Source organism: Rutilus rutilus (genome assembly GCF_951802725.1).
Source record: "Rutilus rutilus genome assembly, chromosome: 13".
Lineage (NCBI taxonomy): Eukaryota > Metazoa > Chordata > Actinopteri > Cypriniformes > Leuciscidae > Rutilus > Rutilus rutilus.
Genome location: NC_140218.1, coordinates 33576074 through 33720252, shown reverse-complemented (window position 1 = coordinate 33720252; position 144179 = coordinate 33576074). Strand labels below are relative to the sequence as shown.

The window sequence follows — 144179 nt, the reverse complement described above, 5'->3', positions numbered from 1 at the left end:
ACAGCCGCACATTCTCCTCAAAACATTGGATTCATCTGCGCTGAAGTTGATAATTCCTCGAATAACTGCAATTGCAGATTTCGAACAGAGATGGCGATGAAGAGAAAAAACTACAGACTGCAGCTTTAAACTATAATACATTTTAATTTAATTGTAAATAACATGCACTTATGTATATTATTAAAGTATTTCCATGGTAAGTATTGTTTTTAAAAGTATGCTACCTACTTAATTTTCACAAGCATTATGGAAGGAAATGGACTGTGATTTGTAGACTTTACTTTTTAGAGTGTGAGTGCATGAGTGTGTGTGTGCGTGAGTGTGTGTCTGTGTGTTGAGGTGGTGGGGGGTTAGGGTTTGGCCTCATTATCACCCAAACTTGTCAATGAAGCAATCTGTTCTGAGGATTAAGACTAAGACACACGTGAGCTTCCTGCTCACTCAGAGGAAGATGTGTGTACACATGGGAACACATGTGTGCTGTTGTTTGAGGTGTGCTGCTCTCTGTTTGCATGTGCGTGGGGGTGTTTGACAGGGTTTGTTTATTTATTACTGGTGTTTACTGAGGTTAGCCTGACTATTAGTATGCATACTTCAGATTAGTGATTTGAACAAACCCATAACCATTTAACTGTTCTGTAACTCCACTTTCTTAATTTGTGAATACACACACACACACACACACCCACCCACACACACACACACAAAAAAACCTACACTCCAAAAAAAAGATTCCAAAAGGCTGCAGCGATGCCATAGAAGAACCATGTTGGGTTCCCCAATTAACCTTTCCATTATCAATTCTTAACAGAACCTTTTTTTTCTTGGCATGAAGAACATTTTAGATAATCCAAAGAACATTTTCCACTATAAAGAACCTTTTGTGGAATGAAAAGATTCTATGGAAGTTAAAGATTCTTCATGGAATCATCTGTCAATAAAGAACCTACATTTTGAAGAGTAGCAAGTTTAGTATGGATCAGCACCACTCACATTTTCATCAGAAACATTTCCTTGTACTGTCTGACATACAGTATGATCTAAAACAGTTTTTTCAGATGACAGCATTCATCCGTCCTCTGTAGATCACAGCATGATTTGCAATATTTGAGGAGGGTGAGGGGAGGCCCGACCTGTGAGAGAGGAGAGAAAGCGTGAAGAGGGGGGGGGGGGGGGGGGGGGTGGTAATAAGAGGAAGACATTTCTAACATGATCAGGGTGAAAGTCTCATCACAAGATGTGTCTTCCTCTCATTACCAAAAGGGAAATTCAAACATTTCCTCATGTAGTTCTAAACATGTGTGACTTGCTTTACGAGGAAGGCAAAGAGACAATCAGCAGAAAGTGAATGTGGACTGTCGAGGTCGAGGTGCACATTCAAAGAATGTACCAGGTGTTTCACGCCAGGCCAAAGACATGAAACATCACATCAGCATATCAGGATCATGTCATGTGACACTGAAGACTCCAGTAATGATGCTGAAAATTCAGCTTTGCTCACAGGAATAAATTACATTTTAACATACATTACAATAGAAAGCAGTTATATTTTATAGGTCACTATATTACTGTATTTTTTTTATCAAATATATGCAGCCCTGAAGAGCATAAGAGACTTCTTTCAAAAACATTAAAATATCTTACCGATCCCTAACCCTAACCCTAACCCTAACTCCAAACTTCTGAGCAGTAGTGTTATTGATACAATTCAATTATTAGTTAAGTCATACATGTGTTGATTCAGTTTAACAGATCTGATAAGTGTGTGTTTGGCACAAGACATGCGCTCACTTTAATAGACTGGGGACAGACTGGGGCTACTGGACACCTGTTTACACAGCATACATACAAACCATTATCTACAACTTACACAACAAACACAGTCATCTGCTTCAAAGAGCACATTTAAAGGGACAGTTTACCCTAAACACATTTCTGACATTTACGTCTAGACACATTTATGTAATTCACTCTATGCTGTTCCAAACCTGTTATTGCTTTTTTTTTTAACATCAAACGTCATTGGTTCTTGCATGTCCTGTAAATGATCATGTAGCAGTTTGTTTAAATTGAGCATGCACAAATTAAATTTGAGACCTAAAGTAGAAGGGAACATTTTCAGTGAGTCATGACTTAGTAAAGAAGTCCACTAAAGGCAAGTAGTGCAATTAATTAAACAAAATACAGATAAACAACAACAACAACACGATGACTAGAACTTGGCTTGACTGAAAACTAAATTTAACAAACTTGTCTAGACTCACCAAAAGCTGGTTACAGCAAACAAAGCTTAACAATAGACAATGGTAACATGAGGGCTATATACACACTTGAAAGCAACTAACAATGAACAAATGAGAATGTGACACATAGACAAGGGAACCAATCAGAACATGACACATGAGAGAGGGGAATCACATGACAAACAGAAACAGGAACCATGACTATGAAAACTTCAAAATAAAAGACATGACAACATAAACATGATACAAAACCCCTAACCAAATGTGACACATCCCCCCCTCAAAGGACGGCTCCAGACGCCCTAACAGCACATCAACCCAAAACCTAAACAAAGAGTCCAGCAGGGTGGAGGAGCAGAGGCAGTCTTGAGTGAGGGATGGAGGGCCAGGCCCGTGAAGAGGAAATATGGTCCATGAAGCAGTGACGGACCTGGGCCGTGGAGCAGTGGCGGGCACCGCATCCGCTGGAGCATTGGGCATATTGTCAAAAAATCTCTGTGTGACGACCCTGATGTGACGAGGCCATTGTGTGACGACCCTGACGTGACGAGGCCCTGACGTGACGAGGCCCTTGTGTGATGACCCTGATGTGATGAGGCCCTTGTGTGACGACCCTGGCGTGACAAGGCCCTTGTGTGACGACCCTGACGTGACGAGGCCCTGGTGTGACGAGGGCCTTGTGTGACGACCCTGACGTGATGAGGCCCTGACGTGACGAGGCCCTGGTGTGACGAGGCCCTTGTGTGACGACCCTGACGTGACGAGGCCCTGACGTGACGAGGCCCTGGTGTGACAAGGGCCTTGTGTGACGACCCTGACGTGATGAGGCCCTGACGTGACGAGGCCCTGGTGTGACGAGGCCCTTGTGTGACGAGGCCCTTGTGTGATGACCCTGACGAGACGAGGCCCTGACGTGACGAGGCCCTGGTGTGACGATGTCCTTGTGTGACGACCCTGACGTGACGAAGCCCTGACGTGAAGAGGCCCTTGTGTGACGACCCTGACGTGACTATACAAGAGGTGCCATTTTTTAATACAGTTGAAACACAATACCGTTTCTTCTTGTGAGAAACAGCCACATGCTGAGAAGCAAGAACAAGATATTTTCTGTGTCGCTTTCTTCTTCACGCGAGAATGACATCGTTCACTACTTTTTTCGGCACACACCACGCCCATCAAGTAAGGGTACTGTTGGCGGTGGAAACAAGCCGGATCAGGGTTTACCATCTCGAATCGTACTGAACTGTACTGTCCTGTCCTGTACCGCTAGGTGGAAATGAGGCAATAGACAAGTGAACAAATCAGAACATGACACGTAAGACTAGGAAAGCACATGACAGGATCACATGACGTGATAAGGGAATCACATGAAAAACAGGAACCATGACTATGAAAACTTCAAAATAAAAGACATGAAAACATAAACACGATACAAAATTCAAAACCAAACATGACAGATTTACTGTTCTTCACACAGACATATTAAAGCTTATTTCTGCTACAGAATTAAAAATATATATAAAAAGCTCACAAAAAGCTGACTTCTTTCCTCAGAATTGTGAGTTATAAACTTGCAATTGACCCTTTGCAAAGACCACCCCCCTTGGTTACTGTTGCTAAGTCCGACAAGCCATAGCGCTTTCACACGACACATCATGTTCTCACGCAGTGAAAAATACATTGTGGATTAAAGAGGACACTGACAATGTGCTGACAGACAAGATAGAGCAGGTTACTTTTGGTATGATACAAAGTCTCAGCTTAAAAATATTGTCATTTTTTAAGAAATTCAAACAATAAATTTAAAGGGGCCCTATTATGCTTTTCCCTTTTTAACTTTAGTCAGTTTGTAATTTTGCTGTTCGAGCATAAAACAGATCTGCAAGGTTACAAAGTTCACTCCAAAGGGAGATATTTTATTTAACAGAATCCACTTTTTAAGAACCGAGGAGTTTCACGTTTTTTTCCGGATCTTATGAAGTCATAATGTTCCTCATTTAAATATTCTCCGCCCAAGGAATCCGTAGAAAAGGGACCTGGTTAAGGCCTGGTCGAGCTGCATTAGAGAAGACGCTATCAAAGAGTGTTGTCGCTATCAAAGAGCGTGTTTTTGTGCAACATTTCCAAAACTCATTCGTTTTACCGTCCTAAAGCTGACGAACTTAGTGTGGTTAAAATGAATTTAATAAATTAGTTAATTTAAACACTGTTTCTGATCATCATAACCCAAACGTTTATCTGTGCACCGCACATTTGATGGAGAACAGCTTATTTTCTGTTATTTTGTAAGCTCTCGCTTTTGAAAAGACTGTTCATCGCTCCTTAGGACAATTGACTATGGTTTTGTGATCGAATACTGTTTGTATTACCTTGGTTTTCCGACAAATATCATGATTAAATGGTGGATAACATCATATCTATATGGTTTAAGAATATTTTTTAAAATATATACCACTCTGAAACATCCTGTGAAATCCGTGCTTGCATAGTCTGTGCATGAAATCCGTTCTGCACGATCCTCTTGTTCGTTAACAATAACATTGTCAGGGTCTGAATCGGGCTCGAATTGGTTTGAAATTGATGCCATCCTCAATATTTACACTGGAGAAGAGCTTGCAGTTATGGAGGGGCGGGACATTTCCTGAACACGCGCTAAGAGCTGCCAATCACAACACACTGGGCCAGCTGACCAATCACAGCACATTTCATATTTCGGAAGGAGGGGCTTAATCGAAATCGGTGTCTTCGAGCCAGACAGGGGAGAGAGGAGCTGTAATAATGAACAATATTTGAAAAATAATGTGTTTTTTGAACAATCAAGCATGAAAACATATTCTACACCCCAAAAAGAGCCTCAGTTCAAGCGGCATGTGAACCGATCATCTCTTTACTACTAGTAATGGCACAAAATAAACATGAATGATCATCAGAAGGTATCTTGTGTCAACCACAGAAAGATGTCATTACACACTGTTTGTCAAGTTGAAGTCCACCAACGTTAATCTACGCTTGTATGACAAAATGATTCGGCAGATTATGATTGGCATCTGATTCGTCAGATTCTGCATTATGATTGGTCAGATAACCTGTCAATCAAACTTTTTTATTTTTCATTCGGTGGTGAAAACAAGCTTCCACACAAACCTACCCACTGTGTGGAAAAGAGCAGCGTAAATATTCTTCAAAATATCTTCAGAGGAAAGAAGGGTTTTTTGGAGCAGGTTTTTGAATGACGAGGAAATTACAACATTTCTTCAAATCCTTGTTATACACACATTTTGCTTACCAAAATTCTCAAGATTTATTCATACAGGAAGTGAGCAAGATTTGTGCAAGACACAGAAAAGACTCACATCCCCTAAACAAACACTACATGATACACAATAGAATTTGATTCAAAACCAGCTTTAATTTCTCCCCCAATTGTTGAATGCTTGCCAAAAAAAATCCTCTCAAAGCCTACTGACAGGTCTGTCTCTCTGTGTGTGTGAGTGTGTGTTAATTACACCTTTCCTCATGTGTCTGTTTGCAACCTCACAGCTCCAGCTGGAGGTCAGAGGTCGATAATGACAGGTGTCTACAGCTCCAGATGCATTCTGGGAGCTAGGCAGGTGCAGTGAGAGGGGTATTGTCCCTTTATTAAATAAAAAAACAGATAATGCAGAGTAAACAAAAACATCTCTTTGTCTCTCGGATACTGAAAAGAAGGTTGGTGGAAAAGACAGACCTCACCGAAGCCGCAGCATTTGGTTTATTTATGATCTGTTTGTCTTATAAACAATGGATGTCATTAGGTGAAATGGTCCTGATTTGGTTTCACGATGAAGCTCAGCTGATATAAATTGACCACACAAATCACAAACTGCGTGATTTTCACACATTATATTGCAAACGTCAAGAAATATGAAATAAAACAGCTTATATAAATATTCTTTCGGATCTGTATTAAAACCAGATTTTTTTTTTGAGTTTCAAGATGTAATTGTACATTATTAATGTTAAACTGCCTTAAATGTGCATCTGGAAATGAGAATTGGTTCTATAAATGTTCTCTCAGTGTCTGTCATTGTTTTATATATTTTTCTGTACGAGTAAACATAAGCAGGCTGCATGTGGGAGGAATACTTACTTATTTAGAAATGAATCTGTTGTCTTATGGTCACTGTATAACTACAAGCAAAGGAAACTGTCACCTGCTTCTCAATAATGTATTGGGTAACTCAAGCTTCAAACAGTGAATTATGCATTAACACAGACAGACATGGACACACACTGAGACAGATACATTAGCATTATAGAGACAATGGGGAAGTGTGTGTGTGTGTGTCTGTGTGTGTGTGTGTCCTGATAAACCCCATTATGGGGACAAAATATCCCCACAAAGATGGTAATATCTGAGATTTTTGGAATTTTTTTTGCTCCCGATGAGGAAAACAGCATAAAAACATACAAAACATTTTGTTTGAAAATGTAAAAATGCAGAAAGTTGTGTGTGATGGGTAGGTTTAGGGGTAGGGTTAGTGTAAGGGGACACACACACATGTTTCTTTTACACCATAAATTCCATGAACATTATGATAAATATAATTTAGAGTATTTTACTAAAAATATAATTTGACCATATATTAATTACTTTTCCAGTCCATTAAGAAGTAATTAGTGGTGCACTGATGTGGCTCAGTTTATCAGTTTCCATAGAAAATAATAATAATATTAATTATTATAACATAATAATATATTTGAATATTTTTTCTTTACTATTTAACCTTGAATCCTTGTACTATTTAAAAGGTCATTGGAGCTGAAGAACAATTGTGTTTTGTCTCCCTCTACTTGTGAAAACCGATCACTACAACATTCAAAATCCATTAGTCTGTTTACTAGATGGACATTGTCCAAAATCTGCAGTAAATATGGCATATTTTATTTTGCTAAGACGATTTAACTGTTTATGTTTAATCGTGATTTAACCGTGAATGTTATCTAAGTGTAATTTAAAAACTACTTAAAGCAGAAAGCCATTAGTAATATAAATAGACCAGAGTATAAAATAATATAATATATTTATCAACACTATTTGCACTATGAATTATATAGTCTTGCTGTGGTTAGTAGTGATCTGAGCTGTCAATGTCCTTGTCTTTATTAATAGATGTCACTTTTAAGGAAGTAATTTTATTAACTCACAACTTTTAAAACTGTTTTATTGAGGTTGTTTTTTTTTTTTTTGCAATTGATTCATGGGATTGGATGCCTTTTGTGTCCCCAGTAAATATCATGATCTTACTGCCTTAAAATGCTCAACAATATCAATTTTAACTGTCTTAGTCATAAATTTGAACCCTAAGCATTTAGAAGTTGATAAAAAATAATAATTTGATTCATTTACAGCATTTGAACCACTGTATATCACCATTTTTCTTTTGTCCCCAGGCCTGTGCGGCCCAATTTCATGATGAATACAACTCTCACTATAGGTGAGTTTTTCCATTGTTGGGTATATATAGAGCAGGTGTATTCACTCGACAGAGAATCGGGTTTTTACAGCTATTACTTCATTGTTCTGAAAAAGGATGGGGGGGTTGCGTCCTATAGCCTACTAGATCTTCGCCAGTTGAATCGTGCAGTCAAGAAACTCAAGTTCAAAACGCTGACACTCAAATAGATTGTGACTCAAATCAGATCCGAGGATTGGTTTGTCACAATAGATCTAAAAGACGCATAGCCTACTTCTATGTCTCCATACTCCGATCAGCACAAGAAGTTCCTGAGGTTTAAGAATACAAATATTTGGTGCTTCCATTCGGTCTAGCCATTTTTCTCTAACAATAAGTAAAATTTTCTTGCTTCCATGAAATTATGCTGAATAGCAATGCACGATCATCAGGTCTCGAACAAACTTTATGTTAATTTAATTTAGCCTTTCCCTTGCATTTTACTTGCATTTAATTTAGACTTTTGGACCCCACTGCATCTTAAAAATAAACAAGAAATATAATTGTATTACAAAATGTATATTTGGCATCACTGTCCTGTCCAAACCAGAAGCTGTGATTTTTGGAGTTCAGCTTTACTTTGCACTTACATGTTATAATGAGCCTCTACAGCAGGGTTTCTCAAACTCGGTCCTGGAGGGCCACTGTCCTGCACAGTTTAGCTCCAACCCTGATCAAACACACCTAGCTGTGAGTTTCTAGTGATCCTGAAGACATTGATTAGCTTGCTCAGGTGTGTTTGATCAGGGTTGGAGCTAAACTGTGCAGGACAGTGGCCCTCCAGGACCGAGTTTGAGAAACCCTGCTCTACAGCATGACCCACCACATCTGAAACAGCAATGAGCCAGAGTTTGCTGGTTGTGTGGGTCAGTGGCGTGGGGCTGTGACCGCTGCCATCAGAATAGATGAGTGAACTAAGAGACCATCGTTCCAACGAACGTTCGCAAACAGCATCGCAAACTTATGTGGTTGGAACGACAGCTCTCGAGCTGTGGTTAGAAGCATAGTTTCTAGTTTACAGGAGATGTAGACTAAATAAATCCTTATCTTTAGCAAAATAAGCAAGCTGGCATTCAGTACAACCCGTGTTATTTATTTAGAATATATACTAACGTAATTTACGTCTTTTAGTTTGTCAAGAGATTTAAAGCACCGTTTTTGAAGACTGCGCATGTGCGAACGTGCCAAATATTGAGTCTGATATTAAAGCAAAATAACTGAGAAAAATTAGAAATGGTCTTCAGATGCCATGTCTGTATCTTATATGACAAAATCTAGCGTTAATTCGATCTCAAACAGATTAATTAAAATAAGTTATTAGTCCACCACGTGCGAGACGTCATAAACCAACGTGGTTGAACGATACTTTCCGACATACGGTTTCGGGAAACAAACAGTCGTGACTAGCTAGTTGATTTCTCCAACGATGCATCGTACTATAAGCAGCGAGTTATATAGTTGTACGGGAAACGCACCCCAGGACTGTCCACATCTGAAATAGAAACGCCAGCGTTTGAGTGCCAGCAGGAGCCCGCCACAAAACACTACATTGATTCATAAGCCATATAGTATAGAGTGACAGCTGCTCTGAGTCTGTACTATAATAGATGGGCTGCTAAGACATAAAAATTCAATCAGATATAAAATTCAAAATATGTTTATTGGACATGGCACATGAAACGACTCATGCAGACATACAGTGTGAAGTGGGGGAAGATATTTGCACTCATAGCATTTTTTTTATTTATTAATAACTGAACTTTTCATTGCATATTCATCATAAGCTTCAACATTATGCTTTTAACATAATATTCAGATATGTTATTAACTGAAAATGAACATGGCAGAACAGTATGGTGATTATTGGTTCGTCAAAGTCTGTTTGCACTTTATTGGTATTTGGCCAAATCCCCCCTTACTTCCTGAGTGAACATATACTTTAATGTTGATGAGACACATAAGTATATAAGTTAGTGTCCTGTCTATTTTTACTTCCCAATAAACTGGATGAACCCATAAATACAAGACCAAAAGACAGCTCAATGTCTCCCTCTACCGGTTTCTTGGTGGAATTTTTCCTACAAATCTACAGTCTATGGTTCAAATGGTGTTGTTCTTTCTATCATGCACCAGTGTATCACCATAATAATGTTATTGTTTTCTGGCTTTGATACATTTATAACCATTTACATATTGTTGACAAAATGTGTCACATACTATTTCAAAATGATATGATACATACTTTGTCATTGTTACAGCAAGTACCCTAATGTGCAAGGTTTCAACTCTATAGTGTAAAATTGTAAATTGAACTAAAAAAATGACTATGTTTAATTATTTAAATGACACATTTAAGTATTTAGGATTATTAACAAGCTCACTAATTAAATAAGCATATCTGTGACTGATCATGTGAATTCCTTTGTACAAAAAGTCAAATAGTCTTGCTTCCATTAGGATCCTATTTCTAATTATGCTGCAAAACACGATCATCAGGTCTTGAGCAAACTTCTTACTTCTATCAGGCTCAAGTGTATCACAATAATGTATGTATTGATTTGATAGTAGTACCATTATTACCATAGTATCACTCCATTATTCTGATTATAAGAGCAGAATGATTGCTATAAAAGAGGAAAGATGTGCTTCCAATCATTGTGCTCCTGTGTTAGCAGTGGTAAGACGCGCAGCCGCCATTTGCATCAAAATGGCCAAGAAAATATTGCACCTGAAAGAATCATATAAGAAAGAACCATTATTCGATCACTACCATAGACATCCGTGTTTATATCCGAACTATAAACTTTTATCCCAGTACTCCTGTTATAATCGGAATGATTGTAAGACAGAAATAATGATACTGTGTGGTTGAAATTAATGTTTGCGAAGCTTGTGTAGACACAGCCACATCGCTGTCGTTTAGGAATACGATCAAACATTGTGAAACACAACATACTGTATGTCCCTGCCAATACTTTTGGCCACGACTATACTTTTTCTAAATTGAATATGCATATTTAATTACCATTGTTACACTAAGTACGATAATCTACACTGCAGTCATAAGTATATCGAAGAAGTGCTGCACAGGGTTTCAACTACTAACTTAACCTGTTCTTGCATGGTTGGAGAATGAAAATCTTTTTCAAATTAGCTTTTTATTGGCTGTGTGATGAATCACCAGAAGATGGCAATCTTATCAAATGTTTGTCCTAATGCAGCTCCACTCTGCTAATAACCACGCAAAACTTTTTGACGTAAAAACTTCGTGCGACACATTTTAATGGAGCGGATTTTAATGTGCACTAGGTATACAACGAGCAAATAATAAAATATATGATTGAAAACAATGCATTTAATGATTAATTAGTCAGGTCTGCACTATGCAGCAAAACAAAAATAAATAAATAAAATCACTATGCAAAAAAGTAAAAAAAAAAGGAAGTGCCTAATTTGGTGACTGACATCTTATGCTGAATCTGCAGCCTTCTGAATAAAAGAGCCAATCGTTGATTGGTAAAGTCTCAGGGCCCTATTTTAACGATCTCATGGTCTAAAGTGCACGGTGCAAGTTCACTTAGGCCGTGTCCGAATCCACTTTTGCTAGTGTAACGACGGGGAAAATGGTCGGAGCGCCAGGTGCATGGTCTAAAAGGGTTGTCCCTATTCTCATAATGAGTAATGGGTGTGTTTTGGGATTTATGTGCATTAAACCAATCAGAGTCTCATCTCACATTCCCTTTAAACGCCAGGTGCGCTCGCACCATGGCAGATTCGCTATTTACATGACGGAATTTGATAGTGGAAAGACCGAACGCGTCTCCGGCACAAACGGATCTGCTCGTGCGCGAGGTAAAAGTGCGCAATCAGACCATCTACGGGACAAGCCGGATTCCACCATATCTTTATGTACACAATAATAATCTTTTACATTGTAATCCTTTTATTTGAAATATTTGGCATGTTTGTGTGCTGTGTGTTTAATAAGAAGAGTGTATGCTGCCTATAGGCGCACATTACTAACGCGCTCACAAAAAAAGACCATGCAGACCATGTTTCAGTTGATCAATGGCTCAGTCTATTTCTGTTGCCTCAAAATAGCAACGCGCCAACAATGCGCCAGAACACACCTCATTTTCAGACCAGTAGCCTATGGGCACACAAATGGGCGCAAATGCGTTTGTTTTTTAAAGTGGTCATATAATGGTACATGCACTTTTACAAGTTGATTGTACTGAAATGTGTGTTGGCAGTGCCTGAACACAACCATCATATAATGATAAAAATCCATCCAGATGTTTTCCCCTCTCTCAAATCGAGCCGTCTGACCGTGTGACGTCACACGGTCGGATGCCCCTCCCACGATTGTTACTTGACAGCAGCGTTTCAACACAGACCTGCCCTAAACGAGCTGTCATCATAGTCCGCGCGGTCATTGTTGATACGCTGGAGCAGAATGGCGTCTAAGCGATTGTGGTGTTCTTGGGTGTAATAAGGAACACAGCATCATTTTGATGTTCCTAAATCCGAACCGCTGAAGACGCAGTGGCTGAGTTTGTTTTTGAAGGGAATATTCCCCACGATCAACGTCAATGCTTTCATGTTTGCGCGAATCATTTCACACACCGGACTGCTTTATAAACGAGGGTCAGTAAAGCTGGTTTTGCTAAGAAGCTGCTCCTGAAAAAAAGGATCGGTACCAACTATTCGTGTTCCTGCTGCACCTCCAGAAGAAGAAGTGAGTGTAACATTTTATTAACCTTTATATTTATATTTATATTTATCTTTGCAAATCGCTTGCTGCACGCTTCACGATGAATGCGGCTGTTTACACTCAGGGTACATTACGGCATGTTTTCTATGTACAACGTTCTCAATATAATTCATAATCCCACGTTTATAATGAACAACGCCTTATGGTTATTGTGTTATTACAAACGGTGTAGGCACAGAACAGAGGGGCGGGGTGAGCAAAGCTCATTATCATTTAAAGACACATGCACTTAAACGGCGTGCTGAAAACAGAGCTGTTTTTGACCAGGTAAACTTAGTGTTTTCTTACAATACTAATGAGAATTTTTAATTAAAGTATATTACAAACTTTTCATTTAGACCCTAAAGAATCATAATAACTTGTACACAAATGCCATTATATGACCCCTTTAAACAACAGCAGGACATGAAAATTATAACTGCGTCAGACTGAAACTAGCATAAAACACTTGCGTCGCGCTTGGCGCTGCATTGCGCCGGGTGTAAGATAGGGCCCATTATGTCACTGCAGCTGCTGTTAGAAGCTCTGGGCTGCGTCTGAAACCGCGCACTCACTGAGTAGGTAGGCTACTTAATTTCAATAAGTACTTACTTAACAAGTGCTAAAAGAGTAGGTACTTTATAGCCTGATCTTGTTAAGCATGAATGCGAGCCGTACATCATCCGCCATGTTGACGTTATCATGTGACCTGGATACGACGTTATCACAAGCGCAACAACTTAAAAGATGTGACCGACAGGTTTAACTCATCTATCTATTGACTAAACTTGGTCATTTTGTGATCTTGAAGAAACAGCTGCCCATTTATTTTGTGATTGTAGTACGCTATAACCTATAAGTAACCAATAAATTATGGGTTGATTTAAGTTCTTATATTTTTAACCCACTAATGTAACACACAGTTTTATCCTTAAAGATATTATTTTTTATTACGAAACCCCCAAATCTTCATCTCTTGAATGTTGTTAAATTTCTTCATTTTAAATGCAAAGATGTTTGCCCACAAGCAAAAGTCGCTTAAATCTCCATTGTTTTCCTCTTTTTGTTCTTGAATTTAACTCTCGTTTTATCCCTCAGGCTTATAAATAGCAAACAAAAAATGCTTTTTCTTTATGTATTATGATGAATTATTCAAAGATATTTAACCTCGTCATTGTGCTTTTTCCCCCTGTGTGTATAATCTTATAATATGATGTACGCAAACCCATGCGTGAAGTTCTGGAGAGAGTCCGCCGCCGGGGTGGGATAAGCCTACTGCCGGTAGCACCACGCTGGCCGAGCCAATTTTGGGTTGGCTCGGCCAGCCGGGTTTGGGTTGGCTCTCCTCATCCAGAAATATGGAACTTGTGGGTTTGGCCTCTGAGGGGGCCCATCTCATAGATGCTGGTCTCTCAACTGAGGTTGTAGAGTCCATACTTCACACTCCAGAGCTCCAGCCATGAGGAAACTTTATGCTCTGAAGTGGAAGGTTTTTACTTTTTGGTGCAATCAGTGTCAGTGGGATCCAGTGAACTGCCCAGTTGGTACAGTGCTCGAGTTCTTGCAAGATCGCTTTTCAGCAGGGTCTTCTCCATCCACCCTTAAAGTTTACGTGGCGGTCATCAAAGGCAGTGAAGAATAGGCTAAATCTGCCTTCAGAAAGTGATCAGATGACGGTATCTCAGCAGACAGGAAGTGACACGATCAATGGATTCCGATGTGCTTCCTACCTCTGTACGCCGCCTGTGGAGGGAGCATTTTCCCACAATTGGACGCAGCCGCTGAGTTTGTTCTGAAAGCGGTCAAAGTAGTAACTCAACACAAACCTGGTATTAATCATGTTGCTGAGGATCCATCATGTTCTGATTAACAGGTAAAAGTGGCCCATATGTTCTTCCTCTTATTCTAAACAACACAAATCAACAGCAGAAGAGGTTGTTGTTCAAATTATGTGCTCGCAACATTTTAGGCATACACTTACATTAAAAACATGCCCAAACTCTGTCAGCAACATCTCTATTTTGTACTCTGGGAACAATTTTTGCTATAATGCTGTAGTGTCCTATTTTACAGATGGATAAAATCGTTTGCACTTTGAAAAGACAGACATGAACATTTCTTTCATTTGTTGTAACAATTATTTAAAATGTTGTGACAATATAACTTTATATGGCAAGTGTTTAAATGTATAATTCTCAAAGCTTTTCCCATGGGCACAGTTTCCGTTTGTTTACAATCTGTAAACCGTCACTGGCTACATGCAAAAGATGTTTACTCTGTTCTACAGAAGTGCAGATGTGTGTGTATAGCCGATGTTCAGTTGATCGTAGTGTGTTAGGCCTTTTCACACACATCTGTTTTTGGGAGAAAAAGAAAAAAACACAGACAGAAAACACAAAATTCTTTAAAAACAGAGATCCAGACACCAGTGAACCTGATGAACTTCAGTCAGCATTTTAAAGCATATAGCTGAACTCCCAATGCAACGTCTCAATTATTCGTTACATACTCTAAATATATCTAAGTGAAAAATAACTATTTTGTTCCAAATTTAGTACGCACCATATTGAGACACTCCTGACAAAAAGTGAGCTTCATTTAACAGATATATTTTGCGGTGTGGCCCATAATGACTAATGAGCCTATTCCTTGTGAATTTTACTTGGAGGACATTCTCAGAAAACATACAACATTTTATAGACTTATGATGCTACGAGGGTTACAGCCATTTGTAAAATGATCAGCCATTTATGTCAAGGTCACTGTGATTCTGCCAAGTAAAGGTCGATTTCCACCAAACCGACAGATGCTGACCAACACGTACATATCACCAGATTGCAGAATATCGCTTCTCGGACATTCAATGACCCAACAAGAGCCAATCTGTGAAAACAAGCTCTGATAGACACCGACAAACGCCAACATCAGGGGTAACACACTGATCCGACAAAACCCAACAAAGTGTTTATTCCCGTCTGTCGGCATGGTGTGAATTGGCCTTAACACATTTTCTTGGATCAACATATTTGTCGATCCTGGAACAACATTCCTGTCTGAAAATTTAGTCCTAACCCAATCCCTACCCCTAAACCTAACCCTACCCATAAGTTATCCCTAAAATCAGAGGGAAATGATGAATAACACTGATATAGAAGCACTTAACCCTGGTTGCAAGCCAAATCTTGACATCAGCTGTAAACTTGGTCCTCAAATCTGATTGGTTGATTGGAATGTTGTTCCAGGATCAACAAATATGTTGATACAGGAACATGTTGCACTTAGTGAAATCAGGTTTGAAGGTTCAATAGCTTCACATACAATAACAAAATGAAAGGGAATTAATTTAATTTAATCCACCATCGGTTGCCAGACATGCCTGAATTTTCTTCTGCCATAAAAGTCCCTATCTTTGGGAATCAGAGACCATAAGTCACTCTCCTCCTAGACTGTTGGTCAGATTTGCAGAAAGTTTGGGAATCATCATCTCAAGACCCTCATGACAAAAAGCTCTAAAAAGAGTTTAAATAAGTGTTGCAAAAATATCAACCTTAAATATTTGTAAATTTGTATGTGTCTGGCTTATAGTGTCATTCACTTCCAGTTATTTTTAGCTCTACAAGCCATTTCCTGCACTTTGATATTCTTCTAGTTGCGGCTTATGAATCGGAAGTCTCACACATGCACAGAAAACAGCTTACTTCCATGCTGAAAAAATAAGGTGGATAAGCCATTTTAACTAATAGACCACCTACATCTGCTGAATGCAAAGTCCAAACTTAAAAGAACTTGACATACAGGACAAGCCATGTCCATCTCTGCTCAATCTTTGATCATGCAATATGATGCTCATGGCAGCAAATTCTATGTAATCAGCCATTTATGTAAATGACAGATGAGGGGCTGTAACTTTTCCACAATAAATCGTTTTAGGTCTAATATTTTGCAACCGATTTAAATGTTTTTATTTATTTAGAAGTCAGATGTCTCTTTTGAAACAATCATGCATTTTTATGACTTTTGAATCAATTGAGTGAATCAATTGTAGCACCTAATCATCGATTTGAGTCATTGGTGCTTGGACCCCGATGATTGCTGTTTGCGGCTATATTTATGTAGTCAGTAGGGAGCAAGGCGACGTATAGAGATAGATTCATCTTTGCCATTACCACACACATTGGAGCAATAACACTTTGCATATGTATGTGTGTTTTCACTTAATGAGTCACAGAGACCAAGACCTTCATTCATGTTTCGAATCGGTGCTCCCTGCTGAGATCAGACATCAGACACGCAACTGTCTGATTGGATAATAAGATCAAACTCTGCTCTGATTGGATAATGACGTGAATACGCCATCGTGGCATCTGGATCCAATCGAGGCTTCTTCTTCCACTTTAATTTAAGTTCTGCCTCTTTTGCTTCTCTTCCTTTTAGGAGAGAGCCAGTGGAGAGAAAAGGTAATTTTAGAAACAGTCCATGTATATCAACAAAGATGAGAGCGATGCATTTTTGTTTATGTATACTGTATAATCATGTCTCTCTGCTTATGAGTAACTTATGAGTCTCAAAGAAACAGGGATAAAGGCAAACATTTGTAACATTTTCTGAAGAAACTGTGAGTAGAGCTTTTAAAAAATAAAGCTCGCCACTAGGGGTGTGCAGCAGAGCCAATATTTGCATCTGTGTCAAAATGATTTGTTTCTGTATCTGTATTAGGATAAATCCAGAAGTATGTGGGGCTTTAACGGGAAGTTCATGAAATTACACGAGAACCCCATTTTAAATGTAATTCTGTTCTCTTCATAGTTTTCATATGCATTGTATACCTCATACATTTTTTTATTTTTTTATTATAACTATAAAATGTATTGAAATATTTTCAAATTAAAACAATAATACTAAATGTTAAATAAAAGGGGAACCTTTATTATTATTATTATATATATTTTTAAACCTTCTAAAAAATCTTATTTTCTAACAAGAGGTCTCTATATAAAATAGCTGATTAGAGAAATGCAAGTTGAAAGAAAATATTCAGTGGTTGAAAATGTACAGCCAAAAGGACAAAAGGTCTCACGGTCAAAGGGAATTATGTTTGACTGCCATGAGCCCCTGTAATCTTTGAAAAGTTTGATAAAGATGCTTGGCCAAGCTTGATCGTGGTTATTGTCGTCAGAATAGACTCGATACGAGCGGGAGACAAACGTGCCTGCATTGTAACCAAATCTAAAACACAGATTCCTGAAGAGGGAGTAGCATGCTCTTCTTGGCATTAAGCCTCAGCTCCAAGCGTCTTATGTGAACGAGATGGACATCTCGATGTCGAACCGTCATTTCATCGACTTCGGGCAGACACTACGGTTTGAGTTCTCTGAAAACCAATGTGCCCTGAGGCCTGATGCGGCTGGGATACAACACTGATTTCCTGAGGGCTTCGTGGAGGCACTTGCTTCTGCCTCTGACGATATGAGGAGCAGGAGGCTGGCAGCGTGGGATCTAGCAGCGAGGGATGAACCTCTTAAACACTGCTTATTGAAATTTCGCCTCCTGAAACCTCTCGAAGACCGAATTTAGAGCATCACTGAAGAGGCCAGAAGGCGACAGCGGGACATTAAGGAGAAATGTTTAGTCCCTCTCATTGATGCCAGAGAGGTTCAACCATAAATGCCTCTCCATGTGATGGAGCGGCCGATGACTTGGGCCGTCTCTTGGTGGCACGGAGAGACAGATTGTGGCCCGGCGTAGCTCTTTAATATCGTGAGACCTGACCCCCTTGCCCTCATCAAAGTCCCTGTTACGACCCTTGGCTCAAGGGAAGCAACAAAAACAAGGTACATGTAAATGTAAATGCAATTAGTAAATGCAAAAGGTAACAAATTACAACACAAGCCAAGTCCAAAAGCAAAGTCCCCTCAGTTGGTGATCTCTTTTAAGGAGCGTCTAAGGCACGGTCACTGGTATTCCCAGTTGACTGCCAATTGAGGTAATTAGTGGGCAAAGGTACCAAACAGCAATTTCCAAAACCAACAGCAGAGGTCGTCACATCCCTAAGCAAGTCTGCCTGGTAAGCCTGCATGATGGCCATAGCATGCAAAGATGCACTGGCAGGACTAGCCGCCATTTATGCCCTGCCCACTAAACTGGAAGTTGTTCTTTGATGAAAATGTGGAGAAGGTGTGACGCTGTAACATATACAGTGAGGAAAATAAGTATTTGAACACCCTGCTATTTTGCAAGTTCTCCCACTTGGAAATCATGGAGGGGTCTGAAATTGTCATCGTAGGTGCATGTCCACTGTGAGAGACATAATCTAAAAAAAAAAATCCAGAAAGCACAATATATGATTTTTTAACTATTTATTTGTATGATACAGCTGCAAATAAGTATTTGAACACCTGTCTATCAGCTAGAATTCTGACCCTCAAAGACCTGTTAGTCTGCCTTTAAAATGTCCACCTCCACTCATTTATTATCCTAAATTAGATGCACCTGTTTGAGGTCGTTAGCTGCATAAAGACACCTGTCCACCCCATACAATCAGTAAGAATCCAACTACTAACATGGCCAAGACCAAAGAGCTGTCCAAAGACACTAGAGACAAAATTGTACACCTCCACAAGGCTGTAAAGGGCTACGGGGAAATTGCCAAGCAGCTTGGTGAAAAAAGGTCCACTGTTGGAGCAATCATTAGAAAATGGAAGAAGCTAAACATGACTGTCAATCTCCCTCGGACTGGGGCTCCATGCAAGATCTCACCTCGTGGGGTCTCAATGATCCTAAGAAAGGTGAGAAATCAGCCCAGAACTACACGGGAGGAGCTGGTCAATGACCTGAAAAGAGCTGGGACCACCGTTTCCAAGGTTACTGTTGGTAATACACTAAGACGTCATGGTTTGAAATCATGCATGGCACGGAAGGTTCCCCTGCTTAAACCAGCACATGTCAAGGCCGTCTTAAGTTTGCCAAAGACCATTTGGATGATCCAGAGGAGTCATGGGAGAAAGTCATGTGGTCAGATGAGACCAAAATAGAACTTTTTGGTCATAATTCCACTAAACGTGTTTGGAGGAAGAAGAATGATGAGTACCATCCCAAGAACACCATCCCTACTGTGAAGCATGGGGGTGGTAGCATCATGCTTTGGGGGTGTTTTTCTGCACATGGGACAGGGCGACTGCACTGTATTAAGGAGAGGATGACTGGGGCCATGTATTGCGAGATTTTGGGGAACAACCTCCTTCCCTCAGTTAAAGCATTGAAGATGGGTCGAGGCTGGGTCTTCCAACATGACAATGACCCGAAGCACACAGCCAGGATAACCAAGGAGTGGCTCTGTAAGAAGCATATCAAGGTTCTGGCGTGGCCTAGCCAGTCTCCAGACCTAAACCCAATAGAGAATCTTTGGAGGGAGCTCAAACTCCGTGTTTCTCAGCGACAGCCCAGAAACCTGACTGATCTAGAGAAGATCTGTGTGGAGGAGTGGGCCAAAATCCCTCCTGCAGTGTGTGCAAACCTGGTGAAAAACTACAGGAAACGTTTGACCTCTGTAATTGCAAACAAAGGCTACTGTACCAAATATTAACATTGATTTTCTCAGGTGTTCAAATACTTATTTGCAGCTGTATCATACAAAAAAATTGTTAAAAAATCATACATTGTGATTTCTGGATTTTTTTTTTTTTAGATTATGTCTCTCACAGTGGACATGCACCTACGATGACAATTTCAGACCCCTCCATGATTTCTAAGTGGGAGAACTTGCAAAATAGCAGGGTGTTCAAATACTTATTTTCCTCACTGTACTTTATATGTTACAGCCTGAGCTGGAGTCTTCCATCAGCTTACTTTCTGATTGGGTATTGTTTCGCTTCACGTGATAATCTCCGGAGCGTGCGCTCGTTTGTCCTCGGGGTTCCCCCCACACAACAGAATTTCTGATTCAAGATCAGGGTGGCTCCGACGTTCTTCCAAGCCGATTCAGTCACTCTTATACACACCTCACACCACAGGGAAATCTGATAAGATAATCTGTAGAACCATCAAGATAATCGGACTTTACCAAGGATTGTCAGGGGAGAAATCGGTCCAAAATCAAGCCGTATATCTTGTAGTGTGTACCCAGCATAAGCTATTGCTCTAGTGCAGTGTTTCCCAACCCTGGTCCTTAGGATCCCAGTACTGCACAGTTTAGATGCTTCCTAATCAAACACACCTGATTCAACTCATCGGCTCATTAGTAAAGACTCCAAGACCTCAGATATGTGTGTTAGATAAGAGAGACATCCAAAATGTCCAGTGTAGGGGTTCCTCCAGGGTTGCACCAGCCATTTGAATGCTATTACTTAAAGTCCACACTAGAGGCTTAGTAACTACTTGCTAGTTTGTAACTAACTCCGTACTTTATTCGGTTGCACCATTTGTCTTAAGGCAGAACGTAGATAGTATGTCGTAAGCTCTCCATAAAGTTATGAGTGGTCACGTTATTTGACGGTTACCCTAAATGATCCAATAGCAGCCTTCAAATACGTGAGCAGAAGTTGTGTTGAAATGCTAGCATGCTTACATTGATTTTAGCATATTGCTATGTGTTTGCTAAGGGGTTGTGGAGGGTTGCTAGTTGATGCTTAATGGCCCAAGTTACTATATATATATATATGTTTAAATTCAAGTTGTGAATAAAACTTGTGAAAAATCTGGATATTGCAAAAACAACTTGATTTGTTGAGGCAAAATCACATGACTTTTTAAAAAATGTATTCAGCAAATGTGTTTCCATCAGTTTATGCATGACACTCTCGTCAACAACAAATAATTTCAGGTATCATTCATGTCCACAGCACAAACAGTTTAGGTAGTTAACAACCTCAATGCGGGTGGTGAGTAAAAGCCAGGGAGGGTGAGGTCAAAGGTCATGCATTGTGTTAGCCAGAACAGGAAGAGGAAACCGTAAACATCCTGAACTGTTTACTGAAGGACTTGTTGTCATGGTGAAAGTGTCTATGAGGTTAATGACTAGAATGTGTGTGTGTGTGTGTGTGTGTGTGTGTGTGTGTGTGTGTGTGTGTGTGTGTGTGTGTGTGTGTGTGTGAGTGTGACATCTCATTCAAGACCAGCATTCCATGGCTAGAGAGAAGAGCTTCACGATAACACTGTGTGTGTGTGTGTGTGTGTGTGTGTGTGTGTGTGTGTGTGTGTGTGTGTGTGTGTGTTATAACACTCTCTTCAACATGTCTCTGTTTTCTGTCTCCAGCATCTTGCATATCGATTTTGCGCCGTGAAAAGCTTCTACCACTTACTGCTGAGATCCGCAGTGTCTTCCTACAGGACGCTCATATCTCCACAGGAGAGCCGATAACACTACTGTGACATGAAACACTCCTAGAGTCCTACACAGACTGATCTGGTTTAATGGTTATCAGCAGATACAATACATGCCTTTACATGGAGATTAATGGGATAGCGATGAAGATTCATCTTCATGGTCTGTTCAGAATCTGAAATACGCAGAGACCTTTTTGAAAGCTCAACATTTTTTTAAGTTAAAATATCATGTCAATGTGACTTCATTTTTTTCTTTACACTCTTAAGAAAGTTAAAACAGGGCACAGTGTGAAGACAGTCTGCATTGATTTCTCACCAGTGTTTTACCCGTATTTTGAATTACGCATTGAACTGTGTTGTGTTTTAGTAACAAAGGAAATGACTGTACATTTAAACGATGCTAAGCTGGTACTAAGAGGCCCAAAGTGTGCCAAAAAAATATATCACAAACACCATTGCACCACCAGCAGGAGTCTGAACAGCTACACTCTTAAAAGAAATGGTTCTATTTAGAACCAGAAATGGTTCTATCACCCACTTCATATATGGAACTCCAAAATGGTTCTATATAGAACCATTTAAAAGGGTTCCATAAAAAGAACCCCAAATGGTTCTTTGAATCCAAGTTAGATGGTTCTAAATAGAGCCATTTAAGGGTTCTTTATTATTAAACGAGTTATTATTAAATAAGAAAATATAAACAATCCAGAACGCAACGCATGTACGCCACCAGGGAGCATTTTTACGATTATTTGTTTTTAATGTTCCCTTCGATAGATTAAAACCATCACAATATGGTATACAAAATAAAGAAAACTCCTGGTTAGTTTATTTTTTTCTTCACAAAATGATTTGTCAAAAAGTTAAACTATAATATATTAGGAAATATAAGTTTCATGCTAATGTGCAGCTCATATTAATATTTGTTTACTCTTGTTTTTGACTACAGCAGTCATTCTCATGGGTCTTGACTCAAAAAGCTTTGTGAATGTGTTGTGTAATCTTTAGTTTACACTTCAGTCATAAAACATGAATTACAGAACCATTTTAATAAAAAAAAAGGTTCTTTGCATGCAAGGGTTCTACATAGAACCATTTTTTTGGTAAAAGGTTCTATTGGCCAAGTACTGAATCCCAGGGTTCTATATAGAACCTCGAGGAACCCTTTTTTTTAAGAGTGTAATACAAGGCAGGAGGGATTCATTGTGTTTACGCCAAATTCTGACCCGACCATCTGAACGTTGCGGCAGAAATCGAGAGTCAGGCAACAGTTTTACAGTCTTCTGTGAATTGTAGCCTTAGTTTCCTGCTCTTAGCTGACAGGAGTGGCACAGGTGTGTGTCTTCATGCTTCTGTAGCCCGACTGATTCATGGCTTGATGTGTTGATCGTTCGGAGATGATCTTCTGCAGACCTCAGTTGTAACAAGTGCTTATTTGAGTTACTGTTACCTTTCTATCAGCTCAAACCAGTCTGGTCATTCTCCTCTGACCTCTGACATCCACAAGGCATTTTCTCCCACAGAACTGACGCTCACTGGATACTTTCTCTTGTTCTGACCATTCTCTGTAAACCCTAGAGATGGTTGTGAGAGAAAGTCATAGCAGATCAGCAGTTTTCTGAAATACCGACAACCATGCCACGTTCAAAGTCACTTAAATCACTTTTCCTCCCCATTCTGATGCTCAGTTTTAACTTCAGTAGATCGTCTTGATTCGGTTCAGAACTACAAACACAAGTATAAAGTGTTGAAAAACATGGCGGATGTGCGCGACCGACGGTTAAGTAGAGAGGTTTGGATAAAGAGGTTTGAGTGACTAATAATCAGCATTTAAGTTGAAAAATGTATATTTCATCTGCAACAACGTGAACTTTTATAAAGATCCGTTTGGCCATTAACTTTTAAATGTCTCGTTATGCATTAACATGAGAAGAGTTTTCCACATGAAAGACCCGCGACTGTGACAAGATGATTGACAGGCTAGCTTATGGTGACAGGATGTGTGTAACTAAGCAACAGAGAGCAACCGTTAAAGACACTATTGTATGATGTGATTGTATGTCCCACAGTGTATACACATTCTCAAAAGTATGGTTCCACTTTATTTTGATAGTCCACTTACTAGACATTCTACTAACTATAAGTAGCTTTGCAACTACATGTCATCTAACTCTCATTAGAGTATTAGTAGACTGTAGTAGACTGTCAGTAGACTGTTAGGTTATGGTTAGGTGTTAGGGTTCATGTTCGGGTTAATAAGTTGACTTGTAGTCAGTAGAATATATGTTGGGGGACCAACAAAATAAAGTGTTAGCAGATATTAAGCAGACAGTCTACTGATACTCTAATGACCGTTAGTTGACATGTAGCTGCAGAGTTACTTATAGTTAGTAGAATGTCTAAAGTGGATTATCGAAATAAAGTGTTACCAAAAGTATTCTTCACAAAAAGAGTACATAGGTTTAGGGTGTATAAGTAGGCGAATTGGGACGCAACACATGTCTACATGCCTAAATGCATTGAGATGCTGCCATGTGATTGGCTGATTAGATATTTTCGTTAACGAGCAGATGAACAAGTATAAAGTTAAGCTAATAATTTGAAAGCTGATAAATGCTGCCTCATCACCTGTCACCTTCATCTGATTGATTTTGAAAGGCAGCATAGATGTATCCTTCACTGCCTATGATATCCCACAATCCTGTGCTTTCCATTCTGTGACAGTTGAGCTAAAAAATAAAGATGGCGCCTGAAAATTGCTCTTTTTTACCTACATTTTTCACACTTTTGATGTCATTTCTAGCAAGAAATTCCTATTTTAATAATTCAATATTTGCTAAGTTTTCACCAAACCAAAGCTCTCTCTATTTTGCTGTAGATCATTAAACCGTTACGCTGCCTCAGTCTGCCGCGAGGGACCTTCGTGCCTACAAAGTCATTGCCTGATTGATAAGACAGCGAGGGCAGCTTTAGGACACAGCCTAAATGTGTATTTAAATATCTACGCTTTCGGAAAGGTCATTGTTGTTCATTCCAATCTAACCCCAAATGCCCTTGTGAAATAGAAGTGTGCTTAATTGTATTGAATGCTCACTTGTGTGCTTTAAATCTTAAAGTATTTATAAAACAGCAGATATATAATATATACTATTAATGAAATAAAAGGCCACATACTGAAAAAGAGCACACTTTCATGACTAAATAACACACTTCTGGCATAACACACTTTAAAAAGAGTGCACTTAGTAAAATGTCAAGTTAGTCTCACTTTAAGGTACATTTTAAATCATTATGTTTTAATAATGTTTTGTCATGCTTTAAATAACTTCTGTTGATGTGTTGTCTAACATACCTAAAGCACATGTAAAGTAGCCTAAATATAGTATAGTAAATACACACACACCCTGTACAAAGTCATTATCAACAATCACAAAGGTCTCACTAGAAAAGCTGGAAAACCACTAGATGGTGATATTGCTCTTACGCTCACTAACACAGCCTCGCTGGTCCTCATCTGAAACAAGTCAAAGATTATCTTCTGAAAACAATCTTAACAGAGTTCGTTTTCACACTGTATGAAAATAAAACCTGAATTACAAGTCACTCCTACAATGATTGCCCCTGATCTAATTCAAGGAACATTAAGAGACAGGTTTTAAAGCTCTCATCCCATGTGATTGAAGCCCTCAGACCCCCATTCAGTCATAAATGACCATTCATCACTCAGAGCATTTGTTCAAGCTGCTGTTATCTTTCATAAATATTTACTTCCCCTGGTTAAAACCTCCCCTTCACACCTCCAATAGATGCGGGTCATCGAGACAGCAATGGAGAGAATGGCCCGCTGTAAACAGCCAAAGAGAAGGAAACAAACCATGCCTGTGCTCTTCAAACAAACCACACAATTGCGTGTGTGTCGGTAATCACAAGCTATTCAAGTATGCAAATACTGCGAGCACAAAAAGAAGATCGGGAAGCATCGTGGGACTTTTTTTCAGCGTGACACGGCTCTTTTGATGAAGTCTTCAGGAGTTGTGTGTCTACCTGCGGGATGAGAGACAGATGCCCTAAACTATCACGTGTGTCTGCAGAAAGAATAACACATCAAACCTGACTCAGTTTAGTGAGTTACCTATTGTGCACAGCATTTTTGAGCCGCATGAGTGCTTTTAAATGTTTGGACGCAATCTTAAAGTGCTTATATGAGAATTACTGAATTTCAGAGAAACAATTTTGATGGTCCACTCTGTAACTCCATGTCAACTCTCAGTCATTAGAGTATCAATAGACTGTCTGTCCTCAACAGACCTTCTACTGACTATGAGTTACGTACATGTCAACTTATTCCACTAACCTGAACCCTAAACCTACTAATACTCTAATGAGAGTTAGTTGGCATGTAGTTGCAACGTTACCTAGTAGAATGTCAAAAGTGGACTATCGAAATAAAGTTTGATTATTGAAGTTTGAAGATTCTTATATTTGATGACATTAGGACTGGTTTAAATTATGATCATATTTTTTTTCACGTTCCTTTAGTACTTTGACCAGAGATTTGACGTCCAGAAATGCTGTAAGGCAGCTCATAGGATTTGATACATAATGCCTAAATCACGACAATTTTGTTATGCTATATTTTGCAACTTTTTCTGCACAGGCTGCAGTATACAGTACCATTGTTAGCTTATCGTCAGGAAGCTTTACCAAATTACAGCATGCTTTCAAAAGTCAATCCTCATTTTTAAACTAGTTTTAATTTTTAAAATTTTTTTAGTTCTGTAAAGTCATGCATTCAGTGTGTTCATAAATATATTCAGATGTTCACCTGTAAATAAACTATATTCAGATTTACAAATAAAAATATTTTAGGATTTATAAATATTTCAGAGTTATTTGTATGTATATATTTACAGTTAGACTATATTTTAGGATTTATAGCTTTATATACAGATATCTTTTGGGATTTAAATTATGGTCACACTTTAGATTAGGGTTCAATTCTCACTATAAACTAACTATTACGAGCGTTGCCTAAATAAACTCCTAATTACTGCTTATTAATAGTTAGTAGGGTAGTTGTTAAGTTTAGGTAGCCTATTGGATAGGATTAAGGGATGTAGAATATGGCCATGCATAATAAGACATTAATATAATAAACAGACAATATCCTATTAATATGCATGCTAATAAGTAACTAATAGTGAGAATTGGACCCTAAACTATAAAATTGTATATTCAGAGTTGCATCTATATATTATTTATTATAGATATCACTATATATTTGAATATAAACTTAAATCTTTATGATTTAGATCATAGCTTTTTTTAAATTCTAACTGTATTATGCAGTGTTATATAATCAGGATTTACAACTGCATTTATGATTTATAAATATAAAGCTATTTTTTACAGTACAAAGTTATTTTGCATTCTCAGTTTTGTACTTTATGTTTAGCTTTGATTTTCTTAAAAGTTGATTTAAATGGTAAAAAAAAAAAAAAAAGGTATTCCTATATTTCGGGATTTCTAACTCCAGGCTTTGGCAACGCACGCCACTGAAGTTTGTTGACTGTTGACTCGTGTAGGACAGTGTGTTTGTGCGCTGTGTCAGATGAGTGGGCTGGTCTTCAGAGAGAGACACTTCACAGCAGTCCGACTCTCACTTCACTCCCAGTCTCTACAGAGGAGAACAGCAGGAGAACAACTCAGGATACCCACCAGGACAAGAGACTAACTTTGGGACGAGAGAAACTCCGCGCGAGATCCGACTGCAGGAATCTAGCAGGGACAACTTTACCACACTTTCTCCCAAAAACTCCTCGTGTTTCCATCTCACACAAGTTTGCGCTGCTGGAAGACATCAGAAACAGCCTTGCTATCAAGACACTTGATACGCTCTGGAGTGATTTTACCCAAAAGAACAAGGTAAGGAACTTCACATAAAATTGAGATGTTTTCTTGACTGTTTAGGGTTTAGATTCTCGTGCATAGCAAGGAGAAGATGCGTTTAAAATCCCTAAGGATCAATTGCACTGTTTTGAGAAATTGCTCAGATGTAGTCTACCTGCCTTTGCATTTCCCAAATGCTTCCAAGCCTCATGAAAGAGTTGAAACACTTGTGCAGTCACGGGGAAACGGAGCGGGACTCCCCGCGCTCTTTGAACCTTCTGCCAGAACAAGAGCGACGGGGCTTTTGCGGTCTGCGAACTCCTGGAAGTGAACGATTTCAAACACCTCTGCATCAAGCCCCAGCTCGCAGGCTCTTTTAATGTTCGTCTGGATATCAGAGGTGCTCTTCGGGATGGGAGTTTTTGGACATTGTGTTGGAGACGCAGTTCCCATGCGCTCCCATCCGCCAGACGCAATTCATCACAACTCGTCCTCGCCCTCTCAATTGTGCGTCTGTTATTCAGTCTTTCATAGTGTTAAATGCTCCTGTCTCCGCCGAAGGGAAGGCACATAGGGAGTTTTTCTTTTAATATCAGCTTGTTAGGAACTTACCCAAACCTTAACGCATAAAAACACCTGCAAGATGCGAGATTTTGGCTCATATCTGCACTGCTGATGCACGAATGAACTGTGCTTTTCTGTTCAGACTAATGGTTTGACAGGAACAACTTATTACATAAGTCTGCATTTATTTTTGGTTTAAATAATGAGAAGATCAGTAGTTCACAATTACATCAAGTTTATTTTTCAGTATCAATGTTGTGGGTTAGGTTTACAGTTTATGAATGAATAAGAGAAAGTGAATGTTTTAGACTGGAGTGCTAAATTTAAGTTTCAAGAGGTCTAGTCTATACATTTTCTTCCCCAAAATCCACAATGTACATTGTTCAGGAGACAATCTGTTGCATGCAATTAAATACACCTCAGGAATATTTATTTTAAATGTTCAAGTTGGCATGCATGCAGAGCTGACAGCCTGACAACATAAATCAAAATCTCACAAATTACATCATAATTAAGTTTTGCACCATTTGAATCACATTTGAGCTGTTTTGCAGTTTATTAAATGGTCCTGCAGTGTATCAAATTCATTTTAAAAGCGCAAATGATCTGTGTGTATTAATGTAAGCCTATAAAAACTGCATAAATAATTGTTGTATAAGAATAAAAAAATCTCTTTAAAGATGAGAAGGTATGACATTTAAATTTCACATCAGCTTCCCATCTGCGGCACGCAGTGAAATTTCGGTCCCATTTGCATCCTTTTCTTTTTGAATTTGAATAGTAAACTGTGTGGATTTTTTAATCTCTCTCCGATGGGATTTCAAGGATTAGTCTCCTATCAGACACAAACAACTATGAAGTGGATTGCTGGCTACCTGATGTGGTTCCTGGTGAGAGTGATACTTTTCTCTGGGCTGGGAGACGTAATGAAAGGCAGACTCAGAATGAGGGAATTTGAATAACTGTATTTAGTGGCGAGGCCAAGCTGCACTGCCTCCCATCCTCTCTCGGAAAGAATGAAACAGGAACAAAAGTCTAAGAACGGGAAGGTCTGTGTTGCATAGCGTATCTAAACCCTTATTTGCATATGAAAACTCTGGCCGTGAAAGAATTCCGCCACTGTTGCAATAGCCATTTGTGTGTCCGACGGAGTGACAGTCCGATGCGGAGATACAGTCGTCCTCACGCTGGTCTTTGTGGGGTCTCACGTGACTGTGTGTCATGTCCTGTTGAGGAGAACCAGGGATTTAATCGCAGCTTTTCGAACTTTTTCTGACCCCCTGGTCTTTCATTTCCATATCTGTTTGTTCCTAAAGCTTCTGAGCTCAAATTCAGTTTGAGATGGTTCATTCAGTGCGTCCCGTCAGCGAAACACGCAAACAACGCTGCTCACACAAGATTATTTTCGTTCTCGGTAGGTAGATGATGAATAAACGGCAGTGGCTTCTTTATTTCCCAGCATGCCTGTTTGTGCACTTCCTTCAATATGCTCGTATGGGTGGAGTGAGAAGGACAAATTGTCCCTTGAGTCTGTGAATATCTATGAGATCTCAACTTCATCTTACAAAGACAGCTATGAAGTGAGCATCAGTCAGGGGCCTTCCCATTCAATGGTGTGTTTGTGTGGCTCTTGGAGAAAGTGGCCCCTACACCCTCAGCTGCCGATGAACATTCCCGAACGCTGTGCTAATTGGGACTCCTCAGATAAGAACTAATGTGAGGATAATTTGAGTGGGACATCCCAGTCTGGACACTCCCGAGTGGCTTTGACTTTATTAATGTGATCCCACAGTCACTTAGAGACATTACACTCCACGGCTTCTCTGTGTGTAGTCACGTTCAGACACTCTCAAATGTTCCTCAAACGCACGCATATCTTCAAAGATTTTACTCAACAAACGCTGTCCTGGGCCCTTGCCAAAGTAAACAAGCAGCGGACAGCCAAGTGTCCACTGTGGAGTGCTGGACCTCAGCTCTCAAAACCGGCCTCTAACAATTAGTCATTGTGCCATTTGGCTGTCCGAGAGCACCAGCGCAGCTCAGGATTGGCGTAAAGATACAGTCGAAGTACACCTCAGCTTTAAAGTCTCATTTCTAAATCATACTATTTAAGGTGAGAAAAACATAGTGGCTGTTCACTTGCACAGTCATTCACTTATCAATACAAACCAAATACCACTAAATTAGGGAATTGAGACACAGCTGACAGTGCTGTGTTTGTCAAATCCTACTCCTGAAGGGCTAATGTTTTGCAGGGTTTAGATCCAACCTGCCCCAACACACTTGGCTGTGGGTGTCTCTGAAATCACCCCCATACCCTCATTCACTATTCCCTATATTAGTGGTTTTACAGTCCTGGTCCTGGGGACCCACTGCTTTGCACATTTTGTATGTCTCTCTTATCTGACACACTCAGTTCATGGAGCTCTGAAGATCTGAATCAGGTGAGACAAATAAGAGAGACATACAGAATAGTTCCCAGGACTGAAAACCACTGCCCTACATTGCTCCTCTAAAATAGTCCACTGAACGAGTGAATGTGAGTGTATTCGGACACTGAGTGCACCGGAAGTGCTGTGGACGCGATCTTCTGGCGAGACACAGGAATTCATTCGGTGGGACTCTTGCAGTTTTCTAGTGGCTTGCTGATGAGTACATCCATTGTATTTTTTGGGGCCAAATGAGCGCAGTCAATAATGTCGACTAGGGCAGTGTTTCCCAACCCTGTTCCTGGAGGCACACCAATAGTGCACATTTTCACTGACTCTTCCTAATCAAACTCACCTGAAACAACTCATCAGCTCATTAGAAAAGACTCCGAGACCTGAAATGGATGGGTCAGATAAGGGTGTGCCTCCAGCAATAGGGTTAGGAAACACTGCACTATGGTTTCGGACACCACTACAAATAGTGCCCTATATAAGGGTATACGTGGCGAATTGTATTGAATGTGGTTTTGAGTCGGGTTTGTGAATATCATATATGAGTGAGCCATAATAATTCTTATTAGTGCAGCAGGATGCCGGGATTGTTAGAATAGATGGTTGTCAGAACAAAACTGCCCTACAAAATCCAACATTGTCCCCATTGTTTCCTGCTGTTGAGGTTGGTTTCTTTCCCCCCTTCTTTAGCTTTCCAACTCCACGAGGAGCCCAAGGGACGCAACTCACAGTAAATGTCTGTTCAGAGGTTTCGGGAAGCGCTGACAGAAGCTGAGGGAAACTCACCCATTCTCCAGTTTCAGGGTGTCGTGCCTCTGTTGAAACAGAATCTGAAATGTTTCCCTTATCTCGGTGGAAATGAAGGCGATGGTGGAGAAAGTTCACATATGTAACACTATAGGGTGGAGAGGCTGTATGTAAGCAGCATGTATGTGTGTGTGTAAACCTGCAGTCATGCATGTTTAAAAAGTGAGAAAGTGAGAAAGAAGTGACAGCCCCACACAGGTTAGTGCGATAATGATGGCTCTCCGCTGTTTGTGGCCTGGACCGTCGCAGTTTGATTGACAGGTGGAAGCTGCGCTGGTGCGATGTGTGTTTTCACCCTGTCAGTAGCGCTGCTTTTCATGCATAGTACATGTGCTACTCATCTGTGTGTGCTTGTGTGTGTGTTGTTACCCCGGCTGAGCCTGTCTTACCTCAGTGAATTGCATGTTAACACTTCCTGTGGCAATTAATCAGTCTATTATCTGATTGATTGAACCATTTAACAACAGGCTGATAGAATTATCTGCTCCTAATTGTTGATCAATCTGTCAGACTGTTGCTGTTGTTGCATAAAGCCTCTTGATGAATGGTCATTTTATCTGATTTGGATACACATATTTTGAGGAGAATGACATTTCTGTCTCCAGAGAGATAATTAGAAGAATTGAAACGAAAGGAAATTGTGTTATCCAGAGTGGAATGCAGCCAGATGTTTCTGAAACACCTGACACAAGACTCTTATAATGCATTTGTACTGCAGAATTATCTTTAATGACTCTTTAGATCATAGAACGATAATCAGCGAAGTTAAAATGAGGTAAATTACTCAAAGTTAAAGAGTAAACTGTTTAAATAGCACCATTACATTTAAATTTGTTGTCTTTTACTTGCATGTGAAGTGATTAGGAGCATTCTAGGATGATAATTCAAACATTACAGCTCGTTCTGTTCAAAGGGTTTAAGCTGTTTAACATTATGAACTTGACTCTACGACCTTCCCACAACACACTCTCTCCCGAAACCACTTCAAGGTCCAATTCATCACACATCTAAGATTTGTACACGGTCCATAAGCGATCCAGGACCCAAAGAAACCCGTTCCTGTCACAAAAAAAAAGTTTGGTAAAAACAAATGAATGTAGGAAAAAAAAAAAAAGCAGCAAAACAAAGTTGACACGATTGCGGCTGACTCTGCCTTCAAATTATCTTCCCCCAAATTACGATCAGACATTCTACTCAGCTGTAGTTAAACATTAGCTTTTATTTGTTCCAGATGGGGCTTTGTTTTGAAGTTTTATTTTAGAAAGAAAACCCTTTCTGCTCTGGGAAACACAACTGCATCCAAACCTGGCAAATCGGAAATCCATGTTCCTGTGTTTCTTTGCTTTCTTCTCTTGGCTAGAGACTGGAGTTCAAGGCAATGTTCTACATCCACATCCAAAGAGATCTAACATTACGATTCCTACCCAAATATCATGATGTCCGGTATCATACAAGAGCTTTCCAGTTCCAGACAATGACCATTTACACTTTTAGCTAATTTGTTTTCCTAAATCATTCCAAAGCTCTTCAATGAACACATACTTATTTTCTGCAAGCCTGAACTGGATTTCTACGAATAGATGTTATGTTAGATCAGTGATGTGGAGTAGAAGATAATCTTGTGTATCATTAATAGCAGTTCATAACTGTGAGTTAAGATGAATTACCTTAATACCAGTTACGAAACATACCGAATTTCACATACTCCAAAGTAACCCAGGCCACCACTGGTGCGCACCACAGTTTTACCACAGCCAAATGAACCAAAATGTCAGACACCAAAAGCGTCCCAAAAGAGACTTATAAATTATCCAGCATAATCCCCATATAAATATTTAGATGAGCCTTTAAGAGAGAGCATCTCTTTTCTGTGTGAGAATATCCTATTACACAATCACAGCCCAAGAGAAAGCAGTACTCTTATTGTGAGAGATAGAAAAGAGGAAATGTAATGCATGATAAAAGCAGTGCTTTGTGTGCAAATGCAGTTAAGTAGATTTTGTGATTGACCACATTGAAAAGCCCAAGTGTAAACGAGGGGGGGGAGTGCGAACGTGCAACTTTAAAAGAAAAGGCAAAGCGGAAGGCACGTAAAGAAAAAAACAATGGATGAAAGTGGTGGAAGAGAAAGACAGTACTATCTGAGACTGGCACATAAAGAGGGAGTGAAAGAGGTCAAGAAAAGCGGGAATAAAGGCAGCAGGAGGGGAGGGATTCCTGGAGAGGTCATTAAGAGGACAAGCACTCGCTTGCTGTTAATGACAGTGGAGTATCACTCTAATCTGCCATCATTAGCCTGATTATATCAGGGGTGATTGGCCTTTGCCTTCAGCTCCAATCAATGGCACCAAATCAATAGAAAGAGGATATCATGTGATCCGGGCAAAGCCAAATCCAGCCTAGACTGTAGAAGCCCAACATAGCCAGACTCAGCCAATCACAGTTGAACCAAGTTCAGCTCTTCCTAACTCACCCCAGCACAGCATGCAGAAACTTATTCCAGTTACACGCTCAGAAAATAAAGTACATAATTGTACCTTTAGGGGTACAATGGCTTGTCACTGGGGCTGTACCCTCAAGGATACAATATTGTACCTTAACCTTTAAAGGAAATTTAATTTAACCTTTTAATGCTTTTTGACCCTCAAAAAGGTACATATATGTACCTTGAGATCCAATAATAAGCCCTATGGGGTACGTTAGTGTAGATTGTACCTTGGGAGACAGGAATGGACTCCTACTGTACCCCTATTTCTGACTGTGTAGCCCAGATTTGTGCGGCTCTACCCACCCCAGCACAACGAAACCCAGTTAGGCACAGCCTAGTTAAGGACTACTTGAGTCTGAGCTATTCTTATTACTGATGTATACTCCACGTTTTCCAGAAATTAATACTTGTATTCAGCAAGGATGCATTACATTGATAAAAAGTGACAGACAATATGTTTTTAATGTTACAAAAAAGATTTTTATTTCAAATAAATGCTGTTCTTCTGAACTTTCTATTCATCAAAGAACTCTGAAAAATCACTGTTCCCACACAAATATGAAGCAGCACATTGATAATAATCAGAAATGTTTCTTGATCATCAAATCATCATATTAGAATGATTTCTGGAGGATCATGTGACACTGAAGACTGGAGTAATGATGCTGAAAATTCAGCTTTGATCACAGGAATAAATGACATTTTAACATACATTACAATAGAAAACTGTTATTTTAAACTGTAATACTATTTCATAATATTACTGTATAACTTTATTTTTGAACAAATAAATTCAGCCTGGGTGAGCAAAGAAGAGACCTTTCAAAAACAAAATTGATGCATATAGTTTAATATATCTTCTAAAGTCTTGTAAAGTGTAAATTAAAATAAAATCATGCTGTAATGTCACTTAAAAATGAACAATGCACAGGACAGATGCAGCAGAGCGCTGAGAAAGAGAATCTGCGAATAGTTATAAGCAGGTGTTTAACACCAACCAGACATGGATATGTTGTACTGTGAGCTCGGACACTGGCATTCAAACAGTGATTAGTGAGGGAACGTGTGTGTGTGTGTGTGTATTTATTCGCACACACACAGCAGATGTAAGCGTCTGTGAGTGTCTCTGAGTGCCTGGATGTTCTCATGAGTTGTTTGAATGTTGTTTGCGTGCAGTATCAACCACTGCATACCCGTCTTTTACTCAGCTGTGGGTTACAAAAGCACCAGAACTTCAAAGTTGGTCAGTAAAGACATTAATTTGAATTCTTCATCCCAAATCGGGCTGTAGTTTGATTCGCTTCTTGTAGTGTGATGGTGCTATATCCAGTCATTTAACTAAATGCTAAGAAGAATTTGATGTTCTTTTAGAAGAAAAACATCTTAAAATGATTTAATAATGTCCTCCATTAGAGTTTTTAAATAGCCGTTGACTGCAACCGATGGTTAAACTGTCCATAATCTCAGATACACTGTATAGATTTGACAGACTACAATGTGTGTTTAAGTGATTTTTAGTTCCTGTGTGTCAGCTTTGCAGTCATCTATATGATTAGTGCATTTTCTGCAGATTACAGAATCTTTGTTGTTATCTTTTAAAAAACAGAGCAAAAATGTTGATGACTCATCCTGCACTACACAGATTTTTGTCCAATCAGATGATCTCTAGTATGCCCCGCCCCAAATATCAAATCATGTTAAGTGGCTGTGATGTACCTGGAGGCCAATGTGATGTAACATTCACACCACTTCAATAATTATGAAGTTTTAACACTTGTTTTAATTCTATGAGAATGGTGAAGTCACACCAAAGCTGTTACGAGATCGTTCAATATTGTTGAAATCACTTGCAGAATGATTTTTAATTTTTTTTCACAGCCAATGAACGATACAAATATTGTTGACTGAGTTGACAGTAAATCAGACTCCACTCTGCAGAGTGCACTTATTATAAGCAGAACATTATCAAGCATTGGTGTGGACTGTGGACACGTGATATAATTTTTCTTACAATTATCCTTCTTGGTGTAAAGAAAGGAAAGAAAACTGGTCATGAAATCCCATTCTCTTGTTCAATCTCTGTCAATGCCCCTCTCTCTCTCTCTCTTTAGGATGGCGTGGATGTGTGGATGTTATGGTTTGGTGTTGCTGGTCTTGGGGGTGATGGGACAGAAACTGCCCACGCGTGATGAAGGCCTCTTTCAGATGCAGATCAGGGATAAAGCTCTGTTTCATGACTCTTCCGTCATGCCAGATGGGGCCGAGATCAGCGGATACCTGTTCAGGGATACACCGAAAAGGTGGGATCATACATCACACATATGAAACAGACATACACACACCCACTTTCACTTAGCAATTCGCAATTCCATAAAATAAAGTATAATTACTAAATGATGATAAATTAACACAATCATAACCCTTAACTTGGACTGCTAATAGATACATAAACACGCTGCTGTGAGCATGTAAGATCTGCTGCTGCTGCATAAATAGACATACATTGATCCTGTAGCAGATCTAGGCAGGTGGAGCTGGGGAGGTGGAGGGGTTAATCTGATACTGCAAACAATGAACCAGACTATGTAAATGTTAAGCGAGAAATATTATTGGCTGCAGGAATAGCAGAGGCCAATCAGCTTGTGCCATGCTGTAATGATGTGAATGCTTGCATATTGCACGTAAAGGACCGAACAGCCTGGGTCCTCTAGAGTTTCATGACTGTAAACTATATTAAAATATATATATATATTTAAAAAAAATATATATAAAAAATGATATATATATATTATATAGGCTATTTAAAAATATAGTTTAACTATTAAAATAATTTAACCCACATTTTTATGTTTGAACATCCTTGGACAGAAGGGTTTTGTATGATCGTGTGCATTTGTGGATATGTCTTTATGTGTGGGAAGAAGAAATATGGAATCTATTATAGCCAAAGTGCATTAGATGAGGGCAAGACATGCATTATGAATAAGATGCTGGAAAGATGCTGTGTGTGTGTGTGTGTGTGTGTGTGTGTGTGTGTGTGTGTGTGTGTGTGTGTGTGTGTGTGTGTTTTGAGTAGCAGGTGGACTCAAATGGAAGAATATCAACTATGTTCACCACGTCTATCAAACTGTACCACATGCGAGGTCTTAGCAAAAGGCTACAGGGTTATTTCTGCTGAGTATCCTGGATGAATTAATCAGAACGTACATACCACAGATGGTCATATGCTGAGCTATTCGCAATTTAAAAACACTTTATAGTAATAACGAATCTCCCAGTTTTCCATTTGATGTCCATGCCAGTGATTCTGTCAATGTCGTGTCCTGCTAATGAACTGCAGTGTTCTCAAATATAGCTGATTACAGTGAAGTCTACCATACATCTGTCATAATTATTTTGCAGAACATGGAGTTGTAAGGTGTTTCTGCTCACAGAGGGTCTGAACGAATGTTAAGATTGCTTTAATGTTATATTACAGTTTAAAAGTTTTGATTTCCTATGAATGGACCAACCCAATAATGAGAAAATTTAACTATTTCAATTCGTACGATGTGACTTGTATGGAAACATATGTTGGTCCACGCCTTAAATGTAAACATCATCGAAGCGAAAGCAGATCGAATGAAAATCAATGCATAATAATCATACAAATTCGTACCAATTCACCAAAACGTAATATTGTTATGAACAGCCATAAAAGTGAAATGGATACCGTTCGTAATACAGTATAATGTGGTCATGGAACTCATTTTAATTGAAATGTTTATAATAATTGCATGATACAGTTCAGGCACTCTGAAAATGGCATTATAAATAGTTAACAGCTGAAATACACTAGCTGTGTTTGGTGTGCTTTTTATAAGACATCTCCCATGTGCAATGCATTGTCAAAAGCACACTAATTCAGTGGCAACACAGTGCTAAAAACGCTAACAAAGACAGTGGAAATGTGTTGAGACAGCAAAGCCAGAGTAGCAACGTTGTGTTTGGGGAATATGGTCCTAATTCGGTAGCGGTCTCTGAAAGGCCAGCTAGTTCTAATTTCAGTACGTTGTGTCTTGGGACGGGTTTTAATATATCTCAAGTACTTTTAAAGACTAAACATAACTGCAATCAGACGGGCTAAATCAGCAACACCATTATGAATAACCTTGCTGAAATGGAAGTCTTATACTTAGGGAGTTGTGTTTTTTTTTTTCAAGCTCTGATATAGAAAGTATTGTTGTATGCCTTTTTGTGTCATTTTATGCTAAAAGTGCACCTAAAACCTGAAAATATAAATGCATACAGATGGCTGGTTTTCACACGATCATCAAAACCGGTTCAGTCCAAACAAAGAGCACATCTGCTACAACATACAATGAGTCATGTTTGATTTCCTGCATAATTCCTATGTTTGTTGTCCTTTTTGGAGTGCATGCTAACTTCCCTCGCTTTTGCAGGTATTATTTTGTGGTGGAGGAAGACAACACTCCTCTGCTGGTGACGGTGACACCTTGCGATGCTCCTCTTGAGTGGAGATTGACGTTGCAGGAGCTCCCAGAGGACCGCAGTGGGGAAGGATCAGGTATCCGAATTAAATCTCCCAATCGATGTCGCAACTCTGCAGTAATTTAAGACTTGTTTTCCATGTAAACGTTCTAAACTATTATTAGAAAAACTGGCCTTAGATCCGTGGAACAAGAGAGCGTCTCCCATAGCCATTCAATACAGCTTAAGGATTAAAGTATAGGCAGTGGTATCTCCTTCCATTTATCTCCATAGGATTGAACCTGATTAGGAAAGAAGTCATTCCTAAATTAGGAATCATTTCAATCGTTGAGCATTAGGAATTCCTTTCAACTAATATATATAAGATAAACTGAAAGGATTAAAAAAAAAAAAAAACCTGTAAAATAAGAACTACTAAGTGCATTGATAGGAAATATCCTGGCTCTGTCCCGAAACCTAGTGCGCAACTTCCATAGGCAGCTTTTTAATCTCCCAGTGTTAAGGCTAGTCCTAAAAATTCTAATTCTAGCCTTTACAGAGAAAGGCATCCCACAATGCACTGTGACAAAAGATGAAGAGAAGGGAAATGTCTAAAATATACTCAAAAAAAGTTGAGTTGAGTCTCCTGTATGCCTCGTTTGAGGAGCACTATATGTAATATGAGGTTACATTTCAGTTAAGATGCTTCCTATGTAGGGAATAGACAGCAAGGCAGCTCGCTACGTTTTGCAACAGGGTATTAGTGTTTGCAAGTTTTCAGATTTAACCAAAAAAAAAAAAAAAAAAAGTCAAAATGAGTGTCCTATAGATGCCCCCTTGGAAAGTTTTCTACAGAAATAGCAAAGCAGCACGGCTTCAGGTAAATATGTGTTTTCTGTGAAGTACTGTGGAGCGTGTCCAGTGTGGGTCAGTGTTTTCCAGCGTGGTCAATCATTAGTCCTGTTAGTGTACTCTTCTGCATCAATGTGTGTTGGTAAGCACGTGTGAATTTGGGCCCTGTGTGACCGCACCTGCTGTGCTAATGGACTGCATCTGATGTCTGCCGACTCACTAGAGAGCAAGAATGAAAAAGAGAAAAATCTTGTATTGGGGAATATAGGGGAGAATCTCACAAGAACGTCCAGGTGACCCCAAAATGAAAAGACAAAAAAACAATAATTCTACTGCTAATAGATGCATGTAAGATATGCTTCTGCTGCATACTGTAAATAGACAGACATAAATCCTGTAGCAGATCTAGGCAGGTGGAGCTGGGGAGGTGGAGGGGTGCAAAGGAAGTCTGATAGCAGGACTAGCCTACAGCAAACAATGACCCAGACTATTTAAATATTGAGAAAGCGATCTCATTGGCTGCAGGATCAGCAGAGGCCAATCAGCTTGTGCAATGTGGTAATGATGTGATTGCTTGAAGATTGCATGTAAAGGACCTGTCAGGCTGCGCACTCTGGAGTTTCATGACCAAACTATATAAACAATATAATATTTACTTAAAGAAAATTAAGTCTATATAAGTGTGGGTATCTGCAGGTCGGAGTAATAGGCATGCCGAAAGGTCTTCTGAAGTGGTCTCGAAAACTCCCTGTTAAGGTGTGGGTTAGGGTAAGGTGTGGGGTAGGCTAAAGTGTGGGGTAGGGTAAAGTGTGGATTAGGGTAAGGTGTGGGGTAGGGTAAGGTGTGAGGTTAGGGTTAGGTGTGGGTTAGGGTAAGGTGTGAGGTAGGGTAAGGTGTGAGGTAGGGTAAGGTGTGGGTTAGGGTAAGGTGTGGGGTAGGGTAAGGTGTGGGGTAGGGTAAGGTGTGGGGTAGGGTAAGGTGTGAGGTAGGGTAAGGTGTGGGGTAGGGTAAGGTGTGGGTTAGGGTAAGGTGTGGGGTAGGGTAAGGTGTGGTTAGGGTAAGGTGTGGGTTAGGGTAAGGTGTGGGGTTAGGGTAAGGGGTTAGTTTCCCCTACCTTCGGCATTCCCAATACTCCGAACCTGCAGCTATCCCTATCTCTATATTCATGACCTATAACGTTTTTGCTTTGTTCTCACCATGAGTAAGCACATGCAGGGATGACGTCAAAACCCGGAGGACTAATTTGCCACTGATTCCTTCAAGATTTTCCTTTGGGGCTTTATAATGTTTTTTATTTATTTATTTATTTATGTGTAAAATAAAGGCTGTGGTAAACATAACTTGACTATACTAACAAAAATCACGCACACCCTTAGAGAAAACGTGAATTTTCAAGCAGTTATGTTTATTTTTGCAAATGTACATTTTTAATAAGTAACTAGATAAGACAGTTTGGGTTGTGAGTGCGTGCTGTATATGTCGTAGAACAAACTGTTAAACTATCATCAAGTTATGTTTTCCACTGGCTTAATTTTACTTATAAATTGAAAACCCCCATCATAAAACCCGATAGGAAAACCTCAAAGGAACTAGCGGCGATTTAGGAGGCAAAAGGAGGCAAAAACGTTTTGTTAAGCAAATAATGAAACAAATTGTAATTATCATAAAATTAGGCTTCATTTTCTTTATTATAAAATATAACTTTTTTTTAGTGTAATGTGACCTAGACATGCTTTCAATCACAGCCGTAGGATTCCTCTCACTGTTCCCATCAACTCAAAAGAAAAAAAAAGGTTGTGACCGGCGCATTTCTTCAAAGCAAGATTCTCGCTTGCACTCTCGTTCTCTCTCTCTCTCAGCTGTACTCCCACCTCTTTTGCTCTCCCTCCTAGTACTTTTCTAGTTTCTTCTCTTCCCCCCCTCTCTCTCTACATCTCTCTTTTTCCATCTGGACAGTATCCTAAAAAAGAAATCAATAAAGTTTCACAAAACACCCTTGTATTTCATTCCAGACACATGGAGCAGCGTAACTGTTTCAGTTAGAGCGCATCTGTGAAACCTAATGTATAGGACCGAAACGAGGCAGAAGCCGCCGTGTCAGAAGCGTGTGTGTATGAGCTCGCATAAAGACACAAGTAGGTCTCCCTGTGAGACGATAAGCTTCTCTGAACATCTCTGACTTTTTTGTGCAGTAATGACTCCCAGGCCCTGGGTTTTCCTCTACATCGCAGTCTGTGGCCCAGTATGGTTGTCCTGGCTGATGAAATGCAGAGACACCCATCATTCACTGCTGTACCTTTGGGTTTTAAGCAAAGGATTTAGATTTTACAAAACACAACGTGTAATGATCGTCTTGCTTAGCTGATGGCGTGACTTGGCTGTGATTGGGAGATCCTGAAAAACAAATCTGTCACAGTTGATGATATCCTCCTTCAGACTCATTTCCTCACTCATGTACCCATTCACTCATTCACAGTTGCAATAAATCAAATACACATACACACACCATAAGAAAGAACATTTCAAATAAGATCTCTTCCTCTCATTTGTTTCAAGACTTAGATCAAACAGAAAGGAAATTGATATTTGAAGTGAATAAATAAAATCATGACAATGGCAGTCTGTCTTTTTGAGACCACCTATATGCGTTTTCCTTGGTCTTTAGGTCTCCTGATTCACAGATTATTTTTTTTCCTGAGGGTTTCAGAATAGATCTCAACAATGTTATCCACATTGATTTTACATCTCTAAACACTGACTTGCGCATTTGGCAGATCCTTTGATCCAAAGCAACTGACATGGCATTCAAAGTATATACATACCTATCAGTCCTTGCATTGACTGGGAATTGAACCCATGACCTTGGCGTTGCCAGTAGCATGCTTCACTGTTTGAGCTGCATGAATGCTTAATGAATGTCAACAATTGTCTCAGTTTTTCCCCCTAAGGAATTTCAGGAGATCCATCTGAGACAAAGTTGACATTAAAACATAATTGAGAACTCGGTTTAGTCTCCTGAGCTACAACAGAGCAACTTCTGTGCAATACACTACATTATAAATGAAATGCAAACAAGGACGTGGAAGCGTTTTATTTTTTCACAGTACAGCAGTCACTGTAAATATACACTTCTACACAAGTCTTTTCCCATGTTTGCGGAGTACATCCACTGGGAGCCGGTCTTTGAGTGTAACTCGTGTTCATTTAGCTCTCTGGTTGACAAACATAATATTATGTTTTCTCGCCCAGCTGAACGGAGAGGGCTTGGAAAGGAACTCAAGGAACAGTGAGGCCACAAGGCATCTCTGTGTAGCTTAGAGTTCCCGGGGAAAGTAAAGTGAAAGTCACCCTCTGATGTGCAGGGTTGTTTGGATACAAAACACAGCCGGCAGCAGACGAGTGGCTAACTGTCCGTCACATCAGGTAGCTCCCAATGACCTCACCTGGATTAACACATTAAACGATGCTGTTTCTGTTAAGATGGAAATTGCTGCTTCTTTTTTTCCAGTGGTGATAATTGGGGTGTGGGGAGGAAGTGGAAAGTAAACAACTAGATGAGAGGATTTGGAGTGGTGAGGGAAATGCGTCATTATGTGGCAGTTAACGTTAAATGTCCCAGTGATTGATGTTCAGAGAGAGCTTAAGTGTGTACATCCATTTGTTTGATAGTTTATGTGGCTTGTGTTTGTGTGTGGTTTAAACAAGTCAAAATGTGCATCTCCAAATAGCACCATGCCTTTGTACCCCAACAAAATGGGCCATGTTTTTTATGTTTGTGGTTTGTTCTGTGAGGGAGACTAATTTCCCCACCATTTCTTGATTTTCTGTGCTTGTTTCCCAAGGTCTAATTTTGTGAATGTTTGTGTCTTTTTGTGTCTCAGGTGAGCCAGAACCTCTGGAACAGCAGAAACAGCAGGTCACGGCCAATGAGGGAACCGAACTCTTTACCTACAAAGGAAATGATGTTGAGTCATTCATCTCTACCAGCTCCCCTTCAGGCTTGTACCAGATTGAAATCATCTCCACCGAAAAGGACAGCAACTTCAAGATTTACTCAACCACAACTCCCGAGTCAGACCAGCCATACCCTGAACTGCCTTACGACCCCAGGGTTGATGTTACCGCGCTGGGTCGCACTACTGTCACACTAGCCTGGAAGCCCACTCCTACTGGCTCCGTACTGGGCCAGCCGATCCAGTACTGTGTGGTTATTAACAAAGAGCACAACTTCAAGAGCTTATGTGCAGCAGAGGCCAAGATGAGCTTGGATGATGCCTTCATGATTGCTCCAAAACCCGGCCGGGACTTCAGCCCCTTTGACTTTGCTCATTTTGGTTTCATCCCATCTGAGAATGATTTCAATAAAGATCGTTCCCTCACCACCAACAGAGCTCTGAGCAACAAGATGAGTCGCACATATATCCCCAAGCCAAAAGTGGCAGACATACAGAAAATCTGCATAGGCAACAAGAATATTTTTACCGTGACAGACCTAAAGCCAGACACGCAATTTTACTTTGATGTGTTCGCCGTCAACACAGGCACCAACATGAGTACTGCCTACGTGGGCACTTTCGCCCGCACCAAGGAAGAGGCCAAGCAGAAGACAGTGGAGCTCAAGGATGGGAAAGTAACTGACGTCTTCATTAAGAGGAAAGGCAGCAAATTCCTTCGTTTTGCACCGGTCTCCTCTCACCAGCGCGTCACGCTCTTTGTGCATGCCTGTCTGGATGCAGTGCAAGTTCAGGTGCGGCGTGATGGGAAGCTTGTCCTCTCTCAGAATGTGGAGGGCGTCCGTCAGTTCCAGCTCCGCGGAAAGCCCAAAGCCAAGTACCTGATCCGTCTGCGGGGGTCCCGCAAGGGCGCCTCCACCTTGAAAGTACTGGCTAGCACACGTGCCGGAGGAAAGCAACCTTTCCCTGCGCTTCCTGAGGATACCCGTATCAAGGCTTTCGATAAGTTGCGTACCTGTTCTTCCGTCACCGTGGCTTGGCTTGGCACACAGGAGCGCAACAAGTACTGTGTTTACAAACGTGAGGTTTCAGAAAGTTACGGCGAAGAGCATCGGCGCCGAGAGCAGAACCAGTGTGCCGGACCGGAGAGCCGTCGCAAGCCTGAGAAAGTGCTTTGCAAGTACTTCCACAGTGCCAACCTGCAGAAAGCCGTCACCACAGAGACCATAACGGGCCTCGAGGCGGGAAAGAGCTACCTCCTGGATGTTTATGTGGTGGGACACAGCGGGCACTCAGTCAAGTACCAGAGTAAACTGGTGAAAACAAGGAAGTACTGTTAAAAAAAGAGACTCCGAAGCACAGACTCTGCACAGAAGTAAATATATTATATATATAATGAGAAAAAAGAAGTTTATTTAACTCGAAGTGATATTCTACTAAGGAGAGTTTTGCAGACTGACTACTTGCGCACACTGCTAATGCTAACGCTGCATGTGTCGCAGTTACTGAACTGCCTGTAGAGTGAGATATCAACCTCTGTATTTATGTTTACATTACCGAGTCGAGTCGAGTCAGGCGCTCTCAGTCGACCTTAGGCACCTGAAGGTTTGTTCTCAGGGGGTGCCATCGCTGTTGCAATGCAAAGAGTCCCTGTACTGCATCCTCAATGCCATGGAAATGGGAGTTTGGAGGAGTTGCAGTTCTCTTTTAGCCACTGCATGCACCATTTGTCTGCCTTATGTCTACGTTCTATTTGTTGGTTCATTACGCCAGCCATCGCAGAGGTAGCTCCATGACTCCTCCTCTCCGCTCCCCTGCCCTGTATTAAAACATGGTTTAGAAGACTTTTTTAAATTATTTCATACTTCTTAATGTTTTATTTTTTTAACTGTTATTTTTTTTGTTATTGACAACAATTATTAGTGGTAAAAATGTGTTTTAAATCTATATGAAAGTCAACGTTGTTTCCCCACTGTCAATTTGTGTGTATAATCTCAGTTTGTGAATCTGGTGTGTGTAAATGTGTCTCATCTCTTTGTCACATGTACAGATTTTCTCTGCCAATATTCATGTACATAAAACACTAAATATAGACATCTGTAATCCCAGTGGTTCTGTGTTTCTCTGCCAGTATTATATACATGCTGGAAAATACTCACATGAATGAGTTGTATGTTCTGCTATGAAGTAAAGGATATATGTATACGCTGATTTCACGCAGCCGTTATTTTGAAATCGAAAGCGAGGCTCCGGTGGGAAGAAAACCGGAAGTGTCGCCTTTAATCATAGGAGAGTCGTGAATGCGATGGCGTATTGTTGTGTTTAATGATGTTGTGTCAATTCTAAAACTGTACATACATTTCTTTCATACTTTAGACTATATACAGTGAAATTTATTTATAAATAAAATACATTTTTTATATATAATTCAGAGAGTAAAAAACGAAGCAGGAATGAACTATATACATATCCTATATTAGAAATTATCTTCCAATAGTGTAAATCGCGGCAGCAGCTTCAGGTTGGTAGTCCAAGGCATTGTTGTTTATCTGTACTTCCGGGGTTCTTCCCACCGGAGCCTCACTTTCAAGTTCAAAATGGCGGCTGCGTGAAATCAGCGTATACATACTGTAGATGTAACATTCGGCCGCTCCAGACACGTCGAAGCTTCCGCCATCTTGGAACTGTTAACATGAAGCTGTTCATCACTCACACTAACAAATCAATGCATTTTCATCGCATTTTCAGCCTAATGTTGTAAAAACCACCGAGCTATAAATTCCAGACGGATAGAGGATAACCTTTCTGAGGTGAGAATGTGTTGGTTTGTGTTTTTATGTACAACTCAATCTGCAATATCCTTATGCAGAATTATAACATTAATGATAAGTGAAATGTTGTGAAAATCATTTGCTGATGTTTATTGCAGATATAGAAATTCATACATGTGAATAACTAGGTTGCAGAAGGTCATTAAACTTGGTCTCGAATGTTCGCGGATCGGATTTGACCACTCCAATATGGCGGACGTATACGTATAGCAGCCCATAGAAACTGACACTAATGAGGCAACTATGTATATAGCCTATATATATATAAATAAAAAAATCTATGTGACTCATAGCAATGCATGTCATGCATACATAGAATATCTAAATGTTAGTTTACAACAGAGCACATATTCCCTCAAGAAACTGATTTCGGATAGACTTGTGTGGGGAATATTTGATTCCACAATGCTATTCAAAATATTAGCCACTAGTTTACTTGATTATTTTATATAATCACCAGGTTTGTAAAGTATGCACAATAGTGTCAACTTAACTAACAAACAACTTAATTTAAACTAATACAATTATTTTGTCAACTCAGATATGCATATTTACACAATAAGAACAGTTTCCCATTATTACTGTTTCTCTTTCTCCTTTACAAACACGTGTACACACAAATATAGAGGAGAATTTGTACATGATGCTCAAACCAAATCATACTTCTCACTGTCAGTCTAGTGTCTTTACCGAGGAGCTTGGTTTGAGCTCTCTTCACAGCCTGTCAATCACTACAGACATGGCAGAACCTTGGCTGGCTTAAATTAGCCTAATTTCTGCCCTGCAATCATGAGGAAGACCATTGGGAATGGTGTGGGAATGCTTGAGGCAATGGTTTGGGAATGCCATGGATAGCCCTTTACAGAGAGGCTAATGAGAACGTCAGAAGTGTGTGTGTGTGTGTGTGTGTGTGTGTGTGTGTGTGTGTGTGTGTGTGCAAAGCTCACAGAAAGAGGGTCAGTTGGAGACTGAATGTGTTTTTAATAAAACCAAAATTCCCTGGATCCCAAGTCAATCAAAAGAAGAGGTGGCCAAAGCATTCAAATTTTCCTTTCTTTTCTTTTCTTTTCTTTTCTTTTCTTTTCTTTTCTTTTCTTTTCTTTTCTTTTCTTTTCCAAACCCTAGTGAACACCCTTGCTCACTACAGTCTATATAGCCACTTGACTTCTAAGGTAGAAATCTGAAATAAACCCTTATAGGTGGCTGAACTAGTACACTACATTGGCAGCAACACTGTAGTGAAGCAAATGGGAGACACTCTCACATAAACTATTCACCAGAGACTCAACTTACAAATCAATGTCATTTTTATTTAAAAGTTTTTAGTTAGCTTATTTCAAGGCAGATGCAAACGTGTGGTCGGTGCATTGCGCATATTGTACATACTAAACATTCGCTGTACATACTTATCTTGCAAACTACAAATGACTGTGCCATTAAACTGGATGTCTTTTTGTTTTTGTAGCAAGTGTTTCGCAATGCTTTTCTGTGATTGCTTTATTTCTCAGATATGGTGTGCTGATAAACAGGTGTCTTCAAAAGCAGCATAACTGTACTGCGCCTTGGCATTGGTTGCACTCCATCAAGTTCGGCCGCTCATTAGACTTTGGAAAAGAGCTTATGTTTATCTTTTGAACTTTTGTAGCTTTCCCTCCCACTCAGTCTTTACACTCACACTCACTCCATTTACCTTGTTGTATCCTCTATTCTGGAATTCTTATGAGCCACAGTTGCTGAAGTTGTCCGCCAACACTCACTCAGAGTAAGATGATAATAGCGCTATCAAAACAGGTCTTCCCTTTGTAAAAGCAGTTCACATTGGTGTTGTAAAAGAAGAAAATCCTCAAATACACAGAATAAACGGTCTCGTGCTGGCCGCCTGCTCCTTGGGGACTATAAAAGGAGAGAGATGTGGTTGTTAGGGGGAAGAGTGAGAGATATAAAGCCAGAGAAAACAGTGAATGAAATAAATATATAGGAATGAAAGCCATGACTCAGAGTGATGGGTTTCAGCTTTTAGCGTTGAACTTTGTTCTTATCTGATCTTTGGCATGCGTGTGTCTGTGTGCATGCATCTATAGTTCCTTAGACCTCAGTGACACTTTTGAAGATAGTTTGTGAAGAAGAGTCTGAAATAACTCACACAAACACACACATATCCGCTCAACATCCAGTGATGGTGTTCGGTAAGACAGAAATGCTGATACTATCAAAAGATCTCACAAACCGCAGTCCTGGCAGTTCATCTAAGGTCAAACCATCTGTACCTAAAGACCTCTTCACAAGGACCAAAAACTCCCTCTAAAGTGTGGTCCAATGTGGTTCATCATCATGACAAAAATGGGGGGAACAACAAATACTGCTGGTTTGGTGGATATTTCACAAAACGCTTCCCAAGGTCTCTTTTCCTAAGTGAAGGTAGGGTGGTTCCTATAAGACTTTAAGCAGACTTGATTTCTGGGCATCATAAATAACCTTTCAAGGTAAGTCGGTTCAGATCCAGAACGTTTAGAATGTATTTTATTGATTTACTGCCACATTTTGTGTCAGATCTGTTGCCAATGATTCAAAACACCATTGGTTTCCATATGTCATGTGACTAAATGTGACGTGGTAAGTGGTACACGAAAATGAGAATGACATTTAAGAGCTGTGGTGGAAAGGAATTTGCTTGAATTTGCGTATTCCTCAAGTTACACTGTTTTAGAAGACTTATACTGTCACATGGACAATTTTGATGATATGTTTAACAATGTAGACGTGGGGCCCTATCTTGCACCCAGCGCAATTGACTTTGTACACCGACGCATGTTTCATTCCTATTTTGCACCCGCGCAAAGCGCGCTTTTCCCTCCACAGAAGCACGTCGCTAAACTAGGGAATGAACTTGCGCTCCCTGGGCGGTTCAGCGCAAAAAAGGAGGCGTGTTCCGGCGCAAACGTTCCCTGGTGCTATTTTACTGTTCCATAAAACAATTGCGCCACTGGCCAGAAAAAACCTAGTCTAAAGTCAGTGACGCTCATACACTGTGATTCTCTAATCTACACAGAAGCAGCAGTTTTCATTTTTGCAAATCATATTATTACAAACGATAGATAGATAGATAGATAGATAGATAGATAGATAGATAGATAGATAGATAGATAGATAGATAGATAGATAGATAGATAGATAGACAATTTATTATAAATATAATAATTTATTATAAAAGCATACATCTAGCTTACACATTTACCCACATTATTATATGCCTGTTTAACCGAAGCTAATTTGGGTGTGTTTCTCCCATCCCCAATGTCACTTCTCTCTCTTTTACGGCCGTGACGAGAGCGTTGGTCTCCTCGGCTGTGAACCGCTCTTGACGCGCGCCTGGCAAATCCGCCGTTATAATAGCAATACGCCAAGGAAAAAGTGCGTCTGCTCTTAAAGGGAATGTGAGATGATGCTCTGATTGGTTTATTTCACGTTACGCCCCAAACCACACCTATGAATAATGAAGCTACTTCAGACCAACCCCTTTTAGATTTGCGCCCGGCACAAGAGTCATTTATCCCGCCGGGAAAATAGCAACAGCGCCGAGACCCGCCCACAAAGTTACTTGCGCTTTGCGCTTTGACACTTGCGTTTCAGATCGTTAAAATAGGGCCCTTGGTGTCATTAATAGTCCTTCAAGAAAAGTCAAGAATTTATATATATATATGCCATCTAAAAGTAAAGTTTCCAATTAGCAAAAAGGGGTTTGTACCCTGTAGTCGGTTGCATAAACTGCTTAGACTCTTTCAAGTTTGTCATGTCGTTTTTATTTCTTTAAGACTGCAGTCATAACTTTTTTTATGTCAGTTACATAAAGTAAATCAGTCTACTGATGATTACCCCTTCACTAACTGATAGTTGCCCTGCTGAAAAATCCAGCATAAACCGGCATTAATTCCATGATGGTCAAAACTGTTTTATGCTGGTGGACCAGCAAAGTCATGCTGTTCTCAAGCAAAACTGAGCTGGTGTCGCTGGCAAATCAGCATCCCATTCTGATCCCAGCATGCAAAACACACCTAATGCTGGTGACCAGCAATGCTGGGTTTTTCATCAGGGTGGTCAGACTAGTTCTTAAGGCACAGTCTTCACATAGTGTCTATGTTTATGCAACTGACTGCTGTGATCTCACAGGAGAACCATTCTCTTCTCATTATTCTCGTCTATACACTCTCGGGAAAAGAAATGTGCAAAATTGTTCCTTTAGAGGTACAACAGCTCGTCACTAGGCCAATACCCTTAAAGTGATATCTTTGTATACCTTATTTACCTGTAAAAAGCTTATAGTAGTACCTTAAGGGCATGGTACTACTCCAAGGTCCTAAAATGCACTTTTTAGGGGTATATAAGGTACAAATGTGTCCTTGTAAGGGTACTGCCCAGTGACAAGCTGTTGGGTACAATTTTCCCTTTTTTTCCTGACAGTGAATGAATGCTTTGAAGAACCCAGAAAGCACAGTGATGTGAAGAACCTAATGAAACATCAAGAACTAGTAGCACCTCAATAACTGCATAGCTCTGGACAGGGATAGGGTTCGTTTCTGAACCCAAGAGCCATTGAACAATCTGTGTTTTTAAGAGTTTATATCAGGTATTATTGTCTCCGTCTGCATTAAGGGAGTAAAAATTAGTAAAATGGAGACAGAGTTTTGTTACACCCTCATAAAGGGTGGTCTGGTGTCTGTGTTGTCCTTCATCAGATGTCTGTTGTTAGTGGCAGTCATTTTCTCACGCTTTATCTTCACTGTAATCTCTCTGTCTCTCAGGACTATTTCTCTACCCACCCTTTCATTCTCTCTCTCTCTATCAACGCTTCCCATCCTGGTGGCCCTCAAGAACCAGCGGGGGCTTGACAAAGTAAAACACAGTGTGTATAGTAATGTCAGCAGTGCAGGACAGGCCAGAAATAGCATTCATTGGGACGTTGGAGAGACTAAGGGTTGGTTTGGAGTGAGGTTTGGATGATGGAGACACCTCAAGTTTGAAGAGATCTCTCAGTATCAAGTTTTCAGAAGTGTTTCTGAAATATGGTAAAACGCTGGGGGAAAATCCTCCCTGAAGGCGGTTGTGTGGACTGCCAAAATGAGGTTTGTTCGCAGAGAAAATATTTGCGCAAAGAAATAGAGACCCTGAGGAGTGAGAGAGAGAAAGGGAGAACTCTTTTTTGGTCTGTACTTCTGTTGGGATCTGGTTCCAGCCTCAGTCTGTGGGTTCTTGAGTCAGAAAGAGATGCGGAATTACATCAACTCGAATACTCTGTGACACTATATTAGGGCTAAGAGAAATACGTGAATGTGAAGGAGAATAAAATACTGTAAAATAAGTATAGGTTTGATTTAATTGGTTTCAGGCCCTAGTTGAATTTCTCTGTCTTGGTATGTGGGACTTTTATGTTTGGTGCAGACACATTCATAGTTGGCAAAATGGACTTTTATTTTGACAGGATAGCACCTTGGAAGAGGAAGGCCTTCTTTAGCAGAAAAGGCCAAGCCAGTTTTTGGGCAAGAGAGGCATGTTAGGTTTTTTTTTTTTTGCCTTCTCCTTTTAAGTTGCTTATGGATTTAATTACCCATGGAGGTTCAAGAGAAGACTTGTTTTTTTGGGGGTGTTTTTGCTATTTCATCACGTTTGGAGGATTATTACCATTTTTCCTGGACATTTTGATTAATTTTTTTGGGCTCAAGGATTAAGGATTCACACATAAGGACAATACTTCTCAAGCATGGACTATTTGATCAAGGACTCTCGGATAAGTGTTATTTTTTCTGATTTGACTATTGAGTTATCAATATACTTTGTTGGTTAACCTGCTTATGCCTATCTTTGTCTGATTTCAAGTGTTGATACAGTTTACCCCCATATTCATTAATGCCTTGTGAGTGCCCTAAACTTTTAAGTGACTACTGGTTTACTTAAATTGCAAGCCCAGTTTGTTACAAGTTCACGAACAGTGTTAAGCCTGGCTCAGATTGTCAGTCCAAATCCAATTTTTTTTTTGTGCATGAAATGTGATTTTCAAGCAAAATTCATATGTGGTTTGAAATCCTTTTCAAATAGCATTTTTGGAAAAGTGTTTCAGTCAGAGTTACATTTAATTATTTAAATGATTAATTTCAGAATATTAAGCAATATTAAGGGTTACTAGTTTAAATTTGTCTTCAATGCCAACACATTAATCATTATGCATATATTGTGTTTGATTGAAATGGTGTGCATGGATGAATAAGGGTCACAATGGTCTCCTTTAAAGTTTGAGAAGAGATCTTAATAACCTCACACACTGTCCTATAGCTAGAGACACTGGAGCTAGAGTCTTGAGATCACTCTCACTAAAGTTTAGATGTGATCTCAAGAGCTTTACAGGGTGTGTACCAAGTCAAATGTCTCAATATGAGTTCAAACATTTCTATATAATATGTATTAATTATCAAATTAGTCAAGGATTGAGTCAAAAGCCATTTATATAGTAACTCCTGTAAATACTGATGTAAATGCATCATCTTTACTCAACGCTTCTGGGAAAACAGACTAAAATATGAATTGCTTTGAATGAATCAATGGGTGTAAAATCAATGTTTTTTTTTTTTTTTGTCCAATCAAATGCTCTGTAAGAATGTCCCTCCCCCAAACCACCTGTCATTGACTAGCGGTAGGAGGTCATGATTTTGCTGAGCTATGTTATAAACTAACGGCTATTGGCTATTTACAAAAAAGACAAGGTTTTTGACATCCTGCCTCTAATGTTTCAAAAAGAAATATTTCAACACAAATAAAGCATTTTAGACTTTTAGTTCCCTTCCTTAGTTTAAATGTGTGTGTGTTTGTGTGGGTTTTGTGTGTGTGGTCAGAATTAGTCTGTGATCAGTGACTCTAGCTGAGAGAGAGAGTAAAAGTTGATGCTCAAGTGTGTGTGTGTAGGGTCAGGTCAAGGGTCACTGAGTCCTAATCGTCGCAACTCTCCTTCCTCACAGTCCTCACTGCAGGCACACTGACAACAGGGGTCGGCAGGGTCCCAGAGGTCACTGGGGGTCAGGGGATCGAGAAAGACGGGCCACACAGAGATCACTCTCACAACTTCTGTCACTCCAATACTCTTCAACACATGCATTCAGTAGCCTTTCAAAGACTCCATGAAATGGTCGGAAAAGCACAGTTTTCTTCCCCTTGTTGACGTATTTCCTATTGAAATAGGAAGTTGGGCGGGACTTATATATTCGACTCTGTGTTTCATTCACTTCCATTCATATCCATCCAAAAGTGGGAGAAAGTTCAAAATCAAAGCTGCATGGTTTGCAGCGTGGGAAAGTGGAGTAAACTATATTAGAAATTTGGTTTGAACACTGTGGATGTTTTACAAGCAAGACTATTCATAATGCGATTATAATGGGATTTTGAGATTAAACTTTACCTCACGTAAACACAATACTTCGATCAAACTAATGTGATTAAGCTCATAATCAAAGTAACTATAATCTACAAACCCGGCTTTGCGATGTTCATCACGGCGCCGAAAATAATACGTCCATAAAAATGTATTTTGAATTTGATGAGTACTAGATTAAATCAATGGCTGGTAACATGCATACTGTGTGCCTATCTGAGTGTGGTATAAGCAAACTTATTAGCAAATAATCAGAATAATGAAAATACCACGACTGCAGTGAATGTAAACTTTTGCTCATGTCATGTAAACATCTTACTGCGATTAAGACTGATTATTCTGATTATTAGAAATAATCACATTATTGGTGCACATGTAAATGTAGTCATTATTTTTGTTCTCTTTTAAGAAAATAAGATGAATATGTATATCTAAAAGTTGATTTGTCATATCTCAAACATACAAGACATGGACTGAAAGCCATGTTGTGATTGGTCTACTCTGCTCTGATTGGTCAGATGGTCCAGTCTGTTGTAATTGGTCTACTCAGCTCTAATTGGTCAGGTGATCCAGTCTGTTGTGATTGGTCTACTCAGCTCTGATTGGTCAGATGGCACAGTCTGATGTGATTGGTCTACTCTGCTCTGATTGGTCAGATGGCTCAGTCTGTTGTGATTGGTCTACTCAGCTCTGATTGGTCAGATGGCACAGTCTGATGTGATTGGTCTACTCTGCTCTGATTGGTCAGATGGCTCAGTCTGTTGTGATTGGTCTACTCTGTTCTGATTGGTCAGATGGCCCAGTCTGTTGTGATTGGTCTACTCTGCTCTGATTGGAGATGGCCCAGTCTGTTGTGATTGGTCTACTCTGCTCTGATTGGAGATGGCCCAGTCTGTTGTGATGGGTCTACTCTGCTCTGATTGGTCAGATAGCTCAGTGTGTTGTGATTGGTCTACTCTGCTCTGATTGGTCAGATGGCCCAGTCTGTTATGATTGGGCGACCGCTTACAGTGCATGTTGGAAACCAAACGCCTATTACCATATCTGAATTTGAACTTCAGATCTTCCTCAGCTCTTGATACACAGTGATATTAAGGATGTCAGTTTTTCCGTATCAATTTTAGCTCGAGTTCTCTTCTTTTTCAAGTTCATGCAAAATGAATTCACAGCGCTGAAAACAGCTTCTTCTTTACATGTTGACAACACGAACCAAACTCTTCCAGTCTCAGCTACAACTACAGTGTTTGAGGGTCAAAGTAGACGTTGTTCGCGGACAGCCAATGAAGTCCATAGGCTGGCATTATGCAAATTTGTTACAATGTTTTGTGGGTATGTAACAGGAAGTGAGGCAAGAATTGCTGACGACTCGTTTCAGCCGAATTGATTATTTATTGTAGGAGACAATTTTATTTGTTGTGGACTTTGATCTTTGAAAATGTACAGACCTTTTACATTCTCAAACAGCTGTATTACACACTGCATGAAAAATAATAATGGGGCACTTTAAAAATGTCTTGTATTGTCTATTTCACTGATTTTCTTAAAAACAACAACAAATAGATATTCAATGAAAAAATACTTCTAAAGCTCTGCTCTCCTTCACATTGAACTACAAAAGTCTTTGGTGGTTATTTTTTTTCATGGTTACACATGACTAGAGAATGATTTCATGTTTATGCCAGTTTGCAAAAGTCTCAAATAAACATGCTTGCTAAAGAACTTTCTTACGAACAGCTGCACAGAAACTGACTGGTTTCTGTCTCCCCTGCTGGCAGATGCAGTAACTACACCATTATGATGGCAAAAATCATGTATCCCCATTGATGGTTCCCCATTTCAAAGTAGCCATATTCAAATACAATATTCTAAGCATATTCTAAGCATATTCTAAGCAATGTATATCTCAAGTATTTCTTTATATTCCCATAGATCAACTGCCTTTAAAATGCATGCAAACGGATGAAATTGAAATTGCATGAAATTATGGACTTCCTAGGGCAACAGCTGTCAGATGACCCTGTTGAACTAAACAATTGCAATAAAATGAGTGAACAGCACATCTGTGACATATTAAAAGAACTAGCCAAAAATACAAATTCTGTCATAATTTACTCATTTTCATTTTGTTCCAAACCAAAATAACTAAATGGAATGGTCTTCAGATATTGGGCAGCTGGAGTTGGCAAATTTGACAGAAAATCACGTAGTGTATGATGGACACATATTTTTTAGCTTCAGACTATGAATCAATCCAATCAGCGGTATCAGATTCAGATTTTAGAACACAAATTGTTTTCAATTGTCATGCGTCCCCTAGCTAAGAGCCACATGTTTCTGCGTGAGTTGGTTGTTGTCAGAACAGCTTGAAAGTCTGCAGTGTGTGATCCTCAATCATTTAGCTTAGTTTCTCACTGTAACCTTTTACAAAGTGAGACTCTTCATGTTAATGACAGCAAACTCCACTGGTTTTTATAACTTATCATGCAGAAGGTTGAAATTCATGTACTGTATGAAGCCTACTTGACTAAAGTGGTTGTGGATATGACTGGATATTTAATACACACACAACTCACGATTGTACAGACAGCATAACTTGTACTAAGTGACTCTACAAATTACCCAGAGTCATTGGTTTTAGTCTAATGGGCCTGGCCTTAAAAGCCCCGTGTGATATGAGTGTGTCCTCTCTCATCTACATGCCTGATCATCCATTGCTGTATGTATGCCCATTTTCCTTAGTTGCTTTCTGCAGAAACCTGTTTTAAACAGATGTGGGTTACTGATGAAGGGCCAGTGAACAGCATCTAAACACGTGACACACAAACACAGACTCCTATGCACATCCATCCTCCATTACTGTGGCTGATTGTGCGACCACCTTGTTTATAGAGCATTAAATCAAATGGCTTTGAAAATCAATTAAAGAAAACACAATGTGTACATGAAACGTGGCCACACAGTCAGACCAGAGGCTAATGCTCATACTGAGGTGCATTAACTCTGTTTGGATGTTAGATGTAAATATAGCATGTCAGTAAAAGGGTAATGTTAATTTAATTTAATGCTGTTATATGTTTAAATCTGGACCATCGCTTAAATTCAGAGGCTCTCCTTGTCATAAGGACATTGGATGTCCCCGACAAACCTAAACCCCAAAATTACTTCAAAAATGTATTATTGCACAATGCACATCATGCATTTTATTATTATTAGTAGTAGAAGTAGCAACACCATTTATTAAAATCAAATGTTGTATTTGTTAACATAATGCACTGTGAACTAACTTGAACAAACAATGAACAGCTGTATTTTTATTAACTAATGATACAGTAACAAATGTATTGATCAGTGTTAGTTCATGTTAATTAATACATTCACTAATGTTAACTAATGAACCTTATTGTAAAGTGTTAACATTATATTTAGTTTATTTAGGATGATGTGGTGATTTTTCCCGGGAAAGTAAAATATGTAGCTCGCGGTAACAAACTTTTAACCAATCAGATCGCAGAAACTCACTCAGTGACTGACACTAACGTGGACGTTCTTAAACTTTCCACCAATCGGAGCGCAGAAACGCATTCCCTGTAAAGCCAACAGCCAATCGGAACGCAGTGTCGCTCTCATGTACAGACAGTAACATGGAAGACCAGCCTGGATTGAGATTTACAAACACAGCCTGCAGAGAATATCAAACCAGCCCCTAACCTGTGTTTCCGAGCGCGTTTCATGTGTTTTGTTTGGAAGAAAGGCGTCTTTCTGAAGTGATGAGAATGTTGGGCATGTACGTGCCGGACCGATTCGTGCTGAAGTCCTCTAAAGTTCAGGACGGGATGGGGCTTTACACTGCCAGGGCAGTCAAGAAGGTTCGTGCATAAAACAAACTCTCAGCATGAAAGATAAAGTATGGGTTCTGTAGTAACTTCTGGAGAAAGACTTCTTTTATTACCATTTTCACTTTGCTCATAGTGTATAAAGTATAAACGCCTGGTTGTAGTTGCATTCCGATGTGTGTGTGTGCTTACGTGGGCTGCCACGTCCCTTACAAACAATCACCATGGTAACCATAGTTTCCGCCAAAAATTCACCATGCCAGCCTCCGTTTCCGCCATAAAGTTACTACAGTTACTGTTGTTATTACAGTACAACTGCGGTTTATGTGATATTATTAGCCCCCGCTGTCATTAAAAGTAAATGAAACAAATGCCAGAAAGAGTTTTTTTACACTGTTTGAAAAAGATTTGATATAAACTTATTATATGACTTTTCAGCAAAAACAATAAATATATATATTTACTGTGGTAATTGTTTGTAAGGGCTCTACATCTGCTCAGGACTCTTCAGTGTACACGATAAAGTGTGTGAACATCACATAACCTGCAAAAACATGTTCTGCTCATATTTCACCCTGACAAAAATCTATCTATCTATCTATCTATCTATCTATCTATCTATCTATCTATCTATCTATCTATCTATCTATCTATCTATCTATCTATCTATCTATCTATCTATAAAATAATATAATAATTCACACACTTAATTGCATGCTATATTTACAATTAAATGAACATTTATTATAGTTTACATTTAGCCTATATTAACTGAACTTTTTCGACCCACTTAAGTAGGACTTTAGTACATATACAATTTTATAATTACTTCTATTGTCTTTGTTATATGGTTAAAGTGTACTGCTGAATGTGTACTTCAGTGCACTGACATGTATTTATGGTAAACTAAAATATACTTTAATGTCATTATATTTAAACTTGTATGTGGTTTAATTAAATTTGTTTAAATTGCAACTTCATCACAGATGTGTACTTAAAATATTACACATATAACTTTAATGTAATATCAAACAACACCCTACAGGTATAATTAGCCTATAATCAATTACTTTACATGTGTTAGTCAACATATCAAAATAAGTGTACTTCTTTAAAGCGCAACAAAAGATTTCAGACCATTTTTGTGTAATATAGCACGTTCTGAGATGTGCCTGAGGACTCTTAGACCCTGTTTACACCTGATATTAAAGGGTGCTTTCACACCTGAGTGTTTTCTCCCTTTGGTTCGGTTCGTTTAGGCATGTGTGAACACGGCAATCGCGCTCGGATCCGCGCCACTCTGAGGTGTCGCAATCCGACCCAACAGACCAATGAACCAGATGGTATTATAAATGTACTATATAAAAAGCGTGTCTGAGTGTCAGTAGTGTCTGATTTTGTGAGTTACCACAGTTGAAACCCAAAAGAGCGTCTTCACCTTAAATGTTGTGTAATTGCGCTTCCCTGTGCGAGAATGCTGTCCCGTTGAAGACTTGATTCCTGCTCTAGCTGCATTATAGCATTCATCTAGTGTTCGCGTGTGTCTCGACAGTTACAAATAAAGCCATGACGCAGAGGAAACTGACCAATAGGAGGACAGTTACTCGCACGTGACTTGCGTGATCACATTTTGGTACGCTTTGAAAGGTTGCCTTGTGAAAGCGAGCCGAACCAAGAAGAAAATGCAACATTGCAACAAATCAATTCCCTGTTTCGGAACAAAACAAACAATCTATTGGTGTGAAACGCCCGTTTTGGTCGATCGGATCGGATCACAAGGTGATTTTACAGGTGTAAAAAGGGTCTGATATGTTTTAAACTTGTCAACTTTCCACCACTTCCAGAGGTAGCCTAGTCAAAAACGCATTCGACCGGATTGCTTTCGTAGTGTGAACGCTCATGTGGACGAATGTGTTCAAACAGACACTAAAGACCGTCTTCTCTCCGTCTACTGAACTAATGCGTGACATTATGGGAAGCGCTCTTGATAGACGGGGTTTAAACTGTCGGCTGGAGACTCAAGTTTGGTTTGAAGACAAAAAACATACCAAGCACAATGTTCTCTCACCATTCCTGATCTCTAACACACACTGACAGCGTTCGGCTGGTCTTGCGTCTGTCAGAGCAGAAACTAAAGATGATACTCTCTGTGTTTTTCCGTGTCTCCGGTCGTGTTCATGTGTAAATTGCACAAGCTTATTTTGAAAAATCCCATACATTTACCCGCCCATAGACCCTCCGCTCGAAGAAATCAGGACAGAAGTGGTTGAAAGTGGACAAAAGAGACGATTAAAACACCAGGTGTAAACAGGAACGTGAGACTTGTCTTCTCTCTAAGGGTTCACAGTTTGGTTCAGTGAATACAAACCCTGGTGCGATTGCTCTGTTAGTGCGGTTCGTTTGAATAAGTGTAAACGCTGCCATCTGAACCCTGGTGCCACCAAACAAGAGGACCGAGACGCTGAAAAGATGAGTCTCAGTCCACTTCCAAACAAACTCTGGTGCGGTTTGGTCCACGACACGGACCAAAGACATGCAAACGAACCAAAAACAGGACATGATGTCACAAGATGCGACCCTAAAATGCTCCAGCATACCTGTTTGTGATGTTTCCCATCACAGTTCAGTACAGGATCAGAACCGGGTCTCCTCACAGCAGATCTTCATTTGTGTGATAAAGGGATTCCTGACGCTGTTTTGTCTCATTGTAACCGTTTATAAGCTCTTCACGAGTTCTCAGCTGATCAAAATACCATCATACAGTGCTATGCATAAGTTTAGACACCCATGCTAAAGTTGACTAAAAAGAGGAATAAAAAATCATCTTTTGGAAATTGAACTTAATGCCTTAATTTAAAAAATTAGGAAAAATCCAACCTTTAAGGACACCAATTTTCTTTGTGAATGAATAATGTATCGTAAATAAATAAATGTTCTTCCTTAAAATACAGGGTGCATAAGTTTGGACACCCCTATGTTAAATTCCCATAGAGGTAGGCAGATTTTTATTTGTAAGTATTTTTTTTTTTTTTTTTTTTAGGATACTATGCATCCTGATAAAGTTCCCTTGGCCTTTGGAATTAAAATAGCCCCACATCATCACATAGCCTTCACCATACCTAGAGATTGGCATGGAGTACTTTCCATAAGATCATCTTTCAATGCAAATCAAACTAGCTATTAGGCTAACTGAAATAAAACCATGCCAATCTCTAGGTATGGTGAAGGCTATGTGATGATGTGGGGCTATTTTAATTCCAAAGGCCAAGGGAACTTTATCAGGATGCATAGTATCCTGGATCCATGAAGTAACTGGCCTTTAAAAATAAAAATCTGCCTGCCTCTATGGGAATTTAACATAGGGGTGTCCAAACTTATGCACCCTGTATTTTAAGGAAGAACATTTATTTATTTACGATACATTATTCATTCACAAAGAAAATTGGTGTCCTTAAAGGTTGGATTTTTCCTATTTTTTTTAATTAAGGCATTAAGTTCAGTTTCCAAAAGATGATTTTTTATTCCTCTTTTTAGTCAACTTTAGTATGGGTGTCTAAACTTATGCATAGCACTGTATGTAGCTACACACATACAACGAGCGCATTTATCCCTGAACACAGCGTTGTTTTAGGGTGTTTGGTAAGTTCTGTCGTGAAATATATGCAATAAAAGCCGACCAATCAGGTTGTGAACATCTCCATATTCCTTAAGTTTCAATGATAAAAATGCCAATGTGAACATTAAGCGGATCAGGAGGACTAAGCAAACCAAGCGAACCGAACTACAAGTGTCATACACTCTAAATGTGTGAAGTCTCTGAGTTGAGAATCAACCTTGATCATGTTCAGATCCCACACAGACACTCCAGAAACTGTGGCATCAAAGCCCAATCCTACAACACACTCTCACACAAACTTCCTCTTTTTCCCCCACAGGGTGAGAAATTCGGCCCGTTTGCAGGTGAAAAGCGGATGCTGAGTGACTTGGATGAAAGCATGGATCCACGACTGATGTGGGAGGTGGGTGACTAGACTCAACAATGATCCCATCGCTTTACCCACAATACATTTGCTATGTGTCGCCACAAAGCTTTTTGTTTTTGTGCCACTTGGGAGCACTTCAAAGGCAACCCATATCTGATAAAACGTCTTTGCAATGCTAGATGCTAGCTTATTTCTTGGCTATTTTATGACTGGACAACATTTATGTTTTTCTGAAGAGACCGTGAGTGTTTGCGCTTACAAAACTCACCGCGACTATGCTAGGCTGTTGGGAGTGGTGGTTCAGAGGGAGATGTTCAATTGCTGAGGTGTCTTAACTGGTTTTAAATGTGTTGATGTATGGTTTTCTGGGTTGTAGCTAGTGCTCTGTCTCTGTGATTTCCTTGCCCTTGTGAAAAAGAAGTGTGCTTAATTGTATTGAATGCGCACTTGACATGCTTTAAGAATAATTTTGATGTGTTAACTAACATACTGAAGCACATGTAAACTACTTGACTATAACTGTAGTGTGTTATTCAATTTAAAGAGAATATATTGGAATGTACTAAATTGCAACTTCATCATTATAAATGTAATCACAAATATATTTTAAAACATGACATGCATGTTTTTATTATAAATGACATTAAAGCTACACTGTGTAATTTTTTTTAATTGATTCTTAGCAAAAAAATTAATTTGCCCATTAATGTGTAATTACTTCTACCAACTAATCAAGTATTCTCGTAAGCGTAGAATCTGCCATTCAGAATACATATGAGCGAGTCGCTCGAATGGCGGCAGCCATGTTGCGCCTCCATTTTGAAAATACATTAGCCAAAGAGGGACATACCTGGAAATTCAAGCTTCGCCTTTCGCGTTTTTACACTCAGTGGCGCCGTGACGAATGCGAGGGGGAGATTACTCGCGACTGCCGGCAGATTTGAAATAATACGGCCACCGTAGGAGTTAAAACGCCCTCGGAATGGGAGGGGCTAGAAAGTAATATTCAGTTGGTAGTTATAAACAATTTCACCGCTAGATGGGAGAAAATCCTACACAGTGTAGCTTTAAAGTATATTTTAGTTTACCATAAATGCTTGTCAGTACATTCAACAGTACACTTTAACCATATCTCAAAGACAACAGAAGAAATGAATGTTGTTTGTGTCTATGTGGTGTTTTTTTAATATGATTTAAGGACAAACCATGTGCAAATTCATAAGTCGACACCATTGCTGAGTATTTCCTCCTTAAAACTGCAGTGAATCAAAGACAGTCTCAAAAACACGCTTTGAAATCGCTGGTGTTTCTGACGTCACAAACTACCTTGTAACCAATCAGATCAACGTGTGATCGCCAACCAGTGGATCTCTGAGCTGAGTGAGTGAGTGGAGGCGGGGGTTATTTGCATATTCATAGGACCACGTATACTAAATGAGGCAAGGGTGTCGAGTTACATTCAAGATAATTTAAGGCATGAAGATTTTTTTCTTTTTTTTTAAAGGAAAAAACGCTTAAATATGTAATTTTGGTGATCAAAGATGAGTTTTAAGGGATACAATTATTGACCACAGGGGGACTTTAAGTCCTACTTAAGTGGGTCAAAAAACACTCTAAATTCTCTCATTTGTTTAAAGTGAATGGGACTTTTTCACCCACTTTATTGTTCACCAAACAAAAACCACCTCTCATCAACATGTCACATGATTTGAGGTATTGACGCAAACAGTGCGAGATGCGTACAGCAAAGTTTAATACTTTGGGTAGAGATTTATTCAAATCACTAAGTGGCGTTTGTCTTTGCAAACAGAGATCGTTGAGGTCTGACTGAATTTTAACCATCTTGGAGAAGTTGTTGCCCCTGTTGTTCAGACAGACGCATCATTGCTCGTCTCCAGGCAACGATTCATCGGACGAGACATGCCAGCATGAACTCAACTCACACTGACTCTCCCAGGCCAGACAGAGCTACGGGAGCGAGACGCGTCTCCCAGTGCACGCCGTATCTAATATCCCATCAAATATCTTCTCTTGAAAGATTTGAGTTTATTTTCAGCTGCATTAAAGTTTTAATTATAGTGAAGATCAGGTCGTGTTCAGCCACATTAGAGCTGTGATTTACTGATCTGCCTGCCCTGATGACACTTTTCTGCCTAAAGTATAGTGAGCCTAACTCTTAAATTACACACTTGTGCATATAATTATTATGATATATCATGTTAGTGTGCAATCTTTCACTGTGCCGCTCTTTCATGCTGCTCGTGTGTTATGATGCAGGCAATTTCAGGGAATTTACCTTTCAAGATCAGTCAGAATAAGTCACTATTAGCCGGCGTTTAACTAAGACTAAGACCGAGAAATGGCTCACAATAATAATTTGTATCCATAAACAGTGAAATATAGGTATTCGTCAGATTTGGGCAAAGAGCATGTCTGTGGGAAGTGAGAAATGTTCCTGATATACTGTATTTTTTATATATATATATATTCCGTCAGTATTGGAAGCCTTTGCAGCGTCTCCTCAAAATCACTTACCCAACTGTTTTTTTTGTGGGCGGACCAAAGCAGCCAGTGGGCGGGCGTTATGCAAATGTATTACATGGGGATGTAGCTACGTCACAGAACTACAATCAAGGCATTTTTTTGTCTGTTGGAGGGATTGAAATCCCTTTGGTGTGGCCTTATAAATGATCTAATATTGTGAGTTAACCTGTGTGTAACCTTTGAATCTGTGTGCGTCTGCAGGTTCGAGGGAATAAAGGTGACGTGCTGTATATCCTGGACGCCAGTAGCCCTCGTCATGCTAACTGGCTTCGCTTCGTTCATCAAGCCCCTTCACAGGAGCAGAAGAACCTGGCCGCCATTCAGGTATGACAAGATGCCACAGGCTGATAACCACAGACTCTCTCTCAAAGACACACTGTTGCTGTGTGCTTTATTTGAGTTTGGAAAACTCTACACAGACAAACAGTTTGTGCATCAAAGTATGCCAGTGTAACTAAGGCTCGACTCATAAATCACTTTAATATAGCTGGACTCCACATCTAAAGGTGCAGTCACATATATATATATATATATACCATTGTTTGGTGAATTTTGCGATCAAAATGTAATCACTTCAATAGGAATCCACTCTGGGTATTTCGTTTGAGTGCAAAAGATTTCCCCACGAAGAATTTGTGATTATGATTTTCACGTGAGGACGAAAGATTTCCCTATGCATTGTGAATTTTGCGTGAGGAAAGTTTTCTTTCTAGGGAACTCCACGTTGCATCCAATGACGACGCTATGGCGTACCGTGGAAGCTATAAGCAGCGTTAGCTTCTGTCTTATTTGGTGTTCGTTTGTCCTGTAAGGCTATATTGATCTATTTTAGCTTTATGAAATGGTAAATAAACAATTCAAATCTCTGTGTGAGCTGCCTGGAGCAGAGCGAGGACTGTTATCTCTCGAGGGGGCGCTGACTGTGCTCACTGTGATCGGCTTCCGCTCCTTGATGAGAGCGGTCAGGCTCGCGCATCATGGGGGTCGCAGATGGAGCTCGCAAAGAAGCTTGAACAGGACGGGCCCGTCCCTTTCTCAGCTCTCACCTGCGGGCTCCAGTGCTTTCACTCGGGATCCGGAAGCCCGCTCTGTAGGGTTGGGTATCGAGAACCCGTTCCATTTTAGAACCGGTAACACATTTCCAAAAACCGGGGATTCGATAAGACGCACGCATTTCGATTCCGCTTATCGATTCCTGACTTTGGGGCCGTTTACATATCGCGGGGGGTTTTTTAGCGTGCAAATTCGTTATTTCAAATGCGCGCCTATGCCGCGGCGAGATGAAAACATCTCAACTTTTCAGAATACCGCAGTTCATGTGACAAAAACCAATCGACCTTTCCGTAACAACATGGAAAGCTCGGCCGAACAGCTGATCATAGCTGTACAGAGCGGGTTATTATTTCTCATCTCCAGAAATATATCTAGTAGTAAAGCTAATGCAAGGGCTAGAAATCAATTAATCCTTTGCTGATACTTCCTCGTCATCATGGAGAGCGCAGTTCATGGTTGCATAGCAACGACAGACGCCACGGCAAGCGCTTTGTTTCCACGCGTTTTTAATCGCGATATGTGAACGGCCCCTAATTCAGGATAAACTGAGAATCTATTTGGTTTAAAATCGTTTTTGTTTTGTTTAAAATGAATATCATGATTATATACATCAGACAACTACACAGAATAACATGTTCCAGTCTATTTTACAAAAAAAAACCCACTCATTTGAATAATTTATTCAAACACGTTTAAAACTAATTAATTCAGTGTCTCATTCATAAATACCTGTTTAATTAATGTATGATTCACCATTTTTGAGTCTTCTTGAATGAATGATTCAATAAAAACAGTCGATTTTTGCCACCTACTGGAGTAATAATGTAATCAACACAATCTTTATTTGAAGAGACTCCTTTAACTTTAGCCATTTTATTGGTTATTGCTTAAAACTGGCAAGAATAAAAGGTAGAAATATTTATTCTTTTTTTCTTCTCTCCAAAAAATATTGGAATCGGAAACAAGAATCGCTAAGAACCGGATTGGATAAGCAGAATCATAATCATAATCGCTTAAATTGAAACGATACCCAACCCTACCTCTCTGTGGCTTCTTCCGCCCTGAGTGAAGGCGCTATGTTGGCTTTGGATATTGTCAGCATCAGGATTTCCAGGATTTGAGGAGCTGATGGAGATAGTGACATGTGCCATGGCCAAATTGAAAATCGATGGGCTGGCCGAGAAGCAGGAAGGTCGCCGTAGGAGCAAGTAAGACGAGTGCCTCCTGCCTAGTAAAGCATGTCTGGGCCTGACACTAGCCGCGCTTCAACTGTCGGGCCAAAAGCGGGCGTGCTAGTGCGTGCCAGGGCCAGTCGCGTTTCCACTGTCTCTTCCGGGGCTTGATCGAGCCTCGTCGGGGGCTTCCTCGGGGCCAACGGCCAGGGTTTTCTGGCCCGCCGAATACCTTGGTCCAAAGCGGGCCAGCTCGGGCTTGAGGAGTGGTTACAAACAGAGGCGGGGTTTAACTGAGTCGGAAGACGGCAGCGCCGGATGATTTAAATAAAATAAAGCAACTTTTTTTCGTTTCTCTGACTGAAAATATAACTAGCCTACTGGGAGAGAGTGCTAAAGCTCTTCAGGTCGTATTTTTGGTGGCATATTTGTAGAAATTATCATTCTTTCTAAATCTAGTGTAAATATGTCCTGTAACTACCAAATAAACAGAAACAGCCTCGACTGAATAAGTAAGTCTGTCCTCTTTCTGTTGTGAAATAGACGTAATGGTAATTTATTTCTGTGTGACTAATGTGCAATTTTGACACAAATTGATTCATAATGATCAATGTATCACTTTTTATTGTAAACCTGTGGTAAAACATCGATACTTGGATTTTAAATATTCAAGTAAACCACAAAACTGTCGCTTTTATCATGCTTGTTTTGCGATCACGCTGTTTCCAGTGATTTCTTTCTGATTCGTTTTCTGATAAAACTTGATGGATTGAAAGAAAAGAAATGATGGGTTTGTGTGACATTGTTCCAGAGAGGCGTGTTTTAGTGAAGCGCTGTGGAGCTTCTGGCCCGACAGTGGAAACACGGCTACTGAGGTGTCGAGGTCCTGGAATAAACCATTCTTGGCTCAAGGAGAAAGATAAATCATTCCTGTTGGACGCCCTGCTGTCTCCTCCTGAGCTTTCGGGTATCCTTTATAGCTCCGCAGTACGCCGTCACACGGTGACCAATCAGAATTGGAACAGTTGCACATGTGGATCAGACACAGTCATGGCGAGGCGTTACCCACAGCGTCGTCATTGGACACAGCGTCTCGTTCCTTTCTCAGGGAACCATGGTTACAGTCATAACCTGAGATGATTTCCCCACGCAGATTTCATGATTATGAAAGATTGAAAGATTATAAGTATGAAAGATTGAAAGATTATAAGTATGAAAGATTCCCTCATATTTTGCAACGAGCTCAAGTTTGTCACATGATTTTGCCGCATTGATTAAAACAATTTGATTGAATCTTTTTTTTTTTTTATTAATTTGTCATTTCTCTCACTTTTGACATTTTAGAGGGATTTTTTCCCCACTGTGATTTCCTTTTCAGTGAGGAACACATGTGATGCAGCCTTAAAAATGTATAACTTAACATAACTGCTTGCCTTTTGCAACGCCTTCGCATAAGGAGCGCACCTATGATTCCTGAAAATGCTGTCTACGTAGGGCACTCATTAGGTTTTGGACCAGAGCCGCACAGTGTGACAGCAGCTTTGCATAAGGCTTTGAAACAGATGCAGACAGCGGAGGGAATGAGATGGAGTGAGTTGTTTGTTATGTCTAGTGGTGGTGATGTGCGTTCACAGTGCCAGAGATCTGAAAACACCAAAGAGTGCGGAGATAAGAGAAGTGCAATGAGCCTTAGATGAATAACACACACACACACAAACACACACGTGCGCAATGTGGGCGTACACATGTAGGCATAAACATTTGAGGTGACATGAGTTGGATACAGCAGTTGAGTGTCTATCAGTAGTTTGGTGACCTGGCAATCTCCCATGACCTAATCACAGTCGGTGTTAATGCGCCTTTAGCACCTCATAATTCAGATGCAATTATGGGAATAATGCTGTGATGGAACAATGATTTCACAACTCATCTCAACACATGAAGAACGCGTATAGGGAACACTATAAAACTGGTCGCTACACAGATAGTATGGAAATGTGCGGTGTGATTCTGCGTGTTAGATGTGTTCCTAGGGTTGCATGATAATGGTTACACTGATAATTAGTTATTTTTCTCAAAAATTATAATCATGAATAACAAGCATGATTGCTGCCATCTTGGAAATTTCTTCATGCATTATTATGACGTCATCTGAAGCGAGTTGTTTTGGCCGCTTGGAAGTTAAAAGCTGTTTTTCGACTTACAAAGGAAGTTTTGAGTCCTGAAACGTACAGGATATTTTTATAGTACAGTGTCTTCTTATATGTACAAATATCAAGGAAAATCGGACTACATTTAATGCCCTTCAGATATTTATCCTTGTTTTCGCATGGGCCGGGTGCAGTCTCTTTTTTTCTGATGTACTTGCTCAAAAATTTATTTTGGATAATTTTTAACCCCAAAAAGTTACGGACTGCAGCTTTAACTAAATTATTAATCATTTTAATATAATTTTATTAATAATAATAATATTTTTTTTTATAAATTTTTTTTTTGCATAGATGGATAAAGAATCATTTGCGAAAGCATCACAGTGCTTGTGAATAATTTTTTGCCAGTTGTGGTCTCTGGTGAGTTTGAGACGTTGACGATCTGATGGCCATTACAACCAAATCAAGAGAACCGAGTCTGCGTTTCATCACACATGACACTTCTCCCAGCATCTCCCTGTGGATAAATCTCCGGCTCCGGTTGGAACATAATGTACAGCAACTGTGCTTATTTCTGCATGACCTTTTAGGAAATGAAGGTCTGATAAAGCCATTAAACAGAGGTTGAAGTGTTTGCCCTTTGACCTTAATCAGGATGCACTGTTGATCTTACGCTTCCCCTCGTGTGAATGTGTGATTGCTCCTCCCAGCGGTCCTCTGTTATGTTGTCTGTTCAGTGTCAGAAGACACCTCGATCTTTGCTTTTCCACGTCTAATTCAGTTTATTCCCTTTGTAATAAGACACGTTTGATAGATTTACACAATTGATGCTAGTAGTGCTTTTATATATTGAAATTGAACCAGACAAAACTTTGCTGACTGCTTTAACTCAAGCTAATAAAGTGTAGGCGTTCACTCGCACGGGTTTCCTATGGTCATGGAAAACCTGGGAAAATAAGGTGATTTCAGAAGCCTGGGAATTAATACAACAATGTTAAAAGTTATGGAAAAGTCATAATTTCTGAGCACACAGGGACCAGGAAGCCGAATCATTTGGCGTTTATAACTTATGACTGGAGACATTTAATGGGGTCGGTTAAATCTAACTTCAAGGATTGACGCCGACAAATGGAAAGTCTTTCTTTTCAGTGTTTCAGTAAAAAAATTATTAAAAAATAATCATATCCAGTAATTATCAACAATTTAAAAATTAAAAAGTTTTGTTAAAGATTCTGATATAGAAATTTGTCTAATACCAAGAGCTGATTTTCATGTTTGTTAGGTCGTTCCTACGGTTTGGTGGATTTTGGACTGAGCAGGTTTGTTGAAATTTTTTTTAAAACTCAATTATAATTTTTTTTTGAGAGAAAATGTCTGTCTATCATAAAAAAATAAAATAAAATAAAAACATACTAGTCAAGCTCAGGCTAGTATAACCTAATAATCCTGACCAAATATTTCAAATTTCACATTCATTTGTCCACCCTGTTACACGACATTTTTACAATGCAACGTGTAACAGGGTGGACGTTTTAAGATAATAAAGGCCAATAATAAACTAGCTAGAAAGGAACAACATGCTAACGGGAAGAATTTAAGTAGATATTTAAAATCTGTTTTAGAAAATAAACAAACAATTTCATGTCCGGACTCAACAGGGTGGACGTGTTATGTTTTACACTATTAGATAAGTCAGCTAAAAATGAGGAGAAGAGATTTATGAGGGGAAAAGTGTATGACTAATACTTTGTCCTTTTGAGTTGCTTTCCCTCTAAGGAAATGATGTCACTTGTGATCATGTGACTTAGGGAAAATGCTTAAGATTTTAAAGGGCAATTGGGTGGACTGGAGTTTGAGGGACATAAACTAATTTAATGATTTAAAAAAATAAAGTTCAATCGCAATCAAAGTGAAGTTGAGAAAACATGATTGGGGACGTGGGAGTTTGTCTGTCAAGTGCTTCAATTCTTAGGTACTAACCGTTATGAATTTGTGTTAATTGGGGGTACATCTATGCATGAAAAAACATTTGGCATGAAAGTTTATTAAAATATTATGTAAAAATGTTTTCATGGGGACATAAAATGCTGATTTGCTGCTCAAGAAACATTTCTGATTATTATCAATGTTGAAAACATTGTTGTGCTGATTCATATCTTTGTGGAAACCGTGATACATTTTTATCAGGTTTCTTTGAATTGAAATTTCAAAAGAATAACTTCTTTATTTTTATTTTTATAGAAATATCATATTCTTGAAGCGAATGAAGTAGCTGACACTGTTTCTTTTAACAGGATGGAGAAAACATCTTCTATCTGGCTGTTGATGACATTGCGACAGATACGGAGCTTCTGATTGGTTACCTGGACAGTGACATGGAGGAGGAAGAGGAGGACCTGGAGGAAGATCAGGACATCAAAGAGGAAGAGGAGAACAGTAAAGAGAGCCAACACCTCAGCACAGAAACCGGTGTGTGTTCAGTGTGTCTGAAATGGATTTTAATATAGTTTTTAATAAAGGATTTAGTATAATAGTCATTTGATGTAAGTTATTCTTATGTTTACTTTTGGTTTTTCAGCCAAGTATGATAAAGATAAAGTAGACTTTTTATTGGGTCAATCAAACATAATCAGTCATCATTCAGATATAATTAAGATATGCTTGAATATTTCTACTCTAGACTTCCTAAAATCAGACATAGATAAAAAAGGATAGATTTATTATATGACAATGTGACAAAAATGGGTTCAAACTGAAAAAAGGCTTAATCCAAGAATGCTAGCATTATCTGCCATTGTAAAACTCACATCAGTCGAGCAGTAGTTTGTAGATCTGTGTGTGTGTGTGTGTGTGTGTGTGCAGAGCTGGTGATTAAGAATGAAGATTACCCATGCCTGCTGTGTGAGAACAACTTCCCCAGTGAAGACATGTTAGCGGAGCATCTTCAGAGCTTTCATCAGAGAGGAAGTACAGAGGACAAAGAGTTTAAATGTCGTTCCTGCGGAAAAGAGTTTCCTGTCAAACAGGCCCTGCAGCGCCAGTCAGTACCCACACACACACTCGCACTCACGGCATACACAGCGTCTCATGTGTGGTAATGCTGATATCCTGTTTATTGGTAGTGTTCTTCACTGTACAGAGAGCTCAGCTTCATCAGAAGACCCTTCAAAAGTTCATCAGTGTGTCCTGTGTCACAGCACTTTCTGTTCAGAGTCCAGGTACACCAATCTGGAGTCGCCTTACCGCACCAAACCGGCTGATGTAGCAATCAGACACATCCGTTCTAATGCACAATGCTCACTTTTCACCATCCGTATATTTTTGCATTGCATATTCTGTTTCACCTGGAATTACAGGAGCATTACAGTTGTTTGGAGACAGTGTTTTATGTTGATTTTGAACAACAATTCTGTTTGTGTGTGACAGTTTTGAGCAGCATAAAGAGGCGTGTAAAGGAGACGGTCGGTTCATCTGTAAGTCGGAGAGCTGTGGGAAAAGATTTAAAAGTAAAGACGCCCTGAAGAAACACAAAGGCAACGTCCACACAGGTTGGTCACACACATACACACACACGAGACGAGAGTGAGGCGAGTGTGAAATTACCCGTCTGTAATGAGAGTCTAATCAGCGGCTGTTTAACATCTTCATTAATCTCCTGGTTTCTGATCCGCTCTTCATCCCCTCTGTCTGTCAGATAAACGTTAAGCGCTCCCTCCCTCTCTGCACTCATCTTTTCACCAGACTCTCAGCCAGAAGCGCAGACAACTGAGGAAATTAGTCAAAGACCTCTAATCGGCCGATGAAAGCATGATTCAGAATGTTTTCAATATTATTGTCAGTAATTATAATTGGACAGTTTGGCCACATGCAAGTCAATCAGTCATTTGCAAATGAATCCAAACTGTGTCAAGCTGAACGATTTACTGAGTGCTTGTGGAAGTGCTTGTAGGCACATAAATGATTGTGCGTGTTTTGCTATAATAAGAGCATTTAAAGTTGACATGGAAAGCAGGATTTTTTTGTTGCTGTTTTGAAATAAAGGTTTGGTGTACCTAGGGCTGGGCGGTATATCGAGTTTGTACGATATAATGATATCTTTTTTTGAAACGATATGCAATGAGGCAATACCGTTTATATCGATACAGTAGTTTGATACGAGCACATCTGAAAAATAGCGGAAGACGCAGTGTGAGCTGCCGCAGTGAAAGTACAATTTGTCCTAAACATGACACAAGCTATATTAAGGGCTTCAAAATAACTGGTAAGATATAACAAGTTTAAAGCAGCTTGCCCTGTCAGATGCTTACTGACAGATACTGTTGCTGACTGACAGATAAATACTTGCGCTGTTTAATGCGTTTGAGATGTGGTGCTTTCCTCAGTGCTTAACTTACATTTCACATGTATATTCTCCATCTTTAAATGTTAGAAAGTCAAACAAATATGTCCATTTCGCTGTCAGGAGAGGACGAGCTTCTGCAATTGAATCTCCGCTAATATTCAAGCTTCCGTGAATGAGGGACGCCGCGCGCATGCGCGCCAAACAGACGGAGCACAATAGAATAGTAGCGCAATAATTCTGACTAAAATATACATATTGCTAAAATATTTGTTGTTGGAAACAATAAATGTGCCATATGTGGAATTTTAAAGTATATTTTTATGAAAGTGACCATTATAACGGGGTAATCAAATGCAGGCTAATATAATTAGTTTAAGTGCTTTTATTTTCATTTTTTAGTCAATTTAAAAACAAAAGCATTATTTTTGTTTTTAGATTGTAATGTTACAATGTTAGAATGTAATGTGATTTTAACCACCTTTTTGCACATAATATATTGCATAGCCTACATTACATTCACTATATTTGTTTCCATATCCTTCAATATCAACATTGTTTGTAGGATATCATTGGGCAGGATGTGAAGTGACATTTTTTTAAATAAATACAGATTTTCTTTATCCAAATAGAAAAACGTAGAAAGTACCGAGATATATATCGTATATCGCCATTTAACCAAAAAATACCGAGATATGATTTTTTGGCCATATCGCCCAGCCCTAGGTGTACCATGTAGATGTAAACATTGACAATGCAAACTCTCTCACTAGTCTTCTCCATTGTTCAGTGCATTCTGGGCTGTAAATATTGGCTCTGAATCAGTTCCTCAAATGCACTGTGAGTAGTGCCCTCACTGCGTCAAGTTTCCAGTATTCAATTGTTTATTTTTATTAAACAACCTCGCTTCTTTGCATGCCAACAACTCATATTTAGTTTACGGACACCACCTTACTATTCTTTTCGCACTGCACAGATACTCTAGACACTTTATTTGACCTGTTTCCAGTAAAAATGTTTATTTACAAATATAATTTACGTGAATGGTTTGAAATTTTATTTATTCATTTAAATAATTTCTGACGCTCACATCAAAGCCAACTCAAGAAGATGATGAATCACTCTGGATGTTAAAATATCACCGTGGTAACACTGTGTCCTAACCAGACGAGCCACAGCCAATCAGAAGAGCATGTGGGCGAAGTCAATCCGCAAGCACTTGCAACCAAATAGATAAGCACATAATCAAATTCATAAATTTAATTTTTTTTAAAGAAATACTGAGTGACTGAAACAGTCTTTGTCAGAGAATACACTTGTTTGTTCACAGTTTAAATATTTGTTTTCTTTAATATATTTTTAAGATCTGAGGTGAATTATCCATTGTCGCTTTCGGTACGGCTATAAGGGTCATGCAAAATTATATTCAAACTCACATTTTATTATTTTAACGCTAAATAAAGCACATAATCAGTAATTATATAATTTGTGGGCAAACTTCCATGGGCAAAATGCAGTTATTCCAATAGTAATCCGTGCAGTCTGGAATTTACCCATGCAGATTTTGCGCCATATTCAAGTTTTAAGATGCAAATTCGCCGTGCTGAACAACATAATGCTGCTTAGTTTGAAACTGACCTTTTGAATAAGCAGTGTTTCATGTATAACAGACCTTCTTTGCCTCACAAAATTGACTGCACCCTAACACTTGTACACAAACAGCTCGCTCAGAAATCATTATGGTTAGTTATGAAATCACAGTCATTACCTCATTAACATGTGATAGGCCACAGTTACATAGCAACACTTATTAAATTTGAACAGCTTGCCAGTATGCTGAAATTAACCAATCACAAGAGAGGTCATTTACATATTGAAATTTTAAAGATACATTACCAAAAAAAAAAAAAAAAAAAAGAGTAAATGGATCAGTGAGAGGGTGGACAATAACTAAATATATACTAATAATAACTAAGGGGGCATTTACACAACAACAAAAAACAGAAAACGTCTTATGCATTTTGGCTGTTCATTTACACGACAACTGCGTTTTGGGGCCTGAAAATACAAACATTTGAAACCGGGTTTCAAAGTGCACATTTTTTAAGTTAATACTGGTATCGTCTCCGTATAAACATACTTTTTCATACGTAGAAGAATGCATAAGTGCACAGGTGCGTAGTGTTTCTTTACAAAGTGACATATGCAAACTAGTCGCTTTCACGGATCTGTGTGAATGGGGATCGTTCTCAAAAACGGAGGAAGAGGAAGAACTTTTCCATTTTCTTCCATCATTGTCATGTAATAAACCCTAAATTACGACTGCTTTTACTGCAAGAAACCTTGACTGACATTAAAGTGGATTTATAACAGAATACAGTGCTATAAAGGGTAGAATATGGCATTTTAAAGCCTTTTAAAATACCAGTGCTTTAAAAACTGTTATTGACGGATCTCGTATCCACTTACTTCCCTACTGGAAATACATGTTAGCTGACCTTTCACCCTTGTTAAATATAGTTGTGTTTGCTTTTTTTCTTGGTGGTGTACTTCATGCTGAACCAGGAACTGATTTATTCAAGGGCTTCCTGATGTTTATTTGAAAGACTGTTTGAACTGATGCAGTGTCTCCATTAGCATCTCCTCATGCCATTAGGATCTACCGCTGATGTGATGTATGATCTGTGTGTGTGTGTGTGTGTGTGTAGGGAGTGCTCGCAGGAAGTTGGTATGCACCATCTGTAGTAAGAAGTGCTCATCCTCACTCAACCTGCAGGAGCACCGCAAGGTCAGATCACACCTCCATAAATCTCCTCTTATCGTTCATCCAATCCATCTCTTCATATTTCTTACCTTTCGCTCATCTATTTTGTCTTTAATCTTTCTCCTCTGTCATGCCATCTATCCATCTGTCCTTTCTCTGGCCCTGTCTCAAATGGCACCCTCAGCCCTTGCAGGTCTCCATACTTTGAGTTCATGCTTCTAGCATCTGATTCACTAAAGGAATTATGCAAATATGGTAATGGAACAAACATGCTCAAAAATATAGTGCTGAAAACAATTAGCACTAGGCAATTCCCTGCCTTTTTTTTTTTTTTTTCTCGTGGTGACTGTCCCTGCGTTCCATAAAGATATAATGTTATGTAGATTGAAAGTAATAGTTTTCTGTTGTGAATAAAATATTAAATTAATGATTTAAGTAATAATTTGTTGTGCTTTTGAAGCAGAAATCAGTTTAATTTTTTTTTAAAAGCTGTTAATTACAATAACTAGCTGATAGAACTATTGCAAAAAAATAGAACTAAGACTTGAGACATGACTTTGAAATGGACCCAAAGAAATGAATCATGACTTTGACCCAAAGACTTGAGACTTGACTAGGACTTGGACCCAAAGACTTGAGACTTGACTAGGACTTGGACCCAAAGACTTGAGACTTGACTAGGACTTGGACCCAAAGACTTGAGACTTGACTAGGACTTGGACCCAAAGACTTGAGACTTGACTTGGACCCCAACTACTTGAGACTTGACTAGGACTTGGACCTAAAGATTGAGACTTGACTAGGACTTGGACCCAAAGACTTGAGACTTGACTAGGACTTGGACCCAAAGATTGAGACTTGACTAGGACTTGGATCCAAAGACTTGAGACTTGAGACTTGATTAGGACTTGGACCCAAAGACTTGAGACTTGACTTGGACCTGGACCCAAAGACTTGAAATTTGACTTGGACCCCAAAGACTTGAGACTTGACTTGGACCCAAATACTTGAGACTTGACTAGGACTTGGACCCAAAGATTGAGACTTGACTAGGACTTGGACCCAAAGACTTGAGACTTGACTAGGACTTGGACCCAAAGATTGAGACTTGACTAGGACTTGGACCCAAAGACTTGAGACTTGACTAGGACTTGGATCCAAAGACTTGAGACTTGAGACTTGATTAGGACTTGGACCCAAAGACTTGAGACTTGACTTGGACTTGGACCCAAAGATTGAGACTTGACTAGGACTTGGACCCAAAGACTTGAGACTTGACTAGGACTTGGATCCAAAGACTTGAGACTTGAGACTTGATTAGGACTTGGACCCAAAGACTTGAAATTTGACTTGGACCCCAAAGACTTGAGACTTGACTTGGACTTGGACCCAAATACTTGAGACTTGACTTGGACTTGGACCCTAAGACTTGAGACTTGACTAGGACTTGGATCCAAAGACTTGAGACTTGATTAGGACTTGGACCCAAAGACTTGAGACTTGACTTGGACCCCAAAGACTTGAGACTTGACTTGGACTTGGACCCTAAGACTTGAGACTTGACTAGGACTTAGCCTTTAGGGACTTGTGAACATGTCTGCCAAATATACATGTGACACCAAATGTTACTATACATATACACAAACAACATCTGTCACTGAAACTGCATAATCACAAAAATACAATTATTCTAATCAATATTAAATTCACACTTAAATATGACTAAAACATCATACTAAAATGACAAATGGGACATCTTACAGTCACAAATGAAGGTCACTAGACGATAAATCCATGTCAAGTGTGCCATTTAAGACAAGGCCTCTATTTGTCCATCTCTCATGTCTCGCTTGTGTTTTCGACTTCCTCTTTTTCTATTTCTTTGGCTGTTGTATGATCCATATACATAATTTTCTCCTCATCAGTTTCATTGTTTTTGAAAAGCTAGGAAATAAATTTTTTTTTTAATTTGGCCGTCTTAGACTCTGGTTCGCTCTTGTATGCCGTCCATCTCTCTGTAGGAGGTGGGCTTCATGTGGATGTTGTAAGGTTTTCCACTGGTTTGAGTGTGTACAGAAAGGTCGTCTTTTGTTTCACAAGCTCATCCCTGTGGCCCTTGTGAAATTTAAGAGCTGGGAGACCAGACTGCCCGGCCTTCCTGTTGGCGTCAGGGTTCCCTCTGCAAAAAGACATGAGAAATATCAGACAAATAGCTTCAAACAAATAGATGACTTCATCATCATCATCACCATCTCCAAAATCACCACAAAAGTCAGAATTCTGAGCTTCTCTTCACTGTTCCTGGTTCATTTTCTCTTGGGAATATTCATGGTTTGGGTATGCGGGCTTCCTTTTCAAAATATATACCACTTTTTAGATGCTTTTCAATGAAACCGCAACTTAAACCTTGGCAGAGTGAGTTGAGATGGACAAATGAAGGTAATTTGAGTTTCTGACTGGAGGAGGTAGGTGAAGAACCACAATGCAGTTTTAATGTTCTTACAATTGGAATGCATCCCAAGCTTCCACTGCTCCACCAAACCAACATCCCTTTCTGTTTTGGCCTGGAGAATGCTATCGTCACTCTCTTAGCCTAAACTTGACGTAAAACAGGCACTTCCTCCTGTCACCGTTCACTCATCAGCAGTTATCAGTGCAGCCGTTCTGAGAGCGAGCCTTTCCAGTCACAGCTGTCCGGATTTGGCTTCAACCTGCAAGAGCATCATCTGCGTTTGCCGCTCTGGTGTGTGTTTCCGATTGTACGGCAGCGGTCGGTTACTCTAGAGAGGAAATGCTAATGTTTCTGTCAAATTCGTCCCACAGGTAGTGTTAAATCCAACCTGTTTGGCGCTTCTATGTTCTTTTGTTTTATTAGAGATTTGCTTGCTCTTAAACAAAAATACATTCAAATGAATTAAAATTATGTTACAATATTTAGAATATTCATTAGTGGTACACTACAGTTGCAGTATGTTGAATTGAGATTTACATCTATCCAGTTAGTCAAACATTTATCTATAACATCTATATCGCAAGGCATAAGAAATAAAAATAACAATAAAAGCAAAGAATGTAAATTATTAAAAATTGATTTAAAATGTATTAAAACAGTTTATTAAAAAAAAAAAAAACGAAACGAGAAGGATACATATATAATATAGATATAGTCTGGATTTGAATGTGACTACTGTAATAATCTGATGTGTGCACGTGTGGAGCACATCTGATCTCTTCTGGAAGCTGGTTCAGCTACGGGTGGCTTAAGAGCTAAAAGCGGACTCACCTTGCTTTGAGTGAACCCTAAATATTCTGTCTTGATCCTGATGTTCTGTTAATATTCAGTGAGCATATCTTCAATGTAGTGAGGTCCTAGGCCAGTGATTTATAAACACGTAATTGTAACTGGAAGTCAGAGTGAAAACCTGAGGACTGGTGTGATATGTTCATATTTTCTGTCCTGTATGAGCTGCAGTCTTATGCTCTTTTTGGGAAGGCCGGTAAGGAGATCATTACAAAAGTCCACCCTGCTGGTGATTTAAAAGCATGAACAAGTTTCTCTGATTCTTGACTAGAAATAAAACATCTAATTCGTAAAAAAAAATTGAGATGATAATATGCTAATTGTTGCTTTGTCATCGCTACTGAAACTAAGGTCTGACTCCAAAATCACACCAAGATTCCTGACTTGATTGTAAGGTTTTTTTTTACCCCAAAAGTCAAGGTATGCGTTCACCTCGAGAATTTCATCTTTGTTTCCAAACGCAATGACTTCAGTTTTGTCTTTGCTTAACTAAAGAAAGTTTTGGCACATCCAACTGTTAATTTCATCAATGCATTAACACAGGGTATTCATAGGGCTGTAGTCGTTAGGTCGGAAGGGCTTGGTAGATCTGAGTGTCATCTGCATAACTGTGGTAAGCAATTTAGATCTTATTATCTGCATCAGTGAGACCATATACAAATTACACAGGAGTGGTGCAAGAATTGAGCCTTGTGGGACTCAACTTAGACTTATGGTCACCTATGTTCACATTGTAACCCCTCCTTTCTAAGTATGACTTGAACCATTTGAGGACCATCCCAGAAAGACCTACCCAGTTTTGCAGCCTTTCAAGAAGTATGCTGTGATCGACGGTGTCTAATTTGCCTGGATCTTTATTTAGGTGTCATTTAATATCTTTATGAGCGCTCTCTCTGCACAATGCCCCTGTTTAAACATGGTATTTAGATGTGTTTTGGTCGACGGGGTCTAAAACTATTTGAGCTTGTCCACTTTCCACCACTCCCAGAGGTAGTCGAAAACACATTCGACCGGATTGCTTTTGTAGTTTAAACGCTCGTGTGGTCGAATGCGCTCGAAAGACCGTCTACTGACCTAGTGTGTAAACATGGGAAGCGCTCTAGTAGCCAGACAGGATTTCAACTTTTTGGCTGAAGACCTAAGTTTGGTTTGAAGACAAGAAGTTTGGTTCTCTCACTATTCCTGATTTCTAACACACACTCAACAGCGTTCGGCTGGTCTTGTGGCTGTCAGAGCACACGCGAAAGCTGATGCTCTCCGTATGTTTTTCTGTCGTCTCCGTTCGCGTTCATATGTTTGCCCGAGCTTATTTCGTACCCACCCATAGACCCTCACCTCGAAGAAATCAAGACAGAAGTTGTTGAAAGTGGTTGACAACACCAGGTGTAAACGGGACTATGTCTCCCTCATCTACTGTGTACAAAAGGGTATATGATGCAGTCGGAAACCAGATTAAAAGTTGTTCAAGTATCCTTTTTATCTTAGGACTTTGCTCATTAAAAAAAACACTTTTTTGACCATCTTGCCTATGAAAGGAAGATTTGACTTTGGTCTATAGTTGCACAAAATGGTGTTATCCAGATTGCTCTTTTTCAGGAGAAGTTTAACAACTGTGGTTTTCAGGGACTCTGGAAAAGTCCCAGAAAGAAGTGAGGCATTGACCACTTCTAGGAGATCTGCTGCTTAAACACACTTTTGAAAAAACATGTGGGAAGTGTTTCAAGGGAGCAGGCTGATGTTTTAAGATTCTGTACAGTTTCTTCCAAGATTTGACCATCAATTGCCTCAAAATCAGACATGGTGGCTAATGGAAACAAACTCATTGCATTTGCTTTTGGAGAGAGCAGTTCACTGGGAATGTGACTTGTAGGGTTTGTTAATCGCTCTACATTAGCAAAAAGAGTGTGGATGTTAAGTTTATAATGTATGGAAAGAAAGTCTGTCCAGCTAAAAGAAAGTTTAGGGAGAAGCTAATCTTTTAAAATGTTAGGTTATTTATGCACAACTAATGCATGTACCTTTCTGAACTCATTGATGGAAGAATTTTGGCATTATGTAGGTCTAAGAAATACTCCCCCACTGCATGATGAATTTAAGTTTAATTTCAGCAGAATGAAGTTTAAATCTCTGTGGCCTTACTTGATTTCCTAGGCTGCCCGTTATACAAACATGCAATTTGGTCACAGACCTTTTTCCTGGCTTTCCATCTCTCTCCATCTTTGTCTGAATAATAGATGTCCAACCTTCCTTTTTTGCACCAGACCATGTCCATCTGACTGCAGTTCATTCGTACCAGCCGTGTCGTTTGGAAAGCCTGCAAATATGATTTGCTCTGCGAGGGTGGAAGCTCAACGGCTTTCTTTAGAGTCTCTTCCACATGCAGACAATTTCTCTATATGTTCGTAAACTGGCATGAGAAGATTACGAGTGCCAAGCGTTTCACAGAAAACTAAGCTGTTAGAGATATGAATTGAGAGCAGAGCGTATAGGAGAAGAGATGAGAGAAGAGAGTTTCGAGAGTTTCAGCGCAGTAATCGTGACATTTCACATTAAATGACCATACAAAAGCTGATATATTCACGAGGAGATGGGCCAGTTTTTACTTAAAGGGTTAATTTGCCTAAAACTTGAACATTTTGCCATCATTTATTCACTCTCATGTCGTTCCTAATCCATAAGTCTTCCATTCATCTTCAAAACACGAATGCAGATATTTTTTAATAACACCTGAGAGATTTCTGTCCCTCCATTGAAATCCATTAAACCAAACATTTGACATAACGTCTAAATTAAATCAGTTCATCATATAAAGCTACTGTGCCTCTTCAGAAGACTTGGACTAAACCACTCAGTTCATATGGATTACTAAGGGAATTAATATTTGTAATGATTTAGAAGGGAATTATTAAGGGAAAAGTGTTTATTCATGTATTTATTTGTATTATTTTTTTTAAGCTATTTCGTTCTTCCGGTTGAAAAAGCTAAGTTAAGCAAACGTCCTGAAAAATTAGGTGTATGTGTTAATCCGGAGTGGTGATTGGCTGCTGTGGCTGGAGAGTACGTGTCCACGTCATCAGTGTCTGAGCTTTTCTACGCATTATTCATGAGAATTAACTCTTCTAATCCAATCACTGCACTCTCCAATCTCCATATGTTTTTCCATCGTCTCTTTATTTCGTCCATTAGATCGAAATCCATTTACGATCCATCCATCCATCCAATCAGGACATAAGTGGTGGAAAGTGGACAAAAGAGACAGATTAAAACACCAGGTGTAAATGGATATGTGTCTCCCTCGTCCACTTGTGATCCGATCGACCAAAACTCATCTGAATACCAGGTGTGAACAGGACATCTAAGATGATCAAGTGACTAATAGGCCTGGAATGATTTTAGGGCAAGTAAACAATGACAGAAATGTCATTTTTGGGTGAATTTTGTGACACAGCTTACCCCACCCTGTATAAGCCCTCGATAAGTCTTTATAGGTTCTCACAGAGACGATTTTTGAGCATTACATGTACTTGACTTGACCTTAACATTTAACAAAACGGTATTATAAGGAGGCATTGCTGCAAAAGCCTTGTTGAAGGGCAATAAAATACCACTGGAAAAATCCCTCAGATTTATAGTTGTGGCTAATTTTTTGACAGTAAACATTAAATCTTGTCCAGCAACACATACAGCGTATGACGACAGTACATTTGTTTTTTATGTTGCATTCTAGCTTTAGAGCTGAGTGAAACGAGAAAACAATTGCACGGACTCCCAGAATGCTTTCTTCCTCAAGTTCATTTCATTGAAGCAGGTTATTCATACAGTTTGTTTGAATGAACTAGTTAAAAAAGTCATTCAGTTAATTTGAGTTGTCACTCAGTCAGTTTACGTCATTTTATGTTTTTGAATCAGTTATATATTTATGATCTATACTGTATTTCAATTCATTTAAATCATAATGGTCACACTTGAAGTTGTTGGGAGAAATAAATACTGTACGAATACTATATAATAGTATGTAATGCAATTACTTTTTCAAAAGAACAACTGACTGTAGTTTAAATTATTAGTAGCTTGTAGCTCGCAAAGATAGTGTTTCAAAGTACCTCAACTCTGGATTTACATCAAGTACTGTGACACATGTGGCGCCTTGTTTTCATCGTATTGGATGAAGTAGCGGAGACAATTTGACAGTTTTATTATTGACTGTTTGTAATTTTCAACAGAAACTGACTGGCTGGAGTTCACTGTAATTTGTACCTCCTGATTCCCTGTGAGAAATCTGACTCTGTTCAGACAGACTGAAATGTGAACATTTTTCAGCCGAAGAACTCTTCCCATTGAGCGAAATTGTATTTAGCAGAGGAGCTATTCAAAACCGCTCAGAAGTTTAATTACATTTCCATCTGTGTGTCTGTGTGTCTGTGTGTCTGTGTGTCTGTGTGTGTGTGTGTGTGTGTGTGTGTGTGTGTTGTCCTCTGTGAGTTGGGTTGAGGATATTTTCAAGGTCACACACTAAGAACAGGCAACTAAATCCCACCCAAGAGTTCAGCAATCACCCTCAATGGTCCATTAAAAGACTTCAGATGTGTTCTGGTCATTACGGTCATACGCTGAGCGTTCGATTCTGGTCTGGTCTGTCAGTGTGTTTTACTTTGTGGTTACTAAACACAATTTGTGACACTGAAAGTTCAGCAATTGAGCGTTTTTTGTTTTGTTTTTTAGCCCTTAAAGTGTCCTCGTGAGGTTTCAAACCTGTATGGCTTTCCTCTGTGAAACAAGATATTTAGAGGTTTTTTTGTGGAAGTAAATGGTAACCAAAATTGTCTACCAAAATTCTTCAAAATATACAGGCCATACAGGTTTGAAGTGGCATGAGGGTGAGAAATTGATTACATTTTTTTGCATGAAATCTCCTTTAAAGACCTGCAAGTATTGTTTTAAATGAATTGTTTTGTATTTACAGTATTTACATGTTATAATGTTGGTGTATTTCCAGGTTCATGAGGTCTTTGACTGTACGGCCTGTGATAAAAAGTTCATCTCCGTGAATCAGTTGAAGCGACACATGATCTCACACTCTGGTGAAGAACATGCACTCACATACATACAAATAATATATGAGTTAACATTGTTTACGAAGATGCTGTTGGCTTTGTGTTTGTAGAAAAGCGTCCGTACACCTGTGATATCTGCAGTCGAAGTTTCAAGCGTCTGGATCAGGCCACGGCTCATAAGATCATCCACAGTGAAGATAAGCCCTACAAGTGTAAGGTGTGCTGGAAGGAGTTCGCCCACCGCAACGTCTACAAAAACCATAAAAAGGTGTGTTTATTCTTGATGTCTTGAGAGGCCGGCACCCTGTGTTTCTGATGTTCCAGTTTGAAGTGGGGCAGAGAGGCAGAATTAAACTGGAAAGACAGATGGTTGGAGAGGCCGATAGATTGATCTGACAGATTTTTGGTCAAATAAACTTCTGGCATCTTATCTTAACGGAGATCTGGAGCCCAATCAGCCACTGTGGAGCCTAATCAAACCCTTCAGCCTAACCCTGACCTGTAATGACCCCACGCGACCCCTGACCTTTACACCGCGCAGATAACATGAAGCCCAAAACCCCACACGGCTCCCAACAAGAGAGTGTGTGAAATAGAGAAAAGAGCACAGAAATCAACATTCAGATCTAGATTGATAATACGGCATCCTTTACTTTCTTAATAAATGACTCTAATTAGTAATAAATGAAAACATAATTTTGGGGCTGATTTGCAAAGACTTTTGTGCTGATCTGACTTAGGGAAATGTAACATTCGGGACATTTCCCGAACACATGCTAAGAGCTGTACAATCACAACACACTGGGCCAGCTGACCAATCACAGCACATTTCGTATTTCCGAAGGCGGGGCTTCATCGAAATCGGCGTGTTCGAGCCAGACTGGGGAGAGAGGTGCTGTAATAATGTACAATATGTGAAAAAGAATGTGTTTTTGAACAATCAAGCATGAAAACATATTTTAGTACACCCCAAAAACTAAATCAAGACTTTGTAAAAGGGCACAATAGGACCAAGTTTTGTTTTGTTTTTCATGGACACACACTAGTTTTTCCCAGTGTGTTTGTGGTTTCTGGGTGGTTCAAGCCCGAGTCAATCAGTCCACTCTCAATCCCTTAGATTCCACCTTCATGTCTAAGGGATATTTTTCATTTGCTTAATCCTCCACCATGTCCAGACACTTCACATTATGTAAATTAAACGCATTATGAATTGCGTTTTATGTTGTTTTTGACCCGTTAATAAAAACAATCTCCTGACCTGCTTTTCTGTCTGTAGACACATTCGGAGGAGAGGCCTTTCCAGTGTGAAGAGTGTAAGGCCCTATTCCGCACCCCGTTCTCTTTACAGCGCCACCTCCTCATTCACAACAGTAAGTGTGTGTTCCACGCGTGCAACACGAGTGCTCTGAGTCTGTGTGCCCCAGCACCCCCTGAACCCTGGGCTGTGTGTCTGCGGGTGCAGGGGCTCGTGGAGCCAGGATGGGTCTCAGCTCTGCTCTGCCCAGTCTAGACTGATCACACTGAGATTATTGAGCTAGAGGAATTTCCTGCTGTCCTCCCCAGAGAGCCACACACACACACACACACACACACACACACACACACACACACACACACACACACACACACACACACACACACACACACACACACACACACACACACACACACACACACACACACAGGGCTAAAGCTCTTTTATGTATCTGGTGGAGAGGACTTGCAGAGAAAGAAACAAAGTGTTGCTCTGCTGTATTTACAGTGTGTGTGTGTGTGTGTGTGATCACTTATTGCCCACTGTGACATAATCTGATCCATCTGTGTCAATATTTGGTTATGAAATAAAGCTGTTTTTGTGACCATCTATTAAACACACATTATCGTTTTAAAAGGCCCGAGTGGCTCAGTGGAGTAAGTCCTCCACAAATATTTCACAAACACCCTCCTTTGTGTTTGAGTTTATTTGTGTGTGTGTGTGTGTGTAGTTTAGATCTTTATCTGGGTCTTTTGGCGTAGTGTCGTTTTTCACTTTTTTTCAAAGTTCAATATTTACGTTGCAGAAGCTATGGACAAATCAACCAATATTTTGCTATTATTGCCATTGTGCTTGATCTCCTGAGCAATTAACACTTCCAGAATATAATAATTCACCATTTCTGTATCCAAATATGTTTAGCAAATATGTTTATCAAATATTATTTTCCATGTGTGCATTGCAATTGCTATAATTAAATTGTTTAGCTTATATCACATATACACATATACATATCACATGACCGTTCAAAGGTTTGGGGTCCGTAAGATTTTCTATTCAATGAAATTAAGATGTTTATTTAGCAAGGATGCATTCAATTGACTGAAAGTGACTGTAAATGCAGATTTTTAGTTCAAGTAAATGTTGTTCTTTTGAACTTTCTATTTATCAAGGTTTTCTGAAAAAATGTCAACATTGATAATAATCAGAAATGTTTCTTGATCATCAAATCATCATATTAGACTGATTTCTGAAGGATCATGTGACACTGAAGATTGGAGTAATGATGCTGAAAATACAGCTTTGATCACAGGAATAAATGACATTTTAAAATATATCCGCATAGAAAACGTTTTTTTAATATATATATTGTAATAATATTGCACAATATTACTGTTTTTACTATATTTTTGATCAAACAAATACAGCTTTTGTGAGCAGAGGAGACTTCTTTCAATAACATAGTCTTCCAGAGCCCTTACAGAACCGTAATGTACATGAACATTACATTCGTGTGTTTCAGTCACATGACTGTTCTGCTCACCTGTCATATTAATGACTATCAGCGGGGTGAACCACAATTCACTGCAAACTCTCTTTTAGATCTGACTTTGCCTCACATCCTAAACAATGATTGGAAAAAGTCTTGCCTTACATTTAGTTCTTTTTGAATAATGTTTCACATTATAGAAGTAAAATGAATGCTGACTCGAACCCCTAAATGATTTTTCACTGTGATTTTGGACCAACTACCCAACATGTTTTGATGCAGAATGCTGTTGGTGGTCGAATCTGCTTTGGGCAAAGGACACATATTAGTGTTCCAGTACCAGGAGCGCAAATACCTCCATCGCCTTTCCCAGAATTCCCCATGTCATCAGAGATCTGAAATGATATCTTGCATGTGGAGTTTTGTTTTGAAATGATGAACACACCAGCAATCTCTTACAGTACAGTGATTGTGGATTGTGACTTCATCCACTTGCTGGCCTGACAAGACCAGCTTACATGTAAATTCCCATCATGCGTGATCAAAGATGGAGTTACAGTACGTCATCATACCCGGTTTCTTTCGAGAACGCAGCACATAACTTTATGTGCTCTGACATGCGTCCAGATGCCAACAAAACCACCTTATGAATGAAGAGATTCACTGGTACGGAAACGCAGGAAGATTAGCATGCTATGCGATGACAGCCGTCCCGTGCCCATTCATTTAAAGACATTGTTCATAGTCCAGGTTTTTATAACCCAGCATTCACTCTGTTCTGCTGGTGATTAGATGTGGTGACGTGTTGGACTCCATTCAGCCATTTAAAGACCAGAACTAGAGTTTTGGCACCGACTCTTACGTGTTTGTTACAGAAAGCCATTGTTTGAGCAGAAGAGCCTGCTTTCACAGCACATATTTACGTTTCTTGGCGTCGCTGACGATTTTGTGGGATTTGAAGAAAGCTTTGGAAGATGAACAGAGTGCCATCTTCTGAAAAGGATTGTGACCTCCTCTGAGGTGAACAGTTCCTAGCTTTTTCTACCTGATCTTTTATCCTCTCTCTTTTATGCCCTTCCATCTTCCAAAACAACTGGATAACTGGCTGGCGTCCTTTTTTCGAAAGGAAAAAAGTGGCTCATAAAAGGATAATGGGACAATTTTGACTCGGAGGGCAGCAAAGTGGATTCGGATACAAAAGCGAGTTCCTGTAAAGCTGCGATTGAATGGCGCGCTTTTAAATGTGGAACAATGGCTGTCAACATTTTTTTTTTTGACTGAAATCTTCCGCTCTTCTCTGTGCAGGTGAGAGAACGTTTAAGTGCGACCAGTGTGACGCCACCTTCAAGCGTAAGGACACACTCAACGTGCACATTCAGGTCGTACACGATGGCCACAAGAAGTACAAGTGTGACCTGTGTGAGAAGGCCTTCGTCACGCCGTCTGTGCTCAAGAGCCACAAGAAGGTGAATTCATAATCACAGACATAATGTACTAAAGCACAACGATCTTATCAGTCTTAACAGATTAAGTAAAAAGTTAATGCATATATTTAGCAAAATTCTCCTCTCTATAGTTATTTTTTTTTAGCTGACTAACAAGATTATGGTTATGCACACATCAACAGCATAGACCAAAATAACAATTCTTGGGATTTAAGAATCAATATCGGTTCATCAAAACGAAATTCGATTAAAATCGAGAAATCGATATTTTCAACCCTGCGGACGATAGACAATGAATCTTTGTTTTTTCCCATGAAATTTGGCTAATGAATTGATATTTTGTTGTGCTTTAAAGAAGTACACTTATTTTGATGTGTTTACTAACTTACTAAAGCACATGTGAAGTGCTTTATTATATTTTAAAAGTCCCCTGTGGTAAAAATCAAGTTATTATAATTTTTTTTTATATGCTTTAAGACAAACCATGTGTAAATTCATAAGTCATTCATTTCTGAGTATTTTCTCCTTAAAACTGCAGTGAACCAAAGACAGTCTCAAAAACACGGTTAGAAATCGCTGGTGTTTCTGACGTCACAAACTACCTTGTAACCAATCAGATCAACGTGTGATCGTCAACCAGTGGATCTCTGAGCTGAGTGAGTGAGTGGAGGCGGGGCTCATTTGCATATTCATAGAATCGCGTATACTAAATGAGCCACTAAATGAGGCTTCAATCTTATGACATATATATGACATATTTTGTGAAACCCAGTATGAGTTTTATTGAACCAAAATGGAATTGCAGTTTTAATATGCAGTAATGATCTCTGTTTTCTAATAAAAGCCCTTTTAGTTCAAATTTGGAAAACCTTTATTATTTTTTTAAATTTAGCTCACATGTATTTCAGCACGGTTACGTTTCCAATGTGTGTTTCCTCACACACGGTGAAACTCAATTCCATAATCATCTTATATCCTGCACATTCCCTCCTATCATAGTGTACCACAGCTCTATCATGATTTATTGCTCCATCTACACAGAGGATGATTGTATTCACATACCATCAACTTCATATTCAATTTCATCTCAGATTTATACTTCAGGTAAACCACTTAACATGAACAAGTAGCTCAGTGACACCAAACTCCACTGTAGTTTTAAAGCAGTTGAGATAGCATGGGCTGAATTTGACATTGTGTCTGAAATGTGACCTACTGTTGGCACAAGAGTAAAGAACCTTTACCATATTCATTTACTTTCTGACAGCGTGCAGAGAACAGAAGCCCAGCTGCATTGCCAGATACACTATCACTGATATGAAACTCTTAAAGAGCAGTTATTGTGATCATGAAATCAAAATTGACCATTTTTAAAGAATGTCCCTTATTGTGCACGATTCATCACTGCACGTTATTCCAAAGGGGGGAAAAACCTGTCCGGTTTCATAATCTTTCAAACAATTATCACTTTCTTTGAGGCTGTCTGTAATGATTTCTGTGCTAGCATAACTAAGACCACATGGATGGAGAACATGTTTTAGCATAGGTAAAAAATAATCCTTTTTTTTTTTTTGGTCCTTAGTTGCAGTGAAAGATTTAGAAGTAATGTTGTATGTTACTACACACACACACACACACACACACACACACACACACACACACACACACACACACACACACACACACACACACACACACACACACACACACACATACACACACACACAGTCATGATAGAGGGATCCTGGGTTTTCTTTTCTTGACATTTTAAGCAAAAAGCTGTTTTATCCTGATGGAGTGTGTGACAACTGAATCTTTACTGTATTATTATAGGATTACGTACGTGTGAGTGAGTGAATGTGATCGTTCTCACTACCTAAGATGAGAGTGTTTGTATAATACGGTTACATAAGCAATAATATGCAGTCAGCTGGTCATTATCGCAAAATAAGCCCCAAAAAGTGTGGTCGGGACCCTGGCATGAAGTTATATTGTTGATGCACCGAAATTAAAATGATGGGCTGAAACCAAAAATTCAGAATGCACTGAAATCGAACATAAATAATAAATTAATGATCAATTAATTATTCAAACCTATTTAATAATCAACACTCAAATAGCAAAAACTGAGTTAAATTGGACATAAGGCTGTTTTTATATATATTTTTTTTTCATAACAATTGTTTCTACTCCAGTTTGTTGGTGAAATATAAACATTTAAACCACAATAAACTGTATTAACTTGTTTTCATGACACATTTATTCAAACATATATTAAATAATGGAAAAACATCACTAACATGTTAAGTAAAAAAATATATTAAATATGTAATTACAGTGCATATTTAGCGAAATGCTCTTATTTTTTTAGCTAACTGAGTTTATGGATATTGAATAGCTTTTTTTGAGGTAAAACTAACGTTAAGTGACATTGTATAGCCTACAAGCTGTTTTATTGACGTCTTTCCACGGTTGAAACGCTGATTGAGCGATTACATGTGACAGGATTCATTTCAGTAAGTTGTAATATATCTGTCATCAATATATACGTCACGCCGTATTAAAGAGCGCCAAAACGACATCTATCGTTTGAATTTGGTAAAGTTGAGAATGAATCAAAATATTAATTTAATTTTGTTTACTTAATTAATTTAGTATTATTACTGTGTATGTGAGACGAGCACAAGAAAGATATGAAACTAGTATTGTATAATACATCAATTATACAGTTTAGTGTCGTTATACGAAACCACGATTGACCAAACAGAATCAAGTATTGCAAGAAGCTGTGTAATAATCAGGTATATTTCAGTCATATTTCAGTCATAAAATGGACTGTTTGAGTATCTTACAAAATGTTAAGTGCCGTGTCCCGCTCCGTGACACAAACAATCCCCAAACTAATGGTACACAGACGCATCTGGTGGACATGTGTGAGTGTCCGCGCGCGTGCGCGCGTGTGTGTACAGGTTTTTATACGACATCACAGGGAGCATTTTAAGGGATTAGACAGAAAGAGTAATGGTATTTTAAACTGTCTTTCCACACTTTATGAGTGAGTGAGAAAGAGGGGGGTTCAAGAAAGAGGGAGATGGGAGGAAGTGGAGATGATATGAGGCGGGACAGGAAGCGAGTAGGAAAAGGGAGGAAAAGAGGGAAAAGATAAAGAGATGGAGAACATAGCAGGAGGTGGAGGAGCTGGTGCAGATATTCCCTCCAGCGCTGTGAGATAAGCCTTGTTTACATCAGCTTTATGGGAATACAGCCTAAAAATATGATTCATAGTTTTCCTTCAACTTTAACAATAGCGCTCATGTCATCGCTATGAATAAAGATCTGCATGAGAACATACAGGCTCTGAGGTTTACATAAGTGATTGATGGAATAGTCTACCTAAATATGAAAATTCTGTCATAATTTTACATAAGACAGACCAGTTAATGTCATTCTAAACTGGTATGACTTTCTATTCAAATATGAAATGCTCACCAGTCATCACATGGTCTCCACACCTCATTTATAGTGACCATGGCTGTTAAAAGGATAATCCACCCGGAAATGAAAATTGCATTATCATTTACCAACCTTCAGGTTTGCGATGACATGAGGGTGAATAATTGATAATAGCCTCAAAACGTGTTCTCATTTATTTCAGGACTTTGAAAGCCATAGAGTAGCTTTGCATGGGGAAACAAATCCAAAATGTAAGTACTTGCGATTCGTGTTAAAGTGGAAGAGTTCAAGTTAACATTTACTAATTCAGGTTGCTTTATGTTGTGATCATAGACTGTAAAAGAATATAGACGTAGTGTCCGTGACGTCACCCGTGGGTTTCTGAAGACCGTTTTTGAAGCCTAAAGTGGGCGGAGCCGACCGTCGCCATCTTGGCAGCGCGTCACTCCCGGGTAAACAAAAATGGGCAAAGAGGCGGGGCTCGACGCTATCAAGTTGTCTATGGATGGAAGATATTGGCGGTTGATTTTGAACCGATTTGAATGCAGAAATTGAAGGTTATACAAAAATTCACCCCCCTCACAGTTGTCATGAAGGGCAAAATTAGCTGAATAGACCAAAGCCACTTTTTGCTCCAGGCTGTAAACATGTTTTTTTTCTGCTGTAAAGTTGGGCATTTCAACATGGGGGAGATTCAGATTTGACTCACTTTTGCAGCCAGCCTCAAGCGGCCAGTCGATGAATTGCCGTTTAATTCACTTCTGTGTTTCAAGAGAGAGACAGGGAGGTTGCCGCTTGGTTGTGATTTGCATTTCATATGAAATTTAAATAAGTTTCATTGGTAAGAAATAGGCTTGGCACGATAGTCGGTGTTACCGGTGTTACACGGTGTTCAGTCGCAACACCGGTTTCATCACTTGCCCACCGCAGCACCGCAAAAAAATCCGTATCCGTATTTTCTGTCACCAGTTGACTAGCGTTGTATAATCACGCTCAACCATTCAAGCGCGACAAAACAAGAGACCGCGCTGTGGAAGTCCTGCCTATTACACACACTTGCGCACACACGGAAAAGACGCGCGTCAGTATCGAGTTCTCTTTTTGGCTTTGAACAAAACATAACACACACAAATCATGCCAATATGTCCGTTTTGTTGTTGCGTTTTTAATGAATAATAACGAACCCACCATTCAAAACACTGTGGTTGAATCCGAAATCGCGCCCTATACCCTCAAATTGGGCGTTACCCCTGGTTCACACAGGACGCCGAAGCGACGCGGAACGGAAAATCACGCGCGGTCCGGCGCCTGCCTGTTCACACTAGACGCGTATTCTCCGCGGCGGTCTACAAGCTTCTGCTCAGTTGTTGTTTATTCAGAGCTATTTTTTTACATCATGGGTAAGTAAGTAACCTCATAAAATGAATACATCATGTTTCTGTAACCAAGAAGTTTGTACACTTCTTGTATTAATACTTTTTGTTAATACTCGCGGTATTTTAATTTTAATATGAAACAAAGTCTCAACTTTCAAATTTGGTCAGTCAAACAAAAATAAAATAGGCCTACCGTTTTTTGGCTCTTTAATGTGTCGTGACAGATTAACTCAGTTAAAGCCAAGTTCAAATCCACCGAAGTTAATCAATAACTCTTCTGACTGCTTTGTCGCACAAAAATGGTGGAATTTGATTGGTCAATCAAACTCAATACGAATGATGAATTGACGCCATGTAAAAAAAAAAATTACGTCACTCTAACACCCCCCCACCCCCACGATGAAACCGGTAATACCGGTGTTGTCACAATTCGATTAACCGGTGGGAGAATATTATCACCGTCACATCTCTAGTAAGAAATGTGTTTAATGTGCTAGTGAGCTATGGGTCGGTAGGTCACACTACACTACATAAAGATCCTTATGCATCCTTGGATTGGATTAGCTGAAGTTTTGTTTATACTCATCGGATACAAGATGAAAGCGAGCTCGAAGACACAATCCGCAAAAAGCAGAAGGAGGCAGGCCTTATCGCACCAACCTCTCCTGACGATGATGTTCGCAACGGTCGGCAGATGCTACAGTCCTGGAAGCCATTAACTTGCTACTTCGGATCTACGAGCTACCAAAGTTGAAATTTGTCATACGATTGACACGCGCATTGAAGCGATGACTGCAACTATCAGAAGTGAAATATCTGCTTTCAAATCTGAAACTCAAACTACGACCGCGCAACATGGTTCTCCTCTGGCCGACCCAGAACGCTCAGCAACTCGCTCCTCAGATGTCATAACCAAACGTCAATCGGAGAAATGTGTTTAATAGTAGATGCGTAAAGAAGAAACCGCAAGTCCAACACACACACACATATAAAGCTCTTCTGAAAGGTACACTACGTAACTTTTGGCACTCTTGCAGTAAAACAAACAAACACAACTGCATGCATTTTGCGGTTGTGCTCCGGCTCTGCGTGACTGTGTGTGCGGATGAATACGATTATCCTACTGCTCATAAAACATTCACTACAACACGTAAGACATATAACCAGTTTAGATGGAAAGGATCTCAAGCTGACTAGCTAAGACGTTACTGTAGCTTTAACCATTAATAGACACGGTACTTCCTTGAAAATAAATTCCAGCACAGCACTACAACAACCATAATGCACTGAGCCTTCACTATAGACAATGCTTTACAATTAACTCTGTTAGAGAGCTACTTATGGCAATTTATATAATAAAATACTATATAATTGAGTAATAAAAACACCATCATCTCTGTGTCGCTTTTACAACATTTCAAATCCCTCAGTTCTTGCACTGAAGCACTGAAGATAGCAATGTGCTGGAATGTTTGCTCCTGTCCAGTGTGTGGCCAGCCACCTTCTTGCTCGTTTTCCACATCCCTCAGTTCTCACCTTCTCTGAAAAGCCAAACCAATGTTGATTCTGGTTTTATTACGCGCTCTGCCGCGTGTCACAGGCTCTCCTCTGTTCGGCGTTTGTTTAAAACGCTTTGTTTCAAATCACTTCAGTTCATATCAAGTCCATTCAGAACAGATCAGATCACTTCAGGTTAGATCACCTCACTTTGGATCACTTCAGTTCAGATCATTTCATTTCAGTACACACCAGTTTGGGTTACTTCAATTCAGACCAGATCCCCTCAGTTCAGATCACTTCATTTCCAAATCACCTTACTTCAAATCACCTCAGTTCATGTCACTTCAGGTCAGACGACCTCTGTTCAGTTTAGATCATTTCATTTCAGTTCATAAAAGTTCAAAACACATCAGTTCAGATCAGTTCAAATTCATTCAGATCACCTTAGTTCAGGTCAGCTCAGTTTGAATCACATCAGACTGGATCAGTTCAGATCACTTCAGTTCATCAAATATAGATAGGTTAGAGGATCGTTCTCAAATGTTAATAATCTGTTTTACTGTGTTTCTCGTCCCTTTTAGACACATACAGGAGAGAAGGAGAAGATCTGTCCGTACTGCGGCCAGAAGTTTGCCAGTAACGGCACTCTGAGAGTGCACATCCGCAGCCACACGGGTCAGTGCCTCCTTACACTCGATGCTGATCTTCCATTAATCCTGAGCTTATTTATCTATTTTCAGAAGTTGGCTAATTTTTCTTGCCATGGTATTCATGTAAAAACTCAGTAGTAAACAATATATTTAGATACTTGATACTTTAGATGCATTTGTAGGAGTTTCCCTTTTATGATGCACAATTTAAGAGTATTTAAAGGGTACCTATTATGCAAAATTCACAGATGTGTGTCCGCAGTGTATGAGAACAACCAGCCTATAATGGTAAACATCCACTCACTCATTTTTTTTAATTATAATTTCCATGAATCAAAAGCAGTCTCTTCAAATGAGCTGATTCAGATTCCCCCTACAATGACGTCATCGTATGGAGAAGCCCCGCCCACAGCCGGTGACGATCTGCCCTATTAGCATAGACACTGTGACCTGAGATCTGAGTGAGGAGCACAGAGTCCGCCATTTCTGTAGTTGTACAATGTCTTTGCCCAAAAGGGAAGTAGAAGTGCAAAAAGTAGAAGTGTTGTGTTTCGGGATGTACCAATGCACATAAGAGTCTGCCATCTGAGTCACTGAGGACGTTGTGCTTACATTTCATTTTCGAAGGAAATGTCCTGAACAAAATCGCTAAAGTCTTATACGTTTGCGCCAATTATTATAAGCAAGAGTGCTTCAAAAATACACGTTTAAACAAACAGGCTCCAGCCCAGGACGGTCAATCATACATTTGGGAGTCTTCTCAAGCAGTCATATCCATATTTTCACCTTTATTACAATACAGTATGTAACACAAATGCAGTCATAAAAGCATATCAATGTGACTTATGACAAGTTAAAACCGTAATTAAACTAAACTATACCTGTTCTATCTCCATGCAGCATATATTCTCTGGCTCTGTAGGCTTTTTACAACAGTTCCCACACAAGCACCTGGACACCAAGCACCAAGATAGTTAACTCCACATAAATTACATAAATTCATAAATTACTGACAGTTTCTGAGATTCTCAGTGTGAGAGATTGTCCTGTTTTGTTGTTGCTGGTATGCCGGAGCATGAGCTCTTGAAGCTCCGCCCTCTTCTTGAAAGGGGGCCGGGAGCACCAGCTCATTTACATTTAAAGGGATACTCCACTTTAAAATGAAAATTCTGTCATCATATACTCACCCTCATGTTGTTTCAATCCTTTATGAATTTCTTTCTTCTGCTGAACAGAAAGGAAGATATTTAGAAGAATATCAGTAACCAGACAGTTTCTGGTCTCATTGACTTCCATAGTATATATTTTTTCCTACTATGGAAGTAGGAAGAAGTCCTACTATGGAAGTCAATGGGACCAGAAACGGTCTTCCAGCAGCGTGTTTTTGCTCACCCCCCAAAAGAAGCAATTTTAACATGCTAATACAATTATTTGTGGGGAATTTTGAACTAAAACTTCAAATCAGACGTCAGAGACTTATTTTACATCTTGTAAAAATAGGCATAATTGGTCCCCTTTAACCCTCATGTGGTGTTCATGTCATTTTTGACTGGAGAAGATTTTCTTTTTCCTGAAAATACTAGTTAATGTTATCGCATTGAACTGAAACTTAGTGACTTTGTTCACAGAGACTATAACAACTTGTCCAATTTTTTTTTTTTTTTTTTTTTTTACTTTTTTTGTGTTGTTTTTTTCACCTTGTTACACTTATGGTGTTCCCGGTCAAAAATGACAGGCCTACACAAAATAGCTTATAAATCCCTCGTTATGCTATATTATCCCCAAAAATTGGATTCAATCTTTTTATCAACTTGTTTTCTTTCAATTAGGACTGGTTTTGTATTCAATTTTCAAACAGTTTAATTGTAGGGGTCATTTATCCGAGCTTATGCACCTCAGTTTTTGAGTGAAAAAAGCATTATTTGTTAATAATTTTGGCAATATTGAGAAAAATGCCTACTATCAAATAAATGAGGCCTATGAATAATCAGATGCAAATATAAATATAAAACCAGTCCTAATTGAAAGAGAACAAGTGGACAAAAAGATTGAATCCAAGATTGGGTGAAAATATGGTATAATGCGTGATTTATAAGCTATTTTTTATAGGCCGGTCATTTTTGACCGGGAACACCAGAAGTGTGACTATGTGCCATATTTTTTACAAAACAAAAGTTTCAAAACAAAATTCCTGGTGAAATATTAGAGTAGACTAGTGTGATCAACAGTAGCCATTTTTTTTCATTTTTTTTCTTTCATGTTTCCAAATTTACTCATAAATTATTTGTTTTTTACTCAAAAAATGAGATGCCTACTCTCAGATAAATGAGGCCCATGATTAATCAGATGCAAACAGAAATATAAAACCAGTCCTAATTGAAAGAGAACAAGTTGACAAAAAGATTGAATCCAAGATTGGGTGAAAATATGGTATAATGAGTGATTTATAAGCTTTTTTTTATGGGCCTGTCATTTTTGACCGGGAACACCACAAGTGTTATGGGTTTTGAACACCACATGAGGGTTAAATTAATCGCAACACAATCTACTAAGGTTTGCGCTGGTCAATTTACTGGTATTTGCACCATTTTTTTTTTTTACTGCCCAAAAAAAGCATGTCTTAAACCAGATGCTAATTTGCACTGCTCTTGGTAGATTGTGTTGGTCATTATGGAAATGATCTGATCTCGTCTGTGTTCTTTCATTTGTGCGCGTCAGTAGATCACTCGCAGAACTTTCCACCCTCATCTGCGCTTTTATGGGATTGCACTCTCACGCTAATTTGCACTGTTTAGTAAATTTGGCCCTTAGAATTAAAAAGAAATGATAAAGAAACGTATATAGTATGCCACCAACAACAGCACATAGATTGCATTTTGGCATCTCGCTCTCTGTCTTTCTCTGTGTGAACGTCTCAGCATGGACATGGTGACAGACAGCATGTTCATTAAAGAGCCTTTATAGTGGAGAGCTCAGCATTCCAGTGTGCTGCCATAACAACAGACTACAACACACACACACACACACACACACACACACACACTTGTTTTCTGACCCTTTCCCCACACATTTATACACATACACACAAGGCCAAAACATGCCCAGTGGAGTAAAAACAGTGTATGTGTGTGTTGGACTGCAGTAGACATAGTGATGCGCCTGAAAGAAAAGAACGCTCTTTGTAGGCATCCAGCATTGTGACCCCTGACCTCTGCTGCCTGTAAATCCCACTTTCCTTTCTTTCAACTGGACTTGTATTATAGGCTCTTCTTCTTTTAAAAAGACATGCTCATAAACATCAGTTTAGCATCTTTGTACCTGGTCTTGACGCCAGTGTAATGGCAATGTCACTGAGCATAAAATCTCCAAAATTCTTGAATGCATTACTTCAAGAGCACTACTTAGATCATTACTTCCCTTGCGAAAAATAAGTGCACTTAAATGTATTAAATGTGCACTTGTAGTGTACTTCAAATCTTTAAAGTATATATGTTTAAAAAAAAACTAAACTTGCAGATATTTTAATGAAAAAATGGTCACTTAAGTGTGCTTAGAGTAATCTTTCATTAATTTTAAATCATGCTTTGTTTTGTTGTGCTTTAAAGAAATGCACTTATTTTGATGTGTTTACTAAATTACTAAAGCACATGTGAAGTGCTTGATTATAATTTTACTTGATATTAGATTTAAAGTAATGAATTTTAAATGTGCTAAATTGTACCTTCAACATTACAAATGTGTAACTACACGTTTGTTTACTTTAGTTTACCATAAATGCTTGTCAGTTTATTCAGCAGTACACTTTAACCATATTTCAAAGACAATAGATGTAAGTATGACATTACAAATAAAGATGTACTAAAGTCCCACTTATGTGGGTCAAAAACACTTTTCAGTTCAGCTATTTGCACTTAATATAAATTTAATTGTAAATATCATGCAATTAAGTGTATGAAATCATTACATTATTTTTGCACTTATATTTTCTTTTAAAGTGTATAAGTTTCATAATAAGTACTTTTTAAAAAATATGCTGAAGTGTAGTTATTTTCACAAGGGTAAGATGCTCGTCAAATTTGACTTGAATACCTCAATATATCGCTAGTTTCTGTATGTATGTATGTATGTATGTATGTATGTATGTATTACTATATGTTACTATACAAAATATATTTACAACAACATTTTAATATCTAAAAAAGTATTAAATGTGATCAGAATTTTGAATAGAGTCATTGAAACCGTTTCAGCGATACTAACTGTCACTGTTTCATCTCTTGGGCCGCTTTTGCTACTGATGTGTCAGAGATGTTATTATAACAACTCTATGAACCCTCTCATATTTGCAAATGAAAACATGAAGATGATTTAGTTTTTATATTGCAGGCAACTTCATTGTGATTACATCATGATTATTCAACACATCACCCAATATTTTGCTAATAACCACACACATTAAACCAGAACTTCAGTTTGGTAAGGTGAATCTTGTGTGGTTTAGGTCTCCATGAGCTTATATGTGTCGAAAGTTCAAAACCACTGGAGCAATCAGCAATGGATTTAGCAGGGCAAGCGATTGTGCCTTCCTCTGTCCTTCCCCCAGCTCACCTCTGCCCGACGGGGTTAAAACCCAGCGCTGACAGTCTCTCTGCTGGTTCAAAGGGTTAATCTCATGATTGTTTGTTTGGTTAACCTGCTTGATTAGAAGCTTGATTCAAAATCTTTTGCCAAAGTTAAACTCAAACCAGTACTTCCTATAAATGAAATCATACCTAATTAAAACATCTAAACCTAATCATAAACCCAAGCATCTGTTTCTCAGATCCGCATTTAAGCTCAGCTAAACACAAAACTTTCATTCCACCCGCACATTAACATCCACAAAGCTGTGATTTTAACTCCTTTTCATTTCTGTGGTGACAACGCAGCCTTTGCAGACAAAGCTGAATGCACTATACGTGTGATCAAGGCTGTTTATTTGGTAATGCGGGGATTTGGATTTGACCCGGGGGGGGGGGGGGGGGTTGCGTTATTCTCCAAATGTCAGACTGGCGTGAGTTATACTGAGCTCAACGTGTTGATGATGTCATCCTCAGGCGCCACATGGGATTCCGCTTGTTAGCCAGAGCGGTGTACAAAAACTACCTTTAAAAACATAACCTCACCTAATTTCCATTTCATAACGTCACAACTGTATACCGCTGAACAGCTGAATGAATGATTTAATGTATAAGCACCATAAATGTACCATAGAAGAAGTCCATATGACTTGTGCACTATATTCCAAGTCTTCTGAAGACATGTAATAGTTTTTTTTTGTGAACAATAGTCTATAATTTGTTCACTACTTAATCTTCCCCTCCATCAAAGTTGTAAAATGATATTCAATTCTGCATTCTAGAGAAATAAAATAGCATCATACAGGTTTGGACTGAAGGCATGGTCACATTTACCATTGCTCTGTAAAATAATAATCCGCATGATGCGAATGTTCGTTAGAACTATGTTTTCGGAAACACCGACTCGTTGAACTGCTGATAACAACAGAACTTGCGACCATAGTTGGCTAACGATGCTTTCGGGAAACGCACCCCAGAGTGATCTCTCTCACCGTCGGCACTTCAGCTTACTCAATCGGACGATAAGCTGCCGATAGTAATCCGACAAGTGCCACCGGTGCCAAACCCACCACAGAAACTAGGCCTACAGACGCTTAATGCTGGGCCGGCCATCGGCTTGGTGCGTCACGGCCTTAAAGATTGCCAAATACAGAACAGAAGTTCAAAGTCGATGGAGACGGGTCTGTTTTAAGATGGAATGGGTGTTTCTCTTTAAAGGTCGAGCTAAAAACACCATCCAAACAGATCCAAGGTCCCCGGCGTGAATGGATGTTCTGTCTGCATGTATGCGTGTCTTAGTTTGCACACCCCGCTGGGTTAGCGTGGTGCCGTTGGCAGGAGGAATGCAGGAGGACCTGAAGGAAACACTTATGGAATGTGAAGGGCTGAATGACATCATGTGAGGTGTCAAGGTCTGGGAGAAGCTAAAGTTGCCCCGGTTTTACATCTCATTTACGTGAAACTGAAAAGACTCATTGTACAGCCACAGTGTACAAGGTGTGCATGTGTGGAAAAGCCTATGCGTTTGCCCTCAGGACAGATCAAGCCACATTAGTCTAGTGCCCTCATCAGTGAAAGTAGTTCAGCCATGAGGTCAGTGCTCATGCTATTGATGGTCGTTGGTGAAAGTGACACGATACATTAGCCATGAGCTGAACACGCTTCTCTGACATTAACTAGAAAAGTCCTACGTCTGTCTTGCATCCTGTTTGGTTTGGTTTTCCACCTACTTTCTGGCTGCCGCTGTGTGGTTAATGTTGTTTGTCTTGAATGGAGCGTGCCATATTTTGATGGTTTTTCACTAGACAAACTCAATGCAGATTTAGTTGTAATATTATCTAATCTGGTAGATTTACAATGGTTGAAGATCTAGTACAAAACACTTTATTTTAAGGTGACGTAGTTATACATTACTACATGGACTTACTATACTAATAACAGTAAATGATGCATAATTACAAGTAGCTAACCCTAAACCAAACTAACCCTAAACAATGTAAATGTCACATTAAAATAGTGTAATCAAACACTGTTATTTTAATATAATTTTATACTATTATAGCCTAGTTTTTGATTGATATTTTGAATTAGTTATATTTTCAGCATTCATTTTTTCAAATTTAATTTAGTTTAGTTCTAAGTTTTAGTTAGAGTTTTTGGTTTTGTATATTACTATTTAGTTTTAATTTTTTGTTTTAGTTTTTATTTATTCCCATTTTCCAGTTTATTTTAAGTACTTTTAGCACTTCCACCTAAACTTGTTTCTGTTTATTCATTTCTTCATTTCATATTTTTATTTACTTTGTTTATCATTTAATATTTATATCTTTTTATACAGCTTTCAATAAGTCAGAGGCTGAGCAAAAGTGGAAGACAGTTCCCTGCTCAAAAGACGTTGTTACACAGATATTTGTCTCTTTTATGTTATGAACAGGTATTTGTTTATTTTTACGTTTTGTCTTTTCTTTTAAAACGGAAGTGTTTTTGGCATTGTTACTGTAATTTGCTCTGATAAAATGATACCTACACCTTACAGCATCATATTTTTCCTTTCTGAGCCAAAGCCCAACTCACGTACTTACCAGAACAATGTTCCTTTCCGAGTAACGTGCAGTTTTGGCAAAATCGATTGCGTTAACATTAGTGACCTAAGGCTATGTGTGCCTTGGCTACCTTGCCGACGAGCTTACCACTAGTGACCTAAGGCTATGTGCGCCTTAGCTATCTTGCCGACGATCTTACCACTAGTGATCTAAGGCTATGTGTGCCTTGGCTACCTTGCCGACGATCTTACCACTAGTGATCTAAGGCTATGTGTGCCTTGGCTACCTTGCCGACGAGCTTACCACTAGTGACCTAAGGCTATGTGCGCCTTAGCTATCTTGCCGACGATCTTACCACTAGTGATCTAAGGCTATGTGTGCCTTGGCTACCTTGCCGACGATCTTACCACTAGTGATCTAAGGCTATGTGTGCCTTGGCTACCTTGCCGACGAGCTTACCACTAGTGACCTAAGGCTATGTGCGCCTTAGCTATCTTGCCGACCGGCTTAGCACTAGCGCAGACCTGCCAACCTTGGAAAAAAGTACCATCAGTATGACAGGACTTTGGGTTTGACGGGAGGGGTTTCTGTTCGAATTGGTCTCATCTTGTGATTTTAGAAAGTTAATTCTCAGGGTTGAACTGTAACAGCCACAACTGTTAAACATATGTTTTCCCCTTTACGTGACGTCGACAGTCTGCATGCCAAATACATACACACACATCTATCTTCATAATTCTAGGTTTGACTGTTTGACCCGATTCAAAAATTTCACTTGCTCTGCTTTATTATAATACACAGTGAAAAGCAAAAGTTTCAATACACCTGCTCAAATTTTTTTCACATTTTTTATTTTATTATAAAGATGTAACGTTAACACATTAACTTTGAAAATTCTATAGGTACAATCTTGTAAGCTTTTCATGGATTCCCTTAGACAGCAAATTGTATCACTATACTCTCACTATCATGGTCCCCATCTCTAGGCAAGTTCTGTCGGACTATGAACAATATACTTGTAATGCACAGAAGAAATGATCAGTGTCTGGTGGACATGAACCTACAGCAGAGTAACTGTACAGGCCAACTTGACTAGTATACTAGCAATATTCCTTATCCACATTTCTTTTCTACCAAAAATCTGTATCATGCCCTTCTGTACTGCACAAATAAGGTATTACAATCCATGTAAAACAGCAGGAGTGTGGCGTTCCACTAGTCTGAGCCTCAGACGCCCATGGACCGCTCACTGAACGCTTGATGGATGTTGCACACAATAATGACAATAGCTTTCTCAAAATCCCGTCTGATTCCAATTTAATGGGTTGGCTTTCCATGATTTCCGGGGATCGGGGTGCACCGTGCACAGCTTTTAATCAGCCCACTGGAAAATAAAGATATGTTTACAGGATACTGGTCTTAGAACGAGCGTTTCTCAGAGTGAACGGATCCCTGGATTTGTCAGGGTTTGCGAGGTTCATTGCGTGAAATCTTTCTATGTTGCTATGGCTTTAGTCACACAAAATTCTTCTTTCAGGTTGTCAGACATATTGTGTGTCCATAAAGTAGTCAGTGCTTATTTCTTCTGGATGGGTGGAAATTCTGACTGTTTATACACTGTTTCTGAACATTTCTTCAATGTTGTGCTGTCTGAGACTGCATGCTGTACTTTATTGATTTGTTTTGCAACATGTGTTATTGTGATATTAACTGTTTACGATATACACACCCCTAAATAACACTCAACTCTTTCCCCGCCATTGACGGAAATTTCTGTCATTTATGAGACAACGTTTCCCCGCCATTGACAAATATTTCTGTCTTTGTGTGTTTCACTGTTATACGGTAGGGGGCGCTATTACACATCTTCTGAAAGAGTACTGAATCTCCTGATCAAAACACAGGCGAAGAAGCAGCAGTAACAAGCGATAACATATGTAAGCATCATCGCGATCATCAACATTAAACAGCATATAAATCAAAACTGCCTAATGTTACGGAATGAAATGTCAACCCAGGACGAGCTACAGGACTGTGAAGCTTTAGGGGTGTTGATGGACTCCATCTGTGTTTTTAGCATCGTTCTGAATCCAATCTGGATGTAGTCTTCAAAATGTGCTCAAAATGTTTCCTTTTTTTTTAATGAAACTCACACCCACATCCAAGTGTTGATAAAAAAGAATGCATTTTTTGTTAAAAAGCAGAGGCTCTGTTCTTTTAATATATATATACAGTGCTATGCATAAGTGAATACACCCTTGCTAAAGTTGACTAAAAAGAGGAATAAAAAATCATATTTTGGAAATTGAACTTAATGCCTTAATTTAAAAAATTAGGAAAAATCCAACCTTTAAGGACACCAATTTTCTTTGTGAATGAATAATGTATCGTAAATAAATAAATGTTCTTCCTTAAAATACATGGTGCATAAGTCTGGACACCCCTATGTTAAATTCCCATAGAGGCAGGCAGATTTTTTTTTTTTTTTTAGGATACTATGCATCCTGATAAAGTTCCCTTGGCCTTTGGAATTAAAATAGCCCCACATCATCACATAGCCTTCACCATACCTAGAGATTGGCATGGAGCACTTTCCATAAGATCATCTCTCAATGCAAATCAAACTAGCTATTAGGCTAACTGAAATAAAACCATGCCAATCTCAAGGTATGGTGAATGCTATGTGATGATGTGGGGCTATTTTAATTCCAAAGGCCAAGGGAACTTTATCAGGATGCATAGTATCCTAAAAAAAAATAAAAAAATCTGCCTGCCTCTATGGGAATTTAACATAGGGGTGTACTCACTTATGCACCCTGTATTTTAAGGAAGAACATTTATTTATTTACAATACATTATTCATTCACAAAGAAAATTGGTGTCCTTAAAGGTTGGATTTTTCCAAATTTTTTAAATTAAGGCATTAAGTTCAATTTCCAAAATATGATTTTTTTATTCCTCTTTTTAGTCAACTTTAGCATGGGTGTATTCACTTATGCATTGCACTGTATATGTATATGTGTATATATATATATATATATATATATATATATATATATATATATATATATATATATATATATATATATATATATATATATATATATATATATATATATATATATATATATATATATATATATATATATATATATATATATATAAATAAATATATATATATATATATATATATATATATATATATATATAAATATGCTGGCGGGGAAAGAGTTAAAAACAAAACAAACTGGGATGAGTGTCATGTACAACAACAACTACTATCTGCTTAACTTCCATAGTGGGATGCATTGTTGGAGAAATTAGGTTATATACTGTATGTAAATTAGGTTATCAGTCGTGAGTAGCTGGTTACATTTTTCGCAGATCCGTCGTTCAAACCACATTGGTTCAACAGTAGAACTGTCGTTAATGGCATCATGCAGGTGGTAAAGTAATTACTTCTGCCAATTAACTGGTTTGTGAGTTAATATCAGATTATTTCTTTAAATAACGAACATGGAACCTGTGGACTACTCCTGTTTTTTTGTTCTCAGTTGTTTTGCGTTTTTTATTTTTTTTTACATATCTGATTCAATCACGGCTTCCCTCTTATATCATACTCCAGGGTTCACATTTATACATTTCTTATACATCTTTTTGTTCTCCTGACAAACTAAAAGACACTAAATAAAATAAATATAAAATGAAATGTGTAGTTTATACTGCAGTGGGCGGTTCTTATCCCGAATAAGCTATCCAGACTTTATATCGATCCAAAGCCAAAAGGTTTTTCGCTTGATTTAAGACAGGGGTTTTACTTGATTTCCATCCGATAAGTGATTTCACACAACAATTAAGCCTTGAGGAGATGAAGCCGTATTATCTCCGGGCTGGAGTGACATGTTTATGGTGCTCAGATGTGGAAGGATAGCAGAATGAAATGTTATGGAACAGCTGTAGGAAGTTCTGCACATGCATCTAAAGGAAGCCGAGGCACGCGTGTGTGTGTGTGTGTGTGTGTGTGTGTGTAGTGATGGGTAATTCTTTGGGATGTTCTCACTGCAGGAGTCTGTGTCCTCACAGTAGTCTAAGAGTGCTCACTTAGACAATCACACACACACACTGTCCATCCACATCTGGAAAGTGAAACCCATCCTGTCTACTAAAACTAAGTATGTGTGTGATATAAACATCTCTACTGAACTGCCTACTACTGGATCCAAACAACAGAACAGCTTTTTCCACTTGAATGAATTCAGATTCAAGATGTGTTTGGGAAATATTTTTCCTCAGTTACTGTAGCTGCCACTGTTGATTGGTTTGATGACAGCTTTGGGAGTTGGACTATGCAAAGCTAAGCTTTTTCAACGTTGATTAGTTGGAGGGTTGTTTAAATTAGGGACTCCCAAAGTTTTTCATGCGAGGAAAAATAATGGTCAATCTCGAAACCCACCACAAACGTAAAGTGAGATTTATTTGATTTATTTAATAATTTAAATATTTTCTTCTCATAGGATTACACTGGTTAGACATGCTTTTCAATTTCGTTGCAGTACAATAAGGCTTATTGTAAGCTAAAATATGAGGATAACCATGACAACCATGATAACCAAGACATTGTGAAATATACAGATAAAAAAAAAAATTATATATTTTTTGCCTTCTTGGTGGTATAGCAAGTATAAGCAGTCTAATGACATTATTGAATTACTGAATTGATACACTGACGTGGACTCAATAGAAGAAATTCATCAGAAGGATTAATCAAACTTCTTAATGTGTAATTAGGCTGATTTAGGTTCATGTGCACCATAGACCATACCAGAAGTGTTGTTAGGAGCCGTTCACATAGGACACTCTCAGCTGAAGGGAACAGAACCCAGGATTTATGAAACCACCTTAAAAACTCAATGATCAAGAGATGCTGAAAAGTGGTGAATTCGACCAATGAATTCAGTTTAACTGATTTAATGATTTAGATACGCAACTTTTTGAGAGGGTTTCTAGATAGTTACAATTGCAACTGTACCTGTTAAGACCAGTTCCCACCAAGACGAATGTGTGAAAATATGGTGCGATAAACATGTTTAATGACATGTTGCAGACCAACCCAAACATGGCTTCAGTGTGACAGATTTTTTTTACATCGTACTGCAAAACAAGCAGGTCAACCATTACGATTGATGCTTTTGATCACTGACCTGCTGTTACATGAAACTACGACTTGGTGGTGCTCACAAATAGACTATTTTGCCAAGCGACAGCGAATAGCAGAAGAGGAATCCAGAACAGGCACTCTTGTCACTGGCCCTGACCCAAACGGGACCCTAAGCCTCCACACTTCCGTGACGTAATGTTGCTTTGACTGTTGGGTAGAAGTCCGATGCGGAGCTCTCTTCAGTGCGTGCTCAGGAAAAGTGTGAATTAAGGGTCATATCGGCCGTGAAGGGGGGCAATCTCGAGTCTTGTGGACTTGAGGAGTAGTTCACTTCAGAATTAAAATGTCCTGATCATTTACTCACCCCCATGTCATCCAAGATGGTCATGTCTTTCTTTCTTCAGTCGGAAAGAAATTTAAGGATTTTGAGGAAAACATTCCAGGATTTTCTCCATATAGTGGACTTCAACGGGTAACAACGGGTTGAAGGTCCAAATTGCAGTTTCAAAGGCTCTACACGATCCCAGCTGAGGAATAAGGCTCCAATCAAGCCAAACCATCGGTCATTTTCTAAAAAGATATATTCTTTTTAACCACAAATGCTCATCTTGCAGGTCAACGACCTCACGCATTACATAATCACGTTGGAAAGGCCAGGCGGTAACCTTACGTAGCCGGAAGATGTAGGGAAGAGCGAAAAACATTTTCTCCTTCAACTCCAAAATCGTCCGACATCGTTGTTTTAATATTTTTTTTGTAAAGGGCATTTGACTTGGTCTTTGCATGTTCGCTTTTGTAAACACTAGGTCAGTACTTCTGTACGTCATGCGTGACCTTTCAACGTGATCACGTAATGTGTGGCGTATCACAGCGAGTGCAAGACGAGCATTTGTGGTTAAAAACTATAGAAATGTTTGTTTGTTTTTTGAAAATGACCGATGGTTTGGCTTGATAAGACCCTTATTCCTCGTCTGGGATCGTGTAGAGCCTTTGAAGCTGCATTGAAACTACAATTTGGACCTTCAACCTGTTGATACCCGTTGAAGTCACTATATGGAGAAAAATCTGGGAATGTTTTCCTCAAAAACCTTCATTTCTTTTCGACTGAAGAAAGAAAGACATGAACATTGTGAATGACATAGGGGTGAGTAAATTATCAGGACATTTTAATTCTGAAGTGAACTAATCCTTTAACGGACATGTGCACGCAATGGCCAATTGGGACAGGGCCAGTGTAATTTGAGTTGTTTGGTGTTTTTCGATATACATCACAACAAATTGTTCCATAATACTTTCAGAGAGTGACTTTGCATCTTAATTCCCAATGGCTGCCATTTTTTCCCATATTGGGCCAAAAAGACAAATTGCTTGTCCAAACTGGTTAATTTTTTTGCGCCGTACATTCGTGTTGTGAACATTCCTTTAGACTGTCAGCACATGAAAACATTCGCCAATAAATCAAAACACTTAATTTCATTTAAAGCACCTCACTAAAAAAAAGTCACTCTTCACTGACTAGTCAACCATTCTGGGCGGCAGTGTGTGTAAGTCTGCACACGTGTACTGAACTCAGTTGTACATGGTAACGTTTAAGCATGTGTGGCGGCAGCAGCATTAGTTGTGAAGGTCTGTCAGTAATCACCAGGTCAAGTATGAAGTGATTGGGTGTGTCTGTGACTGATCAAAGTCAATCACTTATCGGTCAGAACCGATCAATATTGTATTACAGCACCATTCCAGTCTGCTGGTCCGTACCCGGCGGCATTCAAGCTTACATTTACTGTGTGTGTGTGTGTGTGTGTGTGTGTGAATGTGTTAACTTGCATGGGTGAGTCTGTTCTGGATGTTGGAATGAAAAAAGGAAGCCAGGATGGAGTGTGTGATGGACAGGCCTAATGTCTTTCATACTGAAGGCCCTGAGCTACAAAGATCTCCCCATAACACCAGCACAATGCTCGGCATGTGACAGGGACAACCATCTGTTCACCAGACACTCACACACACACACACACACTCTCACACGAGGGGGGTGCCAAACGGATCGATTAGCAGACGGGGGTGTCTGGGGCCACAGGGGACCGCCGGGGATCTGGAAAGAGAGCAGAGACATTCGGGTCACACAAAGACGGTGTCGCATTACAACACATGCTAAATCAGTTAGCCCCCTTTCCGCACACTAGGGTCTCAGATAGTGATCCACTAGATAAATCAAAATAACGAGTAGATTTTCACAGTTTTGGAAGAAGTTATGTTTTGAAGCGAGTTAAGTTTGCATATGCCACCACTACACTACAGTGTTATGAGTCGTTTTCTTTTAACCTGTTACTATGTGGATACTTATCGACCCAAGGCAAAAGAGGCCATGTCAGTCCAAACCTGGATTCATTTCAGCAGAACAAGATATTTTGAAGAATGTTGGGAAACAAACAAAATCGGAGCTCCTTAACTTCCAATGCATGGTCAAAAAATATACAAGTCATACAGTTTATGAACGACATGAGCTGGAGTATATTGAGTTCAGGATTTTCATGTTTGGGTGGAATATATCTCTTAATATTTCCCTGTGTAATTATATATATTCAACATCTGTACTACTGTATTAGTTATTGACCAATAGTACTAGAGAGTTTATATATATTTATGTGAGTAGACTCACTTTGCCGTCATCTAGTGCTCAATGTTAAATATAATCTTTATCAAATCTCAAAATGAATTTCTTTTTTATACTTTACATTTTACATGTTGGGATGTCGTTCACTTGTAGCATTTAAAGCAATTTATTTTAGTTTTTGGCAAAATAGTTAAGAATTTTAATATTAGCCATTTGTCTGTCATCAGCCTTAACATTAAAATAATTAGCAGCTCATCGTTATCGCCTAGAATTTTAATATCGGTGTGGCTCCTATTTCTACTAGAAGACTTTTACTTTTAGTACTAAATCCAACAACTATCAAGACAACACACACTCTTAGGGACCATTCACACAGGGGCGCGTTTCCCAAAAGCATCGTTAGCCAACTATGGTTGCAAGTTCTGTTGTTATCAGCAGTTCAACGAGTCGGTGTTTCCCCCGAAAACATAGTTCGAATGAACATTCGCAAACAGCTTCGCAAAGTTGTGTGTTTGAAACGACACTCTCGAGCTGTGGTTAAAACCAGAGTTTCTTGTTTGCATGACATGTGGACTTAAGTCCTTATCTTGAGCTAAATAAGCAAGCTGACATTCAGTACAATCTGTATATTTTATTTAGAAAACATACAAATGTCGTTTACGTCTTTTTAGTTTGTCAAAAAGATTTAAAGCGTAGTTTTTGAAGAGTGCGCATGTGCGATCGTACTTTACTATGCAAGAACGAGCCTATGATTGAATCTGGAAATAAAGCAAAATAACTGAGCAAAATGAGAAACAGTCCTCAGATGCCATGTCCGTAATTTATAGCTGTTTATTTAATTTATTTAAAGTCTAGTTTTAATTCGATCTCAAACGATTAATTAAAAGAAGTTATTACTCCACCAAGTTCGTGACATCATCAACCAACGTGGTTGAACGACCAATTTGCGACAATATGGTTTCAGGAAACAGTCGTGACTAGCTAGTTGATTTCAACAATGCATCGTACTACGAGTTGTCGTTGTAGATGAAACTCACCCCTAAAGCAAAGTAAGGTGTTTTTGAGGCGTGTCTTCTTTAAAACACAATTTTTTTTTTTTACGAACACCCCTGTATACTGTTGTGTGGAGCTAAATATTGCGCTCAGGTTTGGTGGCCTGGATTTTAGATTTTCTGACCAGAAGATCTCAAATAGTACGGGTAAATGGAGAACATTCCCGGGAACTGTATTCTTCAGTGGGCTGTCCCCAAGGCTGTATTCTTTCACCTTTTATTCTTTATTTTATATGCAGATAGGTGCAGAAATATCCAGACAGATGATACAGTGGTGCTAAGTCTGTTAACCCTCATGTGGTGTTCAAAACCCTATAACACCTGTGTTGTTCTCGGTCAAAAATGGCCGGCCTATAATAAATAGCTTATAAATCACTCATTATACCATATTTTCACCGAATCTTAGATTCAATCTTTTTGTCAACTTGTTCTCTTTCAATTAGGACTGGTTTTATATTTCAATTTGCATCTGATTAATCGTAGGCCTCATTTATTTGAGAGTAGGCATCTCATTTTTTGAGTAAAAAAAACATTATTTTTGAATAATTTTGGAAATATTAAATAAAATATGAAGAAAATTGGCACTGTTGATCACACTAGTCTACTTTAATTTTTCACCAGGAATTTTGTTTTGAAAAACTTTTTTGTACAAAATGGTACAGAGTTACACTTGTGGTGTTCCACTGGGCCATTAAGGGCCATTGTTTCAATGGGCCATTGAAAGTGAATGGGAGAATTGAAACAATGGCCCTCAATGGCCCAGTGGAACACCACAAGTGTAACTCTGTGCCGTATTGTACAAAATAAAAGTTTTTCAAAACAAAATTCCTGATGAAAAATTAAAGTAGACTAGTGTGATCAACAGTGCCAATTTTCTTCAGATTTTATTTTATTTTTCCAAAATTATTCGAAAATGTTTTTTTTTACTCAAAAAATTAGATGCCTACTATCAAATAAATGAGGCCTACGATTAATCAGATGCAAATAGAAATATAAAACCAGTCCTAACTGAAAGAGAACAAGTTGACAAAAAGAAAAGATAGTATAATGAGAGATTTATAAGCTATTTTTTGTAGTCCGGCCATTTTTGTCCGGGAACACCACGAGAGTGACAAGGTGACACCTAGCTAGTTGATTTCAACAATGCATCGTACTACGAGTTGTGTCGTAGGTGAAACGCACCCCATGGCGTGTTCTTGCGTTCAAAAGCAACTATAAAGCAAAGTAAGGTCTTTTTGAGGCGTGTCTTCTTTAAAACACCTGTTTTTTTGGGGGGGGGGGTTTGTACGAACACCCCTGTATACTGTTGTGTGGAGCTAAATATTGCTCTCAGGTTTGGTGGCCTTGATTTTAGATTTTCTGACCAGAAGATCTCAAATAGTACGGGTAAATGGAGAACATTCCCGGGAACTGTATTCTTCAGTGGGCTGTCCCCAAGGCTGTATTCTTTCACCTTTATTATTTATTTTATATGCAGATAGGTGCAGAAATATCCAGACAGGCATATTATTAAATATGCCGATGATACAGTGGTGCTAAGTCTGTTAAAGCAAGGTGACACAGAGCATGGGCCCATTTTAAATATTTTTTTAGGATTGGTGTGAGAGAGTCTCATTTACAAATTAACGTCTCCAAAACTAAGGATATGACGATAGAATTTTAATATTCTGTTGAAACTCCATCTAAAGTAGTTATTGCGGGTAAAGAAGTTGAGAAGGTCAGTTCATACAAGTATTTGGGTACATTAATTGATGATAAGCTTAGGTGGCTGGAAAACACATTTTATTATATCAAAAACAGCAAAACGGTTATATTTATTGAGGAAGCTTAAGTCCTTTGAAGTGGATAAATCTATATTGATCATGTTTTATAGATCTTTTATTGAAACTGTTTTGACCTTTGCTATGATCTGTTGGTTTTATGGCTTAAATGTTAAAAGTAGATCCCAGCTTCAGAGCATTATTCATTTAAGGTCAAAGATTACAGGCTCTGTACAGCTGGGTTTGTCTGCTCCGTGTGAGAGGAATGTTCTGAGGAAGTCTTGGACTATCTTGGATGATGCAGCTCACATTTTGACACACATGCTTCCCTCAGGTTTTGTTTCAAATGCGGTAATGAGTGTAAATACTTATTTGAAACAAAGGTACCGTGAATTTTAATAGTAGCTATATGAAGAATTATTGTAAATGCCAGGGGTTTGTGATGTTTTCTGTTTTATAAAAATGTGTATGTTTGTGAGGTTGAAGCTGCTTAAATTGCCCTGTAAAAGGACAAATAAAGATTTGACTACTACTACAATATCGTAAAGGGAAGGAGCCATGATGTATTTCATATGTCTCCGCGTATTGGAGACTCCTATTATAAGACAATAGTCCGTCAGACAGTTGGAAGAAGCGGCAGAACTTCAGCCAGGAACGGTCCTCCTCAATACCATCTGCTTATGAAAGCACAGGCTCTTTTTGTCCTGAGCTAATCCCTGTTTTACAGACCTGACAGATGCTCAAATCCCTTGACCCAGGGTCCGGGGCTGAACCCTGTCTTGTTGGATCCCTCTTCTAATGTCTTCTACAGAGGTCCTTCAGGCTAAGACAAGCTCTAACCCAATACCCTACTTGTTACATACATGATGGATTCCTCTTGATGTACCCAAGCACATCTGCGAAGGACATTTTCTTGTTTGTCAACATCCTGACCTGTAAACCGACACCGACGTTGTCAATGAAAGTTGCAAATTAGCGTCAGACCATGCAAGACAAATGCAACGGACGCAATGGTTATAAATAGCTTTTACAGGGTGAGGACGTTTCCTGATGGCAGAAATACACACGGAAATAGAGGAGGAAACCACTGAATCTCGAGAGATAGATGGGGATGTGAAGACTGGTTTCAAGATGCACATGCAGAAAACGTGTCATCATGTACAAGCGAAACTCGAAAAATTCAAATATCGTGCAAAAGTTCATTTATTTCAGTAATTCAACTTAAACGGTGAAACTAATATATAGAAAATTACATGCAAAGTGAGATATTTCAAGCCTTTATTTGTTATAATTTTGATAATTATGGCTTACAGATTTTGAATTTGGGGTTTTCATAAGCTGTCAACCATAATCATCAAAATTATAACAAATAAAGGCTTGAAATGTCTCACTTTGCATGTAATGAGTCTATATACTATATAAGTTCCACATTTTAAGTTGAATTACTGAAATGAATGAACTTTTGCACGATATTCGAATTTTTTGAGTTTCACCTGTATAGAGTTGTATAAGGTTGTTTAGGACAACATGGAAACTAAAAGCAGTCGTGAAGTTGCTTTGGAGTATGTGGAAGGCGCTGGGTTTTTCTTCCCGTAATGAAGAACTATGCTAAGTGGATTGCATTGGTTTTTTACACTGTGCATTACATCCATATTTTGGAAGTGTACAAGGGAAGCTTGTCACCATCAAATCAGCACCATAACGGATCATTTGTAAAGCCTCGGCAGACTCGTTTGGAGAGCGGTCTCATGTTTAATGAACATCTTACATGTGCATTCCCCCTGAAGCTGAGCTAATTAACCTTATTATTCAAAGGGCAGCATACATTTTCCCTCGCCAATCTCTTCGTTTATCTAATTAATCTACAAAAGTTTTTTTTTTTTTTTCTTCTTGATCCAACAAATATTCCCTCAAGAGATTGCATTGACAAGAAAGCGAATTAGAAACTGGATTGTTGCACAATCAGGACACACACACAGGAACACAGCAATTGGCATCTCTCTGAAGGCAGTGTCTTATTAAGTTATGTTTTGCCATTTCACGTTTCTCTGTGGGGCTGCCCCAATTGCCAGACGCATTACCTATTCCAAAGGGAGCCATTCTCCATCCAGAAAACCCTTATTTCATTAGCCCAGAAAGGCCTGTAATGAGAATAGAGCTTTGTTTCACGTGCCTGGGCTTCTCTCTGCTTCCTGCTAGTGACAGCTGGATCTCACGGTTATGTGAGCCTGATATTTTACGTCTTTTCCGAAACTCTCTAAATAATTCCTACACAACATGCCAGTGCCAAGTGCCAATGAGCTAACTTTTATCTCTTAACTCTGTGTCTTATGTGGGGAAATCTTTTTGCTGACATCATGCAAAGCCTATTTTGTACGTCACGTAGTCCTGATTTTAAAAATAAATCCATCAGACAACACAATATAATGCACAGTATGCGCATTACGTTCTCTACTTGGTTATAAGTGCCACTATAGGGGGCATTGGCGTAAAGTTTCTACTTCTACGGATAGTTTCTGTCAAGTAAAATATTGCAGCCTGTGCCTGTGGCTGTATAAAGAAAAAATAATTTATATTTGGGTTACAACACTAATACACTAATCAAAATTGTAAATAAAACAACGATTTTTGGAGTACGTTCTACAAGAAAATACAATTTTAGTCTTTCTACATACAAATATCATGTTTAATTCAATGAGTTACTTGCCAATTCTATGTAATAATTGTGAAAATGTAGTGAAAATTGTTTGAAATATTAATATTATTTCTCCCGTGTAACAGTTCTAACATCAGGAGTGGGCCATTCAGAAGTTTTGCTAACCATGAAATCTAATTTGGATACAATTAGGATCCAAAATACATCATACAAATGGTAATAGACAGATGGGTTGCTTCAGAACAGCATGTATTACAAAAGATTGTGTCAGTAAAGAGATTTGTATTGCATTTTTACATTGCATTTTTTATTCTTCAGTTCAGCATGTGACTCACTGTAAATCGCTTTCAGCACTGAAACTCATTTGCAGTTCAGCCCCTGTTTCTGCGGTGCCTTATGAGTGCAGAATACTGTATCCTGTTAATATGTGCACTGAAATGAATTACACAGCACACACATGCTGCAGATGCCCGTGTGAAACAGGCCTTAATCTATGGAGAGATGTCCCATTTTCATTTATTGCGAATTTAACCACATTATTTAAAGTATGCCACTGCCTGATCACACTTTACATTGTAGTGTCCATGTTGTAATTACACTCATAAGAAATTATCTGTGCGTTTTATTGCTTTTTCTGCACCGACTATGTGCCAAAAATCAGTGGAATTGTGTGGAATGGCTGCATCCCATTCATTGTTGTTGATGTAAGACTTTCTGTGTCTATTCAAGTGGTATTTAGGGGCTGTTTACACCTGTCCACTTCATGCGTTTTCTCAGATCGGATAGCTATCCGATCGTGAAAAGACCAGGTGTAAATGCCCTCCGAAACGCATTCAAGACGGATTTGAATCCGATCGCTCAAACCACTTCAGGAGGTGGTCTGGGCCGCATTCCAGACGAAACTGGACAAGTGTAAATGCATCTGGTTGTTGAAACCACATATGTAAATTGTACTCCTCCCAAAAATGCTAAAAAATAAACGTGTGAGAGCGTGTTATAGGCTATATATAATGTTATAGCCAGATATGACGACGCTACTGGAACACGCGCGTCACCGCAAATGAGAAGCAGAGCATCTATTCATTAATCCAACGTGCAAACTATCGCAAATCAAAGTGAAAGTCGCAGATGCTTAACACACAATCATCATCATTAAAATAAAAGAAACGAAATGATCTTGCATGGCTGTTACTGCTCTCTCTTATTGCGGTCTTTGATTTGTAAATTTTAGCTGATGATCAAAAAAATGCAGCTCATATCTGTTGCTTTTCGTGACGTGCACTCCATTAAATCTGCATATAGCGCGGGAATTGAAGATCGGATTTAAATCCGTTTCGCAAAAACACATTTATGTGACCAGGTGTAAATGGAATCGTTTTGATAAATCAGATAGCTATCCGATCTGAGAAAACACATGAAATGGCCAGGTGTAAATAGCCCCTTAGGCATTCAAGTCAGTCAAATAAGGTCTTCTTGACTTATTTGAAGAAAACCAGAAAATAAAATTCATTTGTAACAAGGATAAATTATTTTTTATTTGTACAATGTTTGTCTGAATGCATGATTCTGATTGGCTGGAAGATGTGCATTAATTCACATTGCAGTGCAATTTTGATATTATGTAAAAAAAATTGGCTAAACTACTGAATTGGGCTTCCAGCGAAGCAGTGTTTGTTACCTCACACTGCAGGATTGTAGAGCGGCAATCATAACTGCTCTGCTATCTGCAACCTGGATCAGCTTTATCTTAAGCAGACCCACGTGTTGGTCCGCTCTCTGATTGACAGCTTGTCACTCCTCCTTTGTGGTGATACCGAGCGCGCTCCGATAGCATCTCTCCCATTCAGCCCAGCACCTCTTTGATCCGCGGAGGGGCGTGGCCTAACCGGCTCCACCCACTCCAGGTCTCTGCGGTTCAAGATGGTGGAGATAGAGACACAAAAACCCTGTGTGTTTGGTTTTACATTTCTGGAGAGGGAGACCGGTGATCTAAAGACACATGAAGTATTGATTTGGAAATCCTGTTTTATATTTTAAATTCCTTGTGGACACATTATTCCAGACTTTATGTAGTCAGAGATCAGGCAGCGTATATCTAGACCCTCTTTGGACCATATATGTGTATTCGCATTCATAAAGATTAAAGCCTACTCTGTTTGCTTACTGATTGAAATATCAATATGCATAAAAAAGGTTAAAAAATGCATTTGCAATCAAAAACGTGGAACACATTTTTACAAAAGTTATTCAGCCTTAAGGTGCAGCATTTATACCCTCAAAGTAAGTCATCAAATGTGTTTTATTTAGCTGGTTCTGTGCACAATACACGTTCTGCACGGAATACCACAACATATTGGAGCCCTTAATATTATGCAGATTCCGAAGTTCTGTGCCAAGTTTCCCGTTCCAAACCCGAATTATGCCTGGCATCAAAACATTCTCAATCCAGAAAGGCAGAAGATTCCAGTTTGTTTTCCAAGCTTTGATTCCAGTGGCGCAGAACGTTAAGAGTGATCGTGATGCCGTAATGTGCCTTGATCACCAATTAGAGAGTTGGCACTCTTTCCTCAGATGGAGATCTGTGGAGTTCTGTTAAAACCAACTGACTTGAACAATGACGTAACTGACCGTGTTACTAAAAAAATACCACAAAAAGAATCATGCCACTGCCACGTCATGGTCTTTGTTTATGAGTCTTACTTTTGAGAACGTAGTCTAGTATCCAAGTAACTGAATTAAGTCACCGATATACTTCAAGCGAAATTTACGAACGAACTGGTGTGATGTCATTTTGCAAAAAAATAAATAAAACAAAATCAGGCCTTAATGAAATTCGTTTGGAGTTCGTTTTGGAAGTTCAAAACCACTTGCCAAAGCTCCAGCTGTTAAACACCTTTGAACCACCATTGGTCCATGGTGATGATGTAATAGGTAGGTGTGGCTCTGCAGCCCCGCCTTTTTCGACATGGAAATCTTCTCCATTTCAAGCGTCTTTATGCCAACACTGGCTTAGATGTAAGGGTCAGATATTATGCAGTAGTAGTATGACGGAACGAGTCACTAGCCGCGTTTCCATCACAGATTTGCACAAAACTTTTGCGATATTTTCTAAATGTCGATAAAAAAAATATTGCGAAATGACGGCGTTCCCATTAACCGATGTTCTGTGACTAAACGTCATTTTTTTACTCTCGCGATAAGTCCTTCCAAAACTCATGGCACGGACGCTGGTAGGTTTACGTATATCTCAGCCACCACTTGCCATTATTTTTAATGGAAGGGGAGACCTAGGCATTAATGGTGAGAAAAGCCCATATACTTGTAAGCAGCACATATGAGGTGTTTCTCCCTCCTATCTGCTTCAAGGTCTTGATCAATCGTGGCATTTCTTTGTTGTTTAGAATCCAGTATTCCCATAATACTTTGAGTTTATCAAAGAACTCTTGTCTGATCTTCTGTTCAAACATACCGCGGCTTCTTTAAAGAATGATCGACTTTAACGAACGCCAGGTGATCTGTAAATGCGGAAAAACTTTTTCCATTGCAGTTTTGCGAAATATTATTTTTTCGAATTGCCTGAAAAGCATTTTTCGTGTTTCCTTTGGGCATATTTTCAATTCGCAATTTCAATTTGCGCAATTTGGAGAGTAATGGAAACGTGACTAGTGCCGCCCCATCCCCTTATTGTCGTCAGCAGCAGTCAATGGTGTCTTGTTAACAGCACCATGTCTGCGCCAAAGTGCTTTGAAATTGTAGTATCTTGAAATTTGGTCACATGGTAGTTACTTCCTGGAGGATGTAGAACTGACTCTTTGATGCTCTTATAACATTTTGCTGTTGTATTATATATCAGTGTGAAGTAATATATTATTTTCTTCCTAATAATTATTTATTTGTTTGTTCACATTAAGCAGATGTGTTTGGATGTCTATCAGTGAGCTGTTTTTTTGAAAGTCTGCTGTTTGTTTGTCCTTGTCTGTCTTCAGGTGAGCGGCCGTATCAGTGCCCATACTGTGACAAGGCCTTCAGCAAGAACGACGGCCTTAAAATGCACATACGTACACACACTCGGGTAAGACCACACACATACATGCACACATTTAAGTACAAATGTACATCCACCTCTCCATCTCTCTCTCTCTCACTGATTTGTCCATTGCCTTTGCATTACTCTGCTTGTGCATGTATGTGAAAGATATTCTTAGTTAAAAAAAAAACATGCAATTTGAGTTGTGAAGCACAGCACTTTGTCTCACGATCTGGTGTTTTCAGTGTCTCGAATCGAATCAGTTTGGGTCACTTATAATGTGCATTTGAAAATGTGGCAGCCATCTTCCCAAATTCGTTATGAGAATCATTTAATTTGTTTAAAACCTGTTGTTTAAAACCAATAGAGAAGCTGTAATGTCTGCCTGTGGTTTTCCTCCTAAATGAAAGCGCTATGGTTTAACTTTTGAAAGCAAAGAAATTAAGATAGCCATAAATATTAGTATTGTAATTTTGTTCTGTAAAATAAAATTATTATTAGTAGTAGTAGTAGTAGTAGTAGTATTAGTATTATATTTATATATATATATATTTTTTTTTATTAATAATGCAGTACAGGGTTTCATGAGGGATCTGCATGGGGTTTGTGTGTTGATGAAAAACTAATAATTGATAATACCAAATGTAAAATTAAAATAAATAAACTTGGCTGCATGATATTCGCAATATAGTGTGATTATCAAATTAAAGGCAACTTAAATAAATATTTATGTAGTCGGATGTGCAGTGTTTCAGAGTTAAGCATTGCAGCACATTTCATTACTATAATTATCAAATATATATATTTTATTTTACAATACATTTTTAATTTACAACAGTAATAATTTGAGATAAAACATACTACTACTAAGGGGTTTAGCTGACAAAAGAGTTTGGGAACCCCTGCTATTTCAATAGCAACATATTTTTATTGATTTGTTTAATAAGTATATTTTAAATCTATTTTAATAATAATAATTAATGGATTATATATATATATATATATATATATATATATATATATATATATATATATATATATATATATATATATATATATATATACACACACACACATACATACATACATACATACATACATACATACAAGGCGAACATAATGAGAGACAGGTGCAAATCATAAGTAACCATAGAAACAAATAAGGACATAATCAGTAACCAGGGAAACCAAAACTAAACAGAGCAGGGAGACAGGAACTAAAGAAAACCAAACAATAGCAAAGAGTGAGTCCATAACGTGGCACTGAAGTGGAGAGAGATTTTTATTTTTTTTACTTTATACTAAGAATATATACTAAACAAAACTATATACATTAAGATATTATATGATATTATACTAGGGAACTATAGTGAATTTATCTCTATATCCTTGTGTTTAAATCAAGTTTTGAAGTTGCGTGTATTTTTAACGTTCACAGCAGCGGGTCATTAGGAAATATCTCCTCACCACAGAACAAAACACAAGCAATACACTTACTTCAACATCTGCCTTAAAAGGCTACTACATAAACACCTGATCTGTGTGTGTGTCTGTGTGTGTGTGCGTTTCCAGACATGTCCATGTGCATGACATAAAAGCAGCAACAGACACATGATTAAGACCACATTACACCACTTATTTAACAGATGTGAGTTTTTGAAATATTTACATCCCTGTTATTACTGTAAAATGCAGATGATCCAAAATATGGATGAGGGGTGATCAATAGACATTTGGTTCTGAAATGTCTCACCCCTTCACATATTATAGCACAATTTTGGCACATCAGCGTGAAGAAAAAGTGGCACAATTGTCAGTATGTGAGTTCTTCAATGTGAATTGAAAGTGAGAAAGGGTTCATTGGTCAGTGCCAAGGCCATGACAGCCTCTGAAACTATGTAATGTTCGCAGAGGTTGTAATATCATCAACACAGCAGGGATTTGAGTCGGTATGGCTGTTAACATTTACCTGTAACCAAACACGTTTGCACACACCAACTCGATTTTCAAATTATTATGTAAATGAACCTACCAATGACTGGGTGGAGAAATTTCACAGTGGAAGCTAAGAAACGCTTTGAATAGAATCTACTATATAGCCAAATCGTTTTTGGGAAAGCTGATCTCTGATGATGGATGGCATGGATGTTTATGACATCATTTCCTGAAAGAACCGTATCATTTCTCCCGTCTTTCCCCCAGTCATTGAGAATAGCAGTGTCTCTCAGATTTATAACACAGACAGAGTGGCAACATCAGTGTTAATCCAGGAAAACCTAAGAAAGCAGAACAGACGCAGCACATCATTAGAGCGCTTTGCCAAATATGGACCGTGATCCTGTAATTCTGCAGCATAACGTACGAGCTGTGGACTGACACAGCACAGAAACACCGCCATTAAGACATCGTATGAAAACAAAGCAATCGTGATGCTGTAATGAGAACAAGCAGTGACAGAACTGTGCTAATCCTCTTAAGTGACAGGTATTTCTCTCCGTTTAGGCTTGTATGACACAAATACTTGTGTTGGAATAGAGGGCTGCAGTCGTGACATCAAAACCTGGAAGTCTAATTCGCCGCTGGTTCCCTCAAGATTTTCCTATGGGGTTTTATAATGGAGTTTTTCAATTTATGGGTAAAACAAAACCTGTGGTAAACATAACTTAACGCTACTTCTATACGATTTCGTACTTGTGTTCTACAACGTAAACTGCACAAACTGTCTTACCTAGTTACTTGTTAAAAACATACGTGTTTTAAAATAAACATAATAGCTTCAAAATTCACATTAATGCAAACCGTATCTTCAAGTTATGTTTACCACAGACCTTATTTCACTCATTAAATGAAAAAACAAAACAATTGGAGAATCTCGAGGAAACCACTGGCGAATTATTCTTCCGGGTTTTGTCGTCACTCTAGAGCGATGCACCTCGTGTACTCAAAAGTCATTGTCAGTTTTTTCTTAACAAACATGACTTTCTATTAGGGCTGTCAATCGATAAAAAATTTTAATCGATTAATCGCATGATTGTCATGAGTTAACTCGTGATTAATCGCACATTTTTTTTATTTGTTCTAAATGTACCTTAAATTAATACTTTTCAAGTTAGTAATACTCTAATCAATGTGGGCATGGATAAATATGGATGCTTTATGCAAATGTATGTTTATTATTGAAACCATAGTCAACATAGAGCATGAAGACGAGACATGTTTCAAAGGTCATAGATGTTTTTCAAAGAACTGGTTCATGTCTATTAGACACATGTACAAAAAACAAAGAAATACCAGGTTCCCATTACTTCTCTTTCTTTGCACTGAGCAATTAACACAAACATGTTTAGATTTTTGCATGACAGGGCAGCTCTTCTGAAAATGCTAAATGTACATTTATTATTTATTATTAGGCTACATTATAGTTTGTCTCTCTCTGTGCCCATTTTGATGAAGCTAAATTCTCAATAAAACGGTTTTCATTGGTATATTTTACTGTTTCTGTTGTCAAACAACGGAATGAATATGAAATGGTGACTGAAACGCGACCCATTAAGACATAACCAGCTCTCCCTTCCAAGATGTTAATCTGCACAAAAATCCTGATAATCGAGCCGTCGTCTGATGAAATCAAATACACATAAGATAAACACGATATCTGTTTTGCGATTTCGGCTATACCTGCATGTAAAATTAGAGAAGCAACATCATATCTGTGTTTAACTGAATTAAAGCGCTGCTCCTCTCTCCAGCGCGAGACGCAGAGAGAGAGCGAGAGAGAGAGAGGCGCGCGCGCGCGTGCTGGGAGAGCAGTACCGGCGGTACCGGTAGATTCTCAGAAACTAAATAAGGTTTGGGCGCTTTGTTGAAGGGAAAAAAATCGCTAAATGGGTCTGCAATGTCGCTAAGTTGGCAACACTGTGTATCTCCATTTCTCCAACTAGGGGTTGGGCCACGGGTCAAACAGAAAATACGCGCTGCGTTAATCGAGCGTTAAAAAAAATAGTGCCGTTAATATGATTTTGCGTTAACGCGTTATTAACGCGCTAACTTTGACAGCCCTACTTTCTATGCAAATGAGGTTCATTCAGATTCCCATGTTTTCAGAATCTGTGTCAGATTCCCATGTTGTCAGCAGCCTTTTTCTTATAGAGATTAAAAAAAAATTAGGTCACACTTTAGTTTAGGGTCCAATTAGGGACCTTTCCAACATGATGATGTAATACGTTGCGCGTCGCAGACCAGCACAAGACGAACAATTGTGGTTAAAAAGTATATATATATATTCTTTTTTTAGAAAATGACCGATCGTTTCGCTAGATAAGACCCCATTCCTCAGCTGGGATCGTGCAGAGCCCTTTGAAGCACTTCAGAGCCCTTTAAAACTGCATTGATTTGAACTCCAGCATTCTGGTTGCCATTGAAGTCCATTGTGTGGAGAAAAATCCTGAAATGTTTTCCTCAAAAAACGTAATTTATTTTCCACTGAAGAAAGAAAGACATGACCATCTTGGATGGCATTGGGGTGAGTAAATTATCAGGAAATGTTCATTTTGAGGTGAACTAATCCTTTAAAGTGAGCATGTGCGGTTAGCGATACTTTGGTCTCGTTTTCAGCATAAAACATTTGGATTTGTTTGGGTTTATTGCGGGCTTGTTCTTGTTCGCTGTTTTTCTAGCAAGACCTGCTCCAATAGACTAACAAAGCTGCAAAGCATTATGGGCCGTCCACTATAGCCCATCTGTCCTAATGTACGTATGTCGTAGTCTGTGACTGCTGACCTTTGCATATTTGTGTGGGGGTCGTGTTGCTGATGGTCCCAGCTGACGGTTTTACCGCTGACCTGATTCAGCGAGGGAGCCTCACAGCAACACGCTGGATGGATTATACTCTAGAATCGCCAAAACTCTCATCTTACACTCAATCTTTTTGCCTCTCTTACTCAAACACACGTGTCCACTCTGGCCCAGGCCCATATTGATTACGTCTCGCTCTGACAAACACACTCACACACTTGATCCTCGGCACCTTGCGTATCCTGTGTGGTGTGACCACACCTCGCCCTGCTCCATTTCCCAGGATCCTCTCTTCCTGTGAACACCCATTCCCGTGATAGCTGGGTGTCGGAGGTGTGAGTGGACTATCAGTGTGTGCATGTTCACCACGCTGCTCAACACACACACACACACACACACACACACACACACACACACACACACACACACACACACACACACCACACACACGTTGGGTTTCCATGTTTTATAGACACGATGGTTTTTATACTGTACAAACTGTATATTATCTCCCCTTACACTAACCCTACCCCTAAACCTACCTATCACACACACACACACACACACACACACACACACACACACACACACACACACACACACACACACACACACTAACCCGACCCCTAAACCTAACCAGCACAGAAAACCTTCTGCATTTTGTACATTTTCAAACAACATCACTCTGTATGATTTATAAGCTGTTTCCCACATGGGAGCAAAACATGGCCTTGTGGGAAAATTCTGTCCCCATAGCATAGGGTTTACCAGGACGGAGACACACACACACACACACACTCACACAATGGGTAAATCATGAAAAAAAGGACATCAAAAGTGTATGTTATTATGTCCAGGTGTGTTTTATTCGGTATGTGTGTATGTGTTTGTGGTGTGACAGGAGTGCTGTGTGTTTTAGTCTGTTATATAAGTAAATGTATGCGTGTGTCCATGTGAAATGAGTTCCAGGTGTGTAACACATGAAAGGCACTTCATTTGTTTATCCCAGTCCATCTTCAGTGTGTATGTGTGTGTGTAACGGCGATCTCTAGTTTCTGTAAACATACAGATGTATGTTCATGCCTGAGGGATTATTCTCTCTCTCTGAATGTATCAGCTCTTCATTAGTCTCCTGAAAAACACACTAACTGTAGGAAAGTCCTACATCAGGAGTGTCCAGTCCTCCTCAAAGAGACACCTGCCGGTTTTGAGTCCTTCAGGTGGAGTCCGAAATATTTCGTAATAGTATGTAGTTAAGAGATTTAAATACGTGAATGACCGTGCGAGGAAAACTTGGAATTCTAGATGATTCATGAGTTGTGACGTTGGAAGGGGCGTGTCGAATTAAAAACATTGAAGAAATACTGATTTGTAATATAGATATAGAATATTATATAGTCTCTCTCTCTCTCTCTCTCTCTCTCTCTCTCTCTCTCTCTCTCTCTCTCTCTCTCATAATATAAATATATTTTCATAATTTTCAATTCAGTTGTATTTACACTGTAAAAACAATTCTTCAAAGTTATAAATAGAAAAGAGATTATTGGAGTATATTTTACAAGAAAACCAATTAGTACAACATGGCCACGATTTAACTAAAAGCAGAAAATGAATAAATAAGTTAATAAGAAGGAAATCTAAATTTGTGGCCACAATATTTATATATAATTTGTATATATAATCCTTAGAGTCAGTGTTGCTGTCTGTCTGTCTGGTCGGAAAAAAACCTTGGCACTTTTCTGGAAAATCAACATACAAATGAATTAAAGCTGTCTCTACATTAGGGTTGTGCCGATAGACGATAGTATCGTGTATCGACGATAGACAGAGATATCGCCGATGGCAGATGCCTTTGACGATATCAATACGATAATTGGCTCGTTTTCCTATTAATGTATTAAATTATTATTATTATTATTATTATTATTATTATTATTATTATGAAGCTAGTATAGTTACAATTATATTTGCCTTGCCTAAATTCATAACGACATCACCACATAACCACACTTGCGACATCACATAACCACACATGCGACGTCACCGACGCGCGCGTATGAGGACTCCTCAAAGAAAATATTTTTAAAACAGACTAAAAAAAACTACATCCCACAACGAAATTTAATTGCAAGGTGATCCATTCACAAATTGCCAAGAGTGCTTAACAGACGCATCATTCTTATACAGAGCCAAGATGAAGACGCGGCATCGTTGTTCGTCAGTATTTTGTTTCCATAGCACATTAACAAAATATTTAATGACAGTAAAAACACTAAAAACAGTACAATTACAAAATATTACTAATAATAATAATATCAATAAAATTATATAGGCCGCCTAGGCCTAATAAAGTCTTTAGTAGGTTACACGAAGCATCTGTGGAACTCTGCCTGTGAAAATCACAAGCAACTTCAAAATTGTTTAACAAGAAATATATTCTTCTATTTTTTTTCACTGTCAATAATGTAAGTCCACAAGAGAAATATTAAGCCAGTAAATTAAGATGCTGTAGCCTACCGTTATATCCACCGTCGTCTCTGAGAGAACGCGCCGTTAATGCAGTGAAAGCGCAGTCCGTTTCTGCTTTCGTTTTCAGGGAATGAGCGCGTTTACATGCACGTTATTAACTCGATTATGCTGAATAAACTGACAATGCATGTGGTCATGTAAACGGATTAACCCATTTTCCTTTATCAAAGTCAAGTCATAAGTAAGTACCGATCGACTTTTAGATTTTTGCCTCTGATTTCTCCCGGCATTTAAAACCCGCGTTATTTGGGCTTATTGAAGTGCGGTGCGCATAAGTGAAGTGCATCCAGACAGAGGAGGACATATCGCAGACTCCGACTCTTTCTTGACCCAATAAATTAAAACGTGTTTTCATGATCTCGTGCAGAAGCAGCCTACAGTCAAAATGCTGCATCTGTAACGGCATGAGAGGATAATGTGTGTCCGTAAATTTCCCGCTGACATGTTGAAATATACAAGAATGGTCAGATACAAGAATGATTAGGATCTTTTTTTTTTACCTCACTATACCAGGAAATAACCTGATTTAGCCTATTAATAAACACTCCACCTTTGCTAGCAAAATAGAAAAAGATTCTCATTTAAAACGAAGTAATAAAACAAGCAAATTGATGAGTAAATAAGCAAGTTAATAATCAAATAAGTAAGCCCCGCCCCCCTCACGATAATATCGTGTATCGCCGATCTCACAGGCTGACGATAGGACGATATGAAAATGGAGCATATCTCGCAACCCTACTCTACATATTAAATTAAGCAATAAAACAATTACGCACATCACTTTTAGTTATGAACTATTATTTCACTTTTGCCATGATTCTTTAATTGACAAGTTTCCCCACTGGTAATTACGACATTTGCTCTCATCTTATAATCACATTATAAGCAGTATTTCTGTCTGTTTACCGTTCTCTCTCTTCCAGGAGAAGCCGTATAAATGCAGCGAGTGCAACAAGGCCTTCAGTCAGAAGCGCGGTCTGGATGAACACATGCGCACACACACCGGAGAGAAGCCCTTCCAGTGCGACGTGAGTTACACACGCAAACCACATTGCATAATGTTGCATTCTGACACACAAACACAGGCTCTTTTTATGTCTGATTCTGGCTGACTATCACACAACCGCTCTCGACACACCGCAGCCACATCCCAGTGGAAGAGCCGAGAGAGAGCAGTGGCTTGTGGGTAATGTGTGACGTTCAGCGGGGTTCAGTCTAAGACCGCTGGAAGAGCTAAAGCCGGGCTTGAGTTTAACCCCGCGGCCCACGCTGAGTCCACATAATCAGCACCGTGACGCGCATCAGACCACGAACCAGAACGCCCCACATAAACTCAAGCTGTCTGTCTGCATCTGTGTGTGTGTGTGTGTGTGTGAGGGTGTTACTGTGGTGTTAAAGCCGCAGTGGAAGGACGTTCTGCCAGGCGGACACAAGGACGAAACCGCCCTGCACAAACTGACCCATCTCTGACCTTTCAGCTCCTTTAGACACACACAATCAGACCGGCCTCTCTCCAAAACACACCAGTTGTGAGCTCCTCTTATCATGGGTCTGTCCCTGAAAAGACGTTTGTGTCCATTCTGCGTCATTGTCTCGGTTTCTTAGGATGGCGAACGTGATTTCACCAAGTGCAACATGTTCCTGGATCCACATCTTTGTTGATCCTGGAATAACATTCCAATCAGCCAATCAGATTTGAGGGACACGTTTACAGTTTATGTCTAGTTTAGGCTTATAACCAGGGTTATGTGCTTCCACATCAATGTTATTCACCTACCATTTTCCTCTTATTTTAGGGATAAGTTATAGGTAGGGTTAGGTTTAGAGGTAGGGATTGGGTTAGGACTAAACTTTCAGACAGGAATGTTCCAAAACACGTCTTACTTGGCAAAATCACGGTGACCTTCTTGGGACACATGCACACTGTCCTCTGTTTCTCATTCATTCATCATTTTCTCCCCCTAATGTCCTTCTTAAATGAAAGGAGACATTTTGAATAAAGAACTTGCCACTTTTTTCCATGCAATTACAATAAATGAAGACTGTAGCTTTCAAGATTCAAAGAGGCTCCACAAACAAGCACCTTAAAAGTGGTTCAGATTAATCAAATTCCAAGTCTTCTTAAGTCTTATGGTGGGGTTGTGCGAGGAACGGACCTAAAATCTGCACTGATGATCTTCTTAAGATCGAGTCTTTAGAACTAGTCTGACCAACTAGCAGTTAGTTAGGGCTAATCAGTCTTACTTTTAGATTTAAATCGAAAGACCAATACCTTTTAATGTAACAGAGTTAAAAAAAAAATATGTGACCAGTCTTGAAGAAAATATTAGATGATCTAATCTAAGTATTTATGTAACTGGCCACTGATCTTATTGAGCTTTATTCACTTGGATCCAAAACAGCCCCACACTGGTGAACTAGGTTTTTTGAGTACGGGCAGAGTTTCTCTCTTTCGCCTGTTATCTCCTCTGACATGATTTTGTGTGGCAGTAGAAGCTACACCAGGGTCAGGCGTCGCCCGCTCACCCGGACTATCCTGCCCTCTCAGTCAAGATGAATGTGAAAATGGATTTTAATGATAAAATACACTGACCGACCAAAAACAAACGCTTAAGAGTCTATGATTGGGTCATTATTGCTGTGATTATTATGTTTCTATCATGTTATATGTTTGGCAACAGTTCTTCTAACCCTAATAGATGGAGTGTGTAGCTTTTCATTTCTTAAACAACCATGTAGGAAGACACATCATGGCCATATTCCAGGATGACGATGTCAAGATTCATCAGGCTCAAACTGTGTAAGAATGGTTGGGAGGAGCATGAAGATTCGCACGTTAATTGATGCACCTCTGAGTCCAGATCTTAAACTCATTGTAAGTCTGTGGGATGTGCTGGAGGACACTTTACAGAGTGCTGGACTCTTGCATTGTCTACACAAGATCTTGACCTAAAATTGATGCACCTCTTAATAGAAATAAATGTTGTGATGTTATTTCCATCAAAACTGAGGTTCATCAGTTGTTGGTCTTTGCATTACTTCATCATGTCATAGAATGGTGCAGGTATGACACACTTTGTTGGCCAAAACGTGGAAACAAGTTAGCATTTTAACACTTCCGGTTCCATCGTCCCCAAGTCAATGGGTTTTTTGAATGAGGTTTTGGTTGAATGGCTGAAATAAGGTCTGTGGGGAACACAGGCTCAAGGCACTTTCACGTTTTATTCTACGACGTAAAATACATCAGTATTACCCCACTCGTGACTTGTTTGAAGTTGTTACGTAGTCTTGAAAAATGCGGTTGCTAACAAGTGGCTAATGGGAATACAGAGGCTGTCGAGGAGATTAAACGTCATCACGCTGAACAGGTAAACCCAGTCCACTTTTACAGCCTCGTTATGCTTATAATTGTGCTCTTATAAACTATTCTAACTCAAACGTTCTGGGAAAATGTTTTTAGATAAGAACTGAAAGAGTTGACGATTACTTCTGACGATTTAATTAGGCTTCAAAATTCATCAAAGTTGTGTTCATCTGTGATAATTATCTTGATGGACAAAAAATGCAAGTATCATAAACTTTTGTTGATCACAGAACTTGTTTTTAGCAGTAACCCAAAAGCCTATTTGAAAATCCTATTGGGTTTTTCTCGAAGGAACCAGCGTGATGCTAAGTGCCGATTGGCCTACAAAGTGACGTCATACCTGCACCACTCTATCACTTCAGAAGCCCCTCTTCAGTGCTCTGCTCTTCAGCTACTCACTGCATCGTCTTCATTTTTCAGTGTTTTTGACACGTGGTAGTCAGCGTTAAGGTGCAATACTGCCACCTACTTGGCTGGAGTGTCGATCAGATTTTTACGATGTTATTGGATGGGTAACACTTTACAAAAAGTAGGGCTGGGACAATAAATCGATGCATTGCGATTCGTGGATCGATTCCAGTTTTCCAGAATGCAGCGCAATTCTCTTGAATCGTTTCTGAGCTTAGTTTTTTAACAGCAGATGGCGCTCTAGGCTAGTTTTTAACCGCACGCTCAAATGCTCACGAAGAAGAGCGCTAAAGAGGCATTGGAAGCCAGCAGAGTACGTCTGTTTCTAAAGCACGACGTGCCATCTGCTGTTAAAAACTAAACTCAGAATCGAATCGAGAGAGAATCGCAATGCATTCGAAAAATTATTGGAATCGATAGTCTTCGATTCCATAGGCCTACTGTAACAAATGAACTAGTCAAAGTTAGTTAATGCTCATTACATTAACGAATGGGAGCTTATTGTAAAGTTTTACCATCGTATGTGTAATATTAATATCAGTGTTTTTTTTTTGTTTTTTTTTTATATTAGCACTATAGTGCATCACATTAGTGCCCAGTGGAAAACTTGCCACCATGAGTCCATGGTGTTTTGGCTGATTACCAGGGTGTTGCTATGCAGTTACTAAGGTGTTCTAAATTGTTGTTGTTTTTGTCATAGTGCTAAGTTGCTCTTTTTTTATTACATCTATCAGATGAAAATTGTAAATATGATCACTTACAGTAGAATTAGCACACCCGACCTCAAAAAGCTGCATGATTTGATTGTGCTACAGACGTGAATGATTCCTCAAATCACATCGCTTGTTGAGGAGAAGTGTGCTGTTACTATTCTTCAACTGTAGACTTACAATTTAATGCTTTATTATTGTTCTCTTTAAGGCAGTGCGTGAATCAGAAACCGATATATAGATATAAGCAGTTTCTTCTCAGTCTGAAACGCTTTGCCAGCAGTGAACACACTCTGCAGGAGACTCTTGAGGAATCTAAACACACACACACACACACACTCTCTCTCTCTCTCACACAGAGCGGTCTCTACACGTACATTTCATCGATGTAAATGAGAAACATCCCCCGTGTATTTATTCGATTTTAGTGGCAAGCTGCAAGCATGTCTGTCTAAGTTTTGACTGTTTTAAAGACCATAAGAGAATGAAATTGGCTGTTTCCTCATTTTTTTCTCTCCGCATTTGATGTGACAAGTCTTTTGAGCCTGGACTGATTTGGTCTGAAATCTGGCGCTCTGATGACGGTTGTTAGAATGACTTGCATTAATGGTGGCAAATTATTCCGGCACTTCTTTCATGCGCAGAATTTTTGAAGTGCAATGTGCCAGAAACCATCTATACTCCGAATTTATTTATTGACTCACTTTCTCTGAGTGTTTGACTGCTTTTGAAGTGGTTTGTGGGGTGGTCATGTCTGTCTTTCACGGCTCCTGTTGAAGTTAAAGAAAAGGATCTTTGTGGTGTTATTTTGTGAAATGTCAAAACGACGATTTGAACATTTTGAAACACTTTAGCGTTTATCACGGCACTTCTGCTCTAAAGGAACTTTATTGGCTTTGATCTCGTTATTCTGCTGGGTTTCCATACACACAAAAACAGAATCCCTTGTGAAAAATACATCTATCTACTCCATTTATGTTTTGATCATCGTTCTGAACTTTTAATTTGACATTATTGAGAAAGGCACTTGGGTTAAAAAGTGGGTTAAGAAACTCTTTAAGTACACTTTAGAAGTTTATTAATATTATATTATCTGTAAGTACAGTTTTTTAACTATACTTTTAAGATTTGGAGTACACTTTAAAGTGCACTTTTGATACATTTAAGAACACTTCTTTATCACAAGGGATAGATCAAGTCCTGGCTTCTGATTAGTCAATACAGTGTTTCAGTTGGACTTAAATAGTTACAACTTTGAAGTGAAGGACCATTCAAACTTGTCATACATAAATCACATAGAATGTATTTAAACAAGCTTGTTCTCATTAAAATGTAAGGACACTAGGGTTCTAGCACTTGTCGATGCTTTGGGTGTTTGTTTGTTCTATACGCTCACTACAGCATGAACATTTCTCTTTCCCTATAAACTGCGTTCCAGTGTATTTGTGCTTAATTATTTTTATATGGTGTCCTGCGATAGCTGTTATGTAATGGAATTAAACAAATGTGACAGTAAAGTGAAACTCGAGCGTGTTGTGTTCACAAAGATCTTTACAAGTGAACCACACTGCGTGTGCTGTGGACATCTGAGAAGGTCTGGGTTTGTTTAGCGCGTTCACACACACGTGCCAGAACTCATGCTCCGAGACCCCTGAAATGAATGCAAGTGTTGGCCAGAAGCTGACTGAAGTTGGCAAAAAAAACTTTAGGTTTTTAACACTGTTCATGACAATGCAAGCAATATATATCTATATACCTAAAGACGAAGGGCATCTCAGGAACCGCACTCTAATGGTTCAGGTCTTACCTCTCAGGTAGGTCCATCAGGGTGTAGTGGAGGAGTGAGGTGTCTAAGGCCTCGGTTACACTGCAGGTCTTGATGCCCAATGCTGATTTGTTACCTTTATCCGATTTTTTTCCGATCGTCCATTTACACGTTCTTTGAACTGTGACCCATATCCGATTCATGTGTTTACACTTGCCATACTATCTGAAACATCGTGCATGCTTAAAGGGTTAAATTCTCTTGCACAGATGGGCAGACGCGAAATATGCTTGATGCTAGCTCTGCGATATATGCGAAGTTCGCCAAACATCACCATGATTTTGAGGCGAAGGAGGACGAAAAGTGCCATCATTGCACATATGCTTCAGTTATTGTGTGTGAGAGAGATCTCAGGACTGGTGGGAGCATATTGTGTTTAAATACTGGCTTTAACGAGGAGCAGTGGGTCCGAAATTTTGTTGTGTACAACAATATGTTGTCAACGTTTGGCCATCCGTCCCTTTGCAGAAGCGCGTCGGGGTTTCTCTCGTCATTAAACCGCGGAGACGTTTCCTAATGCCTCAGACAATCCGATCTGCCTGTTTACATGACAGTCGCATTGGCACATATCCGATTTATTTCCACATATGAATGAGGCCTGAAACCGATCTCGAAATATCCGAATGCATGCATTTTTTTCCTGTTTACACTGCCATAGAACACATCGGATCTGTCACATATGAGCAAAAAATCTGAATTGGGTCACATTTCACTTACAGTGTAAACGAGGCCTAAGTCGCAACATCTAGCTACTGGGGTGCCTCAGGGCTCAGTGCTTGGACCACTGCTCTTCTCCATCTATACGTCATCACTAGGATCTATCATTGAGAAACATGAATTTTTAACACTGTTCATGACAATGAAAATGCAAGCTATATATATATATATCTGTGGAGATTTGCTTTTTTTCTCAGCCGCATTTCAAAGTTTCCGACTAGCAATACAGGACACAAACATGCACTTGCATGTAGAGATGGGCAGTATGAACAAAATCTTGTATGACAGTTTGATTAATTTCATTCCATGTCACAGGAAAATACAGTATAGTTATTTTTATCAGAAAATTCACCCCAAAATGATTTATAAATTATACACTACCATTTAAAAGTTTGGGGTTAGTAGGATTTTATTACTTTTATTCAGCAAGTATGCATTAAATTGATCAAAAGTGACAGTAATTGACATTTATAATGCTACAAAAGATTTCTATTTCAAATAACTGCTGTTATTTTGAACTTTCTATTCATAACATGTTATAAAGATTTCTGGAGGATCGTGTGACACTGAAGACTGGAGTAATGACGCTGAAAATTCAGCTTTGATCTCAGGAATAAATTACATTTTACAATATATTCACATAGAAAATAGCTATTTTAAATTGTAATAATATTTCACAATATTACTAATAACATGATACAAATCCAGTCAAATACTTCCTCATTTCAAATATTTACTTCTAACTGAAATCTACAAAGACTGCGATTCAGTTTTCCAGAGTATTCTATAGTTTTCTTGCCATGGAGGTTTAGCAGAATCTCTAGCGGTTTACACATTTCTACCACCACATGGCCAGCATACAGACATCCTGTGCCCACAGCCATTAATATCTGCAGTTCATGTGAGACTGAGACTAATAATTCGTCTATCAAGGCGGTAAATGTATTTTCATGCTGTTTAAATAAAAAAAATACATTCATTTTATGAAGAAAGTGACAGCTGCAATATCTCTCACTGTCTCTTCATGGAGATAAAGAATATTGAGTGTTCTTGAGGAGATAAAGTCGATTAATCATGTGAAATGGATTTGTGTGTGTGTGTGTGTGTGTGTGTGTATCATGGCACCAGGCCGCTGCTTTGACTGCAGGATTTAACTGAATATGATTTACTGCTCGGTTTGGCTTCAGTTTGCTAACTGGCTGTTTTTGAGTGTCTGTTTTGTTGGCAGCATTGTTTCCAATGGTCCGTGTGTGTGTGTGTGTGTGTTAGGGTCTCAACCAATAACATATGGCATAGTTAGAAGATTTCACCCTGGCTCGCAGTTCTTTGGTTGTGTTTTTATTCATTCAGTTATTGGTTGTTTGTGTGTCTGGTCTGATGTATTGAGCATTGCCTTCACATCCTCTCTGCGGTCACAGGGCATGAAGTCATACTAACACACAAAACATTACAGAATGAAGTCTGTAAACAAGCGCTGCTTCACTAAATATCAATTCCAAAATAAAAACCTTCCTCTTATGGGTCTTTTTTTATGGGTTATGTAACGTAGATCCACTTATGGCTACTAGACTAATTTATTATGTCCTGTCCTGGAAAAAAGGTCTACAAAAGTCACAGCCACAATGTAGGTTTGCCAGGCCATTGCTTATGCAGTGGCTAAAGTGTTTCTTTAGCATGTTGCAAGATGGTTTCTAAGGTGTTCTGGGGTGTGTTTCCCATACAGCAATGTAACTCATTACTTAACCACCATAATAAAATGCATCGTTGTAGAAATAACTAGCCAGTCAGAACTGCTTCATCATTTCACCCACATCAAACTGCAAAGTGCTATGTTATTTTGTTTTTTTTTACTAATTTGTCTGCCAGATGAAAATTGTAAGTCGCTTAAAAATAATTGACCATACAGGCAAGCGGTTTGGAAAATGAATGGATGGCTTAGAAAAATAACTGACCATAGTGCAAACAGTCCATGGCGAGTTTAAATAGTAACCTATTTGAAACAGGTTATTCAATGAGAAAAAAAACAAACGAAAATGTAGGGGAGAATTGATTTTATCCATTTTGAATTTATTAGATAGTAAAGAGTGGGTGTTGCATACAGTGGCGGTTCTACATTGAATTACACCCTGGGCGAGACCCCCTTCGAGCGCCCCCAAGACCAGAAGTCAAGACTAAACCAATTCACCTTGGTGGTGGTGACCAAGTAATCGTTTTGTATTACCTATTTTTATTAGCCATTCAGACCATTCAGAAAAACAAAAATGTGCAGGAAATATAGAGGCCTGTATTTATAATATTATGAATGAAATGTGCGTTATTTGGAAGAAAGTCGAGGTGTGACTGACTTCGATAACTATATGGATCTCTCCCCCCCCCCCCCCCCCCCCCCCCCCTCCCCCCCTTGTCCTTTCCATATGGGAGAGACCCAGAGGTGAACTGTCATCCGCGCCCGCGCCTCCGCGCCCCCGCTACTGGTTGCATACCATAATGTAGCCAGACATTTACAACATTCAATATTATCCAATAGCCCACATGAGCCTGAGGGATGTAATGTCAGACTATTTTTAATGAAAAATTCAACATTAAAAAAACATAAATTTTCATTAGAACGTGCACCGATGAATCCGGGACGGCAAGACCAAGAACGTTTAAAGACAACCTCTATTTACTCTCCAAGAATCCATTTCATGTCGATTTCAAACTGGGATAAAGATATTAACAACATCATGTTTTCTTAAAGGTTGTGTTTGTGTGTTTCTAGGTGTGTGACCTGTCCTTTAGTTTGAAGAAGATGTTGATCAGACACAAACTGACCCATAATCCCAACAGACCCATGGCTGAATGCTCCCTGTGCCACAAGAAGTTCACCCGCAACGACTACCTCAAAGTCCATATGGAGAACGTCCACGGAGAGACAGAGGGATAGACAATCATACACTACACCTATACACATATTCACACAAGCCGTATAAAACCATGTATACAAAGGTATACAACACACAAGGGTATATTTGAGTGGCCACACTCATTCCAATGATCTGTCCTATCTACATGTACAGAACCAGTTCATTTCCTTCTGACACTTCATCACAAGACTGATCAGTGTGATTAAATGGCATTTAATCATGACTGCAAATCAGATTTAGATTGGAGGGAAGCATGAAAATGTGCAATTGTATAGAGCTTCATGAACAAAGTATATCCATCGTATTGATCCTTTTTCAATAGATTTGTATGTCAACATCAGTTGTTTCAGATTTCTCACAGTTGTTGAACGAAGTTGCGTGACTAAAGAACATAATGTGCCAATTTTCTACAACCTTGTTGAGAGTAAAGATTGTTGATTTCAAATGTTGTTTGAGTTTAACTGTATTATTCAATATTTATCATTTTATATTTGCAGCATTCAGGTTCACATAAGGTTTGTGTTTGATTGTCAGATTAAAATCTTGCGACTTTTAAGTTGGAAAGTTTGGATTTCATTTGGATGAATGAACGATTGAATCGCTGATATCACTAATCTGGTCGGTCTGTTTTTTAGTTTTCTTTAGGTAAATGCTCATTTTTCCCTGTCCTGTCCTGTCCATCTGCAGGATACATGTTGCAGTGCTCTATGGGATACAGTCGACAGTGCTTCTCCCTTGATCACATTGGCTTTAGTTAATTATAAACATTTGGATCTTGGAAACGGTTGGTGTCTGAGGAATCGGATGTGCTTTGATACTTGATTAGACATGCTTGGTTGATGATTGTTTTCTAAAGCTGGTAAGCATTGGTTGGAGCATAATTAAAGCCTCAGTGTGGCTTTGGACAGAAAAGTAATTACTCATTAAGTCTGAGATTCATAGCTAAATGCACAAATTCTACTTCTGATCTCTAGGAACAACACTTTTACCCCTTATGCCGGTACACACTGTATGATTTTGGGCTGTCCCAGATGAAAGTTGAGCAATCGTGTTGATTTCTGTGGCTGTGGCTCTACGCCGTACAGTGAGAGAGATTCACAGACGGTCATTGGTCTTGAGACCAAATATTGCCTGCGATCATTTTCTGACAGTGTCAGAAATTTAGCATGATCATCTCACAGTGTGTTTGATGCTACGATCTACTGACTAGCCAATAAAAATACAACATGAAATGGCTGATGAAGACGACATGGCGCCAAAACTTAAAAACTACTTTCCTCAAGCTCCATTTGCACGATTTGCATGCCAAGTTGGCCTCTTTTCCATGACTGCGTCCATATTCTCCTCTTTCTTTTATAATCTGACCTTTTCTCTAAAATCAGAGGGCTCTCATTGGTTTATTGGAATGACCAACATAAGATGTTGCTCCAGAAACATGACATTTTACTGAGGCCAAATACTGAAGCGGTTGTTGAAATTATTTTTATCTCAGATGTTTTCACATTAAGTTCTAGAGTCATCAGTTAAGGCCCGTTCACACCAAGAACGATAACTAAAATAACTATATTAGTGTCCACACCAGCGGACAGTATCGTTCTGTTTTGTCGTCTGCCGCTTTAAATGCTGGAGCTCTTTAAAGCAGGATGGATTCTGATTGGCTGTCAGTGTTTTTGTCGTTCATCAGCTGGAAAAGTTCTGAAAGTTATTCCGACGATATTGTTTCTCTGTGCCGTTATCGTTATAGTTGTGGTGTGGCTATACCTTTATCGTTATCATCCTGGGTGTGAACTGGTGACAGGTCTTTGAGCTCAGGTTGAATATTAAACTTCTGAGCTGTTTAATTCAGACTGAGCTTAAGAACTTAAGTCTTAAGTCTTCTTTGATTTCCAGATTATTGGTCTTTCATTTTAGGTACAGACTCATTTCCTTTAAGCATGTGGGAGTGATTTATTGTTGGATAAAAAGTGTCGAGCTCGAAATGGTCTTTATCTCAATCATATATATATATATATATATATATATATATATATATATATATATATATATATATATATATATATATATATATATATATGCCCTCTTTTCAAATCATATCTTCTCACGTTTCTGGGCCAGGAGTGTAAGAGTTAATCAAGCTATAGGCTGAAATATTACAAATATTCTTTGCACACAATCCTACATCTCTCGTGTCTCGTTTTCTCCTCTGTTTCTTTCTTTTTTTCGGTTTCTTTCTACTTTCTATCCTCTTTCCTCCTCCCTTGTTTCTCACTTTTTTTCTAGCATAAAAAAAAAAATCGTAAAGTGCCAACTAAAGATTTTTTAGAAAACATCTGGATCATGGTAACATCCACCAGTGTTGTAGTCGAGACAAGCTCAATTTGAGTCGAAACATGAGTAGGTTGCGCCCGAGCCAAGACCGAGACCAGAAGAGGGTCGAGTCCAAGTCGAGACCGAGTCCAAATGTCCCCGAGTCCGTGACAAGACTCAACGTGAACAGTGACATCTACATTATGTAAAACACTAAACAAGAACAGAGTTCATCAGAGGAAATCCTTGCATGAAGCCATTGCTGTCTAGAAACACATTACTGCACATCTAAATTGACAAAAGAGCACCTGGATGTTCCACCAGGTGGGAAAATACTACTGGGAAAATATCCGGTGGACAGATGAAATTAAACGCACCAACATCAAAACCTCATCCCAAGTGTGAAGTATGGTGGAGGAACCATCATAGTTTAGGTTGCTTTTGCTGCCTCAGAACCTGGAAAGCTTGCTATCATTGACAGAAAAATGAATTCCCATGTTTATCAGGACATTTTGATGGAGAACGTAAGGGGATTTAGTCTCAGCTCAACAGACATTGAGTAGATACAACAAGACCATTACCCAAAGCACAGGGGAAATTCAGCAATAGCTTCAACAGAAGAAAGCACTCCTCCTATAGCAGCCCAGAGTCCTGACCTCAACCTGATTGAGATGGTTTGGCATGACCTCAAGAGAGCAATTCACACCAGACATCCAAAGAATATTGCAGAGCTGGAACAGTTTTGTTTAGAGGAGTGGTGCAAAATTCCTCCTGACCATTGAGCAGGATTGATCTACAATTGCAGGAAGCTTTGGTTTCTTTGGCTATGTCTGTACAATGATTACTGGAGACTGCTGAGCAATTGTTTGCTACTTCATTTCAGAATTTGCAGCCCCCCAAAAAAACTTGAGTAGTTGGCTGATTCAAATGTTGTTCAGATGATCGTTTCCTATTCAAGCGGGCATTTCTCGGCCTAAATAAGCTGCAGAGTTGACCAGACTTTCAGTCAGAAGTCCAAAGTCTGTCTCTCTAGGACCGGGACGGTCGTGGTGTGAGAACGACAGTGAACCTGTTGCACTCGGGCGAAGTCCTTTCAAAGGACCGTTTACCATTTCCAAACCACTTCAGAGCGAGAACCGTTTCTCTCACACCCTTTCTACATTTCAATTCGTCCTCAATCACAGAGTTTCGTACACACACGAGTGATTTACTCGGCATCATCTGCGTAGCCGGGAGGGCGTGTGTGTGTGAGAACGTCCTCTGTGGGTTTTTGAAGTGGCTTCTGAATCAGTATCTGCAGCATCCGTTCCAAACTGCGGGTTTCGTCTCTATCTTGCGTCCTCTGTTTATCTCTCTCCGTCTCCTCATCCTTCCCAAAATGCCTACGCTGACGCCCCAATCCTGGCTGCATTCCCTCGGGAAAAGGGAGTTACCACGGCAGCCCCCACAGGAACATCCCGCTCCGTGTCAACCCACGCTGGCATCCGAATACTCTCGCACACGCTTGACCGCAGACTGCAGGAGCGTCCTGGAATTTTTTATTTTATCAGCGGTGATGGAGAACCAGTATCACAGTGCGTACAGTGTGTGTGTGTGTGTATATATATACACGTTTCTAATTATTCTCTTTATGAGTCTGCTGGTTTCCTGTTCCCCGTGTGTGTGTGTGTGGATGGTGACACTGGTCTCCACCCTGACTTCAGGAGTATCATTAACCTCTCACCACACAACCCGTCCAGTCAGACGGGACCGCCGTCACCACAGTAACAGGTAGTGTGGGATGCCTTCCTAAACCCTCGGAATGTGAAGTATGGCTGTCCGCATTGAGTCCTGTGGGTCGGGAATCTAAGGAAAAGAGCGTGTTTAATGTGTGTTTGCATGGAAAAACAGGGAGCGGTACCAAGAAGGGAAACCCAGGCCCACAACCACAGCGAGGAAGAGAAAAGGAGGCGATAAATCAAGAGGGGACATTAGTTGACATAAAAGAGGGGAGAAGGGAATTTTGCTTTAACCTGAGAGCCGAAGCCCCTAGTGGCGGGATAAACAATGACAGGTTCATTTAGCAGACAGAATGTGTGTGAGGTTCACGATTATAAAACAGATAGTTACGCCTCTGACATCTGATTGGATGAGCCATGTTACTAAAGCAACTATAATGTTATAAAACTATATACTCTGAACTATATTACTTGGCAGAAGAAGTGAATATTGTTATTAACCAATTTACTTGTTGATTTAGCGTTTGCTTTTTGTCACATTGCTGCCATTTTAAAATCAAGTGTCTATTTACAAGTTTAACAATTCAGAAAAATTATCAATATTTTTAATATAATCTAATTCCTCTTTTAGAAACTTTCTTGTATCTATCATTGTCCCTTTTGTGTTTGCCGATCAAAAGGAGAGAGGACGTTCATCTAGATTAATTGTTCGTTTATTTGTTTACTTTCATTAATAACATTTTTATTAATTTATTAAATATTGGTCTAAATGACATTGTTCTTTATTTCTACCATTTTGAATCTGATAAGTGTCATTTTACAATGGGTAATTGGATAAAGTATAGCTGTTTTTAGAAAATAAATATTTTCTAAAAATGTTGTTTCAGAAACTTTTTTTTTTTTAATCGGTCACTTTTGATTTACTGACGTAAAAGAGAAATAATAATCACACTAATGTTAGTTAATTTGGTTACTTTTATTTGTTTTATCATATTGATTTATAAAAATCAATAAGCCACATGTCTTCTACTGTATATTACAGTGTTTTTACAACAGTTAGACATAAAATATCTAATTTATCAGTTACTGTAAATGTATGTATAACCAATATTAAAGATTTTTTGATATGTAATAGCAGAGAGCAACATTCACAGTAAATATTTTCATAGACAAAGTGACTGAAAGTAATTAATGTTTTCAATAAGGACTGATGACTTCAGAACTTCAATGAGAACTTCTTCACCAGAGGTAGTTTTATGCAAATGAGCATTGATGACATTTGGTGACTACCAATGGGAGTGCTGGCCTTGTGGCTAGCGACTCGCCACAGAGTCCATTAGTGCCCGCCCCCTTTTTCAGCGGTGCTGGTCCCAAAAGTATTTTTTTGTTTTCCCATTAATTTTTCCCATTGGGATTTTTTTTTAAATGAGTCTTTGTTAAAGTGTTATAAGCCATGAACCAGGACTACTCATTTAAACATGTTGAATTATATATATCAAGTTGTTAGCAAAATAAGCATATATATGCACACATTTCAGTATTTTGAGAGCGTAAAGATATCGTCTCGATTACATAATTCGTAGTGATTATGGGAAGTGGGCGGAGCTAAAGAGATCTCTCTGTGTGTGTGTGTACATTAAGTGTGCACTCTAAAAAATGCTGGGTTGTTTTCACCCAATGTTGGGTCAAATATGGACTAACCCAATGTTGGGTTAAAAATGCAATTTAAAAATGGACAAACCCAGCCGTTGGGTTACATTTTTTTTATGTAACCAATGCAATTTGTCAATTTTTTAATTGCATTTTTGTCCATTTTTGATTTTGTCCAAAATGCAAATTGTCCATTTTTAAACTGCATTTTTTAACCCAACGTTGGGTTAGCCCATATTTCACCCAACATTGGGTTAAAACAACCCAGCGTTTTTTAGAGTGTGGTCAGACATAATAATAGCTAAATGAAAGCTACTGTATAGTTCTCAGGTCTCCTCATCAACGTTCTACTCCTCCGATCTTCCCAAACAAAAACATTGCTTCAAACATGTCTGCTAAGACAATTACATCAGCAGAGACATCAAGAACACACACTGCTAGTGTCCTTCATCCAAACCATTCTTAAGGCATTTTCTCCATGGCTCTACGTCAAGCCAAAGCAAACATTTATCCTGACGTTTTCCTATGGCTGTGTGATTTTACAGTGCCTCCGAGTCTAGCCAACTATCGGGGAAATTTGTGAATTTTTCTCACTCAGATCCATTTTCTTCTCATAAAGAGGTGGAAGCTTGATTACCGTCTTTTATGAACTAGATTTGAGTAAGTTACTTGAATTTTTCATGTTTTATCTCTCATGACTTGGGTTGCCAGGCCAAACACATAATCCCAGAGACGGAATTCCATACTTTCATCCTTCTGCAAAAGAAAACACAGCGTATTGGAGCTCTGTCCCGCGTATACCCTCATCAGGAAGCCCACGGGGAACACGCGGCCAGCCCGCCGCTCTGAGGATTATTAGTGGTTGCTGGAGAGCCCGACATTCCCGTTCCGAGGGGATTCCAACTACAAAGAGCAACAATTTAATTCCAGTCTCTTGGTACGTCTCCAGTGAACGCAGGGCGGTTTATCCTAAACCTACAAACACATTTCATAACGTCCCCCCCACAATAAGGGAAGACGTAGAGAGAGAGTGTGTTTAAAAATGTCAAATGGGAATTCCAAAAAACAACCAAATGGGGGAGAATGATAGAAACATGTTGATTGAATTTATATGACTTCGGTAAAGGCATAAAGGAGAAATAGACACATCAGCACAGCGTATGGTGCAAAACCGTCAGGTCTGTCAGCACACACATCACAAAACATCACACAGTATATTAGCACTCCACCACAAACCTGTCCGCACTTCACACACACACGTGCATAAACGTATAGCCTTTCACACACCGGGCTGTCCTCGCTCTACGGATGAATGTTGACAGAAAAACACACAGGGAATTATGTGAATTGCGTTTCAGTGAAAGAAAAGAGCAGTGCATATAAACAGAGTAAAAAATATTGTGTCCATTTTCCAATTGGAGAATGAATGGAGGGCATGTATTTAAGAAGGGTAAAAATGATACAGGAAATTATGTGAGAATAAATAGAATTAAATCTACACAGAAAAGTTACATTTAAATGTGTTTGGCATTATGATTTATTTTCTTTCCTTGATTATGGCCACTTTTGACTTTCAACTTTCATAAAAAGCATGTTTTGGGATTGTGGTATAATGTGTGCTGTGGTGGACTGATATTGTGTGTCACTGATATGTGATGCCAATTACTTTTTCTTTTTTCAATAACTTACTCACATATGTGTATGTGTGCTTGCAAACATCGAGCCCTTGGACCTGTGCATGTGTGGATACATGCATACACACGCTACCCAAACACACACACACACACACACACACACACACGTTAAAACACACAAACTATTTTGAGTATTACACACATTCTTTTTCACCGAGAGAAACTTGATCCTACCCTGAACTGCATCTAATATCCATTCATCCATCTGACATTCATACACACACAAACACACACACACATGCACGTATG

At 39.1% G+C, this 144179-nt stretch overlaps 2 protein-coding genes across 3 annotated transcripts; both read left to right on the top strand.

The window, feature by feature from the left end:
* The first annotated feature begins 27204 nt into the window (after positions 1 to 27204).
* On the top strand, positions 27205 to 45379 carry ndnf (neuron-derived neurotrophic factor). Its single transcript, XM_084427959.1, has 4 exons — positions 27205 to 27737; positions 36113 to 36301; positions 38444 to 38568; positions 43205 to 45379. The coding sequence occupies exons 2-4, from the start codon at positions 36114 to 36116 to the stop codon at positions 44614 to 44616; spliced, it is 1725 nt and encodes a 574-aa protein (XP_084284085.1). The 5' UTR covers positions 27205 to 27737; position 36113; the 3' UTR covers positions 44617 to 45379.
* An 11755-nt stretch (positions 45380 to 57134) lies between these two features.
* On the top strand, positions 57135 to 137170 carry prdm5 (PR domain containing 5). Of its 2 annotated transcripts, XM_084429359.1 has the most exons (16): positions 57135 to 57387; positions 61290 to 61373; positions 64083 to 64205; positions 70551 to 70725; positions 71119 to 71296; positions 71379 to 71474; positions 71683 to 71804; positions 75304 to 75383; positions 83657 to 83741; positions 83825 to 83982; positions 84991 to 85084; positions 87764 to 87924; positions 94814 to 94907; positions 119268 to 119353; positions 127555 to 127659; positions 136417 to 137170. In XM_084429359.1, the coding sequence occupies exons 1-16, from the start codon at positions 57289 to 57291 to the stop codon at positions 136579 to 136581; spliced, it is 1905 nt and encodes a 634-aa protein (XP_084285485.1). In that variant the 5' UTR covers positions 57135 to 57288; the 3' UTR covers positions 136582 to 137170. The 2 variants fall into 2 exon arrangements, with proteins under 2 accessions (XP_084285485.1, XP_084285486.1); XM_084429360.1 differs by lacking the exon at positions 71379 to 71474.
* The last annotated feature ends 7009 nt before the right edge of the window (positions 137171 to 144179 follow it).

Coding starts and splice junctions, on each gene's coding strand:
- ndnf (XM_084427959.1), top strand. CDS start 36,114: ATGGCGTGGATGTGTGGATGTTATGGTTTGGTGTTGCTGGTCTTGGGG. Junction 36,302..38,443: donor TTCAGGGATACACCGAAAAG/GTGGGATCATAC, acceptor TCGCTTTTGCAG/GTATTATTTTGTGGTGGAGG. Junction 38,569..43,204: donor CCGCAGTGGGGAAGGATCAG/GTATCCGAATTA, acceptor TTTGTGTCTCAG/GTGAGCCAGAACCTCTGGAA.
- prdm5 (XM_084429359.1), top strand. CDS start 57,289: ATGAGAATGTTGGGCATGTACGTGCCGGACCGATTCGTGCTGAAGTCC. Junction 71,297..71,378: donor AAACAGGCCCTGCAGCGCCA/GTCAGTACCCAC, acceptor GTTTATTGGTAG/TGTTCTTCACTGTACAGAGA. Junction 127,660..136,416: donor AGAAGCCCTTCCAGTGCGAC/GTGAGTTACACA, acceptor GTGTGTTTCTAG/GTGTGTGACCTGTCCTTTAG.